This window comes from Canis lupus, chromosome 1, assembly GCF_003254725.2.
Source record: "Canis lupus dingo isolate Sandy chromosome 1, ASM325472v2, whole genome shotgun sequence".
NCBI lineage: Eukaryota > Metazoa > Chordata > Mammalia > Carnivora > Canidae > Canis > Canis lupus.
The window spans coordinates 40,474,581-40,618,759 of NC_064243.1; the positions used below are offsets into that span (position 1 = coordinate 40,474,581).

Genomic DNA, 144,179 nt, shown 5'->3' on the forward strand with positions numbered 1-144,179 from the left:
ACCCCAAGCCAAAAGCAGAGCCCAACTGCTGAGCCATCCAGGGGTCCCTAAAATTTAACTTCATTTCATACTCTAAAGGGCTAAAAATCTGTTTTGATGAGCTGCAGCTATTATTTTACAGTCTAGTATTAATTACTTTGGCTTCTTAGGTACTTGGCCTGCACAAAAATTTATTTTTGACAGGTAATACATTTCTGATGACTTTGTTAGGCTTGTCTGTCAGCTCTTGTCCCCTAATGTCTAGTTATGAGTCTCTGGAACTAAACATTAGTTGATTAAAAAACATTTTTTTTCTACCTGACCAGCTATATGGTCAGGTCATTCTACTTCTACCTTCTCATCTCCCCCCTGTGTCTCTGCCTCTCTCTCATGAATAAATAAATAAAATCTTTAAAAAATATATTTAAAAATTATATAAAATAAAAGAATGTTTTCAAATACTATGAAATGGAAGTGTCACAAAGGACAAGAATTTTTCAATTATGCAAAATTTTTGATGGGATAGCTACAGCCAGATGTTTCCCCCTAGCAGCTTTGTGAACAAGATAAATGGGGCAGAATGTCAATAAATAAATTAGGTCGGTTTATAAAGATCTCAAGAACTGTAGTCAAACACCGATGATTCATGTGTCACTGATAATTGGGAGGACTCGAGTGGGCCCAAGCACTTCAGTACATCTATCTCCTAAACAAAGGGGTGAGAGCGTAGATCATGCTGTGGAATTCTGAAGATGATCAGTTTCTGCTGACAACATCCAAAGGAGATTGTTAGTTCTTTCCTCTACAGAAATAAGATTTGTTTATGTAGAACAGGGATTGACCTATAGTAAGGATCAAAATCATCTGCATTAACTCAACACTAGGGGTAGTATAAAATACTACATGTGTGAAAAGGCAAAGGATTTAAGTTGAACTAGTCAGCAGTCTAACTGAATAAATGTCAGAATAGTTAAAATAAGCTGAGACAGTGTGACAAAGGAATATTTTACCAAGAACCAGGATGGTAAGATTTCTTACATCAACTCTGAGGGAGAAAGACACCACCTGGGGAAGTATTCATTTTGGAGGTCACACTTTAATGACTGTCTTTGGGGAAGGGGAGTATTTTTTCAAGGGAAAACAAGATTGTAAGGTTAGTTCAGATTAGTTTACACTGATTCAGTGTTTACTATGGATCACTGTATTAAACACTGTTAACACTAAAAAATGGGCCCAGTTTGTGTGGTCCAGGAGAGACAAGCTGCTTAATACACAAGCACAGCACAGGCTCTACACAATGGGCTTTTGAAGCAGAGTACAATTTAGCCCAGATTGTGAGAGGCTAGGGAAGGCTTTCTGGAGAAAATGACACCTAAAAGGAGTTTGGAATTTAGTTATAGAAGGGCAAGAAACACTGGGAAGAAAACTTTATCCTTAGAAACCATTGAAGGGATTAAGCTATGATATGTAGTTCTAAGTATTTGAATATGTAATGGATTAAATTTTTTTGTGGCTCCCAAAGAAGACAACAAATGAAAGCAAATTTCAGTTCAGAATATGAAAATTAATTTAGTGAAACCTTATAGTAAAGCACCCCAACATAATGCAAATTTAGTAAACTGATTGGTGATTGGGTATCTCACAGTAGGTTCACATAATCATTTCATTAATCCACAATAACATGATTCTACTTTTTTATGGGATTGTTTTAGATTCCATTCATATACTAAAACCCTGCCATAATGCTTTATCAATAAGCGCTGTCCAAGTGAGGAAAAGCTGCATTGGAAAATGGGAAAGTTGATCACAGTATATTTTCAAGTATAGGTTGGATGATAATTTGTTGGGAATGCTGTAGACGTGATGGTTAAATTTGGATTAGAAATGCTCTCCAAGGTACCTTCCACCTCTGTGATCCTACAGCCCTCAAACTATTTGATAGTTTTGTGAATAAAAGCAGTGATACCAAACTGCATGGTAAATTTATAAATTAGGGTTTTATTTATACTACATAAAGCTTATGTTTCTTATTAAATCTGGCATAACTCATCAATTGATAAGAAATGTAACACTATTCTTTTTTTTTTTTTTAAGATTTTATTTATTTTTCATGAGAGACAGACAGAGAGAGGAGAGACACAGGCAGAGGGAGAAGCAGGCTCCATGCAGGGAGCCTGATGTGGGGCTCGATCCCGAGTCTCCAGGATCACGCCCTGGGCCAAAAGCAGACGGCCAACTGCTGAGCCACCCAGGGATCCCCGAAATTTAACACTATTCAAATGTATTTAGGTTTACTCATGGTTACAAATACTATTAAAGCAAAGCAAAGCTTCAAACCCGAAACTTGTTTGCAGCCCAAGTTAGTATTCTAAGCCTACACATCTGGCTCCCTCCCTCTACCAATTATTTACTATAACAATCTAGGAAAGTTGTATGTATTGCCGCTGGAAACTGAGAAGGGTGGTAACAACATATATGAATCCTTCAAGCTTTGCAGCAGATGAAAGAGGCACAACAAGCTTGCCACTCACTGTACTTGAAAAATGTGCTACCTAGGAGCTAGTCTTCCAGGAGTGAGATCAACTCATAGCCCACTCAGAGCCTGCTGAATGGAATGGGAGGATGCCTGGAAGGTAAAGAAACGGACACGGAAGCTTAGGCTGCAGCAAGACATTCATATGAAGGGAAATTAGTCAAAGGAAAATTAATAGCTATGTTTTTATTATGGAAATCATGTGATTACTGCTGGGGAATGTATATACATAAATATAACATGATATATTTCATTTTAATAAATCATATATATGTTGATGGACAGAAAAAGGAATGAAAAGGCTATGGTCTCTGAGATTATAAGTACTTAAAATTTTTGACTTTTTTCTGTAATGAATTACTTTTGTAATAACAGAAAGTCTTAAAAATTAGTCTCAGCAATAAAACCATAAACAGATTAAAAATTCCTATGGCAACATTTTCTTTCCATCTCTGACTCTTTGGAATTCAAGTTACCAACTTTATTAAATATTTTTGAGTCGGGCAGCCCAGGTGGCTCAGCAGTTTAGCGCCACTTTCAGCCCAGGGCCTGATACTGGAGACTTGGGATCGAGTCCCACCGTCAGGCTGCCTGCATGGGGCCTGCTTCTCCCCCTGCCTATGTCTCTCTCTCTCTCTCATATGAATAAATAAAATCTTAAAAATAAATAAATAAATATTTTTCAGTCAAATATATATAAGAAAAACAGAGTGCATATATGTATTCTATTTAAAATGTTGACAAAAAACCCCAAACCAAACCTCCCTGAGGTAAGATGTCATAAAAAAATCGAAAGGGTTTATTAGGACAGAAAAATGAAACCTTACCATAATTATTATCAATGGAGTCATAAAGTAAATGAATGCACACTTTAATAGCAGAATAGCAGTGATCTGTCATTAAGGTCTTCACATTCAGTAACATATTTAACTTTGGAAAGACAATGGCACAAAACTGTCTTTAAGCACTACATATTAACCTGAAACTAATGTAACATTGTGTCAATTATACTCAAAAACCCTAACTCAAATGTTAGGTTATCATTAACATTGTAGATAAGGACAAAGACAGCAAAATTCTTTTCTCTTACAACATCACCATACTAGTCTCATTTATGTTATGTATCAAATTGTAGTTTGGAAGCCAGCTTACTTATTAATACCAAATTCCATTTTATTGCACAATGTCCAGTTCAGCAATTTTGAATTATGTTGTGAAATGAAATAAAAGCAAAAACCCTTAGGAAAAATGTAGTTGGGTCTAAGCAGTTGACAGAATTTTGTTCAAATCTACTCTAATAGAGGAACCTGTCCAAACACTTTCCTTTAAAAAACACCTTTAAAAAAAATGTGAACACTACAAAACGTGTCATTTTTCTTGAACTCAATTCTTTATGAAGTTTCCTTAAACTTATTAAGGAAATAAAGTGTGGAAAGATTAAAGAAAATATCTGTAATAAAAAGGATAAACATTAACATTGGCTAGTGCCAATAGGGGTGGGTGGGTAAGATCCCTCATACTGTTATAAAACAGAGAGAAAGTCCCAACATCAAAAATGAAAAGCAGGTTCCGTGAGAAAAACCTGTTTGAAGATGGTGTATACATCAGCAAAAAGATCCCTGTGATATTCTTCCACAGATTCCAGTTCTCTTGACAGGAGTCCTCTATCTGACTCTGCAACTATGAAGAGAACATTCAACTGACAAAAGCCAAAACAGAGCATCGACATTAACAATAGTTTACTGAAGCTTCCTCCGCAAATTTCGCATTTCCCAAAAACTTGCATAGAAGTTGTAATTCGAAAGGCTAACAATATGCTTTACCTGAAATCTTGTGATTATAGTATTTTCATGAAAAAAGTTGTCTAGTAACATAAATGGCTTCAGAATCAGTTCCACAAACAAGACAAGAACCTAAAACATCCAAACTGTTCACAGACAAAGTCCTGCTGGGAAGCAAGCTTGTGATTTCGATACGGTCTTTTGCAGGATCAGTGCTGAGCCAGGAGCTTATAAGAGACTGGTGAACATTAGCCTGGTTACTAATGCTGTGAGACAAAAAAGTACTATTTCTTCCTCCTGTGAGAAAAAAAGAGAAGGGGAAAACATCTTAAAGACTACTTTTATGTTTGTAAACATCTGAAATTCTATTGATATTTTTAAAAGGCTAGGATTGAAACTTAATTCTCAGAATAACAGGGTGATGATTCCATTATCACACATCACCATTTTTTTTTTAAAAGATTTTATTTATTTATTCATGAGAGACACAAAGGGAAAGGGAGAGACATAGGCAGAGGGAGAAGCAGGCTTCTTGTAGGGAGCCTGATGTGGGACCCGATCCCAAGACCCTGGGATCATGACCTGAGCCAAAAGCAGACGTTCAACCACTGAGCCACTCAGGTGCCCCCACACATCACCATTTTTGACCAAATGCTTATTCAGTTAAATACTCAAATTTCCATGGGATCCTATGGATATCAAATTTGAAGTCTTAAAGCAAAGTAGGAGATTTTGACCATCTTTCTGGTGATTCTTTAATGGAAAGTCTCAGAAAGGTAGCATGAAGTTAGCTGTGCAAAGTTAGCCAGCTTATGGCATTTGTAGTCATCTGCAGTATAGCAGTAAGCAGCTGACAGATTTCAAACCCTACAATACTAGAATTTACCCTAAGGTGGGAGAATGGAAACATTCTATCATTCTTTAATGTTAAAAAATCTGAGAATTTCTAATGTGGTATTTAAAACTAAAACAAAATTATACACAAGAATCTTCATTAAATCCTTTTACCTTGGTTAAACAGTGATGATTTTTCAGGTACATCTGTGGAGGCATCCCAATGCCAGAGGGATCCATCCTCAGAACAAGTAAATAGATGATCTGGGTTGGATGGGTGAAAGTGAACTTCCCACACTAAAAGATAAGAACCAAGATGCCAATTCATTTTTTTTTTTTCCTCAAGAGGCTAATTCTTGTGCAGATTAGTTGAACAAACTTTAAAACCCTGTCTTCAGGGATCATCTTCAGTAGCCTTCATCTTACTTTCAAACTCCATGTCTGATAAAAACCAAAGGCTTCAGAATTAAAGACAAGAAGATGTAATTTAATTCTCTAAATCGCTATAACACATAGATTGGATAAAGAAGTCAAGTAAATCTACTTGTGTATTAGGCCAGCAAGTCAATGAAAATAAATGCTAACCATTTGACCTATTACATTTTTTTTAATGGAAAAGTATGAGAATGGGAGAATTCCTAAAATATTTTTTTCACTTGGTAAGTTTCCTTATTTTCAATTCCTGTGTCATTAACATCTGAAGGTTATGTTACTGGAAAAAGAGAGGAAAAAAAACATAAAAGTAACATACAAATGAATTTCTAAGCAGCAGTTCAATTTTGCTTCCTGCCAAGTTTCTGGATACTTCTGGTATATATTACAAAAAGAGCAACTAGCTCCTAGTCAACTAAAACCTAAATGCTCCCAGAACCTGGACTCAGTTTCAGATGGAGGGCTTTTAAGAATCCAATCTGGGACTGAGGATCCTTCAAGTTCTAAACTTTAAGGGAACTTTGTGTTTGTCAAGACAAATGGGAGCCAATGACTGGCCAGGACACCTTAGGAGGTTCTCTGCAGCACACAAGTAAGCACACAGGTAGTCTGTGAACAAGGATTCTCTGATTCTGCATTAGAACCTTAAAGAGGCAGCATAGAATGTGCCCAGGACATAGCATAGAAAGTAACAGAAGGCACATGCTTGCAAGTGGGCAATTTATTCTGACAGTTACCACAATTAAGCATCATACCACAAAACGTTAAAAGGTCACCTTCCTCAGGAAGAGAACTTTTGGGCAAATCCCTATATAAAATATATTCATGCCGTTTCATTTTTAAAAAGTGAAAGAGAATAACCTGTAGAGCCGTAAGCAGACTATATAAACCAAGATTCTTAATTTATTTTCAAAGTAGAAAACAAACCTCCATACTAAAACATCTTATTTCATTTCTAGCTAAGTGTCAGAATGAATCAAAACAATAAAATACAATCTGTTACATTTGTATTGCTTAGCAATACAGGCTGGCAGTTAAGAAGGGGCTGGAAGAAGAGATCTGAAAGTTTGTAATACTACTGTCACTACCAACATCTACTATCACTACCAAGAGGACATATTCTATTTCTTTTTATTCCTTTTTTCCCCTTGGGTTGGTTATAACTAGAAGAGGCAAAAAAATTTCTATCATTTTATTTGCTTCTTAAATATAATCTTAAAAATAATCTATCTTTCCAAGGTGATAATGTGAAACTTAAACTAAGAAATTAAAATGCTGGTATGCTTCTGCTTTTGTACTTTTATTCAAGCAGGGCTTAATATAAACTTCTCTTAAGTCAGAATTTAAAATTGTAATTCAGTCATGATATCAACAATAGTGGTAAAATGAAAAATATGTCTAGTCAAAAAAATCCCCACCAAAATCAAAAGATGAAAAAAGGGACAAGATCCTATATATACTGTTGTTTAAAAAAAAAGAGTACAATAATAAATTGAGGAACACATAGATTGGCAAATATTAACAATGATAGCCTGCATTTAAGTGGGAAAAGGGCATCCTCTTATATGGAGTATGGCAATATAAACTTATGTATAATATTTTTATGTATTTTTATGTATAAAGTTTGATAACATGTATCAGAGCTTTAAAACTATACAAATATTTTAGCTTACGAATTCTACTTCAAAAAAATTATCCTAAGAAAAGCACATAAAGATGAACATGTAAGGATAATTAATCACTGTGGTTTTGGATAGAATAAAGAAACATACTGAATAAGTTGTCAAATAAAAAGGGATTAGTTATTATACATTTACATAATTCAGCCATAACCTACAACATAAAATGATCCATATGTCTTATTACGGAAAGCTGCTTATAATACATCATATTACCACCCAACAAAAAAGACTTGTGTATCTCCACAGCACTTACTTTCAGCTTCATGAGCCTTCAGCAGAGACACAGGCATAGTACCCTGTCTAACATCCCAAATACTCAGCATTCCATCCTGGCCACCAGTAGCTACAACATGCTGCTGGTTGGGATGTCTATCAACACAGTGGAGGGGCACTCGGTCACCAGTCCTTTTATAGGAGATATAATGACATCAAACATGTTGTGAAATATGATTTATCTTTGCATAATCCGTGAAACATATTTCACTCTAGCAACTAACTAACTTTGTGGCTGGAGCTATTGGCTGAACTTAAATCATGTCAAAAAATTGGGTGCATTAAATATATTTCTAAATATTAGAATTTTGCAATGGAATTAAAGCCAAAATTATTCTCTCTTCAATTTGGAGACATAAGGAACATGATAATCTGATGGTAAGATGTGCAAACATATTTCCATTTCTTGGCATTTAAAAAACTTTATGTACAACTAAACAGCATATTCTTTATTTCTTATTTGACTTAATATTTTGCCTATATAATTACTTTTTCACTTTGACAAATTCTATATTCTTTTTTTTCTATATTCTTATTAGAGAAAATTGCACACATAAAATTTTTTGCTCAGGAAAAATATCTTGGATTTTATTTTTATCCCAATCACATCAGGAGTGCATTGTATCAGTAGAATCATTTGCTGAGCAAAATTAAATTCCCCATTAAATAATATAACTTTCAAGAGATACAGGCTCTGAATCAATATGACAAATATTTTAGTAAATATGCAGCAGAGCAGTACCAAGCTCATCAAATTATACTTGCTTTACCAAATTTAATCAGGGATCATTCTCTTCAAATGCAATTAAAATACAATATGGTTTAAAGTCAGTTGTTATAAACAATTGAACAAATTAATTGTTCACTACTAAAATTACAAATGAAAACTTACAGTGATAATATCTGAGAAGGCTCATTTCCTTGTTTTCTGAAATCCCATATTTTTAACTGCCCAATTGAATTTACTGTAAGAATCTCAGGAGTTCGAAGGAAGGTTACAGCATGGAGTGTACTGCTATCTGCATTGTCTACAAATTAAGAAAACAGTAGTGTGTGTTAATGAGTCCTATTTTCCCATTAAATTCCTTTTTAAAAAAAAGATTTTATTTATTTATTCATGAGAGAGACATAAGCAGAGGGAGAAGCAGGCTCCCTATGGGGAGCCGGATGTGGGACTGGATCCCAGGCCCCTGAGCTCAGGACCTGAGCCAAAGGCAGACACACTTAACCACAGAGCCACCCAGACGCCCCTCCACAAAATTCTTAATTTGCATTCCTTCTATTGATTGAAATATTACAAGTGAACTTTTAAATAAGTCAGTTTAATTTCTATAGAAAAATGCACAGGAATATATCTGTTAAAATGGACTCTCCTTTGATAGAAAAATTATCTGTCTTACAGAACAGCTGTTTTCCAAACAGAAGGCTGAGTTTTCACATATTTCTCTATTTCCACTTACGACTATTACCCTCCAATGCTGAGACAGCTATTTAAGTTCCTCTATTTCCAGTTTTTTATCTCCCGCTAGTGCTTAACCCAGAACCTCCCAACCTCAGTGCTTCCTATATAGCTTATTCGGAACTTGTATCATTTGGCTGACTTATCTCAAATCTATTCATCATTAGGGGCACCTGGCTGGCTCAGCTGATAGGGCATGCAACTCTTGATCTTAGGGTTCTAAGTTCAAGCCCCATGTTGGGTGTAGAGATTATTTAAAAATAAAATCTTAAGGGGCGCCTGGGTGGCTCAGTTGGTTAAGTGTCTGCTTTCGGCTCAGGTCATGCATGATCCCAGGGCCTTGGGATCGAGCCCCATGTTGGGCTCCTTGATCAGTGGGGAGCCTCCTTCTCCTCCCTCTGCCTCTTCCCCTTCTGGTGCTTGCGCTCACTGTCTCCTCTCAGATAAATGAAAATGGAATCTTTAAAAAAATAAAATCTTAGAAAAAAAATCTCTTCATCTTTAGCCTCATTAACTCTCTTCTCCATGAAGTCCTTCTGGACTGGTATACTGGTCCTTTAAAGATTTTATTTATTCATGAGAGACACACAGGCAGAGACATAGGCAGAGGGAGAAGCAGGCTCCTCCCAAGGAGCCCAATGTGGGAATCGATCCCATGACTGGGATCACGTCCTGAGCCAAAGGCAGATGCTCAACCACTGAGCCACTCAGGCATCCCTACCTAGAGGGTTTAAGCTTAATATCACATAATTTAGCACCTACTTCTTGCCTTTTGTTTTGTGACACTGCTCTAAACTCCAGGCAATGGTCCTTAATCGTTAAATAAGTGTTCTTCAGAATTAAAAAGAATAACAAACAACACAAAAAATGGATCCATGGGCTCAATCCACAGAGGTTTGATTCAGGAGGTCTAGGGTGGTGGATCGTTAAAACTATTGTCAGGCAAGTCTGACAATGTGAAGCATAGTTAAGAACTACTAGACTAGAATAATCCTTCCAAAACATCACAGGGAGTATATCATCCCCCTGCCTCAAGTTTCAATGGCTCCTTAGTTGCCCACCTGACAAAATGTAACCTCTGTGGTTGTGCACTGGACTCTTCAAAACCTGGCCCCAATTTAATTTTCTTGCTTATCTGTCCCCTCTCCTATGTAAATATCTAAAACTATACTTCTTGTCATTCTCTGAATGGACTTATCCTGCCTCCATTTTATTCCTTTTGTTTGGTGTGCCATCTTTTAGATTTGTGGTCCAGAACCTAGTTTAAATTAATTGCCTCTTGCTCCTCAATTCTTCCATTATCCTCTCCAGTAAAAAAAAAAAAAAAGATCAAACAGCTTTTCTTTTGTCGTCACTCATTCCTACATGTCTTATCAACATTTGTCTTGTAAAGGGCTCCTACTTTGTATATTTTCACATCCTTCAAACATTTAGCATTACGTTTGCTTAACACCTGGTAGGTGCTCAATTATGTGATAACAAAAGAAATATATTTTGCTTACCTATGGTTCTCACAGCCTCCTTGTGATCAGCTCTAAAGAGATTTATTCGACCATCTTCTCCAACTGTGACAATTTCTGGGCTGTTGCACACAACACCTGTGCATGGTGCACTGCTATAGGAAGGACTTCCCGGGCCTGTGTGGTAGTGAGCTGCTGTCCACTGCTGGCTGACTGACAGAGTCTAGGTTTCCAGAATGACGATATGATTAAACAAAGCGAAGCCCTAAAAACTAGCACTTTTCCCTGAATAAAGAGTATTTTAAAATCCTGGCCCACACCCTTCTAGAAAAAGAGTAACTCTCTCCTTTTTCCTTTGTATTTCTGGGCACTAAAGCCTAGAAACTACTTCCATCAAAGTTCTGTATACACTGGATTCGATGAAAAAAGAAATCCTATTAATATCTCAAACTTTAAAAATATTTTATTTAAATTCAATTTGCCAACATATAACATCCAGTGCTCACCCCCTCAAGTGCCCTCCTTAGTGCCCGCCACCTAGTTACCCTATCTCCTCACCCACCTTCCCTTCTGCAACCCTTTGTTTCCCAGAGTTAGAATAATATCTCAAACTTATCTCAAAGAAATGATTGAGGTATCAGATAGTTGTATGTTCAAAAGCTACTCTAAATGCTTAAGGGAATTAGCCTACAACTAAGAAATAAATCTTTTTTTTTTAAATTTTATTTATTTGATACACAGAGAGAGTAAGCACAAACAGGGGGAGTGGCAGACAGAGGGAGAGGGAGAAGCAGGCTCCCCGCTGGGCAGGGAGCCTAAGCCCCATGTGGGGCTCCATCACAGGACCCTGGGTTCATAACTTGGGCCAAAGACAGATGGTTAATTGACTGAACCACCCAGACACCCCAAATCTCCAGTGTTTTCTAAGTGAAACCATTAAAAAAAAAATACTTAAGAGGATTTAGGTCTTACATTTACTAGGCATGCCTATTAGGAAGATGACCTTTATGAACCCAAAAATCTATATAAGCACTCTTTTCCAGCAACTTAAAAGTGTGACTACAAATGGGGCTACTTTAAAGGACTGCCTTACCGTTGTGCTCTGAAGGTCAGTACTTGGGTTTTTATTTTTTATTTTTTTTAGTACTTGAGTTTTTAATACAAAAGAAAGGCATTAGAAAAAATGTCAAGTCTTCATATTATGCATCCTCTCTTCTAAGTAAAAACAAAGTTCTATTCAAATAAGCAAAAAAACAGCTGTCCCTGTTTCCTCTCATGATACACAAGCTAGAAGGTGCTCTTTCTTTGAAAGATCAAAACAAGAACTTAGAAGAGAAAATTACAAGAAAATTACTTGCCAGAAAACTATATTGATAGCTCTGGACTAAAAGAATTTAAGAGATATCTAATTTCAATGAAAGCTCACATAAACCCAGTTGAGAATTAATCTACTAAAGGATAGGTAATATGATGCCTCCTCCCTCCATATTTTGAGAGTATGAAACTTATCTGTGTCGTTATTATGTACAGTCCGGTTTAGGCCCTCCTAAAAATAAAATATAAATTCAGTTTTCAAGCAAAAATTCTTTACCTGGTTATTCGGATGGTGAAGGAAAACTGTTACACATCCTGTTGATGACGCAGCTACAATCCTTTCCTGGTCAAAAAACTGAATAGAAAATTCTTGCTTGTTATAGATTCAGAAATATCTATAGAGAGGAAGCCCATTTGTTTAACTCAATTAGTAGTATGACAATTTTAAAATGCAAAGAGCCTATAAGTGCTAAGCAAATAAAATGTGATGATGGATCTGAATATTCAAAACCACTACACAAATAAAAGAATTGTCATGAAGAATAAATAATTTTTCCCCCTAAACTCCTTCACCTAGAACTGATTTAACCTGGACTACTACCATAGAGGTTTAGAAAATAATCATTCTCAGGGTTATGCAGCTTTCTACACAAGAAACTACAGGGACTCTGAAGTCCTACAGACCAGGATTTGAAAACTTAATACCATTCCCCTCACTTTACTGGCTTTGAGACATTGGCCAAGTTAAGTTCTCTAGGCCTTTGGCAAATCTTTAAAATGGTGGAGCTAATCCCCATTTGGAAGGTTGTTATAAGAATTCAAAAAGCAAAATCATGGTAAGTGCCTTGCACAGTATTTGTCCCATAGTGACATAAAACACCTGATTCACAAGCACGTGATGAAAATTATGTTTCCTAAAGCTCCCCAAATGGTGTCTGCCCCACAGTAGATAGCCAACTAATTAAACAAACAAACCAATCAGAATTTTAAAAACTGTGATTAAATGCCCCTCTCCAGTTCTGATTCTGCCATTAAGTTTCTGCTACATAATGTTATAATCATAACCTTAGAGAACTGTTTCCTGTAAACCGGGATGAGATTAGACGCTTTAAGGTCCTTTGCACCCCTAGATATACTACCCTCAGTTTTTTAAAAGTTAGCTCTTGCATGTTACACAGACTTACTTGTAAATCCATTACATCACCATGGTGTCTGATATCACACAGTAACTGATGGTCTCCTTCAAACCCTCCATCGGAATCCAAGTTCCCAAAATCTCCAATAGACCACAGTGAAACATAATTTTCCTGCAAGGCAGAAAAGTTTTCTCTTGACATGAACTATACATCAAACTCTCGAACATTAAGATCCTGTATTGCCTTCAAGCAACCTTGCTTTAAAAGCATCTCAGATAACTGGAAAGTGGCAATTTTTTTTTTTAAAGATTTATTTATTTATTCATGAGAGACACACACAGAGAGAGGCAGAGACATAGGCAGAGGGAGAAGCAGGCTCCATGCAGGGAGCCCCATGTGGGACTCGATCCAGGATCCCGGGATCATGCCCTGAGCCGAAGGCAGACGCTCAACTGCTGAGCCACCCACGCGTCCCTGGAAGGTGGTAACTTAAAACACAACGAGACTCGAGGCTCAGGCACATCAACGACGGCCTCCGAGGTACGGGACGACCGAACCTGACACGGGGACCTCGGGGGACGGAGACGGCGAGAAGCGAAGAGGCGCGCGGCGCGCTGACCGCCAGCGGCGCGGTTCCAGAATTAAGGGAGGGAGCAGGAGCTGCCCATCCGGCAGCGGAGGTACCTCATTGTCCCAAGAGCCCGCAGCGAAGGTATCCGCGGTCTGCAGGCTCCCGGCGGGTACCGGTCGCCAGCGGGTTTTGCTGATTTTCTGAGACACAAACTTTGCGTAAATATCCTCCATGGCAGAAGCAACCGGGCGGGGAGGCAGCAGCAGAGCGCGCGCCTCTGAGTCCCGCCCCTTCCCGCGGAGTCCTGATTGGGCAGGACGTTACCGGACGGACGGTGGCTGCGGAGAGCCAATTCTCGTCCTTCCGCAGTTCGGGTACCATCAACCCCCGAGCCGGAGGAGGTTAGGGAGCCCTTGCTGCCTGCGGTGGCTCTGAACAGTCTGCAAAGTCAGTATAGGAACACCGAAACGGTGCATTTGTGCAATAATTGTACAATATAAAAGAAACTTAAGAGCAAACTCAAAATCAATGCAAGAGAAACTTACACCTGAGCATTCAGTTTTGCACCACAGCCCCCATAGAAAATATTGAAAATCCTTAAATTCTCATGGAAGTACGTTCATTATTGTACAAACTTATTCTAAAGTTCTCCCTCTTTGTCTCTTAAATACTTTGCTTCAAAGTTGTTAATACACACTGTTGTAGCCTGGAGTTGGAATCCTAAAAGCTACAATTCTAGTTTTGACATCTGCTGTCTAGCTGTGCAACTTTCCTTAATTCATTTATGTATATAATTAATGAGTTTGATATGTAAACATCGACAGCCTAAGAATCATGCTCTAGGTTCCTTCTTCGGTGCTTTGACTTACCTATAATAATCCTCTTATTCCTCTCTACTTCTTAGAATCCTGGCCATCCTTCAAAGACCAGTTCCTTCCCCTACCTTTTCCTGATTTCTGCAGTGCATGAATATCTAAATTAACATAGCACTTGATATCTAGACCAGAATGGTACTTATATTTTGCCCTGTGTTGCTTGTTTTCTTTTAATGCAGATCGCCCCAATTTATTTATTTATTTATTTTTAACGATTTTACTTATTTATTCATGAAAGATACAGAGAGAGAGAGAGAGAGGCAGAGACACAGGCAGAAGGAGAAGCAGGCTCCACTCAGGGAGCCCGATGTGGGACTCAATCCTGGGTCTCCAGGGTCATGCCCTGGGCCGAAGGCAGATGCTCAACTGCAGAGCCACCCAGGCGTCCCAGATCTCCCCAATTTAAATGTATACAAAATATATCATTTATTTTTTTTCATTGATTTTTTTTAAGTGTCCTTTCTACTACATTCATAGCTGTGTGTTGGTTGCTTCTTTAAATGGAGCCATGATATCTTCTTCTTAACTGATCTTGGTAGTCCTATTTCACAGCCACAGCTTACTGCAGCACCCCATGTAGATGCAATTTGTGTAGGGCAACTCTAAAGAGACTTATTAGGCTCTTGTTGAGAATAGACGATTTTATTCTTTTAACTAGGAAACATTGAGAAACGGATGAGAGATGAGATAGAAAACCAATAGAGTCCCAAACTGACAATTTTATTTCTAATATTAAAGAACACTGAGGTGCTTCCTTAGTGCAGCAGGCAGTGTGTCAGTCTCTTAAAGAATAGTGCTTTGAGTGTGGTTTCATTTATGTCACAAAAAAAAAACAGGAAATGTACAAGTATGTCTCGGAATGGTAGTTGGCTGTGTTACACTTGACAAAATCCGGTGAGAACTGGAATTTGAAAATCGCTGCTCACGAGGTAGTGCAGAGAGGTCTTGACGTTGCTTTGTTTCCTTTCTTAACAGTTTATTGGAGTAAATGATGACTGGATTCTGTCAGAGCTCTGATTAGGAGTCAGCAAGTTGGAGGCGACGGGCAATGTTCCCCGTCAGCTTCTCACTCATTGTCTTGCAGGGCTGATAGCGATAAAGCTGGTGTCCAGTCTAACGGTGGCATTTGTGGGGATTAATTAGCTGAAAATGCACACTCGCGTCCGGAGAATAACGCATTCTCCATTAGATACCGTGTTAATTTTAGCCGAAAGCATTCCCACGCTGCACCCCCACGGTGCCCTCCCTTGCCGTGGTGCCCTCCCACTCTCCGAAGCTGCGCTGGAGACTTGCAACAAACCCGGGTCCCCAGCTCTCTGCTATAACCAAATACCGACGGACTTGGCACAGCGCAGAGGCTCGCGTGCTCGGGAGGGAAAGGGCTTTTGCCCTCTGGCTCTAAGATTATTCGGGCTCCGCCGTACGCAGCTCTGACTCTCACCGACCTAAACGTTAGACAAGTGGGTTGGGAGAGGCGGCACGAAGGAAGCCCAGCGTCCAACAACCCGCACAGCTATAGGAGCAGACCCGCGGCTCGCGGCAGCTGACTCAGCTGCGACGACGGAGCTAGCCGCAGCGGCGTAACCAGATCCGGCAGACGCGGCGGCACGCACCGGCCCCGCCGCCGCGCCACCGCGCCATAGCGCCACCGCGCCGGGCGACCGAGGCCGCAGCCAGGCACGCGACCGACCGCGCTCGGGCCCACGCCGTCCGGCCGCAGGCGAGCTCAGCAAGTTGGCGGCGCGCAGCCCGAGGCCTCAGAGGGGTGGCACGCGGCGGCGGCGGCGGCGGCGGCGGCGGCGGCGCTGACTCAGCCCGGGCTCCCATCCCAGCCCGTCCGCAGCAGCCGCAGCAGCCACCCGGGCAGTCGGCGGGGCACGAGGCCACCCCTGCCTGCGGCCCCACCCCGCCGCACCCGAGGCCGCGCAGCGTCACAGAGCGCATGCGTGCCGCGGGGGATGCCGGGAGCGCGCAGTGGCGGCACCGGCGGCGACAGCAGTCACAGCGGAGACTCCAGCGGGGACGCGAGCGGGGCGGTGACCGTGTGGGAGGTGGTCTCACTCTTGGGGAAGCTGCTGGGCACCGTCGCCGCGCTGAAGGTGGTTCTGTACCTGCTCCGGGTGTGCTTAGCGATGGCCTGGAAATCCGGCGGCGCCAGCCACTCGGAGCTAATCCACAATCTCCGCAGTAAGTGCCACCCCCGCCCAGTGTGGGGCAACTGGGCCAGGCTAGGCCCGGACTGGGTCCCCCTGGGCCGTCCGCAACGCTCTGCCTACGCCCCCAGCGGTGCGGGCTGGAGGGTACGGCGCAGGCTGGCGCCGGCAGTATCGAACGGCGTGCGCTTGCGATTGCCTCCCCCGGGACCTGTCACTCATCGGCGACGTGGACGGGAAGGGCAGGGAAGGAGCCACCGGCAGCTCTTGGTGGGGCAGGGGCAGGCGTCGCCCCACGGGCCTGGGGGAAGGGCTGCGGCGCAGGTGGTGGGGCTGTCACTCGAGTCCGCCGCCTGCTCGGTCGGGTCTGGCGGGCGAGGGGCGTGCCCTGGGGGGGGGGGGGATGTTGGCCTGACCCGGAGGCTGGGCCGGATCCGAGGCGACCGCACCCTCGACCCCCGCGTCTTTCTCGCCTTCCTCCTCTCTAATAATCGGCCACGCTGCTAGCATTCTCTCCTTCCTATACTGCCTCCCCCGCCCTCCGTTTTTTCCTCTGGAGGGAGATGCCACCGTCTGATACAGGCGAGGGGAGGGAGGGAAAGATGAGAGTATTGTCATCGCGGATGCTGGGAGAAATTTCTGGGGCAGCTGTCCAGTGGAAATGTTCGCGGGGGACGGAGGAAGAAAGAATCAGAAACGCTCTTCCCGAGAGACTTGTATTTTGAGAGCTTTTAGAGATCCTGGGATCCAACCAACGATTGTGTGCGTGTGTGGAATGTTCTAGCTTTATTTCAAGGCAGTTTCTTTGTATCATTCTCTTTAGTTATTGTATTCCTTCCTTTTGCGATAATTTTAGGGTGGGATGAGTGCTGTGTTACTCTCTGTTTTTAGATCGAGATGCAGTGTTGCTGTCTGGTTGGGAGACCAGAAGGACCGCACTCCCTAATACCTTAACTCTAGTCAGAATTCATAGCACTCTGTTTGCCACCGACTTTGCGAATAATCGTACTCTGCCCACGTGGTATTTTTTAATTGTCGTATGTTATTTAGCTTTTCTTGTGCTTGTCATGTTTCCTAATTCGATTTGTAACCTCCTCGAGGGCTAGGACTTTTTTTTTTTTTTTTTTTTTTTGTTTTTGATCTTTGAACTCTCTCAATACTCATTCCTTTTTTCATAAATGCAATTAAATATACGTTATATGCTTGGATCTGTGCTAGGAATACCAAGGTAAGTGAGAGAAATGAATATCCTTGTCTGGCACATGATTAGTACTTAATAGTCATTTGACTTTTTTTTTTTTTTTTGCAGTGTTTAAAAGTTTTGAAATTGTGTCCTTTGCATTTAGTAATGAAAAATGTTTAGATTTCAAAATTCTGTCAAGCATTGCCAGTGTTCACTTTATGGAAGGATATTTGAGTGGAAGTGGATATTTATACGCTGAGACAGTGTTTTTAAGTGTGATTTAGGTTCCCATGGATTACACATAAGCTCAGTATGTTGTAAATATTTTAATAACATTTCTTAAAATGATCTAGTGCCTGCTTTTTCAGTGTACACGTCCAAAACATTCTATGCACAAATTATGATTAAGTAATTTTCCACTGGTAAATTATCACAGGAGATACTTGGCTATGGCAGAAATTTGTAATCATGCTCTTCATGACTCTTCTTTTGGGGCCAAACTTGTAAGTCAAAACTAGCTCTTTTCCCAGTGGTTTTATAATCATTTTATTGCATCATGCATTTATTGCATTTATAGAATTCCTAGCTGAAACGTTTAAGGATGTTTTTCTGTCAGAAAATTTAATAATAAGTATTTAACATACATGGATGTTAATACTGCAAATATTTAATCTTATACTGTATCCATGATTCATGATAGGAAATTAGAGTGCTCAAAATGTGTAGCCTCTTGTGACACTTGTGCAATGTTAGTTTACTTTCTGAATTCTAGCTAATAGACTTCGTTTCTATTTATTAGTTTATTATGAAAGTACTATTTTCTCATGTGAGAATTTCAACTGGCACAAAATTTGAAAATTTCTCCCTTTTCCTAGTTATTCTACTGTTGTGTGTTCCTCCTAACTTAAAGGCTTCTAGTTGAATCTTTAGAAAAAGATTAAAGTGTGATTATATTGTGGAATAACTATATTGTACCCTTAAAACTAATATAGTGCTAAACTGTTAACTATACTGGAATTAAAATAAAAGACTTAAAAAATGTGTTATGTTGATGTTGAACTGAAAAAGGATCTGCAGATCTGAAGAGGAAGCAAATTATAGTTGTACATTAAAAAAAATAAAGTTCATGATTGCTTTAATTTTAATATTATGATCATATTGAAAATAACTACTGAGTTTTCCTTTTATAAGATGTCATAATAGAAATATGGTTGTGTATGATTTCATAGTTGATAAATCATTTACAGAATATTGTAGAATGTATATGGTATATCTCATAATATTTCATAGCTTATATTATGACAACCACTCTTTTTTTTTTTTTTTAATTTATTTATGATAGTCACAGAGAGAGAGAGGCACAGAGACACAGGCAGAGGGAGAAGCAGGCTCCATGCACCGGGAGCCCGATGTGGGATTCGATCCCGGGTCTCCGGGATCACGCCAAAGGCAGGCGCCAAACCTCTGCGCCACCCAGGGATCCCTGACAACCACTCTTTTAAAAAAATATTTTATTGATTTATTTGAGAGAGATAGGGAGCGTGTGCACACAGGAGGGGGAAGGGGCAGAGGGAGAAGGAGAAACAGACTTACACAGAGCAGGGAGCCTAACACAGGGCTGGATCCCAGCACCCTGGGATCATGACCTGAGCCAAAGGTGGACGCATAACCAACTAAGCCACTCTGACAACCACTCTTAAGTAACTTAGAACAGTGGTATAAAACTTGAGCATACTTCAGAATCTCCTGGATCACCTGGAGAACTAGTTAAAATACAGATTGCTATGGCTCAAGAATTTGTATTTTTTAAAAATCGATTAATTCTTTTTAAGTAGGCTCCATGCCCAATGTGGAGTTTGAATTTATAATCCTGAAATTAAGAGTCACATGCTCCACCAACTGAGCCATCCAGGTGCTCCCAGGAATTTGTGTTTTTGTCAGGTTCCTAAGTAATACTGCTACTGGTCTGGGGACCACGCTTTGAGAATCACTAACACAGAGAATTGAAAATTATGAGATTAAACTCTGCTGCTGTTTTAGCCAAATTAGTTTTAAGCTTTATAATAAAGTCTTGGGGAAAAAGTGTCTATAACAGTTCTGCTCATTAGAACTCTCTGTAAAGTCTATATCTCCCCTGTTCAGTATGGTAGCCACTAGCTATTTGTGGCATTCAGCATTTGAAATGTGGTTAAGACATCAGAGGAACTGGATTTTTTTTTTTTTTTACGATTTTATTTATTTATTCATGAGAGACACAGAAAGAGAGAGGCAGAGACACAGGCAGAGGGAGAAGCAGGCTCCATGCAGGAAGCCTGACATGGGACTCGATCTGGGTCTCCAGGGTCACGCCCTGGGGTGAAGGCGGCTCTAAACCGCTGAGCCACCCGGGCTGCCCAGGAACTGAATTTTTATATTATTTAACTTAACTAGCCACCTGTGGCTAAGGGCTACCATATTGGACAGTGTAGGTCTATAGAAATGAAGAATATGCTTATTTTATAATTATGAGCTGATAATGTACTCTTAAATTAACTGAAAACAACTATGAGCCTGTTTAATCCAGGAAATGTGACAATTTAAGAAGTAATGCTTAAGTTAGAATTTATTTTATACTTTTATTGGGATAATATCAAGCCATGGTAAAAGTTTGGAAAAGATGGGGACAGGGGTGGATGATACTGAGAAAGGTGGTCTCCTAGAGCAGAGTGTCTAAATCTGAGCATTTGTAAAAGGTTAACTCTTAATTTGTTAGATTTTAAATGCTATACTGGCCATATAGAACAACTTATTTTTTTAACCTAGTTTTGTTTGTTAAAAAAATTCAATCCACTGCTCTAATATTTCAGTTTTTACTTTGCATTCTTGATTGTGTCATTTTGTATATACTATAATGTTTACAGGATTTGTCAGTCAACTGATATTTAGCTGTCTTCTATATGCCAAACACTAGAGTTACAGCACTGAACAAAACATATATTTTCTCTTGTAGATTGCTTCTAATGGGAACAGACGAGTTACAATACCTAGTATGTCACATGATAATGTGACAGAGCAGGGAAGGAGGATTGGGAGTGTTGGGTATGAGGTTTGCAGTTGTGGGAGGGAAGGCCTCAGTAAGGTGTCACTTGAGCAAAGAATTAGTTGAGGGGAAGAAATTCTAGCTAGGCAGATAGAGCCAGGGGACAGGCATTGCAAGCAGAGAAAATTGCATGTGCTAGATTTGGATTTCGAGTATTTGAGAAAGATTGGAGTCAAGGATATGACAGTAAGGTTTGGGCCTGGGCAATTGGAATGATTTGCCATTTTCTGAGTTGGAAATAGTGAGTGAGCAGCAGGGACTTTCAGGTGGTGGGGAGGAGGTGTGCAAGGAGGTGTGGGAGAGCAGGAGTTTATTTTTGGGGATGTTGTATTTGAGGTGCTTAGAAGACATTTCAGTGGAGACCTTGAGTAGGCATTTTTTTTTAAAGATTTTATTTATTTATCTATGAGAGACACAGAAGAGAGAGAGAGAGGCAGAGGGAGAAGCAGGCTTCATGCAGGGAACCTAACATGGGACCCGAACCCAGGTCTCCAGGATCATGCCCCAGACCGAAGGCGGTGCTAAACTGCTGAGCCACGTGGGCTACCCTTGAGTAAGCATTTGGATAAGAATTATGATAATTTGTAATTTTTGTATCCTTATTTATTGCTGCAAATAAATTGGAATAATTTTCTTTTTCTATTTAGTGTCAGTTCTTAGCTACTAATAGCGTAACTTGTGGAAAAGACAATATTCCGTTAGTTTTATCATGTGTGTTCATGGGCCAAATAGAACCAGCTAAGAAAATCCTAAGGGGGATCCCTGGGTGGCCCAGCGGTTTGGCGCCCGCCTTTGGCCCAGGGTGTGATCCTGGAGACACGGGATCAAGTCCCACATCAGGCTCCCTGTGTGGAGCCTGCTTCTCCCTCTGCCTGTGTCTCTGCCTCTCTCTCTCTGTGTCTCTTAAGAATAAATAAATAAAACCTTAAAAAAAAAAGAAAAAGAAAATCCTAAGAGATTGTTTTCAAAAATTGGGATTTGATTAAAATCCAGAAAATAGGGTAGCCCGGGTGGCTCAGCGGTTTAGTGCCGTCTTCGGCCCAGGGTGTGATCCTGCAGACCTGGGATCGAGTCCCATGTCGGGCTCCCTGCATGGAGCCTGCTTCTCCCTCTGCCTGTGTCTGTGCCTCTGTGTGTGTGTGTGTCTCATGAATAAATAGATGAAATCTTAAAAAAAAATCCAGAAAATACCTCCTCATTTTTATTTGTTTCAAGTCAATCTTACAGGTACATAAGTAAACTTAGATTGAATAAGATTTAATTTATATGATAAGGGGCTTTGATATCAGTGTGTCTACTTAAAACAATTAAAATTAAATGAAATTAAAAATTCAGTTTCTCAGTCATATAACCATATTTTTCAAGAGCTCAATAGCCACATGAGGCTATAGGCTGCCTATTAGTGCAGATATAGGCCATTTCCATCATCTTAAGTACTATCGGACAGCACTAGATCTAGATGTATTATATTACATTCTATTTAATGTGGTCCACATTAAATATACTGTTTCACATATACTGTTCCACTGTTCCACATATTTTTATTAGTACTACATTTAGTTTTGGCCAACATGCTTTACAAGTAGCAGTGAAAAAAAACAAAAGATTATTAGGGGAGTGATCAAGATGATGAGAGTTGGCATTTTTATATGGTGATTTGATGCGATTGAGGTGGTTTGATTTAGCAATGAGAAAGCCTAAGAGAGCAAGTGTTTAAATATTTTAGGAAATTTGTGTAGTAGAGGGTCAAACCAGGACAAATGGAAGGCAAATTTTGGCTCATTATAAGGAAGTATTCACAAAGCTATCCTAACAAAGAGTTGTCTTTGAAAAATAATGTTTTCTGTCACTGGATGTGTTGAAGCAAAGAATGGTTTATCATTTCTCTATAAGGGATATCATAGAAGAGATCTGCCATCAGCTTTGATTGTGCACTAAACCTCTAAAGATCCTTCCAAATCCAAGATTCTGTGTTTTCAGTTGCATCATGGATTCTGTAAAATCAGCTGTAGAATGTGTGTGATTTAGGAGAGAGACACAGAAGTTAACATTTGGTTACCTGTATTTTAGAGTTTTGTATAACATTTTAGTTTGTCAAATGTGAGGAGTCCAGGGAACATCCTCCTTTAAGAGATACTGTCAAAATAAATAGTTAACTTGATGTATCTATTAGGAGTGATAGCAGTCCAGGGAAAGATGTGTTTTTCTTTCTTAATTATCTGACACAGAGTGCTACATTACTTTCAAGTGACTCAACAAATCTGGTAAGAAAAATGTATTTTTAAATAAACTCTAGTACTTAGATGATATGCTTTATCATAAGTTGCTGTATCATAAGTTGCCAGCCATCATGTGGAATTCTTCTTTGACTATAGTGTGAATTTAAACCTAATCTCTTTCAGACTTTATATACCAAAAGTATGTCAAGTTCTGCTTACATCTTATCGTTCCTAATCATTCTAGGTAGGAAATAAAAGGTGACCAGTTTGTTCATTTCTTATTGTTTTTCCTGGCATGTTGATAGTTGAGAAGGAATATAGAGTAGATGATTAACAACTGTTAAGTCACATAAAGTAGAATAATGTAACATAATCTTTTTTTATTGAGATGTAACTTTGTAGCAAGTTTAGAGACACTTGTTTGAAGTCCATGGCAGTGTTCCCTGCTTCATATCAACACAGGCTTTCTTCCTTTTCAATTCTGCCAGAGTTGCTTCTGTTCTTCTATTCTCCCAGACTAAAAATCTTGGAGTAGTCATTGATTCTTTCAGACTGTCACCATATTAACTTAGCATTTTTTTAAAGATTTTATTTATTTATTCAAGAGACAGAGAGAGAGAGGCATAGACATGGAGAGAGAAGCAGGCTCCTCGCAGGAAGCCGGATGGGGGACTCAGTCCCTGGACTCCGGGATCATGCCCTGGGCTGAAGACAGATGCTGAACCGCTGAGCCACCCAGGCATCCCTAACTCAGCAGTTCTTATGGATACCTTTCCTAGCCATCGCTTCTACTGTATTTTCTTTGGTACTCTTCCAGCCTGGATCCTTAGTCCACACTTGGAATGATACACCTCCAAGTGTCTGATAGGTTGTCACATTCTCAGTGTCCCTCCCCTCAGCTCTGTTCTACTCATTACGCAGAAAGTCACTTGCCTGCCCAGGCTTCCTGTTGCTTACTGTATTAAATGTAAACACCTCTTGCTTAGCTTTTAGGCCTCTTTAGGGTATTATACAGCCTATTCCCATGCTCCAACTCTAATCCTATTCTTCAGACTGATCTTGTTTTCCTCTTCAGATACTGTGTGCATTAGGGTACCTGTTCAGCTGCTATAACAAAGACCAAAATAACAATGGCTTAAACAAAATCAGTTTCTATCTCCTGTAACAACCCAAGTATAAGCAATTCAGAGCTAATAGTGTGGTTCCACAGTGTTGAGGACCTGGGTTCCATCTCTCTTGTGCTTCCTAAAGTCTTCCCCTCATCTGAAAGGTTGAAGATAGTTTACCTCCATCATTTCCATATTCTAGCCAGTGGGGAGAAGAATGGGAAAAGAGAAAAACCTCCATTCCTTTCTAAGGGGATGATCTGGAAATTGCATACAAATTTCTGTGTATGTTCCATTGACAAGAACTTTATTGTAAGACTACACATAACTACAGAGAGGCTAAGTAATGCACCCAGTTAAAATTCTACCACTGTGAAGGAAAAGGAGTCCCCTGCCACATCTTACATCGTGCTAATTGGAGGGGTTTGTGTGTGTGTGTATTGTGTATATATCTATATAAATTATACTGTTTGTGATTAGAAGGTTAGGAGAATTAGGATTAATTTTTATTTTTTAAAAAACCATTCATTCATTCATTCATTCATTCATTCATCTGTTTTCTAAGTAGGCTCCACACCCAGCGTGGAACCCAACATGGGGCTTGAACTAACCACCCCAAGATCAAGACCTGAATGGAGATCAAGAGTTGGACACTTTAACCAACTGAGCCACCCAGGTGCCCCAAGATTAATTTTTAGTCAAGTAATATATGGACATGATTAAAAGATAAAATCATACAGAAAGGCCTCTATTGAAAAAAAATAATTGTTTGGCTCCATTCCTCTCCACCTCTAGACTCATTGCGTAGAGGGAACCACTTTTAACTATTTTTTTTATAAAGATTTTATTTATTTATTCTTGAGAGAGACAGAGAGGGGGGGAGAGAGGCAGAGACACTGGCAGAGGGAGAAGCAGGCTCCATGCAGGGAGCCTGATTAACTACATTTTTTGGTTCTTCTGGTGATTATCTTCATGTCTTTAAATCATGTGGTTAAATAGTCATTACTTGTTTTATCAGCTTTAGACATTTTCTGTTAACCTTCTGCCGAGATGGATTAGTATGTACACCCTGCACACCCACCCTTCCCCCATATGGTTATACTTTTTTGCTTCCTTTTTTGTGGTTACCTTAAGTAATATACTTTAACCTCAGTTTCTTGTTCCATAATTTATAAACTAACACTACCTCTGGTAACCCTTCTACTCTGAAAGAAAAGATACTAGGAGTTCTCCCTCTGATTTTCCAACTTATTGGTGGCTCTTTTACGTTGTCAAAGTTGATAATTTGCATTTTGTTCTGAGCAGTAAATAAGTTCAGATTTTATTGATTTTTTAAGTGCTGAAAATCAATAGTTATCGATGGTATGGCCATGTCAGCATTTGGCTGGGTTATGTAGTCAGCTGTAAGTTTATTCCCTGCTTTCTGTTTCTAATATCGTAGATCCCTCCACTATTGTAGAGGAATTGTCAGATATTTTTCCTTGTTTTTCCATTCAATCAGTTGCTTGAAATCATGTCATAAATCATGATTCTTACAGCATTTTTTTTCTGCACCCTTCCCCATCCTTCCAGTTGAGAGAAACAGACACCTTTACATGGTTCTAATCTTTTCAAGTTTTTTATTATTTGGCTTATGGTTTGAATTCTATTGCATTTTCCTTTTTGAATCCTACTAACTTCTCCTTTGGATCAATTGCATATTTGGACCACCATTAGCCATTATTATAATTATTTAATTTAATTAAGGCCCTTGATCAGTTGCATATTTGGACCACCATTAGCCGTTATTATAATTATTTAATTTAATTAAGGCCCTTGGTCCCTAGAGTGCAAGAAGATTGGGTGTGGGTGGTTCTAAAGCTGTTCACTATTTCAGAAAGACTAAGGATAATCATACACTTACTTGTAATTAGGCTATATATGAGAACTAAAACATTAAATTATTTTGCTGTTCAATAAAAATATTTCAGGGAGCTGGCAGTTGTATATGTCAAATTACCAAAAATGGCAAAATAAGGGCAGCCCCGGTGGCGCAGCGGTTTAGCGCCGCCTGCAGCCTGGGGTATGATCCTGGAGATCCAGGATCGAGTCCCACATCGGGCTCCTTGCATGGAGCCTGCTTCTCCCTCTGCCTGTGTCTCTGTCCCTCTCGCTCTCTCTGTGTCTCTCATGAGTAAATAAATAAAATCTTAAAAAAAAAAAACTTTAAAAAAAATGGCAAAATAAGTTAATAACTTAGTAAATGTAGCTTATTTTAGGCATCTTTCAAAATGCAGAATTGGGGGCAAAAATAAAAAGCATCTTGTGTTGAAAATTTTGGAAACCACCCAGTAATGGCCTAATAGAGCTTGATTCTGAGCCTTGATGTGTACAGCTTATTAATAAATAGTGACATGCTTTTAAAAACCATTTAGGGAGCACCTGGGTGACTCAGTCAGTTACGTGTCTGACTCTTGATTTCAGCTCAGGTCATGAACTCACGGTTGCTGGGCCTGGAGCCTGCTTAAGTTTCTCCCATTCTGTTGCACATTCTCTTTCTCTTAAAAAAAAAAAAAAAAAAAACTAATTTGAAAAATTTGACAAGTACAGTTGTGTAACCAACACTAATGATATAGAACAGGGGTCAGCAAACTACAGCCTTTAAGCCAATCTGTTCTTTTGTCTGTATTTATTGATAAAGGTATTTATTTATTTTAGAGAAAGAGCACACATGTGTGGGCAGGCCAGGGGAGGGGCAGAGGGAGAGAGAGAATCCTGAAGCAGACTCCTGACCGAGCATGAAGCCCAATGTGGGGCCCAATCCCAGGACGTTGAGCCACCAATTCAGTGACCTGTTGAACCTCCCAGGCATCCTTATTGTCTGCTTTTAGAAATAAAGATTTATGTTAACACAGCCTTTTTTGATATTGTTTGTGGTTGTTCCCATACTACTTTGATAGAGGTGGGTTGTTTCAACAGAGAGTTTTTGGCCTGCAAAGCCTGAAATATTTACTATTTGGACTTTTATGTAAGCTTGCTAATCTCTAATACAGTTCTTTTTCCTTGTGCCCTTTTGCAACTAATCTACTCTTTTTATCTGTAGCAGTCATAGATCAGCCTTCTGCCATTATGGTTTTGACTTTTCTAGAATTTGATATAAATGGAACCATATAGTATATAGTCTCCTTATGTGGCTTCTTTTACTGAGATTAGTACTTTCGAGATTTATCCATGTTGTTGAATGTATTGGTAGTTTGTTTTTTCTTTTTTTTATTGTTGTTAGGTTTTAATTTTTTTTCTTTTAGTAAGCTCTATGCCCAATGTTGGGCTTAAACTCATGACCCTGAGATCAAGAGTTGCATGCTCTGTGTACCAAGCCAACCAGATGTCTCAGTAGTTTGCTTCTTTTAATTGTTGATCTATCTTTCTCTTTCTTTCTTTCTTTCTTTCTTTCTTTCTTTCTTTCTTTCTTTCTTTCTTTTTCTCTTTCCTTTCTCTTTTTTCTTCTCTTCTCCTCTCTTCTCTCTTCTCCTCTCTTCTCCTCTCTTCTTTTCTTTTCTTTTCTTTTTTTTCTTCTTTTCTTTCAGAATGAGTATGCAGAGGGGTCAGGCAGACAGAGAGAGGGAATCTCAAGCAGACCCCCCACTGAGCGTCAGACCTATTCTAGGCCTTGATCCCAGGATCCTGAGATCATGACCTGAGCCAAAACCAAGAGTCAGATGCTTAACCAACCAAGCCAGACAGGCACCCTTGCACTTTCTTTTTTTGAATTTTCTTGAAAATGTTGCTTCATTCTTGCTTTGCTTTGAATTTTGCTCTTAGGAAATCTGATGGTTGCCTAATTTTTTTTTTTTTAACTCTTCTTAGGTAATTCGAATTTTTTGCCTTGAGGCTCTGAGGTTTTTTTCTATGCCTTTAAAGTCTGAAAAAGTTTTTGTTGTTGTTGTCATTTGTTTTAGAGAGAGTATACCTTGGACTTGGGCTTGGGGTGGGTGGGGGAAGAGGAAGGGCAGAGGGAGGAGGAGAGAGAATCTTAAGCAGGCTCCATGCCAAGTGCAGTGGAGCTCCATCTTAGTACCCTGAGATCATGACCTGGGTTGAAATCAAGAGTTGGATGCTTAACCAACTGAGCCATCAGGTGCCCCGAAAGTCTGATAGTTTTATTAGTAAATGTCATGAGCTTGATTTTTTTCCTGGTGATAGTTTTACATACTGCCTGCAGTTTTCTTGGAAATATAGTTTTATTTTTTATTTTATTTTATTTTTTTAAAGATTTTATTTATTCATGAGAGACACAGAGAGAGAGAGGCAGAGACATAGGCAGAGGGAGAGGCAGTCTCCATGAAGGGAGCCCAGTGTGGGACTTGATCCTAGGACTCCAGGACCACACCCTGAGCCAAAGGCAGACGCTCAACCAGTGAGCCACCCAGGTGTCCTTAGAATATAGTTTTAAAATTATTGTTTCCATTTAATCAGCTGAAATGTTTAAAAAATTTTTTAAAGATTTTATTTATTCTTTAAGATTTTCTTTATTTGACAAAAGAGAGAGTGCATGAGAGCACAAGCAGGGGGAGTAGGAGAGGGAGAAGCAGGCTCCCCACTGAACAGGGAGGCAGATGCAAGGCTCCATCTCAGGACCCTGGGATATATGACCTGAGCTGGGATGATGACATGAGCTAAAGGCAAATACTTAACCGACTGAGCCATCCAGGCGCTCCTTATTTATTTATTTGAGAGAGAGAGAGAGAGCATGAGTAGGGGAAGTGGCAGAGGGAGATGGAGAATAAGACACCCCACTGAGTGTGGAATCTGACACAGGGCTCAATCCCAGGGCCCTAGGATCACAACCTGAGCCAGTCACATGCTTAACCAACTGAGCCACCCAGCCCCCCCCCCCCCTTTTTTAAAGATATGTTTATTCATCAAAGACACAGAGAGAGAGAGAGGCAGACACACAGGCAGAGGGAGGAGCAGGCTTCATTCAGGAAGCCCAATGTGGGACTCGATCCTGGAACCCCGGGATCACTCCCTGAGCCAAAGACAGATGCTCAACCGCTGAGCCACCCAGGTGTCCTTGTTGATTTTTTTAAAATATTTTATTTATTTATTTGATTTTTAAAAGATTGATTGATGATAGACACACACAGAGAGAGAGAGAGAGAGAGAGAGAGAGAGAGAGGCAGAGACACAGGAAGAGGGAGAAGTAGGCTCCATGCCGGGAGCCCGACGCGGGACTCGATCCCGGGACTCCAGGATTGCGCCCTGGGCCAAAGGCAAGCGCTAAACTGCTGAGCCACCCAGGGATCCCCTATTTATTTATTTTAGAGAGAGCTTATGAGCAGAAGTAGAGTGGAGGAGCAGAAGGGGAGGGAGAGCGAGGGAGAAAAAATCTCAAGTGGACTCCATGATAAGCTTGGAGCACGAGTGGGAGCTCAATCTCATGGCCCAGAGACCATGACCTGAGCCAAAACCAAGAGTTGGATGCTCAATCTGCTGAGCCACCCAGGTGCCCCTCAGCTGAAATGTTTTGATGTGCATTTTGTTTTCTTTTTATAATATCTTTGAATGGAGTTGGGCTTTTTTCTTTTTCCTGTTTTTAGACATTTTGTGGACACAGTTCCAGAGCACCTTTTTTCAGTATAGTGACTTGCAGTTTCTTTAAAGGATGGTGATGTGTTGATATTAGTGCTGGGAAAAGGGGAGAGGTCGGCACATCTTCTTGCTCTTTTGTTTCTGCCAGATCCTTAATTATCTTTTCCCTTCATTGCTGCACCAAAAGGCGTCATCCTTTCCCTATTTTCTTTTGATTCTCCTCCAGAATCAGAGCCTCTCATGATTGCCACTCCTAGTCTCATTAAATTTTTTTAAGATTTTTAATTTATTTACGAGAGAGAGAGATTGAGCGAGCAAGTGGAGGAGCAGAGGGAGAGGGACAAGCAGACTCCACACTGATTGTGGGGCCCAACATAGGGCTTGGTCTTAGGACCCCAAGATCACAACCTGAGCCAAAACCAAGAGCTGGACACTTAACCAACTGAGCCACCCAGGTGCCCTCATTGAATTTTTTTAAAAAACAGCTTTACTGGGCAGCCTGCGTGGCTCAGCAGTTTAGCACTGCCTTCAGCCCAGGGTGTGATCCTGGAGACGTCGGGCTCCCTGCATGGAACCTGCTTCGCCCTCCTGCCTGTGTCTCTGCCTCTCTTTCTCTCTGTTTCTCATGAATAAATAAATAATATCTTTTAAAAAAACTTTGCTAAAGTATACTTTTATACTATATAATTCACCCATTTAAATTGTAAAATTATCTGTATGATTCTTAGCATGTATCATTGTGTCTGGTGTGTTTTAGACAGTCAGTAAACATACTGAGTGAACTAATAAGGGCTTTACTGAATAATAACTGTGCATGGTACCAAGAGGGTTATTCAAGTTTAAAGTCTTCTATTTAATATCAAAGAACTTATAGTTTATTGGGGGAGCCAAATATAATCCTTATTGACCTTACTTTCCTTCTTGAAAAATTTCTTTTCACTTGGGCTTTGTAACGGTTTATCTATTTTCATCTACCCTTGTGGCTGCTTTTTGTCATAATCTTTTAAGGTTCCACTTCCTTTGCACATCTCGTCAGTGTTCACTTTTGTTTTTCGTCTCTGTGTATCTTCCCTGGCCTTTTGAGTTTACTTCCATTGCTTCACTTCCCATCTACATGTCTAGAAGTCTGTATCACTGTCTTAGATCTCTTTCCTGAGCCCCAGATCTATGTGTTCAGTAGACTGGCTCTGCAAATTTCTACTTGTATGGTTTATAGTCACTAACTGAATAAGTTATGCTTCTCCTCCTTAACTCTGAGCCTTCTCCAGGATTTCACAAATCAGTGTCTGATATCAGCATCTCAGCCATTACCCAGAGCTAGTTAGGTATATATTACCTAGTAAATAAAACTCAAATCCTTCTACATTTCTTCCTCCTTAATGTCATCACTGAAGACCAGGCTGTGTTTACCTGGGCAATTGCAGCAACTTCCAGTCTTGCTCTCTTCCAGTCCAGTCTCTGCAGTACAGGCATAATAATTATTCTAAAGTACATCTAATCATCTCACTCCTAGCTTAAAATTTTTGCCTCATTCATTTCAGAAAATGGAATCATCAAAACAGATAAAGTATTTGAAGTAATGCTGGCTACAGACCGTTCCCACTATGCAAAATGTAACCCTTATATGGATTCTCCACAATCAATAGGTAAGCTCTGGATTTCTGAAAATGCCACATTTTTACTCATTTACTGTATAATTTTTGTTAAGTAAAAATAGATTGGAACACAGATATTTATCTATTACTACCTTGCTAGTTTGAAATTTTATGCCTCAGTTAAATGTCATAATCCCAAACATAGCCATTTCAATAAAATGATGTTATGTATGAAGTACCTTTTCTATTTTTTCAAACTGCATGTAATATATAGAGAGAATATTTTAAACATTTTCTTTTTCTTTTTTTTTAATTTTTATTTATTTATGATAGTCACAGAGAGAGAGAGAGAGGCAGAGGCATAGGCAGAGGGAGAAGCAGGCTCCATGCACCGGGAGCCTGATGTGGGATTTGATCCTGGGTCTCCAGGATCGCGCCCTGGGCCAAAGGCAGGCACCAAACCACTGCGCCACCCAGGGATCCCTAAACATTTTCTTTAAGACATACTTTTAATGAAAATTTAAGTTTAAGCTAAGTTTTCTTTAGGGCCTTAATGTTGACTAAAGCTGTTTTTCACATTAATATTAGTTTTATAAATCAATATTAAAGGAAGTAAATGTAATTAAGTGGTTACTGACTTCTCTGCTTTACTTGCGCTGAATTTTTAGGTTTGTGCTTGGTTTTAGAAAATTCGATATTTAACTCCTTCTCCTGAAGCAGGTTTTGCTGAACTGCTGAGCCTTGGCAGTGGGCGCCTTTGAGGCTTAGAAGGGCCTCAGGATTCAGTCAGCCAGCTGCCATACTTTCTTCTTTTGAAGCACTATGACAGTCAGCAAAGAAGATCCTGGGGAGCTTCTGAACCCCGAAGGCACCTGCTACCACCGCTCAGTGAAAATTGCTTCAGATGCAGAAGCAGGTAAATAAGTTTTGAGAAAGCAGCACTGGAAGAAAAAACCTGAAAGCTAAAAACTAAGAAAAGATTGTAAATTACCACCAGGTGATAGTATACAGAGTAAATTGAGGTCGTTTATTAGTCTCTTAAGCTGCTTTGTTTGCCAGTTGCTCAGTAAGTTGCCAGAAATATGAAGCAATTTAATTTTCAAAGATTTTGCATATTTATTATATGTGGAAGTTTATTTTCTTTTTATAAACCCTGAGAGAAGGATACCTGTGTTGCTTAGTGGTCGAGCATTCTGCGTTCGGTTCAGGGCATGGTCCCGGAGTTCCAGGATCAAGTCCCACATCAGGCTACCCTTGAGGAGCCTGCTTCTCCCTCTCCCTGTGTCTCTGCCTTTCTCTCTCTCTCTGTGTCTCTCATGAATAAATAAATAAAAATCTTAAAAAAAACAAACCCAGAGAGAGAAATCAAGTCATAAACTTACCAACTCAACTTCTTGACATTCTCACTTTCTTAGCTAACTCTATGGGAGAAGAAATTTTCAGAAATAGTGGGAGTGTTATACTAGATGAGCACATTAGGCTTTGGCAGGATTGTATTTTCTCATTTTAACTAAGCTTCTTGACAGTACTCTAAAATGCAAAATAAAAGTTTTATTTCCTTGAGATCATAAAAATAAAAAAAATATTACTATGAAACAGAATTTGTAGATGTTAGAAAAGGAGTTACATGGAGTGTCTGGTATGTTTTTGCAGCTGAGTATGTCAGTAGTTTTCTTCTTCTTTTGCAGGTTTCCAAGCAACAATCAGTGCTCCACACATGGTAAGTTAACTTTGGTCCTTTGGGTATGAGTGGATCACATTTTTCCTGTAAGATTGTTTTCTTCAGTAAAAAACGTTTAAAAAGTTAAACTTTTAATTGGATCAGTTTTATCATCTATGAGTTATGTAGATGGGTAATGAACCTCTTGTTCTTAATATACATACAGAGGAAAGTCTTCTTGGTAGAAATAGTCATTAAAGTTTTTGTTGGTTGTCGTTAGTATCTAGTCGCATAAAAATTGGATATAAAAGGTTATTTAGTGATGAAAAATTAAGGAAGAGAATATTTGGGACACCTGGGTGGCTCAGTGGTTTAGTGGCTGCCTTCAGCCCAGGGCATGATCCTGGAGTCCCCAGGATCGAGTCCCACATTGAGCTCCCTGCATGGAACCTGCTTCTCCCTCTGCCTATGTATCTGCCTTTCTCTCTCTCTCTCTCTCTCTCAGTGTCGCTCATGAATAAATAAATAAAATCTTTAAAAAAAAAAAAGGAAGAGAATATTTTAAATAATATAATGGATATATTGTAGAAATCTCAAATTGAATATTATTTCTTAACTTATTTGGAAAATTCATTAGGGTCTGGTCAAGTATAGCAGCTATGAAGTTCTGTACCTTTGAAAAGAACCTATTTTAAGTTATCTAGCACTTTTAATCTGTTGGGAATTTTCTTGGGTTTTAAATGTCAGTTATTTGAATGAGTACTCTGTTAGTTTTTGGGGAGAAGAACAATAGCTTTCTCATTCTCTGAAAGTATTTGGGATTGGAGAAGCTCTCATTTAAAGAGAAAGCCTTCTTTATATTAAGATAAATTCATGAACACCTGGGTGGCTCAGCGGTTGAGCATCTGCCTTTGGCTCAGGGTGTGATCCTGAAGTCCCAGGATCGAGTCTCACATCGGACTTCCTGCATGGAACCTGCTTCTCCTTCTGCCTAGGTCTCTGCCTAGGTCTTTGCCTCTCTTTCTCTCACTCTCTGTGTCTGTCATGAATAAATAAATAAAATCTTAAAAAAAAAGATAAATTAACATGTATATTATGATGAACTGGTAATTATACGATGAAAATATAGGAAAAATATTTGTAAACATTAAATAGAAATTACACTTTTAAAATTTATTTTTATTTATATTTTAAAGATTTATTTATTTTAGTAAGAGAGTATGAGCTGGGGGAGAGGCTGCGGGGGCATAGAGAGAGAAAGAGAGCCAGACTCTCTGCTGAGTGTGGAGCCCAATGTGGGGCTGGATCTGATGACCTCTGAGATCATGAGCTAAGCTGAAATCAAGAGTCAGATGCTTAACCAACTAGGGCACCATCCAGGTGCCCCTAGAAATGACTTTTTAAAATGTGACAAAAGTCAAGCCATTAAAACCATGGTATATTTTGCAACATAAGAATTTAGGAATTCTGCGGAGAAAAAAATGTTGTAAGCAAAATTAAAAGAAGAAAAACTGAGGAAAGTATTTGTAATACATGTAACAACCTAGGGTTAATTTTCATATATAAGTATTGGTGTGCATTTTATAAATTAAGAAGCGTGAAAGACTGGGAAACCCAAAAGAATATAGGTAAAGTACAAGAATGATAGTTCATAGAAAAAGAAATACAGATGATGTTAACATTTAAACAAATTTAAAAAAATGTCATTTACATTAATATTTATATACTTAGTAAATTACACATTAGCATTGTAGTGAAGTACCATTATTCACCTATCAGATTGTCAGAGATTAAAAAATTTAATACTTTGTATTGGAGAGGGGGAAACAGTCACATACTTTTTGTTGAGAGAGTAAATTGTTAGAGTGTTGGAAGACAGTTTGACAAATCTATAAAATGTGAAATAAATATATCTTACACTCTTCTGTTTTGTTTCAAGATATTTATCCTGTGCTTTTTTTTTAGGTACAAAATGACTAGATGTTCATTGCCACATTATTTATAATAGAAAACAAAAAACAACACTGATATAGGCAACTAATAGTAGATGGTTAATAGTTATAGTACATCCATACAGTGAAATACTGTAGCTGTTAAGTGAGGAATATCTGTAAGTACCAACATGGCAAGATGTTCAGGAAACATTAAGTATAAATGTAGAATACAGAATAGTAAATCAAATGTGCACATATACAAACACACATGTCTTCTTAATAGGCATGAAAACTAAAAATTATTTTTTCTTTTTTTTTTTTTAAGATTTTATTTATTTATTCATGAGAGACACACGGAGAGAGAGAGAGGCAGAGACACAGGCAGAGGGAGAAGCAGGCTCCATGGAGGGAGCTGGACGTGGGACTCGATCCTGGGTCTCCAGGATCATACCCTGGGCTGAAGGCAGGCACTAAACCACTGAGCCACCCGGGTGGGCTGCCCTAAAAATGATTTCTTCTCAGGTCATAATTAGATGATTGGAGGGATGAGAGTGAAAGCGAGATCTGCTTTTTACTTTGTACCCTCTACACGTTAGCAATTTTTCTGTTTTCTTTTTTTTGTTTTGAGCTTTTTTTTTTTTTTTAAGTTTATTTATTTATTTAAATAATCTCTACATCCAAGGTGGGGCTTATATGCCCAACCCCAAGATCAACAGTTGCACGCTTCTCCAGCTGAGCCAGCTAGGTGCCCCCTTCTTTGGTGGTGGTGGTGGTTATTGTTACTGTTTTTCTGTTTTGTGTTTTTTCTTAAAGATTTTTTTTATAAAGTTTTATTTATTTGAGAGAAAAAATGAGCGAGCGAGAGAGAGATGAGCCAGGGAGAGAGAGAGTGCGAATGCACAAGCAGGGGGAGGGAAAGAGGCAAACTCCACACTGAGCAGGGAGCCTGATGCGGGGCTTGATCCCAGGACCCTGAGATCATGACCTGAGTGGAAGGCAGATACTCAACTGACTGAGCCACCCAGGTGCCCCAAAGATTTTATTTATTGGACAGAGAGAGAGCACAGGCAGGAGAAGCAGCAGACAGAGGGAGAGGGAGAAGCAGCCTCCCCTCTGAGCATGGAGCCTGACTCGGGGCTCAATCTCAGTACCCTGGGATCATGACCTGAGCCAAAGGAAGACTCTTAACCAGTTGAGCCACTCAGGCATCCCTCACTTTTTTGTGTTTTTTAACCATGGAATAGGAATGTGTGTGTGTGCGTGTGTGTGTGTGTTTTAGGATTTATTTACTTATCTTAGAGAAGGAGTGTGCGTGTGCACAAGCAGGGGGAGGGGCAGAGGGAGAGAGAGAATCCCCAAGTAGATTCCCCTTTGATTGAGGGAACCCAATGCAGGGTTCCCCAGAACCTTGAGATTATGACCTGAGCCAAAATCAAGAGTCAGAGGCTCAACCAACTGAGCTACCCAGGTGCCCTAGGAATGTTTTTTTAAATAGGTTAACTATTCAAAGAAATGATTATAAAAATTGTAATCTTAAGATTCCTGCAAGCAGTTTGAACTACTACTTGAAATAAAAGATTTATATAGAAACATTAATTCTAAAAGTTAGTTTGGAGAATTGGTACCCCACATGTTTGGGAAGTTGACTGGAGGGGTGAATCTTCAGCTATTAAAGAAAATACTGTATGCCATTTTTCCCGCCTGAAGCTTGGTGCTGAATATTTAGTTCGCTGCTAAACAAAACATGGCAGTAGCTCCGTGGCAAAGGATGCATTTTTCAACAAAAAGAAATAACCAATTTAGTAAGCTATTATAATTCACATACTCTAAAATTCATCTTGTTAAAGTCTATAATTCCATAGGTTTTAGTCTATTTAGAATTGTGCAAACAGCACCACTGTCCAATTTCAGAACATTTTTCTCACATCAAAAAGAACGCTGTTACCCATTAGCAGTGAATTCCCATTTCTCCTCTGCCTAGGTCCTGGTGACCACTAATGTGCTTTTTGTTTCTATGTCTCTTTTGGACATTTTGCATAAATGGAATAATACAAAGTTATGGCATTTTGCCAATGGCTTTTTATACTTTGCAATATCTCCAAAGTTTCTGTTGTAGGATGTATCTCTAATTCATTTCTTTTTATAGTGAATGATATTCCATTGTATAGATATACCACACTTTGCTTGTCAGTTGATGAACATTAAGTCGTTCCCACTTTCAAGCTACTGTGAAAAATGCTACTCTGAACATTAATGTACAGGTTTTTGTGTATGCATGTATTTTCAATTCTTAGGAGTGGGATTGGTAGATCATACAGTGATTCTATATTTAGCATTCTAAGGAACTGCCAAACTTTTTTCCAAATGGCTACACTGTTTTACATTCCCACCAGCAAGGTACAAATGGGGACTCCAGTTTCTCTACTTTCTTGTCAACAATTGTTATTGTATGGTTTATTTTATCCATCCTAATAGCTGTGAAGTAGTATTGTGGTTTTGATTTGCATTGCTCTAGTGGTTATGATGTTAAGCATCCTTTCAAGTGCTTATTGACCATTTGTGTATCTTCTTTGGAGAAGTGTTTATTCATATCTCTTTTCATTTCTTATTTGGATTGTCTTTTAATTGTTGAAAAGGATGCATTTAGAACAGTTCTTATTGTGGTATAAGGGATATAACACAAAAGTTATCATCTCAACCTTTTTTTTTTTTTAAGATTTTATTTATTTATTCATGAGAGACACAGAGAGAGGGGCAGAAGCATAGGCAGAGGGAGAAGCAGGCTCTCTCTGAGGAGCCTGATGCGGGACTCGATCCCAGGATCCTGGGATCAGGACCTGAGCCAAAGGCAGATGTTCAACCACTGAGCACCCCCGGTGCCCTCTCAACTGTTTTTTAAGTGTATTGCTTAATAGTGTTAAAAACATTGATATTGTTGTGTAACCAATCTCCAGAACTCTTATCGTCTTGCAGAACTAAAACTCTCTACCCATTCAACAATAATTTCCCATTCCTTGCTTTCCCCAGCCCCAGGTGACCACTATTCCACTGTCTCTATGAATTTGATTACTCTAGATACCCTATAAGTGGAATCACGCCATATTGTTTTTTATGACTAGTGTATCTCACTTAGTGTCACATCCTCAGGGTTCTTCCATGTCATAGCTTGTATTAGAATTTTCTTATAAAAGAATGTATTTTAATTACTTATGTATCCTTATTTGTGTCTCTTAATAAGGAAAATGTGTGTATTTATGTGTATATATATAGTCACACAGTACATCTATCTATACGTATGTGGGTATGTACAAACAGTAATAATCCTTTGATGCTTGCTGAACCAGAATGTGAATAGAATAAAATAGTATTAATTATATGAACAAACATTTGTGATTTTTGCCTCATTTATTGTATAGATATTAGAAGTATTTTTTTTTCATCTTAGAAGTATTAAAAGAAACAAAGTGAGGAGCAAAGAGAAATGACATCTGTGTAATGAACTTTTAAATCACAGACTTGGAGGATCCCTGGGTGGCTCAGAGGTTGAGCACCTGCCTTCGGCCCAGGACATGATCCTGGAGTCCTGGGATCGAGTCCCGCGTCCGGCTCCCTGCATGGAGCCTGCCTCTCTCTCTGCCTGTGTCTCTGCCATTCTCTCTCTTCTCTCTCTCTTTCTCTCTCTCTCTCGGTGTTTCTCATGAATAAATAAAATCTTAAAAAAATAAAAAATAAAAAAATAAGTCACAGACTGCTTGGAAGTATCTACAACCCTGGAATATTTTCCAAAGTCTTAATTGAAAATGTGATATATGCTTTCGGCAAGAGATTAAAAGTAATCTGTTAAAATGGCATCTTGAGGACCCTGAGCACATTTAGCATATAGATATTGAATCCTAAATATCATTTCTACTCCCCTTGGAGAAGTGACCAAATTTTGGAAGGTGAGGAAGTACTCAGAGCTTGATGGGGTGATGTTGGAAGGACATAGGAGCAGGTTTGAAGAGACTACCAGAGGCCAAATTGGAGATAATTTGAGAATTGAAAAATGATAGGTAATGAAGATAATGGATTGTAACACTGTGAATTGAGAAACAAAAATTCATGAATTCGTAGAGATTTTTTTAAAAAGGCAAGACAGGGAAAAAATGAAAAACAGAAGAATGCCAATTAATACATATGGAGGGAATAATAGAACCTTTAAAAAAATCACTATTTAAAAATCATCAATATGATTGAATTGGGCAGAAATCATCAATCTAGAACAATTTAGAGGAAGGTTGTTGGGGCACAAAAATGTTCATGTAGTATAGGATTTATTAATTACAAAGAGAAAATTATGCCTTTAAGATAAGAGTAATCTAAGTTGTTACCATATTTAGCTGAATGGTTGAGCTTGGCAGGTCCAGGGATGAGGTGACCCAACATTATGTGCTTCCTGATGTGATGCAGTGGGAGGTGCATAGCAAGCCTTAGGTGCTGTTCTTGCTACATCTTTGATCTGAATCTAATCATGAGGAAATTCACACATCTAGAATATAGGGTATTATGTGGGACAGCTAGACAGGACTCCCTAAAGGAGTCTGTGTTTTAAAGAACAGAGAAGTGGTAGGTACAGGAGAATTGAGGGGAGAATATTTTATATTGACAAATGCAATGCATAAACCTTGAACAGTTTTAAAGGACATTTTGGGGACAGTTGAAATTTGAGTATGGTACATATATTAGTTGAAATTTGAGTATGGTACACTGAATTGATGATTTTCTTGAGTGTATTAATGGTGATGTGGTTGCAAAGGGAAATGTCCTAGTTTTTTGGCAGATTCATGCTGAAGTATTTTGGAGTGAAGTATCGTGATGTCCACAGCCTATTTTCAGATGGTTTGATAAAACAGCTGGCACAATATATCAAGTTGGTGACTGTATATAAGGAAAAAAGGGTATTCAATGTATTTGTGGATTTAAAATTTTTCATAATTATAAAAAAGAACATTTAAAAAACGTAGTTTTGGGATTTAGAGATAAACGTGTTATCCAGAAAATAATAGGTAGGGTGATAAAAGCATTAAAAGAATCTAATAATTGTGATTGAAAGCCTTGACATTTTAAATCGAATGAGGCTTTAATAATGGCTCAGTGATATTCCCCTTTAAAAAAAAATCTTATACAAACTTAGTACTGAAAAAAATATCCATAAGGGTTTTTTGGGATTAAGATGGTACAGTACTGCCTATAGATTAAAGAAGTCCAAGGTCCTTTGATTTCTGAATCAGGAAAGCCAGATATTGCAGGAGTTATTTTGTTTCTTTGATTAATTCCCTATTTTTCCAGTCTAATACTTGTTATCTTATTAATTCTAAACCTCATAACTGATTAAAAGTCTGATGAAAGCTACTTTTGATGCTTAATCCAGGACTCTTTTTCATAGCACTAGTGTTTTTCACTCTTGTTTTGTTTTGTTTTGTTTTGTTTTTCACTCTTTAGACAAGAGCCTCTCTTGTAGAGCAATCTATATGAAAAATAGTTAAAGTTAGTTCTCTCTTACTCTTTTCCTAAAACACACCCATCCCTCAGTTTACATCTTTGTGTTATCCCTAAAGGGCTTTTGTGGAACCTTAATGACTCTCTGGAATACTGTTTGAAAATCTTAGGATTGTGTGTAGTTGTATCTATTAAAGGCCTTTTTCCCTTCTTAAATTAGTTGTGGCATAGTAGTCTTAACTTTTTAACTTTTTTATATGGAAAGTATCCAACACCACATATACAAATAGAATAATAAAATGAACCCTCATGTAGCCATCATCACCTTTAATAATTACCCACAATTTGTTAATCTTGTTTTTATCTTTGTCTCTCTCTTGCTGAACTATTTAAAAACAAATCTCAAGCATAATATTATTCACCCCTAAATATTTAAATATAAATCTAATGACTTTAAAAACATGGCAATACTATATCATACCTAATGGTGTTCCTTAGTATGTTATTATCTTAAACATAATTCATGCTCAGACTGTACTAGGTGTTTCAAAAAACTTTTCTGGTTGATTTGCTTAAATAAGATCCAAACAAGGTCCAGACACTGCAGTGAGTGGCTGACTCTTGGTTTCAGCTCAGGTCCTAATCTCAGAGTCATGAGTTTGAACCCTATGTTGGGCTCCACACTCAATGCAGAGTTTGCTTAAGTTTTTCTTTCTGTCTCCCCCTCTCCTCTATTCTCCCTCCTTTTCCCTCTCTCAAATAAATAAATCAGTCTTAAAAAACAACAACAAAACCTGTTCATTTGTCCTGTAGAATTTCCCATATTCTAAACTTGGTTAATTGTTTCCTGTGGTATTTAACTTAATCCCTTCTACCTCCCTTTTCAAGAACACTGCCTATGCCTAATGGTTCTTTCTGTTCCATCATATCGGGGAGCATGATGTCTGATCATTTACTTTTAGTGATTGGAATAAATAGTCTTTTCAATAATTTTTTTAAAAAAGATTTTACTTATCCATTTGAAAAAGAGAGAGAGGCAGGGGGAGGAACAGAAGGAGAAGGACAAGCAGACTCCATGCTGAGTGTAGAGCCTGACATAGGGCTCTATCCCAGGTCATGACCTGAGCTGAATCCAAGAGTTGGATGCTTAACTGACTGCTCCACCCAGGTGCTGCTTAATAACATTTTAAGTTATTATACACACAGTAAGACATACAGATCTTAGGTGTATAGCTTAATGAATGTTCACATATGTATATATGTAACCACCACCTAGATGAAGATCAGAACATTTCCTACGTCCTAGCAGCCTCTCTTAATGGCAGTTTCTTAGACTCTACCCTCAATGTAACTAATATTCTGGCTTTGGTCATCTAAATTTGTCTTCTAAATAGGGAGTTTCCATGGGAGACTGGGTGGCTCAGTGGTTGACCCACCTGCCTTTGGCTCAGGTTGTGATCCAGAGGTCCTGGGATAAAGTCCTGCATCAGGTTCCCTGGAAGGAGCCTGCTTCTCTCTCTGTATCTCTAGTAAATAAATAAATAAATAAATACAATCTTTAAAATAAGTGAATGAATAAATAGGGAGTTTCCAGTGTACCTCCATTTTGAAAATTCCCTATTTCAGATGCTTAAATTTCTTTTTTCTTTTTAAAGAATATTTTATTTATTTGTTCTTGAGAGAGAATTGTGAAGAGGGACAAACAGATTCCATGCTGAGTGTAGAGCCCCATGTGGGGCTCTGTCCCATGACCCATGAGATCATGACCCTGAGCCAAAACCTGGAGTTGGACACTTAACTGATTGAGCCACCCAGGCGCCCTCTGATGATTTTTAATAATGAACATAGCAGACATTTAAGGACACCTTTTGAGATAATATTTATTAGTTCTAACTGCCTATTTTAGAAAAGCACTGAAATGTACGTTTATAAAGAGGATGGAATAGAAAAGGCTTTATTTCTTGGTTTGGTCCAAAGTGTATCCAAGACGATTTTATTTGATTAATAATTTATATATACTGAAACATAAAAATATATATCCTTTGACCCCCTCAATTCTACTTCTCAGAATTTTTTTTAAAGATTTTGTTTATTTATTCATAGACACAGAGAGAGAGAGAGAGAGAGAGAGAGAGGCAGAGACACAGGCAGAGGGATAAGCAGGCTCCATGCAGGGAGCCCGATGTGGGACTCGATCCCGGGTCTCCAGGATCACACCCCAGGCTGCAGGTGGTGCCAAACCGCTGTGCCACTGGGGCTGCCCTACTTCTCAGAATTGATCCTATAAATATACTTTATAGGATTTTTTTGAAGAATTTATTTATTTGAAAGAAAGAGAGAGAGTGAGCACTCACGAGTAAGGGAAAGGGCAGAGGTAGAAAAAATCTAAGCAGACTTCTGCTGAGCATGGAGCCAGATGTGGGGCTTGATCTCACGATCGGTGAGATCAGGACCTGAGCCAAAATCAAGAGTCAGTTGATTAACTGACTGAGTCACTCGGGTGCCCTACTCTATAAGATTTCTATAAGCATTATTATATTATTCTACACATATACCTTTTAAGATGATTTCATCTCTTGTTATAGAAGATTGGAACGGACTTAAATATCCCTCATTAGGGATTTTGGGAGGGAGTAGATTTTTGTTACTATAATATACATATAAGAATATACTTCTCAGCCATAAAAAAGAATGAACAGGCTATATAAGTATTGATAAGAAAGGTTCTTCAAGATAAATGAAAAAAACAGATACGTATTTTGCTTATATATACATAGAATGGATATGTTTGAAAGGAATCACAAGAAATCTGACAACATGGATTGCCTTTAGGGAGTGAAATTTTGGGGGATTGGGAAGGTTGGAGATGGGTGGGGCAGAGACTTCACTGTGGATCCTTTTGTAGCTTTTGACTTTTAACTAATTAAAATTTAAAAATTCACACACTGGAGATCTAAAATTACTAAAACATTTTAAGTAAATATAAGAATTTAATAAAAAAGAATTTAATCAGTAAAAATTTTCTTTATTCTGTAAATATAAGCATATAATATATTGTGTTTTCATTATCTTGGTAGATGACAATAGTAGGAAAATTGGTATGAAGTTGGCAACTTTATATGCCATGGTATATATACTTTATATAGAGTCTTGAAAAAAAATGAATATTTCCTTTGTTTTCTCTTGACAGCATGCATATGCACTAGAACTTCTATTTGATCAATTGCATGAAGGAGCTAAAGCTCTTGATGTAGGATCTGGAAGTGGAATCCTTACTGCATGTTTTGCACGTATGGTAAGAGCTTTATTTTTCATTTCGTTCCAGCAGAAACATATTATAGATTTGGCTGTATGTTTTTTTACTAGCAGCTTTTGAGGTTTGTTTTTTTAATTCTATTAGTATAGCAGTTGGAATATGTATCACTTAGGATTTTTTGTTGTTGTTGCAAGTAACAGAAGATTCAGTCCAAACTGGCAGAGGTGAAAGGTTATTTATTTGGTTTATAGAATGGAAAAGTCTAAAGTGTTAACTGACATTTTGTGTGGCTGGATTCAAAAGAAGATCAGACATTTTTATTGACTCAATGTCTCTTTGGTTCTTGGTTTGGCTTTGCTTTCCTCCAAATGTTGGCTTCAGTCAGGCTCTTCCCTTGTGATCACAAGATGGCAACCAGTAGCTTCCAGGCTGCATTCCTGCAAATTCTCAGCTGGCAGAAAATGATATAGAGAGTCTGATTTCTAGACACTCCTACAGGGTAATTAGAAATAAGAGTAGAGCTTCTTTTATATTAAGAAAAGTACTCTTAGAAAAATGCCTTATTTATTATACTTCAAGTTTTATTACTTATCTGTCTGGTAAGTAACTATGCAATCTGTTTGAAGGCCTACTCAGGCACCTTGAGTAAAGGTTTATCTGTGCACAGATAATCAAATCAATTTGATTATTATGAAAAATCTTGTCCCTGGGAACCAGATAGGAAGGTTTTAGTTTAGTTAGGTTGGGATTTATGGATGATGCATCTAAGACTAGAATTCATTTAACTTGCTGTTAATATGTAACTGGTAGACTACTAGCCTAAGCTCTAGGGAGGTGGGAATTTTTTTTTTTGAGGTGGGAATTTTGATATATTTTTTTTCATTGATGTATTCTAAGCATCCAGAACAGTGTCTGTTCCTTAATAAGAACTCAGGTAGGGGGATCCCTGGGTGGCGCAGTGGTTTGGCGCCTGCCTTTGGCCCAGGGCGCGATCCTGGAGACCTGGGATCGAATCCCACGTCGGGCTCCCGGTGCATGGAGCCTGCTTCTCCCTCTGCCTGTGTCTCTGCCTCTCTCTCTCTCTCTGTGTGACTATCATAAATAAATAAAGAAAAAAAAAAAAGAACTCCGGTATTTCTTTTCAGTTGTTACTTGTTTTATAGAAATTAAGCCTTCCTTAATGTGATGTCAGGATTTTTTTTTAAGACTTTATTTATTTGAGAGAGAGCATGTGCTAGAGAGAGCATGAAAGAGAGAGAGGGAGCACAAGCAAGGTGAGGGGCAGAGGAAGAGGTAGAAGCAGGCTCCTGGCTGAGCAGGGAGCCCAGTGTGGGGCTCCATCGCAGGACCCTAGGATTATGACTTGAGCCAAAGGCAGAAACTACTCAACTGATTGAGCCACCCAAGCACCCCAGTATATTTTTTAAAGCTTAGACACAATATTTACTTAAATGATATGTTCTTAATATTTGACATATGGTTTCAGAGAAAAATTCACTTTTTAAAAATCATTAGACTTCTGAATTATCTTTTTAAAAGTAGTGTTAATTTAATATTTTTCATACATTTACCATGTGTGCTAGTCAGTGTTCTAAATGCTTTTCACATAGTCTCTTTTCACATCATTTATGAGATATGACCCTTTTCCTTGTCATTTTATAGCTGAGGAACCTGATTCATAGAATAACTTGCCACAGTTGTCCAGGTGTAAGTAAGTGATGAAGCTTAGATGTAAACCCAGGTAGTCTGACTTCAGAGTCTTTATTGTCTTTCTTTATTTTACAATTAATATTTATACTTTGAGCCTTTTTATATTTTTATGTATTTTATATTTTCCACATACGGCAGGCAGTACAATCAGGTGTAGAAATCCTTATAGAATTTTTATGTAACATTTTAATGTTTGAAGTCACACTTTTAGATGCAATTTAAATTAAAAATGATTGCACCACCATTTAATATTAGTTAAATGCAATTTAAGTATTTAATATTAATTTATTAAGCAATTATTAAACATTTAATATTTAATATTAATACTAAGCAGTTAAATCTTCAGGGTTTGGGGTTTAAAAATTAGAAATCGAAGAAAGGATTTTTTTTTTAGTATTGTAAGTTTTTGTGACTTATTCTAGTTTCATAATTAATGAAATATAATTATCCATTTGAGGGTTATAGCTGAAAAAATTGTATTTGGTAAATATTTTACAGCAAACTGAATAATTGAAAGCTTAGGCTGTTTGTCTTCATTTCACATTGCAGAATATGACTGTAGGCGAGGAAACACTTTAATGACACTTGAGAAAGACAAATTTAGGTCAGTGAGCTATTGAATTATTCCCTCATTTCCAGGTTGGCTCTAGTGGAAAAGTCATAGGAATTGACCACATTAAAGAGCTAGTAGATGACTCAATAAATAATGTCAGAAAGGACGATCCGGTGCTTTTGTCTTCAGGGAGAGTGCAGCTGGTTGGTGAGTATGAGAAAACTTTAAAAATTTCCTCTCTGGAGAATTTTTATTTTCAGAAGATCCCATGTAAACTAAATAATACTCAAGCTAATTTTTGCTTCTTTTTTTTTTAGATATTCACTTCAAGTAGTACATAAGGGAAACAGTTACTATAAAATGTTATGCTGGTTCTGCCTTGACCATGGTGCTGATATGACTTAACTATTGCAGAAAATGTTCATGTTGGGAGTTCTTTCTTCATTGCTTTTGAAGAAGTAATAGCAAAGTAGCAAGTGCCCACTATGAAAAATTTAAAGTGCAGAAATCTTTAAGATAAAAAAGAAACCCTCCTTTTCCCTCTTAAGTTTTCTAGACATATAAATATATGCTTGAATAAGTAACATATACAGTTTTTTTAGTTGACTCATACATTCTGTCCTGTAGATTGCTTTTTTCAGCAGTATCCATGTGAGCACACTGTAGAAATAACAAACATCAAACTATGCATAAAGCATAAATGTGGAACTTAGCAAAAATACCTGCTTCATCGCCATACTGATCTAAAAAAGAGAGCAGCATTGGTAGCTTGGATGTCTTTTGCTTGCTTTTCCCTCCTCAGAACTCTTTCCCTTCTTTTTTGTGCTAAACAGCATCATTACTTTTATGCTTTTCCTGCCTAATTGTACTTCCATAAACAATGCTTAATTTAATTTTGAATTTCAGATAAACCGAATCATACAGCATCATATTCTATGATGAATGACTTCTTTCATTCAACATTGTTCATAAGAGTCACTCACCTTTTTTTATAGTTAATTTTTATTGCTAACTTTCCAGTGTAAAGGACATTACCAAAATTTGTTTATTCTACCATTGATGGATATTTTGGGTTATTTCTAAATTGGAAATGTTCAAAATACTGCCTGAACATATGTATACAAAGGTCCAAATGCATATATATACTCACAAGCTTTCATTTATGTAGAGTATTACCGCAATTCCATGGGGTAACCATAGATCCTGCAAAACTTTTTAAAAGTGATTGAACCAGCTTACATTCCCTTCAGCAAGACATCAGCGTTTTTAGTTCTCTGTCTTATCAGCACTTGGTATTGTTAGATTTTTCTTTTTAACTACTTAGTATATAGCAGTATCTTTTTGTGATTTTAATTTTGTATTTTCCTCCTAAGAGGTGAGGTCAAACACTATTTCATATTTTTGATCATTTGGATGTCCTCCTTTGTGAAATGTCTTGTTCAGATATTGAGTTATTTGTATTTTTCTTAGATATGTAGGACCTCTATAGATTAGCCCTTTGTCTGTTTATACATATTGCAGACCTTTTCCGTCACTTTCTGGCATGCCTTTTCCCTCATATTGGTGCTTTCTTGATTAATAGAAACAATTTTAATGTATCAAACTTACCAGTGTTTTCCAGTGCTTTCTGTGTCCTCTTCTTGTTTTAATTAACTTATTTATCTTAGAGCGCTTGAGTGGAAGGGGCAGAGGGAAAGGGAGACAGAATCTGAAGCAGACTCCTTTTGAGCACAGAGCCCAATGCATAATCCCATCTCACACCCGGGAGATCACGACCCCAAGATCACGACCTGAGCCAAAACCAAGAATCAGATGCTTAACCTGAACTATACCACCCAGGCACCTCTTCTGTATCCTCTTTAAGACTGCTCTAAAATCATGAAGATATGTCCCTAAGTCACATATTTAGAACTCTGATCTATCCGAAGTTGATTCTTGTGTATGTAAGAGAGAGATTCAAGTATGTATTTTTTTTCCATGTGAATATCCAGTTGTCCCAGCATCAATTATTTAGTCTCTCCTTGCTCTGCTTTAAACCTCCTATAATTCTTTACACCGAATAGTTCCCTCTGAACTGATTTTTAAAGCATAATTATTTTCTTTCAGTGGGGGATGGAAGAATGGGATATGCTGAAGAAGCCCCATATGATGCTATTCATGTGGGAGCTGCAGCCCCAGTTGTACCCCAGGCGGTGAGTTGAGTTTTCTCCTGTGTTTTTCGGCTTTAGTCAACTAAGGCTGTAAAAGATTTATAGACAAATGACTTCTAGATGATCAAGACATAATTAGATTTTTATGTCATGCATTTAAATTATACTTAGTAGGTAATTTTTTTAATATGAAGAGAATTCTGTAAATGATTTGGAAAATTACAGAATCATAGTCTGTGGCTGTCTTATTTGAAACTGCATTTGATCCATGTAAGAACTAGTATGCCTGTAAAATTAGGAAAATATATCTGGAGTTCATGATCTGATAATCACTTGGTCCTTTATTAAATACCAGAATATGGGAGATTGCTGGATACATGGGTGAGACCAGCAGGTATTTGTCATGCATTTTACCCTCACAAAGCTTATATTCTGGAAGAAATGTGTCATATATATATAACAGGGAAATTAATGCTATGATAGCATATCATTAGTATATAACATATACTGAAGGGAAAAGAAAACATAGACTACTGTAAAAGTTCAAGGGAGGGAGAGAACTTTACGTGGAACAGTTAAGGAGGCTACATACATGAATGGAATTGGAACTGAATCTTAAAAGAATAGTAGTGTTTGCATAGTTGCAATGAGAGGGAAGGCTATTCCAGTATTGTAATTACATAATCAAGGAAATATTAAAGTATGAAATTGTTTTTTGGGGTTTAAAAAATTTTTTTTAAAGATTTTATTTATTCATGAGAGAACAGAGAGAGAGAGGCAGAGACACAGGCAGAGGAAGAAGCAGGCTCCGTGCAGGGACCCTGATGCAGGACTCGATCCCGGGTCTCCAGGATCATTCCCTGGGCTGAAGGTGGGCACTTTAACTGCTGAGCCACCCAGGTGTCCCTTAATTTTTTTTTTTTAAATTTTAGAGAGCAAGCGAGTGCGGGGACGGTCAGAGAGAGGGGGAGAAATTCAAGCAAACCTTGTGCTGAGTGCATAGCCTGATGTGGGGCTCAGTCCCAGGACTCTGAGATCATGACCTGAACCATAATCAAGAGTCAGATGTTTAACTGATTGAGCCACCTAGGCACCCCCAAAATTGGCTGTTTTAGTAAGACTGATAAGCTTCTGTTAACCCTTAATACTCCTTGGTTGAGTTCACTGAGATCTTAGGTTTCTATGGTGTTTGAATTTTCCACAGTTCTGGACTAGATGATGCGGTACTAAGAGTGACACTTGTGCCCAGTCTCAGCCACTCCCCAGTCTGGAAGGGCTCCTTTTTGTATGTTTAGTTAATGGGAAGCTGAAAGTTAGGGAACTTGTTCTGGTCATTGACTTGGTGTTTATTGGCTGAATGACTTTGAGAAAATTATTTTCTCCTACCCTGTTGCCATTTTGTTTGCTTGTTTTTAAAACTAAACCAGTGGTTTTAACACATTTTAATTGAAGGTTAATATGCTGTAGATGGGATGCTTGACTGGCTCAGTTGGTAAAGCATGCAAAACTTGATCATGGGGTCATGAGTTTGAACCCAATGTGTGGCATAGAGTTTACTTAAGATTAAAAAAATATGCTGTAGAAAGATGTACAAATCATAAATGAATAGTTCAATGAATGTTCACATATAGACACACAAACCATAAGTTTAAAAAAATTTTTTTAAGGCAGCCTAGTAGGAACAATAAAAATACAAAATAGAACTGTATTTAAATGAAAGAGCTTGGGTGCAGGGCTTATCGTTCCCACTGAGTCCCTGACATGATCCTGAAGGGCATTTCTGGCTTTATGAATTTAAAGATAGATTGATTTATTTTACAGAGAGAAAGACCATGCACGCAGGGGGTGGGGCAGAGGGAGAGAAACAGACTCCCCATTGACCCACTGAGTGCAGAGCCCAACACAGGATTCCATATCACGACCCTGAAATCATGACCTGAATCGAGTCAGATGCCTGACTGAGCCACCCAGGCATCCCTAGCTCGGTATGAATTTAAATGTTTGTAGTAGCACTTGGAAGTATTGCAAGGGTCTGTATACATCCGATTAAAGAGAGACATGCTGAAGGGAGGGGCTTTCCAGTTTTAAGATAACAGAAAAGATGTTTATGCCTCCTCTTGTATTTCACTCCAAAACAACTAGAAAGCAGGAAGCAGAAACACAAACTTCCTATTTCATTATCTCAGGAATTATACCTGCACTCCTAAACCCTGTAGTGAATGCAGGTGGAAAGCGGATGGAGTAGTAACTGACTCAGAAGGGTGCAGGAAGTTGGATCAAAGAGCCTGCAGAGGGGACCATTGCAGAAGCAGTTTGCTCTGCACAACTTGGTAAAGGGCTTAGAAATTGGAGACACGAGGATCTTGGAAATAAGAGATGAAGCATGGGTCTGACGAGAGGGGCTGCTGCCTCAAATTCCGTATGGAGGAACGATTAGTGCTAAGCCCTAAGTAAGAAAATTTCCAAGAACCAAAGGACATGAGTATAGTTTGAAAAGATCATGATGCCCAGAATGTGGAACTTTTTCTAAAAAGAGAGAGAGAGAGAGAGACAAAAAAAAAAAAGAACCATAATATCACCATAAAATTCTAGAATACTAGGGATAAAGGGAAGATTCTAAAAGTTTCCAGAACAACAAAACAATCTATAAGGAATTGGTAATCAGAAAGGCAGCAGACTGCAGAATAGCAGCATTAGAATCAACAAGTCAGAGGAACGAACTCACAATTCTGAACTGAAAATGATTTCTAGCCTTGAATTCTGTACCCACATATATTGTCAAATATGTAAAATATAGTTTTAGACCTGCATATCTCAGTCTTTCTCTTTTAAAATACTCCATGTGCTGTTTCAAATAATACTTTTAGAGTGATTGCTTTAATAATGTCAAAAGATGAGGGAGAAGAGAGTAGGAAAAAACAGAAAGAGAAAGCCCTGGGATATGGGAAGGTAGAGCATCTGGTTCGGGAGATAGATAATGAGAATCCCCAGTGTTAAAAGGGAACTCCCCTGACGAAAGCTGTGCAGCAGGCCTCCTGGGCCTCCGGATTCAGAGCAGGAGGAGGAAGGCACTCAGAGGGAGTCTATCCAACAACAACAGAACACTAATTAGATGGGTTTGACTGTGAAAATCTTACTGAGAAGTTGTTGGAGGATACTAATATTTAGAAAACAGTTAAAAAGAAAACGAATGAAAAAAAGAAAGAGCTTGAGGGTGTGTGTGTGTGTGTGTGTTTTGTTTTTGTTTTGTTTTTTAGTAATCTCTACACCCAGTGTGGGGCTCAAACTCAGGACCTCAAGATCAAGAGCCATGCTCTTCCACCTGAGCCAGCCAGGTCCCTAAAGAGTTTCAGTTTCTAAGTGCAGGATAAACAATTGTTGTATAAGAAAGGAAACAAGCACTGGATTATTGGCTCAGCTGCAAATTATGTTTACAGTCATAACTGAAAATGGTTTTAAAAAATTATGATATTGGTTGGAAAAAGGGAAAGGAGCAGAATACATGTGAGAGAGCTCAGTCTTTGTCTAGCATATAATTTGAAACAAGAACCTAAAGACTCTATAGCATGGTGACTGTAGTTAGCAGCACTGTATTGTTTAAGTGAGTAGATCTTTAAAATTCTTTTTATCACAAGAAGAAAATATCGTAACCATGTGTGGTAATGGATGTTAATTAAATGTATTGTGGTAATGGTTTTACAGTACATACATATTATCAAACCATTGTGATGTGCACCTAAAACTAATACAGTGTTATATGTCAATTATATTTTAATGAAAAACATAAAAGACATACTTTAGAGATAATCACGACCAAAAATGTAAATACTAGAAGACACAGCTAAGAGGATTTAAAATGACAGGATTTAGGGAGTAAGATTGGAGTCGGGGCAAGTCTGCTGGTTTTTATCACAAACTTTGACATTTAAAGACACTCAAAGAATACTTGTGAGAATTACTTGAGTAAAAATTGAAATGGGAAAAATAAGATGGGCTTGCTGACAACTGAATTTTTAATTGAGGACTTGCTTTACTGGGATAATGCTGTCCAAGGGAAAGTTCTCCCTTAGAGTTTTTGATTAGTAGTCATTCGTAAGGCCACATTCAAATGGTAACATATGATCTAAAATTTTTCTGATGGAAGAAAAATTCACTGAGTGGTCTTGGTCTTTGATTGAATAGAGTGTCTTCATTCTAATGCATGGTTTGTCATGGTGCCAGTAATCCTAAATTCAGTCATAAAACCAAGGTTCCCGTACTGTTGGCTCAGTGATGCCCTAAATTCTAGGGACTTCTTGCTGATTTTCTGCACTACACCGCTCCCCTCTCCTCTCCTGAACCACAAAGATTCAAAACGGGCTTATAGGCATTGAAATGTTCCGCTTTGCCTTCGGTCTTGCCAAGAGGAGAGCTCTACATTCGGTGGTTCATCTCAAACAGTCTTGCTGTGTACTGTGTCAGATTACAGGCACACAAAGATGAATAAGAGAACTTGCAATTTCGTAGGGGAGGATGATAAGTAAATGGGTAAGTGGAGGACAGAATAATAATAAGTTTAACAATCTATGTATATACTAGATAAAGTACATTTCTGCTTTTGGCCCATGGACACTAAAAGTTGTTTATAGTAATGTAAAATGATTGTTAATATAAAATCTGTAAGTTGGTGTGTATGTCTTTTTCTTTTTCTTTTAGCTGATAGACCAGTTAAAGCCTGGTGGGAGATTGATATTGCCAGTTGGTCCCGCAGGTGGAAACCAGATGTTGGAGCAGTATGACAAACTACAGGATGGCAGTGTCAAGATGAAGCCCCTGATGGGAGTCATATACGTGCCTTTAACAGATAAGGAGAAGCAGTGGTCCAGGTGGAAGTGATTTTATCTTCTGCTCTTTCTTCTTCCACACATGCAAGGTGAAGGGTGTGGATTCTAAGACATTAGACCACAAGAGCTGCTTTTTTGGTTGTCACCTTTATGCTACTCCATTTTAACATCAGAAATTCGCTACATTAAAAATCTAGAAAAATTTTGCATGAGTCTGCCCTTCTTTTGGTTTAACTCATATCTTTGGGAAAGGGGGGTGAGACTTGGTTGGCACAAAGGTGGGATTTTTTACCCCTTTTTTTAAAAAAGAAGCTTTTAGCCACAGTTCAGAATTTTGTTAAGGATGTTTTTATTATCAGCCGTTCTGCTTCTGTATTCACAAATCATTTTTTGTAGCTGCTCTGTGGTCATGGAAACAAAGGCTTTGGTCTGAAGAGAAGGGGCCATCCTTTCCTGCCCCGTTCACACCCTGTTGTACCATTGTTACAAAGAGAAAGGGAAAAGATACTCTTGTCCCAATTTTCAAAGGTGTCAGAGTCCCCGAGAGGACATTTTTCCTCTTAGCTTGCTTTCTTTCTTTCAATCAGATTCATTGACATTCTGTCTAACGACCCATGTCTGTTTTACACTCGGCTACTGTTTCAGAGCCGCTATAAGAAATAAACTTCTTGCCAGTCTGTGGAACTGGCCAGCCCATTTTAAAACCATTCTAACCAAATTCCTGGGGTGGGATGGAAGGGGGAATTCAGTGAGCTCAAAGCGAGTACAGTGCCCAGGTCTCACAAACCCACCCAAAGGACCAACAGCATGCAGCATAATCCTCAGTATAGCATGGCTCATTATAATGCCTACTTGTGTTTATGTCTCAGCATAATCAGTATTTTTTCTGAAGCCAAGATTTCTCTTCCTCTCTTCTTCTTCCTTCCCCTCCCCACATCCTTCAGTGGGAAGGAGTAAAATCAATAAGTAAGAATGACATTAGCTAAGACTAGTAAAAATTAAATGATAAAATAAGAAAGGTTTAACAGTTTCCTAGTTTTAGAATCTTTTTTTTATTTGACAGAGGTACTTATTTTAAGATAATTATTTTTTCAATAAATGAAAAAAATCACCATTTTCAGTAAAATGGTGATTGTAAGTTTAATAGACCTCTTAATTTTATTTTTTTGGAAAGAGGAAAGATACCTTTTGAAAGAATGTTTAATTGCATAAATGGTAATGAATCTGAGTTTTTCTTTTCATTCTAATTGGCCATTTCTGGGATATCTTACTAGGAATTGCATTTTATTCTTCACATTATGTGGATATAGCTATTTTCTTTGAATTTTAACCTGGAGCACAGCCACTTCTTAAAAAAAAAAAATTGAAAGCTAGGCGTCCTGTCAGTTACAGTCATATGGTTATTAAAACTAGTTACAACCTTCCTTGACTTTGCTTCTAGTGTGGTTATGTAGTTATATAACCGTATGATTGCTGTTGTATAAAAGGGGCAAATATACACTGAACACACTGAAATTTGATTCAAGTAAGAGTTCACATTTTCATTAATAAATTTAAAAGCTTTCTGTGCACAATTGATATTAGTATTGAACATTCCCCTGCAGTTTGATGATGAAGGAATTACAAAAATATATTTCATTTTTATAACCAGAGGTGGATTTAGCAGGAAGTAAATGAAACTTAAGCTTTGGGACTTTCACATGCTTAGGGGCCTTCCTGGCCTGACATCTGATTTTATTTATATGCATTCTTGGTTTTGGTCCTCCTTTTCTTCCTTTAATGAAGAGGTTCCCCCCTTCCCAGGTCATAGAAGCTCTAGATTTCCACAGTACCTATATTCACCCATTATAAAACTAAACTATTTATATTAAATATAGATTAACTTTTAAATTTATGAACAAGTCATTTATCAAATATACTTAGTCATTTACCAAGTATTTAAATATATATACTTGTTTTTCTTTTTAGTTTTCAACTTTTTAAAAGATTGAGCAATTTTACATATATGTATTACTGAAAACTTTTCTCTAATTATACTAGGAGGATGTCCTAATTCTTTCTCTTGTAAATTTTCTGTTTGTTCAAACACATTTTCCTACATCCAAAGATATAGTGTGTGTTTTTTTAAATTTTTGTTTTGTTTTATGTAAGCTCTATGCCCAGTGTGGGGCTTGGACTCAAGACCCTGAGATCAAGAGTCAGGGGCTTAAAAAAAAAAAAAAAGAGTCAGGGGCTTTACCAGCTGAGCCATCCAGGTGCCCCCCAAAATAATCAGTTACTTAGTTGTAAATCTTTAAAGAATATAGATTTAAAGAATGTAAAGGTGAAACAAAATCTGGAAACAGAATTGGAAAAAGCAACTGCCACATTAAAAGAAAATTTTGTACTGAAAGAAATTACTAGAAAATAGGATGTTTGAAAGGGTAAAATAACAACAGTTAACTTAAAATCTAAAGAGACCAATCATCCACTATTTCTATTCGTATTCTTAGACTCTCAGGATCCAGACAGGCAACAAAATATGCTCAGCTAGGATTTTAAAGTGGTTTTTGTCAAAGGGTTATTCAAAGAAATACAGGAAAGGTTATGGGAATCAGTAAAACATATTGATATGACCAGGGCAGGGACCTCCCATGCTAGGCAACTACATAAGGGGAGGAAATAATTTTACTGGAACCCACTGAGAGTAGGGACTATACTAGGGCCATGGATACATTAGCTGTGAATTTGAAACTGATCATTCTCATGGAACTTATGGTCACGTGGGAGATGCAAAAAAATCTAGAGAAGATAAATGAGCAATGAGAGTGTAGTGTGTTTAGTAGGGAGCAATTGAAGTGTTGAAGACAGACAGTGAAGTAATCAGAATTACATTTCAGAATGATGACTCTGGCTGTGGTGTAGAGAGTAGATTGGAAAGAGACAAAATGACAGAACAATGTGGTTGTAGCAAGTTAGGAGGTGAAATGGCAGTGGCCTAAATAAAGCAGTGGTAGTAAGGATAGAATGTGGTTAAAAAGATCTGCATACCATTTTCTGAGTGCCCATCCCACATTTGGGAATTATGTCAAAAGCTCCTAGTCAGTCTTATTGCCAGGTTAGGTGGTCTCTATTCTTTCATAGTTTCTTCAGAATTCGTTTAACAGCTCATCCCCCAAGCTTTCTTCTGAACCTTTTCTCTCTTTCTCTCTTTTTTTTTTTCTGAACCTTCTCTTGCTTCTCACCAACCTTCCATCCTTCTCTTCCTGAGGAATCCAGAGCTAGTTGCAGTGCCCTGTAAGGGTGAGATCCAATCTTTGCTGTATGGGAAAGAAAGAGCCCTAGTAGGCATGCTGAATTCTTGTGCCAAATAAAGCCCAAAGCCTGAATGTAGACTTACATTTCCTTATACTTGGAAAAATATTGTTTATAATTTTGGTGGAGTAATATAATAACAGGAGAGACAATGCCAGAGGTATGAGCCATAGATCTAGATAGAACCTGTGGTATTATGTTCATGACTATGGACGTGTAGTAGTTGTATTAGTTGCATCATAAACTTCATATTTTTAAATTTTTATTTTATTTTACATAAGTATTATATGTAGGAATCAATATTTTGTTAATCATCTGGTAAGTTTTGTTTTTGTTTTTAATGGTCACAAGAGACAATGGAAGAAGTCCATCTCTGGTTTGTGAAACCAAGGAATGTTTCAGGATTCTCATTCAATAAGCGCTTTGCTTATTGTCATCTCAAAGTGCCATGCACACATGAAAAACATGTTATGAATTGGTTGAGAATTTTTAAGATTGACAGTGTAGGTCCTAGGGTATCTAGTTGATCTTGTGTTCATATTTTTCTGTATTGTCCCTTTTTAATTTCTTTACATATATTACAGCATTATGACATATTTTACATTCTTAAAGGCAGGGATATATTTTGTTGCTCTTGGAATTCTCATAATGCTTTGTACAATTTATTACCTCAAAACCTGTTAAGTAGAAACCATTCATGGATTTTGATTGTTGTTTCTTGGTAATACATCTTTTCATTTGTTCTTGAAAAGAATATATAATACTGGGATGCCTGGGTGGCTCAGTGGTTGAGCATCTACCTTTGGCTCAGGGCATGATTCTGGAGTCCTGGGATCGAGTCCCACATCGGGCTCCCTGCATGGAGCCTGCTTCTCCCTCTGCCTGTGTCTCTGCCTCACTCTGTGTATCTCTCATGAATAAATAAATAAAATCTTTAAAAAAAAGAATATATAATACTAATGTTAGTAGGTTAGAATTAGTAACCTAATAAGTTATATATAATTATACATTATATAATAAAATAATATTTATATAGTTGGTAACCTAATGAATATGTTTGGCACATATATAATAGAGACTTTCTAGAAATTTAGGACATAATACTTTTTATTGTAAGTGATCTACACATGTAAGTCAGATAAAGATAGTTATGTAGAATTTGGAACATTAAATGGAAAAATAAATAACGTGAAAGTTATATAGATTTTGGGGTATTAGGATGGACAAGATTATATGTGCACTGATAGGAAATTTTTGGTTTTCTTTGGCACCCTAGATGTTAAAATTCAGATCTATAAACTTAATTTCTTTTCTTTTTTTTTTTAGTGCTATATATTTCCTTCTATTTGTTTTTAATAATTCTGTTTGACTACTAAAATAATATATGATTAGTGTAAAAATTTTAGAAGTACAAAGAATGAAATAAAAATCACCCACAGTCCCAGAACCTAGAGATATAACCACTATTAACATTTTGGTAGATTTTTTTTTCCTACTCTTTTATTCATAGTTCCGTATACATCTTTTTGTAATCCTGAGATCATATAATAGCATTATCTTGTAATCTTTTTTCCTATTTAATAGAATGTCATCAATATTGTCCCACTTTTTTTACAATATGATTTTTTCCTCCATTTTATTGATATAATTGACATAGCATTATATTACTTTTATGTGTACAACATAGTGATCTGATATAGGTATGTACTATAAAATGATTACCACATTAAATTTCATTTTATGATTTTAGGTCTTACATACAAGTCATTAATCCATTTGAGTTGATTTTTTGTATATGGTGTAGATGGTGGTCCAGTTTCATTCTTTCTCATGTGGCTGTCCAGTTTTCCCATCATCATTTATTGAATACACTCTTTTACCCACTGTATATTCTTGGGTCCTTAATTGATGATATATGTGTGGATTTATATCTGGGTGCTGTATTCTGTTTCATTGACCTATGTGTCTCTTTTTATGGCAATACCATACTATTTTGTAATGTAGTTTGAAATCAGGGAGTGTGATACCTCCAGCTCTGTTCTTTCTAAAGATTGTTTTGCTATTTGGGGCCTTTTATGATTGTATACAAATTTTAGAATTATTCTGTTTCTGTGAAAAATGCTGTTGGGATTTTGATATGGATTACATTGAATCAGTACATTGCTTTGCGTAGTATGGATAATTTAAACAGTATTCATTCTTCCAATCCATGAGTATTGTGTCTTCTTCAATGTCTTTCATTAATGTCATACTTTTCAGTGTACAGATCTTTCACCTTATTTAAATTTGTTTTAGATATCATATTCTTTTTTGATGCAATTATAAATGGGATTGTTTTCTTAATTTCTCTTTCTGATAGCTCATTATTGGTGTATAGAAACAGAATTGATTTCAGTATGCTGATTTTGTTTCCTGCAACTTTATTAGTTTATTAGTTTTGACATTTTTTTGGTGGTTTATAGGGTTTCCTATATATAATATGTTGTCTGCAAAAAGAGACAATTTTACTTCTTTCTTTCCGATTTTGATGCCTTTTATTTCTTTTTCTTGCCTAATTGCTCTGGCTAGGATTTCCAGTGCTATGTTGAATAAAAGTGGCGAGAGTGGGCATCCTTGTCTTGTTCCTGATCTTAGAGGAAAAGCTTTCAGCTTTTCACCACTGAGTATGATGTTAGCTGTGGGCTTGTCATATATGGCCTTTATTATGTTGAGGTACGTTTCCTCTATACCCAGTTTGTTGAGAGTTTTTATCCTTTTCCTTTTTAAAAAAAATTTTAATTGAAGAGGATATTTGGAAATGTTGTATTATGTTGTTGGGCAGTAAGGATATTTATTTATCATATCCTTAATGCCTTACAACAGGCAAGTCAAATGTGGTAAATTATTTTACAAAAACAGTAACATCTTCAGTTCACATTTTAAAAAGAACAGTGAATTTATGAATAGAGCACTTTGCAAGTGAACTCTTTGTAGATTAAATATTTTAATGCTTGCATGAATTTAAGTAAAATTTATTCTATGAGCATTATAGTGCTTAAATTATTTAGAAGAATATATTAAGAGGAGCCAGAACTGATAATTTGTCATTTAATAGATAATCCAGTACTCTATGACAAAGGCAGTTTGTGGGAGAAGTAATCTTTAAAATAATTTCTCACACGATTTACACAATTCAGTTTTAAAAAGCATACTATCTGATAGTCTCTTAATTCACCACATATTTGGGACATTTTAGCTCTTTTTACTTCCCCTTCAGATTTATTTTAACTTTTAAAAAACTTAAATTTTTATTGTAGACAGATTGTAAGAACAGTACAAAGACTTCCTGAATCTCTTCATCCAGAGTTACCAATTGTTAACATTTTCCACATCTGCTCTCTCATTCTCTCTTTCTCTCTATATATGCATGTAGGTCATCTGAGATTTAGTTGCAAATGTCATACTTCTTCACCCCTAAAATTCTTGAGTGTTTAACAATGTTTTTGTCACTCGTTACCCTCAAGTATGAAGCTTTTTGGTAGCTTTATTTTTTTTTACTTTTAACAGCTTTATTGAGGTATGATTTATATGCTATACAGTTTATTTTAGGCTGCATTCTTCTTCCTTCCTTCCCCTCACTGGCAGTGGCTGGTACAGTGCTGCAGCTTGCTGAGCGAGTGATTTCCTTTGGAGCTGACAAAGCTGCCTTTTGAAATCATCTGGCAGATACACCTACACAGGATGCTTTTTCTCCCAGAGTTTGGGTTGAAATTGAACCCACTCAGCATTTGCTAGCAGAGTATACTCTAAGCAAAAGACCACATTTTTGTCCAGTTTTGTCAATGTGTAACTATCAAAAATTATTTGAATTCTAATTACCCAATGTGATTTTATGATAGTGTTAGCAAGATCCTAGATCTAAAAATTAAAATTTCTCTGAATTTTTTATCGTGAAGGAAAAAAGTTACCTTTAGAATGAAAAATAGGAATCCAGGGCCTTCAGGTCTCATATTTCATTCTGGAGTAGCATGAGAGATGTTCGGATGGCTGACTTCCATTTTTGCCTTGACTTGGGGCTGTTTGCTTTCTTGCTTTCTCTTTTTTTTTGTTTATAAATGCTTGGGGATTGGTGTATTTTTACTTATTTACTAATTGTATCCAAATTATTAGCCAAGTTTTTGGAGTTATGTAACATCTACTTATATATTTCTCTTTTTTATCCTCAGGGATGAACTGTAAAAACACCATCAGCTTGACCAGTAAATAATATTACAGTGGATTGCTCATCTCAGTCCTCAAAGCTTTTTGAAACCAACAGCATCACAGCTTGTTTTGGACTTTGTTACACTATTATTTTCAGCATGAAAATGTGTGGTTTTGTAGGGTTTCTAGTTCTTCAAAGAGGCACAGAAGCCGAATTGGTAAAGGAACGATGCAAAGTATAAATTTGTGTATTATTACTTTAACATGCCCACATTTTACTTTAAAATATTAAAAGACGGGGTTCCACAAATGGAAGACTTAGTTTGTGAATTGATTTCGAGGAGTGGTTTTTCTTAGACACTTAATTCTGTTTCAATATTAATTGATCAAATTGCTCTTGTGCATCAGATAACGCCACCATTCACAAGTTAAAATTCTTGGTTTTTGGATGTCTGTTAGATGCCACTAAGAAAATAGAGATGAGCTTCCTTTTTAAAGCTTTTGATGTGGTGTCATAGAGTAGCATGTTGTAGATACAATCAGCTGCTTTGTTACTTTAAAACTAAGCATTTGTAAATATTAAAACTTTAGAAGATGGCAGGTGATGTCCTTTATAACACTTAGCTATTCAGATTGGACATAACTGATATAGTTCATCCTTTCCCTCTTTAAAATTATAGAGACTTGTAGCTCAGTACTGTTTTTTTCTGTTTCTAATTTGCTGCTGATAATGTATATGAATTTACTATGCTGTGTAAGCTGGGTCCTAGTCACTGAACAGTTTATGCAGTGCTGCTTTGCCAAATAAAGTTAAAACTAAAAGAGGCATTGGTGGTGTTTGAATGGAGAAGAGAGAACCACATATCCACCAGATACAGAATGCTGTCTGAGATCACAGACATAAAATTGTTTCTCTGATGCTCCATTTTATGAAATCAGAGTAGCATGGATTTATAGCATTAATTCAGCTGTACATTTGTAGAATATGACTACATTCGGCAGATGGGGACTACACCTCATTTATCTTTTTTCTCTGCTTAATACAGGGCTTACCCTCTTGTAAATGAATAGTAAATGCTGAATGAGTGAGTGAGTGAATTGACTTCGTGTCAGGGAAGAACAGAATCAAGGATAGATGTACCAAACCCCATTTCTCATCTACTAATAGATTTATTAATATAAGAACTGGAAAATGAGTTTCCAAGAGAGCAGTAGCACTTTGGGATCTTGCCTAAATATTGTGGTCTTAAACCTTTTATAGGGAATGCCTGGGTGGCTCAGTGGTTGAGCATCTGTCGTTAGGCTCAGGGAGTGATCCTGGGGTCCTGGGATTGACCTGCAGGGAGCCTGCTTCACCCTCTGGCAGTGTCTCTGCCTCTCTCTGTGTCTCATGAATAAATAAAATCTTTAAAATAAATAAATAATAACGGATTTTTAAAAAATTATGCACACTTTTCACTGATGTCTCTTCTTGGGCAAGATCTCAGACATAAGAAACTAGTGTCAGTTGGTGGCTAAGACTTTGAGTTTTAGTTCCTTGCTGGCTTCAGTCTGCTGTTGGTACTGCTTCTGGACTTGGGCCATGACTCGTTTGAGGTAGTTTCAAAGGTCAAGTATTCCTTAGAACTTAAATTGATTCTTAAACTTACTTACTGGTCTGTATTCTTCATAGCCATTGCCAACATTTTATTATATGTAAATCCCTATGTTAGGCCTTGGGGCTAGAAAAAAGTGCTTTCTCTCAAGGAGTTTACAATCTGAGCAAGGGGACAGTTTATAAATATAGTAGGGGGATCCCTGGGTGGTGCAGCGGTTTAGCGCCTGCCTTTGGCCCAGGGCGCGATCCTGGAGACCCGGGATCGAATCCCACGTTGGGCTCCCGGTGCATGGAGCCTGCTCTCCCTCTGCCTATGTCTCTGCCTCTCTCTCTCTCTCTCTGTGGGACTATCATAAATAAATTAAAAAAATATTTAAAAAAAAAAAAAAATAAATAAATAAATATAGTAGGAACAAGTGCCACTTGATTGGTATAGACAAACGCCATGCGACTGATGAATTTTACACTTGTAAATTCAAATTTTTTTTTGAATTCAAATTTTTAAATGTTGAATAAATATGAGTGGATTTTAAGGGAATATCAATGGCAGAGATAGCAATAATGGATTTTAACTAGGTGTAAGAGCTTGCTTTCTTTTTTTTTTTTTTTTTTCTTTTTTAAGATTTTATTTATTCATGAGAGACACAGAGAGGCAGAGACACAGGCAGAAGGAGAAGCAGGCTCCCTGCGGGGAGCCCAATGTGGGACTCAATCCCGGGACTCTGGGGTCACACCTTGAGTGGAAGACAGATGCTCAACCACTAAGCTACCCAGGCGTCCCTAAGAGCTTTCTTTTTAAGAGAGCTGATTTTATATATATGCTGGTCAGAGATAAGAAATACCTCTTAATCTTTAGTATTCACAATCTCTAAAATGTTTTAGTATTCCATTTTTTCTTAATAGAAGTGATTCCTTTATACAGTATGAAGAGGACAGTGAAAATATTTTTTAAAGTTCCAGTCTTGTGAGATCCTATTGAAACAAGGTGTTTTTACAAATTTGATTTAATTAAAGCCCAAATCTAGCTCCAGTTAAGAATTAAAATGAAGAATTCTAAGGTTTTTAAAAAAATGTTTTTTATGATTTTATTTATTTGAGAGAGAGAGAGCACGAGTGGGATGAGGAGCTTAGGGAGAAGCAGACTTCCTGCTGAGCAGGGAGTCCTATGTAGGGACCTGAGCTGAAGGCAGACACTTAACCAACTAAGCCACCCAGGTGTCCCAAGGATTCCACTTTCTTTTTTTTTTTTTTTTAAGATTTTATTTATTCATGAGAGAGAGGTGGAGACAGGCAGAGGGAGAAGCAGGCTCCACGCGGGGAGCCCCATGTGGGACTCGATCCTGGGACCGGGATCACGATCTGAGCCAAAGGCCGATGCTCAACCCAGATTTCAGTTTCATGTCTCTTGATTTCTCCTACCATTTTTCAGGAAGATGACAGTGTTACGTCCCCATTGTACTTAAACAGGTGGCTCAAATAGATTGCCAGTAAGAAAATCCTGCATGAAGAAAACTGGTTGTCTGTTAGAAACGACAAATACCCACCATTTGCTTCGATGTGGATGGAACTGGAGGGTATTATCCTGAGTGAAATAAGTCAATCGGATAAGGACAAACATATGGTCTCATTCATTTGGGGAATATAAAAAATAGTGAAAGGGAATAAAGGGTAAAGGAGAAAAAATGAGTGGGAAATATCAGAAAGGGAGACAGAACATGAGAGACTCCTAACTCTGGGAAACGAATTAGGGGAGGTGGGCAGGGGGTGGGGGTGTTTGGGTGGTGGGCACTTGACGGGATGAGCACTGGGTGTTCTTCTATATGTTGGCAAATTGAACACCAATAAAAAAAAATTATTAAAAAAATCAGGAAAAAAAAGAAAACTGGCTGTCCCATGTGGCCCACAAGGTTCATGTCTGTGTACTGTAATATAATAGACATGAAACAAGTCCAAGAGTTTCCTTATCTTTAATCCCTCTGCCAGGGCTGTGATAGTAGGTGCTAGTTTTAGTTCCCAGCTTTGGACTTGACCTTTGTGTTGTGTGAGCCAGGGCTCCATGAAGCGCACCCTTGCTTGGTGGAAGAGAAAACCCCTGACTTTTAGTTTCCATGGATGCATCTTGAGGCAGGGAATCCCCTTCTTCTGCTCTTCCTCCCTCTTCCTGTCCCGTCCCTTCCTTGCCTGACCTGAGAGGACATTCGAGGAAGGCTGGAGCTGAAGAACTCATTCTTACTCTCGGAGTGTCCTAATCGGATGAGCATCACAAGAATACTTCTCTTGTCCAAAGGGCAGGTGATTGCAACACCGAAGACATCTTAAATATGAGAGAGCAGCAACCCAGGGGCCTGGGGCAGCTGAGGACATTTATATTGGAATTCCCACACCCCAGACACATCACTGTGACACCCCCCGCCACACACACACACACACACACACAAAGGATCACATCGAGTGAAGTAATTTTTCTTTTTTTTTGCTGGGGCTGTTTATTTAGGTTTTCTGGTCATGATCCTGTTAGGATTTTGCTAAGAAGTTACATGATAGATAAAAGAGCCTGCAGAATTTCCATGTTAACTGTGTCAGTTGTAAATCATTTATAAAAAAGGCTATTTTCTGGAGAAAAAGACCTGCCATTCTTTAGGATCTTGGCACCTTTATGTGATTAGCTTGTAGGGAACAGAGTTTGATCAAGCCAGCCAGAAGTTAGTTACAAGTGGAGGTGTTAAGGAGAGTCAGACTATTGCTCCTCAGCAGCAAACAGCATTGAAGGCACCATCTCAGATTGCACAGTTCATGGTTCTGATTTATTTAAATTAACTATCTTTTAAATATTTTATTGATTCAATTTGCCAACATACAGAATTAACACCCAGTGCTCATCTATCATGTGCCCTCTTTAGTGCCCATCACCCAGTTACCCCGTCCCCCCCACCCTCAAGGTTCTGATTTCTTTGTTCTATACACACATCTATAGACTACACATTTAGAGATTTTTCTAAGTCTTCGTTTTCATCTGTGAAACTGTAAGAGAACATAGCTTTTTATTTGGAATTGGGTCTTCAGTCATATGATGAATGAAAATAAATCTTTTTCTAAGTTCATATACTTAGTATAATTTTTCCTAAGCTTTTTGGTAAAAGTTAAGACCATCTTAAAATGTGTTTTGAGGGCACCTGGATGGCTCAGTCAGGAGAGCACGTGACTTTTGGTCTTGGGGTTGTGAGATCGAGCCCCATATTGGGTGGTCGGTCAAGATTACTTAAATAAAACTTAAAAAAATTTAAGAAGTGTGTTTTGAAACGTTTCCTAAGTTTTGAAATGATCTTTAAGTTGAATGATATTGAAAGCTGATCTCTTTCCAATTTACAGCGTGCTAAGTCACATACAAGACTCAGAACTGAGGTGGAAGAATTAAAATGAGTAGGAAAGAAGACACAGAGAGACCCAAGTGAAACAAATGGAGGCTCGGTTCTAAGCAGTTCATCTCTGGACACACTCAGCTTCAATGGGCCTAACCTTATTTTCATCCTTGGTGGTTTTATATTTAATCAAAACCCTCCCTGTGTTTGCTGTTCAAGTAGCCACGGTGTATGCACTTTATTTAGGATTCTAGAATTGCACAGGACCAGAGAGCTGAGAAAAAATGGGGCCAGTCTCCAAGAAAAAGCCACCCAATTGCTTAAAAAGCCAAGGAGTTAAGAACATTTGTGAACAGCAAACTGCAAGCTAAGCTTTTCCCTCTCTATTTGGCGTGGGCAGTTTTTCATTAGAAATTGTCATTCAAAAAAAAAAAAGAATTTGTCATTCAGTTTTAACACCAACAGTTGCAGAAAACCTGGAGTCCAGAAAAGAAAACAAGTAATTGGGAGTCACTCTGATAGGAACAAAGTAGTGCAATCCCCAAACATGAAATTGGGGACAACATAACAGAGACCCCAAATGACAATCTCAGGCTCAGATGCTTACGATACATGGTCTCATTGCTGCAATGTAGGCAGAGCGCAGGAGGATCAGATGGTGCCTGTGCCCCAGACCACACCACGCTGTAGTACGTTTATGCTTGAAACATCCAGTGAATTCATCAGCAAGGTCTGCCTTAAACCCCCAAACCAAAGAACAGATAGAAATTGCATCTCTGCGTTTGGGTTGTGGGAAAATATAGTAAAGAACAACATGAAACAGCCATCAGTGGCTGAGGAGGGTTGGTGAGCATGAAAGTGAATGGTGGAGCCAAATCACCAAGTCAAAGATTATGAAAAAGCAGGAGGAGAAAGATGAAGACGTTCTGTCATTTTCCCGTGGAAGAGAACAAATCTGACCCTCCAGCAACAGGAAACATCCAAATGCTTGGGGAGGGATGGAGACTAGCTGTTGTCTACTTGTACTGAGAATTAGAGCAAAGAAGCCATGTGTTTTCTGAAAGGTAGCATCTGTGGGCCTTTTCCCAGCAAAAGACACATGAGACATAACACGTTTGAGCAGTAAATTGTGGACAAGCTTCCCTTTAAAATTATTTATAAATTATCTTAGATGCAGAACTCCTCCAATCAGACACAGGTAAAGTGACTTAGACAGTCTCATGCAGTCCATATAACAATATAACTATTTTGTGGACCTTGATTCTCTAATTTTTTTAAAATAAATTCAACTTGCCAACATATAGTATAACATCCAGTGCTCATCCCATCAAGTGCCCTCCTTAGTGCCTGTCACCCAGTCACCCTCATCTCCTTCTTTAATTCTTATTTTTTCCATTTGCAAAATAAGGTTGATATGATTAGATCCAGGTGCTATAGCATCAGCTCAGTAAATAACAGCAACTTATTATGATGATGAAACGGTTATTTAAGAAGGCATAAGAAGAAAATACAATTTATTAAAGGGATTTTGTACACTTGGATATGGACATCTTTTCTCAAGTATCTCAACACCATAGCAATACTAAACCGCGTTTAATTTCTTCATGTATAAAAAGATGTGCCGAAAGATGCATGCCTCATCAGTTTTTATTTTATTGGGTATGGCTATAGGTGACACCCTTCTCTAGAAAAGCAAACTGCACAGCGTCACACAGAGAGTACAGATATCCTAAGTTCATTCACACAGTCATTTTTCTAATTTGCTCTTGAGGAGAACTTTAAGTCTTTGCTCAATTCTAATCATTCCACAAAATGCTTGGACCCCTCAGGAAATAAAAGTAACCAATTTCTTTATTTTTCTAGAACTAACTTTGTTTATTCATGTATTCTGTTATATTTCTGACCCAAATTAAGCCCTTTGCTAAAAGGAACAACTTACCTCACATTCAGTCTGAATATAAAGTGTTCTACAGTGTTTTCAAGTATTTTAGAAGATTTGCCACTTTGGATAAAAAGCCATACTATCTTAGTAATATGTCAGTGTAGACAGGCACACTCTAGATTGCTCTCAGGAGAATGATTACTAGGGTGTGTTTAATCCTGGCATTAAGTGATGCTGGGAATAATCTGCCTTTAAAATCCTACAAATTGGGATCCCTGGGTGGCACAGCGGTTTGGCGCCTGCCTTTGGCCCAGGGCGCAATCCTGGAGATCCGGGATCGAGTCCCACGTCGGGCTCCCGGTGCATGGAGCCTGCTTCTCCCTCTGCCTGTGTCTCTGCCTCTCTCTCTCTCTCACTGTGTGCCTATCATGAAAAAATTAAAAAAAAAAAAAAAAAGAAAAAAAGAAAAAAAAATCCTACAAATTGATTAAAAGGAGAAAGATACTAAGCTTGATGCCAGTTTTCTGTAAGGGTGAATTTGTGCAAGACTGCTTTATGCTCTGGGAATACATAAGCCTGGCATTAGCTGATTGTACATTACAACATTTTATAGCATTAAACAAATAATGGAGAAAACTGGCCTATTCCATTGGATGAAAGAACCTGGTGATCCTTAAACGTGACATTTTTACAAACGCTGCACCTAGAAATCCACTCAGTGCTCTGCTTTTCAATTTGAATGCATCTTTCTCTTCCATCAACACAGACTAATGCTGAAGACCAGTGACTATATAAATAAAGCTGCTGTGTTCTGGACCATCAAGCAGTGTTGAGTAGATTAAGAAAGTACTTTGCCCTCAGCTAAGTTTGTGTTAAAATGTTTGACCTGCCACCTCTGCTGCCACCATCATTTCCTATCTCCCTCCAGGACGACGTTACAGCTATTTGTAATCCAAAGTCTGAGTGTTTTCTCCCAAAGTCAGGTCTAAGGGGGCAGCCACCCAAACGACATGATGTCAGAGGCACTGGGATAAGCTCACACTCACCCACCCTGATGCCTCCTTGACGTGTTCACAAGGGTTACAATTAGATATTCCTGCCATGGGGAGCATTTCACTGAAGGTATAAATTCACTGAGATCCATTCTCAGAAACAGGCTTTGAAGGGGAGAAGAGAAAAGCACTTGAAGCTTAATATGAGGAATAAGAAGGCCTCAGAATAAGAGAAAGCTGTGTGTAAAGTGGCCCAGGGTTCCCAGAGGCCAATGGCTGGCTTCTGAAAAGTAAAGGGTTAACATTGCCATCCGAAGGCCTTCCCTTGAGATTCTGAATTTTCTGCCTTGGCTAACTGCAAATTGCTATTTTCAGGGACAGTTCACATAAGTCAGAATTAGAGTCTTTACTCACATGGATTCCTCTCTAAATTTCAAAACATTTCATATACTCCCCAAAGAAAATCTTTCTATAATAAATAAAAACAAAGGTTTAGGGCTTGCAGAATTTTCTGGGGTTTCAGGATTTTTCTTAGCCCAGTTCAAATCAAAGAGGTTATAAATATCCAAACCAGTATATGTATAAATTATAAGTAAAACATCCTCACCCCCAGCTATTTAAATGATACTTATTACAGATACATCCCATTTATGAGGTAGTCGGATTCCTCAGATGTGATGGGACGAGCTTTTTTAAGTTTCTGTTTCACCAGGCGTAGTCGGCAAGCAACCATGAGAAGCAGCAGAGCCGTGATGGCCAAACCCAGGGCCAGGGGTAGCACTGCACCTGTGAAACGGTTAGAAATGAACAGGGCAGGTCAGTGAATAGTGGCAATAATAGCTACAAGTGACTGTATCATTAGCACTTTGCATGTACTGTTTTACTTAATCTGAACAACTCAAACAGGTACTGGTACTGTCACCATTTTACACAGAGATTAAGTAATTGGTGTAAGAGCACATAGTTTGTAAATGGCAGGTGTAGTTCTCAAACCAGACTTCTTTCAAACCAGATTCTGTACCAGGTTCCTACGAAATGCGGTGGCCTCAGTGAGTACAAAGGTAGCTCACCCGCACACCCAGTCTGTGAATAGACAGCTGTGAGGACACGGTGGCCAGAGGGGAGTTTTTCATCATAGTCAGAGATTACATTTGCGGATCCACACATGATCAGTCTCTCAAAATATTATGGACTAACTCCTAATTTCTTGTACTGGTTAGGGCTTCAAGAAATTTATTTTCTTTCTTAATCCAGAGATCCTACTCTCAGCCAGTAAGAACCACTGTTGAGAGCTAACTTCAAAATATGCTGGTGTAATTCTGGCTAAGGGTACTTGAAGAATCTCTCAAGTCCTCCTTCACAGGGTTTCTCCTGGGGGGTGGGTCCTAGACACCCAGGCGAGAAGTAAGAAGCGGTGGTGAGAGGCCAGCAGGAGTCTGGTGGGGACAGGGCTGTGCCCCGATCGGTCTTCCTTATCAAGCTCAGCAGGCTCTATTCTTAGTCTGATGTACTCTGGAGTCCCAAGCCTGGGAGACGATAGGGTGGAGCTATTTTTAGCTGCAGGGGTCTTGCCAACTCGTGGAATTAGAGGAGCAAAAATGCCCATCGCATCAGCTGATTCTATGACCTTTCATCTCACTCCTTTCTTCACTCATCCAGCATTCAGTAAGAGCCCTGTGCCTGGCACTGAGCTCAGTGCTGGTAACCAAGGACAGTAAGCCAATGCTACAGAGTGCACTGCTCCAGGTGCTTTGGTTGTTTAAAGAATGACTTCATTTATTTAAGAATAGCAATTTTGGGGGCATCTGGGTGGCTCAGTGGTTGAGCGTCTGTTTTTGGCTTGAGTCATGGTCCTGGGGTCCTGGGTTCAAGTCCCCTATCGGACTCCCCGCAGGGAGCCTGCTTCTCCCTCTGCCTGTGTCTCTGCCTCTCTATGTCTCTCATGAATAAATAAATAAAATCTTAAAAAAAAAACAAGAATAACAATGTTTAATAAGATTTTTTTTTAAAGATTTTATTTATTCACAAGAGATACACACAGAGAGGCCGAGACACAGGCAGAGGGAGAAGCAGGCTCCATGCAGGGAGCCCAATGCAGCACTCAATCCCAGGTCTCCAGGATCATGCCCTGGGCCGAAGGCAGGCTCTAAACTGCTGAGCCACCCAAGGATCCCCTGTTTAATAAGATTTTTAAAATTTATTTGATAGAGAGGGGATCCCTGGGTGGCTCAGCGGTTTGGCGCCTGCCTTTGGCCCAGGGCGTGATCCTGGGTCCCGGGATCAAGTCCCATGTCGGGCTCCCGGCATGGAGCCTGCTTCTCCCTCCTCCTGTGTCTCTGCCCCTCTCTCTCTCTCTATCATAAATAAATAAATAAATCTTTAAAAAAAATAAATTTATTTGAGAGAGAGAGAGAACATAAGCAGGGAGGAGGGACAGAGAGAGAGGAGAAGCAGACTCCCCAGTGAGCAGGGAGCCCGATATGGGGCTTGATCCCAGGACCCTGAGGTTATGAACTGAGCTGAAGGCAGACACTTAACAAACTGAGTCACCCACATGCCCCAAGAATGACTTTAAAAAAAGATTGATTGATTGACTGATTGATTGATTTGAGAGAGAGATGCCGGTGGGGCGGGGATGGGGGCAGAGGAAGAGAGAGAGTCTTAAGAAGGCTCCACGTTCAATGCAGAGCCAGACACAGGGCGCCATCTCACAACCCTGAGATTATGACCTGAGCTGAAATCAAGAGTTGGACGCCTAGGTGCCTGCCACTCTTCTAAGCGCTTTATGGTGTAAATCATTTAATTCTCACAATTACCATATGAGTTGCTACTATTATTATAACCATTTTGCAAATGAAGGAAGTAAGACATCAAGAATTAAGTTAGGGATCCCTGGGTGGCGCAGTGGTTTAGTGCCTGCCTTTGGCCCAGGGCCCACGTGGGGCTCCTGGTGCATGAAGCCTGCTTCTCCCTCTGCCTATGTCTCTGCCTCTCTCTCTCTCTCTCTCTCTGTGTGTGTGACTATCATAAATAAATAAACATTAAAAAAAAAAAGAATTAAGTTATTTGTCTAAGTTTGTAACATCAGTGGTGGAGCTAGGACAAGCCCCCAGGCAGTACAGCCCCAGAACCACCACTATACAGTACTTCTCCAAAAGAGAAAGGAGATTTTACTTTTAATGACTTCAGGTCTGGGTAGACAAACATTTAAATAAAAAAATGCAATTAACTATTACAGTTACTATTACAGTTACTATGATAGTTACTATGATATATGAAGTGCAGATATAAAAGGAATGGTTCATATGTCCAGTTCATACGATTTTTGTTCAAGTGGTTTAAATGTATGATGGAGCTCATTTGGGGTGGGTGGGGAGATTAGTTTATGTTCTGACATTTTCAGATTGAGATGCCTATACTTGATCCAGGTATAATTTTCTTTAGGTTTCTGGATTTTTTTTTTTTTTTTTAAGATTTACTTATTTGAGAGAGAGAAGGAGAGAGAGCACACATACCCATTGTAGGAGGTAGAGAGGGAGAGAGAGAGAATCTCAAGCAGACTCCTCGCTGAGTGCCGAGCCTGATATCACAATCCTGAGATCATGACCTGAGCCGACACCAAGAGTCAGATGCTTAACTGACTGAGCCACCCAGGCACTCCATAGATTTCTGGATTATTTGGGCCTATATATATAAGAGAGTCTTTAGCTTCAAGGTAGTGGCTGCAGCCACCAAGTGGATGAAATTGCCAGAGAGAAAGGGAGAAGAAGGAAGGTCAGGAGTGAGGCCCCAGGAAACACCAATATGTAAGAACGCAGACAAAAGACAACTAGTAGAACAGAAAGAGATGGATCCAAAGAGTTGCAGGACAGCCAAGGGAGGAAGGGAGTCTTGGAAGCACAGGGAAGAGACTTCAAGGAAGTCCTTGACTGAACCAAATGCTAAGATGAGGTCAAGTGGGGTGAAGCCCAGAGAGACCAATGGACTTAGCAATCAGAAATTCACTTACAGGGAGCCTGAACATTGAGGGATGCTATTTTGGTTTTATGTGTTGGGAGAGATCTAAATTGTCTGCTGCTGTTGGGGGAATGAGCCAGTAGAGACACGGATTAGAAACAGGAGACTTCCTAAATGATGGGGAAATGTACCTGAGGAGATTAGGGGCTATATCAAGGTCAGGGGGAGTCACTCCTCCCTCTAGTACTGCAGGTAAGGAAATGGTGTGGGTGCAAACAGATGGGTGTTCACCTTTGGGGATGAGAAGCTGAGGAAGATCACTTTGCTCATTCAGAGCAGGGAGAGGACTAGAGGCTGCCCTTCTAAATGAGTGTGATCTGTGTAAAGATGGGCACCAGTGCTTAAGCCTCAGGGGTGGGGATGGGGTGGAGGGAGCAGGGGGCTATGCTGAAGATCCCAATTCCAAGTCTGGGGTGCAGATGCAGCTCTAGTAACAACAAAGCAGACATATAATCTTGGGGAATCTTCTTTGTCAAGTCAGATAGTCAAATAGGATGTGGCTATACTGTCAAATGGATTCCTGTTTAACGATTTGAATGCAAGGAAAAGGAAATCTCACATAATAAGCTTGCTAGAATACTGCAAATTATTCTAGATTTTTCAATACTCGTTTGGCATGGTTTCTTCATTGTCTTTAGCTTTGGTAACTTGAGATTTAAAATTTTCTAACCCCTTATAAAACACATCATGATATAATTTTCTCAGGAACCAGCGAAGGAGATGAATTGGATATTTTGTTCGCATGAGTGGGAGTAATATTCGTAATACATAACAACTGGAACGAGCAGTGGGCAGTTAGAACGAGGCTCTCTGCATATAACCAGGCACGGGGGCAGAGCAGGCCTTGTTTCCTTTTACGTGTCCATGGGGGACAGGGCCCTTTTTATTCAAATATCTGGGGACAGGGGTAAGTCCAGGAGCCAGCAGAAACAGCAGCATCTAGGTACTTGATGTCTGGGTGGTTCTGGTCATCTATTGGTTAACAATTACATTTCAACATTGCCAGATTATAAGAAGAACACTCTAGAGTAAAAAGAAAGTCTTCTCCATGTTCAGATCTATAATTTAAGAATCATATTTTGTCCTCCTAAATCTTCCTTTACTAATTAGTTTGTGGGATTTAGGACTAAAACCTACCTTTCTACAAAACTATGTTGAAAGTGTTTTCTTTCTAGTTAAAAACCACCAAAATTATGGAATTATGGTATTCTTGCACTCATTATATATTCCCTCGACCTCCAACACTCTTTCCTCGTTCTTATTGTCTTGGTCTTTATCACTAGAGTAGCTAGAGAGAACTAGGTACTCTAAGATTTTTACTATTGAATCATAACTATCTCAAGCATAATAAGCCATTATTTATTTGGCTCATTGTATGAGCCATACAGTGTGCTCAATAGCTTATATTCATTGTCCCATTTATCCTAACAACTCTGAGGCAGTGATAGTTGTTATTTCCGTCTTACTAATGAGGAGACTGGGATCCAGAGAGATAATATCTTCTGCCCCAGGTCATGGAGTTTAGTGGTGGAGCAAGGGTTTGCATCAGATTCTAGAGCCTATGTTCTTAAATGAGTATTACTCTTCCCGTAGGATGTTACACCTGGGAGGGAATATAGTGATAATCTAGTCCAATCAACTTTAAAAGAGAAAGCTAACGTCCAAAGATGTGAGGGTACTGGTTTAAGAGCCCAAAGATGCAGCATGATAGCGGAGGTGAGAATACAACAGTTCTTCTGACCCACAGATCTTGTCATGTGCTCCTGCAGCTGCATCAGTAACTTCAACTAGAGGGAATGTGGTTCTGCAAATGTTTATACTCTGCAATGAATTTCCAAGTTACACATTTTACCTGTTTCTGGGGCTGGGTGTTCCCCTCCTCCTCGATCGCTCTTTGACTCAAAAATATAATTTTCCTCTTTTCTGTTCTTCCTCGAGGAGCCACGATCTACAAAAAACAAATAGAACACATACAGGAATCTGTCTTATTTATTTTTTACGATGGATGTAAAGGACTTACAGAATTTATTTCTCTAGTAAACAGAGGCCTGTGTTTGCTACTAACGTAGCTAGCTAATGTGACCAGTTTAGTAATGCAAAGTATGGGGCAAGAGCAAAACTGCCAGCAGAGAGAGGGGAACAGGTACACGGTAACAAAACCCCTACCCGCACACTGGAGAAGGAAGGAGACACCTGGCTGGAAAAGTCAAGGATAATCTCTGGTCTTCATACCATGTAAAGCAGGAGCAGTCCACAAAGGTCTTTCTTTAAAAACTGAACAGAGCTAGCATACATAAGGCACTCAGACATGCTATTTGACTTTCTCACCTCAACCCAGGTTGGCAGGTATTCATTGCTTCATGTTTTCTTGTTCAGTCAGAGAAGCTTGGCACTTGCCCAGGTTCTTTTTAGTAGTAACTGGGGCACAGAGCTAAGATTTATTTATTTGTATGTATGTATATATGTATTTATTTATTTATGAGAGATAGAGAGTGAGTGTGCAAGTGAGTGCAAGGAGGGGCAGAGGGAGAGGAAGAGAGAGAATCTTAACCAGCTGAGCCATCCAGGAGCCCCAAGGCTGGGATTTAAACTCAGATATGTCTAACTGCTTGCTAGTGGAACCCAGCAGTTGTGATGTAATGATGTGTGGTTAATTATTTACTCTATTCAGTTATACTATACTATTGAGAATGAAGAATAAGAAAGATCAAATCTTAGGACTTTTTGTTTTTTAATATTTTATTTATTTATTCATGAGACACAGAGAGAGGCAGAGACACAGGCAGAGGGAGAAGCAGGCTCCCTGTGGGGAGCCCCATATGGGACTTGACCCCAGGACCCTGGGATCACGCCCTGAGCGGAAGGCAGATGCTCAACCACTGAGCCACCCAGGTGTTCCAAATCTTAGGACTTTTATTCCCAGGTCTGATGAGCCATGATTGTATCACTGGATCATCTCCTATCTAGGGATTTACAACACTTGCATGCTTATTACAAGGACAATATAATGATTAATGAACTAGTGGAGTTGCCCTCATGCTGTGGTGTGATCTCAGGGGAGATTGTGAGATAATATAAACTTCTCAATGACAATAAATTGGAAATCATGAGCCTACATCAGTAATTTTACTGAGAAACAGAATAAAACTTTAAAGCTTCTTTACTCATATGTCATCAACAGATACATTCATAATGCCTGAAACTGAAATAAGGCTACTGAAAGAGGGTATTTATAAAACTCTTTGTAATTGGAACTAAGTGATTTGCCTGGGTTTACAAAGGATCACAAAAATCAACAGGATAATGGAAAATTGTGAAGTTACTGCAGGAACTGATTAGCGCCAGAAGGCCACACTTAAACGGCCTGGACTGTAGCAGTGATGTAGCTGTTAAAGAGCAGGGGCCGCGAATCCATTTATTCCTTGAAGGCATCCTTCATGCTCCTCAGCCCTCCACCCCCCAGCCACCAGTTGCCGGGCAGCACAGACCAGACTGCATCCAGGATACCCTCTGAAGCACCCCTGACAGTGGCCCCTCTTCTCTGTCCTCAGGGCCACAGCCTTAGGTTTCTGGTACCTTTATTTATTTTTTTTATTTTTTATTTTTTATTTTTTTCTGGTCCCTTTAACTCACAGAAAGAGCCTCTGCCTGGGTGGCTGTGTCTGCAGAAGCTCCTTACTGCACTCCCTCAGCACATCAGTGCCAGGAGGCCCACAAGGCAGCTGCACATTTGCTCCTCTCAGCCCAGGCAGCAGTGGCCCTCTGCTTCCCCTGCCTGCCCTGGTGCTTGGCCAGGTTACTCTAAAGGACCCACAAGTGCCACCTGCATATACACCCATAGTTCAGGTGGTCCTCCATGAGCTCCTGGCCCAAAGGGAGTGAGAGATATGAGTGAGGCGTAAACGAGTTCTGGTAGGCCAGACAATCAGACTTACCTTTCAAACTGATTGCTATTACTGTCTACCCTACTGTAGAGGTGGAAGCCCCGACTCCCACCCAGAACCGTGAGGGGAGGGAAAAAGGAGCAGCCAGGGGAAGAGGGTGATCTGTGGGGAGTGATGGGGGCAGCTGGCCAGGGAACAGCTGTCACTGTGGCTGGGCTGCCAGGTGTGGGGGCTGCTCAGCTCAGGGACAAAGGGACAAGGGGATGCCAAGGAGCTGAGGAGATCCATGTTCCAGGAGGAGGGGACAGGGACTACTGAATTTAAGCCATGGGGCTGGTAGAGTACAAGGCCATTGAAAACCTGGGCTGTCTTCCACATGGCAAGCTGATTTCCACCCCTTTGGGTTGTGTGGACCAATTAAAAATTCAAAATGATTTTTAATCATTTCAAAATCAAAATTATTTGGGGGGCCAATTCAGGGTTGTCAATTTTTAGTTTGCCAAGTAAAGACATTTACAAAGGCCACTGTCTTCACTTCAGTATAAAGTAATGAAATGTGTAAACCCAAAACATGAAGAGCTTACTATGTAAAGAGGATGGCTCTTTAAATTGAATAAATTTAGCCTTATAAAAAACTGACTACTTTGTTCTTATTTTTCTCATTTTGCCATGAATGGTGAAAGCTTTATTATGGAGGGTAGTGATCCTTCTTCTACTGGCTTTGAGGACCAAATTCTGTTTCCCTTCTTTTTTTTTTTTTTTTAAGATTTTATTTATTTATTCATGAGAGACAGAGAGAGACTGAGACACAGGCAGAGGGAGAACAGAGAGAGACAGAGAGAGACTGAGACACAGGCAGAGGGAGAAGCAGGCTCCATGCAGGGAGCCCGACGTGGGACTTGATCCCGGGTCTCCAGGATCAGGCTCTGGGCTGAAGGCAGCGCTAAACCGCTGAGCCACCCGGGCTGCCCTGTTTCCCTTCTTCTTGACTCCACCTGTCCAGATGCCTCAGCAGGGCTTCCGAGGTCCCCCATATTGCCTTCCATTCCCTACAAATACCCTTCACTTCGGGTAGCTAGGATCCCGTCCTTCAGGAATTGTCATTCACAAACCCATTTGCTCCCTCAGTTAATTAGAACCCTTGTTAGCCAATCAATTAGACACTCTTTCTGCCCATTCTCCAGTGCACAGTGGAATGTCTGTGCATATCACAGGCAGGGCTACCTGTCTGTCAGGCACCATGGGCACTGGACCCACAAAAACATTTCCATTTGATTTCTCTTAGGATCACAAGAACACAATGGATATGATAATAATAATAAATAGTAATAATAATAATGCATATATAATAGTGAAGCTGGCCTGTGTTATATTAATCTCTATACCAACACAGTCATAAAGCATAATATTTTGGTTGGGTTTTTTTTGGGAGGGCCCATGAAAGTCATAATGCAGATCTATAAGCAGCCAACCCTGATTTCTCCAGCACTCAGAGATCTCTTTCTTCTGAGCTTCTAACGCCCTAATAGAAAGACCATACAAGCAGGTCTTAAGGGAACTGTAGCTGTTTCCTGTCTCTGTAGCTAAGTGAGGCTTGCTGCCAAAGCCGACATCTCCTGGGGCTAGTATTTGACTCAGTTAAATTCTGGCTTTATTACTTACTAGCTGTATGACCCAGTCTAAGCCTCTACCTCTCTATGTCTCGGTGTCTTCATCCATAAAATGTGGCTAATGATTTCTGCACATTGCCAGGTTGCTATAAAGAACAAAGAAGTGCACAGTGATAGGCACTCAGTAAGTACTCTCTCCAATAAAAAATCTGGAAGTGGGGGCAGCCCGGGTATCTTGGCAGTTTAGCACCGCCTTTGGCCCAGGGTGTGATCCTGGAGACCTGGGATCGAGTCCTATGTCAGCCTCCCTGTATGGAGCCTGCTTCTCCCTCTGCCTGTGTCTCTGCCTCTCTCTCTCTCTGTGTCTCTCGTGGATAGATAAATAAAATATTAAAAAAAAAAATCTGGAAGTGGGAAGATCACATGGCTGAGAACTCATGTCCTACTTTTTAAAAATAATGAGCCAGGAATAAAAACACCAAAATTTACCAACCTCCAGTTCTTTTCAGAGGATTAACTAGCTTGCCTTTTGCCCAGTGGAAAAATATAAAATAACTAAACAACAACCCCCACCCCCCCCGCCTCTGTCTCTTTCCAATGAAGATGAGAGATTGTTCATCTTAAATTTGAAGAGGAACTCAGTACTGGGGCCATCATTTGAATTAATTGTTTTATGGGCTTGTAGCTCTCTTACCCGAGTTTCCTAGTGAATGCCACTGCACTCAAATGCTCCAGGAAGAATTCATCTAGCACTGAGAGACACAGATTATATTTACATGCAATGTCTCATGCAATCCTTGCAGCAACACTGTGAGAAGATACTATCATCCTCTCATAGGCAAGGAAAGGCAGTTCAGAGCAGCTAATTAAGTGGAAGCTAGTAACTGCTGGTGCTGGAATTAGAACCCAGGACTGATCTCCAGCGCAGGAGCTTTTCTACTGAACCATACTGCTCTCAGAGCCACAAATCCAAGAACTTAGAGTTGATACTGTGTTTATTTATTCATATCTAGGCAAAACAAAATACCTAAGCAAAAATCACAAATTTAAATATTTCCTTAGGAAGTCTGAGATAAAGCTCTATGAAGGATGCAACAGAGAAAGAGGTTAATTGTACTTAGAAAGGGGATCTTGTCTTAGAGATGGGTTCATGTGAAAAACTAAACAAATTCATTCTGAATCTTCAGCTGAAGAGCATTTTCTTAAATGCTTTCACTCGCTGGGGAGAAGAAGCCCGTGCTATAGGAGGTGGAAGAGATCAGGCATTAGGGAGAAGGCAGTGCACATAGGAGACTTGAAATGTGAATTCCTGTTTTCCACATTTCAGAGAGGAATTCACTGTCATTTCCTGGACTGTTGGATTCAGTTTTCCCAGACGCCAACATATGGAACACCATAGAGAAATGCTTCACTTCCACATGTCCTATTGTAGGCTCTAACCAGAGTGGCAAGTCAGAACAAGTAAGACAAAGATGGCATTTGCTTCTGCAAATAACTCATTTCTTAGGGAATTGTGCTTCCTCTTTCTGAAGGACCCATTGTGTTATGCATACATGCATAGCTATGCATTTACAGAAGTAGCTGGAAGCTGGACAGAAGTTGTTTTAATGTCATTTTCACTGACCATAGAACATGCAGGTACATTCTGGAAGGAAGGTGGAAATATCAGCTGGAAAAGTGGCTACAATAAGGGCCTGCCTTCCAGAATGCTTTATGGCTCCCCGTGACCACCTGCCAATAAACACAGACAACAGAATTGTTCTTTGGCACTATTCACTGGTATACCACAATGTGCGGCTGCAAAGTAGGGAAAAGGGAGCTCTCTTCAGGAAATGTTCTGGATTGCACTAGGACAAGATCCATCCATTTGAGAGAACAGTTGACTCCTGCCATCATATTGGAGCATAATAGGCTATTCAGCCGTGCTGCTTACCAGGCTTCAATAAATTCAAACTACCTTCCCAGAAATGTTTTATGGTTTCAGAGTGTTTTCTCAATAAGAAAAGAGACAGTATAATGAAAAGATGAAATACCCATGAAAAATACAGGGCACATATAAAAAGCCTTTTGAATATCCTTTATGCCCTCTGGATAAAACACCTCCCACAATAATGCAAAGGTCACAGTTGCTCACTCTAGTTACTGCCAGAGGGAAGTTAAATGGTGAGGCTTTGGCACGGTTAGCAGGGGAATCTGAGAAAATGCAGGCAGAGCCCCATGTATCCATACAGAATCCATGCATTCTCACACGTCCATGCCTCAGTCTGGATCCTCTGGGAATTTGGTTGACCTGCTACGCTGGACATGTTTCAAAAAACTGGATTCAATGTGACTTTGGATATACCACTTGTCTAGCACTTTGCAGTGCTAGAAATCAGATTTCTTTCCTCTGACTAGGTCAGATAGAAGAGGACAGCCTTGTTAATGAATGACTTGACCACACAGGGAACAGGCCCTACAGATACAGGCACATCTAGCAACAATTCAGCCATTGAGCCACTGTGTGCTCAGCATAGGCACCACTGTGGCTCTGTGCAGTCCTGACCGATGGCTCGGAGTAGACAGAGTGTGCATTCACTGTGAAACTGAATATTTGAACAAATCCTTGATCTTATCCTAGTAACACGCTTGCACTAAATTCCCAATTGTGGGATAACTGAATCAAGGCAATACAGGTTTAATGCTTCAGAAACTGCCCTCCAACTGCCCTCTAGAAGATTGTACTAACTTTTTAAAAAGATTTATTAATTTATTTGAGAGAGAGAAAGAGGGAGGAAGAGAGCACATGCATACAGGGGAGGAGGGGATATAGGGAGTGAAAGTCTCAGGCAGACTCTGTGTTGATTGTGGAGCCAGGTCCAGGGCTCGATCTCATGACCCTGGATCACGGCCTGAGCCAAAACCAAGAGTCGGTAGGTAGCTTCACTGACTCTGCCAGCCAGGCGCCCCAAGATTGTACTAATTTTAATCCCACTAAAAGTGCATGAGTCTTGTTTCTCTGTACTCTGTACATGAATTATTATACTTTTTCACCTTGCTAATGTGACAGGCAAAATACTGCACCTCATCCCTTTCTGTACTACATTATCAGTATTAATCATAGTATCTCTTTAATATATCTTTAATGAGTTTTTTTTTTATCTTCACAACATGTCTGTGGGGAAAAGAAGCAACAGAAAATTTAACTTGTCCATATTTACTATATTAGCTAATAATCCTTGTAAAAACCCAGGCATAGGTCACAAAGAGTAGTGCATTTTAAAATCTATTTATGTTATGCTGGGTGGAGCATAATTTAGCTCATAAGAAATTGGAGGCTTGGGAACATGAGTGTGGTAGTCTTCGGGATGGGGAGGGAGGGGTGTTTGCTGTCTACACAAATTGTGCTCCGTGAGGGCCCTTTTGAACAATTTCAAAGTATTGGCCTTCTCTTCCCACCTTCTCCACCCTGGACTTCCAAAGATTGTGTTTTGTTTTCTTTTTACCCACCTTCCCCTCCAGCAACCATCAGTTTGTTCTCTGTATTTGTGAGTCTGGATTTTTTTGTTTAATTGGTTATTTCCTTTTTTGCTTTGTTTCTTTAAAAAGTTCTTGTTTTTGATGGATATGTAATAACATATGAATATACTCCTGAGAAAAAGAAGTTTCATAAACATAATGTGTTGTGAATTTTGTTAAAAGTGAATAAATGTCAGGGTACCTCGTTGGCTCAGTGATTGAGTATCTGTCTTTGGCTCAGGTTGTGATCCTGGGATCCTGGGATGGAGTCCTGTATCGGGCTCCCCGCAGGGAGCCTGCTTCTCCCTCTGCCTATATCTCTGCCTCTCTCTGTGTGTCTCTCATGAATAAATAAACAAAATATTAAAAAACAACATCAACAAAACAAACAAGGCAACCTACTGAAGAGGAGAGATGTTTGCAAATGATATATCCAGTAATGGGTCAACATCCAAAATATATAAATAACTTAGCAAACCTAACAGTAAAAAACCCCACAAAAAAAACCCAAAAACCAAATAATCTGATTAGAAGTGGGCAGAAGGGGCATCTGTGTGGCTCAGTCTGTTAACTGACTCTTGATTGCGGCTGAGGTCATGATCTCAGGGTTGTGGGATCGCGTGCTCTGTGATTAGCACAGAGTCTGCTTGTCCATCTCCCTCTACCTCTCCCCCTGTTCTCCCTCTCTCTCTCAAATAAATAAATAAAATCTTAAAAATATAAAAAAATTAAAATGGGCAGAAGACCTGAATAGACATTTTTCCAAAGAAGATATACAAATGGCCAACAGACACATGAAAAAATGCTCAATATCACTAATCACTGGGGAAATGTAAATCAGAACCATAATGGTAAAGTCACTGTGGAAAACAACATGGAGGTTCCTCAAAAAAATAAAAATAGAATTACCATATGATCCAATAAGTCCATTATTAGCTATTTACCCAAAGAAAACAAAACACTAATTCAAAAAGATACACATGCCCCATTGTTTAGCTGGATTATTTACGGCAGCAATGATATGGAAGCAATCCAAATGTCCCTCCATAGGTGAACGGATAGAAGCGTGGTATACATATATACACAATGTAATATTACTTGACCATAAAAAGAATGAAACCTTGCCATTGCAACAACATGGATGGACCTAAGTGAAATAAGTCGGACAGAGAAAAATAAATACCATAGATTTCCCTCATATGTGGAAATTAAGAAACAAAACAAATGGGGCGCTTTGGTGGCTCAATTAGTTAAGTATCTGCCTTCGGCTCAGGTCATGATCCCAGAGTCCTGGGATCGAGTTCTGCATTGGGTTCCTTCCTCAATGGGAAGTCTGCTTCTCCCTCTGCTGCTCCCCCTGCTTGTGTGCTCTCTCTGAAGTTAATTAATTAATTAATTCTTTATAAAAAAAAAGAAATAAAAAATGGGCTCTTAAATACAGAGAACAAACTGGTGGTTGCCAGATGGGAGATAGGTGGGGGATGGATGAAATAGGTGAAGGGGATTGAGAGTGCACTTATCATGATGAGCACTGAGTAATGTGTAGAATTGTTAAGTAATTATATTGTACACCTAAAAACATAACACTGTATATTCTCTAAAAAAAGGGAATAAATATGTGTATGTATGTGTATAAATAAAAGTGACCAGAAAAAAATGCAACAAAATATTAATGATGAGTTTTGCTAGATGGTTTTAATTTTTTCTTTATATTTTTCAAGTTTTCTAAAGTAAATATGTATTAATGAGGAAAAAGAACACACACACATATATATATATATATTATAAATAATAACAGGACATTTAATCTCTGCACCTGTGAAACTCTATTCCTTTTATCTTTATAGCCAAAGTCAGAGGTTTATTATCAAAAAGGACAAAGCAGAGATTGGAAATGCATTTTAATTTGAGTGCCAGCTCCCATCAAGTGGTGGTGCATTATTTTCAAAGGAATTCTGAGCGGAGTTCTCACTGCCCCGGAGCCTGCACCAGGATCATGGAGAGACCAGTCTTTTGGATGCATAAGAGCAGGCGGAGGAGTGTGTGAACCTCAGGCTATGGTCATCCCTGAAGCACCCTCAGGGCTACATGGGGCTTACAGGTCGTCTGATTGAAATCCCTTACCAACTGGTGAGGAAATAGTTACAGAGTACGAAGCAGCTTGCTTTAGGTTCTAAAGCCAGAGCCAAGACTAGACGCGGCTTTGGTCTCCACTCTGCCTTCAGCTAATCCATCCTCGCTCTTGTGAGCCTCTCTACCACAGAGACACAGTGAGAGCCCATCTGTCCTGGCCTCCGGGAACACTGTCCTGTCCACTGGTTCTCCATCTCTTCTGCACTCCTGCCCAGAACACCTGGTCTCCCCTGAATCTGGCCTCAGGTGGCTCTCTTCTCCATTCATCCCTCCCCTTTGGAGAAAACAGACTGAAACAGATCCCAAGGCTTAGAGGGACTGACTGCCTTGCCCATCAAGTGGCAGTGCTAACAGAGGAGACCTAAGTCAGGGTCTGAAAGCACCTAAATCTAAACTGTCTGAACGAAAAGCCCTTCACTGAATATTTTGTGGATGCATCTGTATATAGGCTCTTAAAATCTAAACAGTAGATAAACAAAAGATTGGAAAGAAATATGCCAAAATATTAAAAGTTATTTTCAGTAAAGGGTGATGTTTTAAGTCATTTTCCTTTTATATTATTTGAATTTTCTGCAATGAACAAAAAATTTTCATCAAGAAGGTATGAAAATAGTGATAGATTGTTTCCATATAATGTAGTCAGAGTCCAAGCACTGAAAAGACATTTACAAAAGCATACAGAAATGTGATATTCTGTATTTGTTTTGTATTTGTTGATGACATGACAACAAATACAAATACATCAACAAATACAAATGCACAAAATTAGTGACGCATGGGTGGCTTGGTGTTTGAGTGCCTGCTTCTGGCTCAGAGCATGGTCTCTGGGTCCCTGGATCAAGTACGCACATCCGGCTCCCGGAAGGAGCCTGCTTCTCCCTCTGCCTGTGTCTCCACCTCTCTCAATCTGTGTCTCTGTGAATAAATTTAAAAAATCTTAAAAAATAAAATAAAATAAAATAAAATCTTTTTTAAAAATGGGCAAAAATAAATTTAAGATGATAGAATGTTAATGCTTCAGCAGTGTAAATGGATTTAAATTTCTTATTAGCCTTACTAGAAAAAAACAAAAATCAGATTTAGTTAAATTGGGAGCATAACACTAAATTATGGCACATACAACCATTTCCATGTGACATATATTTTCTTCACATTTACTTGCTTAGTGTGAAGAGGATGTATATGAATACATAGGGGTTATGCTGCTTCATCTCAAAATAACCTAAAAAAATTTAGAGGCACAGGCAGAGGGAGAAGCAGGCTCCATTCAGGGAGCCTGATGTGGGACTTGATCCTGGGACTCCAGGATCACACCCTGGGCCAAAGGCAGGCACTAAACTGCTGAGCCATCCAGGGTTCCCCAAAGTAACCTAAAATTTAACACTTAGGGCATTTATTTCCTTAATACAGGTGTTGAAATTTCCTAATTCTAACTTACTTACTAATAAATGTACTGGTATCTCTGGAGTATGTATGAATGTATTTATTAGGTGTTTCTTACTATAAATAATCAGGGCAAATGTCAGATTTTTTTTTTCCTTTTAGGCCAAATTCTTCATTTTAACTCTCTTCTTTCTTGTATTTCCTTAACACTCTTCCTTAACAATACAACCTGAATTTTGAAGCCAAGGGTCCCTGTAGACAATGAGGCTGTTTGTGGAGTACCCACTCAAGGCCTTACCTGGCATCATAGGATCAGTTTGACTCTCTGGTCCCCAAAACGTGGAATGATTCCTCTTCTCTGCGTTTGATAAACCAGCTGGTGGCTGGTTTTGAACAGTGACTTTCTGAGACTTTTCCAAGAAGAAACCTCCTGCTGCATCTTTGCTTGGTCCTGTGGTTCTAGGCTGGACAGTTGCTGTGTGGGTCACCGTCTTCTGGTCAAGGCTCACTGGACCATGGAAAAGCTGCTGTTAGTTGTTGGGTTTCTTTTCTAAACTGTAATTAAAACCACTAAATTTGAGGGGGTTCCTGGGTGGCTAAGTCAGTTAAATAGCTGACCCTTGATTTCAGCTCAGGTCATGATCTCAGGGTCCTGGGATTGAACCCATGTCAGACTCTGAGCTCAGTGGGGAGTCTGCTTGAGGATTCTCTTCCTCTGCCCCTCCCCCAGCTTTCTCTTCTGCTCTCCCTTTCAAATAAATAAATAAATAAATAAATAAATAAATAAATCTTAAAAACAACAACATTAAATTTGCAGATTTATTTTATTTTTTTAAATTTTTATTTATTTATGATAGTCACAGAGAGAGAGAGAGAGAGGCAGAGATATAGGCAGATGGAGAAGCAGGTTCCATGCACCGGGAGCCCGACGTGGGATTCGATCCCGGGTCTCCAGGATTGCGCCCTGGGCCAAAGGCAGGCGCTAAACCGCTGTGCCACCCAGGGATCCCTGCAGTAAACTTAAAGTCATGGATATTTGGAAATAATAACCATCTAAGACATGTCAGAGCCCCATAAAAAACTTCTCTCCAAATGAGTAAACTGTTTTCTCTTCTCCCAATACTTGACTTTCTAAATGTCACATATAAATCGACAAAAACAAAGCTTAAACCCAAGGTTTTGAGATTCTCCATCCTTCTTCAAACCAACACCTTCATTAACACTTCCTGAAACTTTTTTCCTTTCTTGCAGTGGCCTTTTGTTGTATGTAGACAATATTGTAAGATCGGTTTATAGTCCTGACTTAGCCACAATGTCACAAATTTTCTTAAAAACTTATCAAAACAGAATCTTAACTCATTTTGTTTTTTTAATTTAATTTTTAATTTATTTTTAAAAGATTTTATTTACTTATTCATGAGAGACACAGAGTGAGAGGCAGAGACATAGTCAGAGGGAGAAGCAGGCTCCCTGCTGGGAGCCTGATGTAGGGGGGGGGGGGGGGGGACGGGACTTGATCCCAGAACACCAGGATCACAACTTGAGCCGAAGGCAGACGCTCAACCACTGAGTAACCTAGGGGTCCCTCATTTTAATTTTTTTAAAAACTGTATCCTACAAAGCATTTTTAGGGAAGAATCTCTTGGAAAACTGAAAGCAATTTTCAAAAAAATGTAAGCAATATAAAAAGTCTTATGTTTATAACTGAGATTAGAGACTCAAATTAAATGCTTATTTAATTTAAGGCATAGCTTATTCAGATGAAGTTATACCTGAAACTGGGTAGAAAGAGAGCAATACTGAGTTTGTATTTTATTTTGAGAATACAAACACCCCTTCTCCCTCCTTGCCTGAAAAGATCATGCAGCAGACTCACAGTTTTGACAGAAAGCTTCATCAGACCCATCAGGACACTGCCGCACTCCATCGCAAGCCAGTGTAATGTCAATGCAACAGCCATCGTCACAAAAGAAGTGGTAGCGGGAGCAAACACTCAAGCATCCTGTTGATAAACAGTCTCAAGTTACAGGAGTGTGGGAAAGTCAACACTTCACCATGTTTTGATTAACAAAGACTAAATGTAGGATGAAATGCTTTGGGGTATAGAGATGAGGATAATTGGGAAAGACCCAACAGTGTGAGCTGGAGCAACAGGTTCCTAGAAAGCTAAAGGTGTCTCCTTGACCTTGGGTCTTGATTCTGAGGCATCACCATGGGCTCTTTGTCTCAGGGCCATTCTCCAAGCCAACACTGCCTAAGAGGTGGGAACAGAGAAACCGCAGCTCTAGTCTTCTCCAGCCAGCCCTGGGTTTGCTCCTCCAGGGATCTCACTCTGTATTTCTTTCTTTAGCTCAAAGAAGTTGCTTCAGTTCCAGGAAAGGAGCTCAGAGAAGAAGGGAAGGGGAACTGGGTTACCCTGAAGACAAAGCAGGATATAGCTACTGCTCACATTTTTAGTCCATGACATGAAAATCCTAAATATCTCCTTCTGGTCAGCTCCACAGGCTGCCTAACACTCTTACACCCCTGCACAGCACTTGGCTGGCTGGCCATGTTTTATTAGAGAACTATTTTCTACATGTTACAAGAATGCTATGTCTTACATTCTTGTTTCCTAAGTAATAATTTTTACTGAGATTAACTTTCTACTATTGAGCCCTATTTGTTGACTACCATACACTCCTGGTGCTACAAAGAATAAACAGAATCTTTAGCTACTAGCTGGTATGAATTTATTTTCTTCAAATAATGAAATTGTCTCCCTTTTGGAGCTGTTATGAGTTTTTAATCTACAGTGTAATTCATAGGAGCTACATGTATTTTCTTGAAAGGCATTCCCCCACTCCGGATTAAGCCAAGTTTACCAGACTCAGCTATACAATAACTGGGAGACTTTGACACTGCTTAATGCAGAGTAAAGGTGTCAGACTTGAAGTAGCTCTTATGGAGCTCTATAATTTTTCAGGGACAGAAGGAACTAGACAATTCTCTCAGGACATGGGAGAGCAGTAGATGATGATGTTCTACTGAAACAGATGGTTGAGCATAGTATACAAGCCCAAATGAAATCTTGGATACATATTCCATTGGAAAGCAGTTAAATTAGGGCCTGGGAAAAGAGTCTCTCTAGGTACAAGGCAGTTTGAAAATATCTTGATCCAGGAGGAAGAAGAGAAGAAATGATGGTAGAAGCTCCTGAGACGAAGTAGAGAGTCTCAGTTATGACTGAGAATTTGGGCATACAAAGGAGAATTTGCTTCATTTCCAGGAAAGGAGCTCAGATAAAAAGGGAAGAGGAACTGAGTTACCCCGAATACCAAGCAGAATATAGCTACTGCTTACATTTTTAAGTCCATGACATGAAAATCCTAATATCTCAAAGTTTTACTCATTCCTTGGTAGTTTGGGAGATAGACTGATATTTGTAACTTATCCATTTACTTCTAGATTAGTGGTCTCTAAATCTTTTTGACTGTGCATCTGATCAATACATATAGTGTGGTATACTATACATATAGTGTGGTAAACATCCATCTCCACCTATAAATAATATGCACATACTAGTACAGTAACATATTAAACATGTTATAAAATATACTAAAAATTCAAAGAATATTAGAAATTACTAAAAATATAAGCTCAGGTGTCTTCTTTTCCATCCTAAAAATGTCTGTGTCTGGGAGATCCTCTTTGGAGACCACTAATCTAGATTATGTTAGAAGTGTTTATTGGCTTGGCATTTGAATAGATTATCTTTCCCAAAGTTTGAAAACATGCAACCTCTATATTCAAAGCTCAACCAAATTATTATCACAGAAGCAGGGGTACATGCTTGTCTGGTTCCCCCACAACATGCACCCTTGGCTACCACCATTACAGCTAGGTTATAAACAGTAAGACTGGTCCATACGTAACAGAGGGGAGAGAAACACTTTTCTATCCCCACTTCCGGTTTTCAATTGTCTCTATGTGGTGTTTTATTACTTTAATTCATAGTATGTTATTCCAATCTAGCCAGAGAGTGAGTCCAGATACTAGTTAATGACACAACCATTCTTTTTTATCTTCTGTATAAAGTTACATACATAAGACCTATATCCAAGTGGACTTTCAGTAATCAAAAGTGATTCACATAACTTTCTGCCACTTCAAATACATTTTATTATCATCTTGGAGAAAGGCCAAAAATGTACAACTGCCAATTTACGTTTGGAGCCCTGGAAAATTGGCCTGAGTCAATAGACCAGGCAAATGCCAGGCTGGTGCAGTGTTAGCCATTGGCTTGTACCTGCACTGATATCCCTTTCTCCCTCCCAGAAGCAATCTTTTTCCAACTTCTGTAGGGATGGCAGGGTTCTTTCCTCCAAGAATCAGTACTGGACTCAATTCCTGCCAAGATGAGCTCTTGATCCCAGAAGGACAGCCCTCTGGGCTCAACGGTCCTCTACAGAGAGTGAGTGGCTGGAGCTGATGCCATGTTTCCAATGGCCCTGCTGCATGTCTAGCACGCCAAGGTACTCAAAAATGTTTTCTTTTTTAAAAGTTTAATTTTTAGTAATCTCTACTCTTGATGTGGGGCTCAAACCCATGACCCCGAGATCAAGAGTTGCACACTCTTCCAACTGAGCCGGACAGGCACCCCTCAAAAATGTTCTGAGTAACTGTCTGGCTCTCCTTTGTAGCTACAATAAATCAGTGGCCCTGCTGGAATCTGGGCTACATTGGATTCCTGACTGGGACAGCTCTTCTTACTTGCCATCACTGCTTCAGAGAACGGCAATGGGCAGGGGCTGGGTGCCAGCTAGTCCGGTGGGCAGTCACCCTCCTTCCTCACAGTAAAAAGGAACCTTGGCTGGATGGGGAGTCAGCCAGCCAGATTCTGAAGCTGCTTATGTTCTGTATCCCTATGGAAGGCAAATTATCAAAGTTGCCAAGTTCTCAGCATTCTAAAATTTTTCTTCCTTTCCAATATGCATACTGACCTATGCTGGACAGAAGACAAGATCAGGGATATACACTCATTTCCAGTCTTTTTTACCCTTATTTTTCCAAATGTTGCATAATTACCATCTAATTACTGAGTAGTCAGGGATGGCAAAGACATGCTGTGGGTTTACTGGAGCCATGGCTAGCAACTGTGAAGGCTCGCTACATGGGGATGGGGACGGGGCCAGGTCTACGGAGCACACCGCTGTATGCCCAGTGCCTGGCACAGCTCCTGGGCATTCTGTGTTCCTGCAGACACTGAGAGTATCTGCAGACCAATGATAAGACCCTTAGACACACTTACCTCTGCACTTCTCCAGAAGTGAACTGTGGGGGTTTCCCTCTGTAATATCTCTATATCTTTAGTGCTCTTAAGTTGTATCTATCTATCTATCTATCTATCTATCTATCTATCTATATAATTTCTTAAACTCAATGAGCTAATCTTAGAAATGTAGATGTTTGGGAGATTAAGAAATTTAGATGAGTGAGAAGAGTGAGTTTATATTGTGCAACAGAATGTGAGAACCATCACAAATATATAAAGCTATGTTATTAGGTTATCTGTACAATGTGTCCACGAAAAGTTTTAAATAGCCCTTTTATTTTATTTTTGTTAAAGATTTTACTTATTTATTCATGAGACACACACAGAGAGAGAGGCAGAGACACAGGCAGAGGGAGCCCTGCATGGAGCTCCCTGCGTGGAGCCTGATGTGGGACTCGATCCCGGGACTCCAGGATCATGCCCTGAGCCAAAGAGAGGTGCTCAACTGCTAAACCACCCAGGCATCCCTAAATAGCCCTTTTAAATTGACACACACACAATTTAAAAGGATTATTTAAAATTTAAAATTTAATTTGTTTTAAATATGCTCCTTAGCTGCCTTCTTTGAACATACAAATCAAATAAACCACCCATCTTTTTTTTTTTTTTTTAAATTTTTATTTATTTATGATAGTCACACACACACAGAGAGAGAGAGAGGCAGAGACATAGGCAGAGGGAGAAGCAGGCTCCATGCACCGGGAGCCCGACGTGGGATTCGATCCTGGGTCTCCAGGATCGCGCCCTGGGCCAAAGGCAGGCGCCAAACCGCTGCGCCACCCAGGGATCCCTAAACCACCCATCTTTAAACAAGAGCCTCTCCCAGAAAAACTATGATTGTCTTTTATGAAAGCCAGTCAGGAAAGATAAAGAGTCTGTAGGGTCCTATTATCTCATAATCTATCATCTCATCCCCTGGAGCTCTCCTCCATCCCAATTCAGCAGTGCCACTAAGTCCAAAGTGTAATGGAGCCTATATTTTCATATTTTTAGAAAAGATTCTTATTCAACCATGACCAAAGACAGAAAGGAAGAGGGGCGCTTGGGTGGCTCAGTTGTTTAAGTGACCGACTCTTGATCTTAGCTCAGGTCTTGCTCTCGGTGTGAGTTCAAGCCCAGTGTTGAGCTCCATGCTGGGCATGGAGCCTGCTTAAAAACAAAAAGAATGGAAGAGCCCAAGGAGTGCATTCAGAATATTAAATGCCAACCATTCTGTAACTAGTTGGTTTCTGTCAGCCACCATGAATGCAAGGGAAGGACTTTCCTCTCACCTCCCGTGGAGAACGCCATGGGAAGCACCGTCACTGAGACGTTGTCGGAGCTTCTCTGCCCAGCAGTGTCCATTACAGTGAGCTGAAAGGTGTATGTTCCTTCCTGTAAGTGGGACAGCTTCAGGGTTCCTGACTGAGGTACCTGACACCCAAACAGGAAACAGCACATTTAGGTAAGAGATCTGAGGCATGGAGTCCATCATCATCCTGAACTGGAAATCAACATTATCCTTGGAGTAGTCCCATGAGTTGCCTCTCCACTCCTGGTCCAAGGATGTAAAATATTAAATCATACACTATTTTGGCAGGCTGTTCCACTTTGAATTCACAATTCTCAGTTTTATCTGGGCTGGCAATATCCTTAACTGACAAGCCTTCATTTGTCCTTAGCAGCTGCTGTTCTAAACCTGTAACTCCTCCAAGCTCCACACTCAGTATTTGATTCCTTCCTTCCCAGCAGGTGATCTCATCTACTCTGAGAAGAAAATGAGGACCATAATTATGGCCATATCTATGGCTTCCACACCCACCTCATGCTGGGAAAGCACCTAGACCCATACCTGTCATCACCTCCTTTCCCCTGGCCATAAGATGTACTCCAGGCCAATCCTCCATCTAGGCCTTGACCCCTTCCCTCTATGACCTTCAGAACACTGGCCTATCAAGTAATTTCTCTTTCAAATGGCTCTGTTATCACTATGCTCAAGTTTCTCTTGACCTAAAAACAAACAAAACCACAGGAAATAAAAAACCCTACACTCCAAGACCATCTCCAGACATACAATCTTATCTCTTTTCCATTTCAACTTACCTTTTCAAAACTTTGTTCATGCTGCATGTGCTGCTTCCATTTGCTCATTTTCTATTAATTTTTTTTATCCCACCCATCTGATTTCTTTCCTTACCATTCCCCTGAAACTGCTGGTAAAACTCATTAACTGATCTAGCAAAGGTCACCAGGTCATCAAGGTCAACAATACTTGTTAGACTCACTGCCTGCCAGCTCCCCCTCCTCTGGCCCTCTTACTGTATTTTATAATGTTGGCCACTCTTGGTTTTGGAACTCCTGACTTCCCTGGTTTCTGTTTCTGTGTTCGAGTTCCCCCAGGTATTCCTTGCTGATCACTCTCATGGACTTCACTTCTGCTCACTTCCTAAACCCAGGGCCCCATCTTGATCCTCTACTCTCTTCATGCCACTTTTCAAGCAGCCTCCTAATCAGAGCAATAGCTTCTGAGGCTGTTTACCTTGTGATCTGGGGAGTCACTTTTGGATGCTCAATCCAACTATTATATTTTTCAGCCTTCCCAGATACTACAATGGTTTAATATCCTATTTTTCCAGGAAATATCCCTTTGTGCTTAAATGAACTGGTCTGGATATGGTCTACAAATGAATTCTGAGCAATACATGGTTTATTACAATGATGCATTCACGGACTTGAAAGTACAGACAGTTGTTGCCCTGTTAGAACTATCAGCTGCTTGTTTGTATTCACATAATCCTAGAATTTAGATTCCTACACATAACCTTGGCTTAGCAGCATTGTCCGGACAACATATACACACAAGTGGAACGTGTTACAATCACTCAGAGGCAATATAAGAAGATACAGTGATTGCCAAATTTAGGCTGCTTTCGGCCATCAATCACCTAGAGCTGCTATTAACTTCAGATTTCCCAGCCCAGCCTGAGTCAGAGGGTGTGAGAGTGGGATCTGGGAATCTGCACACAACAGGCACATACAGGTGATATGCAGTAACACTGGAAGAAACATGAGCAAAGTGGTTAACAGCGGGGTCTTGCATCCAACAGAGCTGGGCTAGAATGCCAGCTCCACCATGTGCCAGCTGTGTGACCTTGAACAATTCACTTAACCCTAGTAAAGCCTGTTTCTTTATCTGTGAAATGGAAGTAATAATGGCACCTACCTTTTAAGGATCAAATGAGATAATGATGTAAAAAGAACTTAATATAGGGCTTATATAGAAATTATAAATATAAAATACAATTTTATTTTAATTTTTAAATATCAAAAGAGCTTGAAACATAGGAAATGCTTAAATATATCCATTATCTTCACTGGTTAGTTCTCACCTCAAGCTGAATCACCCTGTTTTTATAGACAGGGAAATGAAATCTCAATACTGTGACTACCACTCACTGAGATGGTCACAGAATAAAGACCTCCAGGTGATGGATGTCCTATCACTCTCCCTGTAAAAGATGTAAGGTGGACAGGTGGCAAACAAGGCCACCAGTCCTTGGTGGTGTATTTCAAAGAGATGTTGAACAGTTTTCACTGCCACATTGTGACATGAAAAGTCACTTCTGTGAGAATAAAAACATTACCTGAGGGGCAAGCAGAGAGAGAGCTGGAGATGATAAGATCATTGCAAAGTCTGGAATGAGCAAACGATACTCAGAAACAAAAGGGTGCATCAATGTCTGAGAACATTCAGAACATCAGAGTGTCAGATGAGTAAGATTTAAAATGAGACAAGACCTGTGGCTTGGGACAACAGGGTCATATTGAACTCCTGCTGTCTTTCACATTCCATATGCAATCGATGGAGATTCTATTGGCTCTACTTTAAAAACACACACAGGGGTCCTGGGTGGCTCAGTCGGTTGGGCATCTGACTCTTGCTTTTGGCTCAGGTTGTAACCTCAGGGTCATGGGATTGAGCCCCATGAAGGGGTTTGCACCCACTGCAGTCTGCTTAAGGTTCTCTCTCTCCCTCTCCCTCTGCCCCTCTACCCACTTACAAGCTCTCTAAATAAATAAATAAATAAATAAATAAATAAATAAATAAAATCTTTTATTTTTTTTAAGGATTTTATTTATTTATTCATGGAAGACACAGAAAGAAAGAGAGGCAGAGACACAGGCAGAGGAAGAAGCAGGCTCCATACAGGAAGCCTGGTGTGGGATTTGATCCCAGGACCCTGGGACCATGCCCTGAGCCAAAGGCAGACACTCAACTGCTGAGCCACCCAGGTGTTCCAATAAATAAAATATTTTAAAAAGTCCGGAATTTAACTGCTTCTCATCATGTCCACTGTCACCATCACCACCCTGCTCTGATCCCGCCCTGTCTCTAGCCAGAGTCACTGCAGTGGTCAAGAGACCTGCACTCCAGTATGATTTGACCCTTTCTTCTGGAAACTTTCCCTTCCATCTCTGCCTACATTATTGCAAGGTAAGGAGCAGTTATGACTTCTCCCCATGGCTGCAGAGTGTGAAGCTGAGCCAAGAGAAGCAAGTGACTACAAGGGGTGGGAGCTGGTAAGGCTGGTGCAGGTGGTAGACTCTCACTCTCTCTAGCTCTGGCTCAGAATCAGGCAGGCTTTGCTAGATGGCAGCTGTGTAATAGGTAAGACCACTGGCTTCTTGGGACACATGGGTACATGGTGGCAGATAAAGACTACACCAAGCCCTGTGGCCTTGAATAAGGTCCTACAAGGGAAAGCAACTCTGTCCGAGCTGGTCAGCCTCAATGCAGACAAGGCCTAAGACTGCAGAAAGCCAAAGCTGAGGGCTTTGCTGCCCAGGTACATGAGAGGAGAGGATAGACCATAGGATTGAACAGAATGAGATTGGTGAGGTCACGGTGACCCTGAATGGGGCCATAGGAGTGAGGTGGAGGTGAAGTTAATAGACATTTTAAGAGTCCAGGGAAGCCCTGAGGCAAGAGATCTAGATGGGCCATCTATGTGGACAGTATTATCCAGGCCTGTGCCCGAGCTCTCTGGGTGTCAACATTTAACACACTAGTGTCAAACTGAAACTCTGAGGACCTGTGGTTTGTTTGGGGAGCTTCTTTTCAATGCTGGGGCTGGAAGACAGAACATCCCCTGTCTAAGGGGCCAATCACCCACCCAGGCTTTGGATGCCTCTTTCTGCCTTCATAGGCACCTCCTTTCTGATGTAGGAAACACTGATCCAGATCCAGACCATGGTAATAACCTTCAAAGTCTTGGGTGAGCTTCAATTTAGATCTCTTCAGATTAATATTCCTTCCTTTTTATTCGTTTAGCTAACAAGGGGTATCTTTCTTAGAAATCAGATATTTAGAATATTTAGAACAGTAAGATGGATGTTTTTCCTTCAAGTACCCAGGTGATCCTTCCAGACATCTTCTCATGTTTATATGACATTGGAAAGGATTTAAAGTTTTTTTTTTTTTTAAGATTTTATTTATTTATTCATGAGAGATACAGAAAGAGAGAGAGAGAGAGAGAGAGAGAGAGGCAGAGACACAGGCAGAGGGAGAAGCAGGTTCCATGCAGGGAGCCCAACGTGGGACTCAATCCCGGGACTCCAGTATCACACCCTGGGCTGAAGGCAGCGCTAAACTGCTGAGCCACCTGGGCTGCCCGGACATTGGGAAGGATTTAAAGTATTTTACAAACATTTCCTAAGTGCCAGGATAAAAAATAGGAAAAGGGAGAAAGAGAATCAGACAAAAGTTCTCATTGTTCCCACAAAGAGCAGGACAACATTCCCTGAGAACGTGAGCCAATTTCTTTGATACCTGGCCATAATGCAGAGTTTCTACAAACAAAAGATTAGTACTGCTTCTGTCTTGTTTCTTCTCCTACTGCCCTTCTCTCCTTCCTAAACAGAGGAAGATCGAAGATCAATATCCATTGGGTTGGCAAGATGTGGGTAAATGGATAAAGTGAACACAAGATCTCTCTGTATTATTTTTATATTCTTTATTTTAGAGAGAGAGAGAGACAGAAAGAACACGAGTGAGAGAGAAGGTACAGAGGAGGAGGGGGAAGTAAAGAGAATCTCTCAAGCCGACTGCACTGAGTGAGGAGCCTGACACAAGGCTTGATCTCATGACCCTGAGATTACAACCTGAGCCAAAACCAAGAGTTAGAGGGCAGCTCCAGTGGCTCAGTGGTTTAGCACCGCCTTCAGCCCAGGGTGTGATCCTAGAGACCTGGAATCGAGTCCCACATCAGGCTCCCTCCAAGGAGCCTGCTTCTCCCTCTGCCTGTGTCTCTGCCTCTCTCTCTCTCTGTGTGTGTGTGTCTCTCATGAATAAATAAACAAAAATCTAAAAAAAAAAAAAAAAAACAAACAAATCCAAGAGTAGAACGCTCAACAAACTGAGCCACCCAGGTGCCCTTCTTTTTTCTTTTCTTAAAGTAATCTCTACATCCAAGTAAGTTCGAACTTAAAACTCCAAGATCAAGAGTTGATGCTTTACCAACTGAACTGGCCAAGCACTCTCTTTTATCTTTTCTTTCTTTTCTTTTCTTTTCTTTTCTTTTCTTTTCTTTTCTTTTCTTTTCTTTTCCTTCCTTCCTTCCTCCCTCCTTCTTTTTCTTTCTTTCTTTCTTTCTTTCTTTCTTTCTTTCTTTCTTTCTTCTTTCTTTCTTTCTTTCTTTCTTTCTCTTTCTTTCTTTCTTCTTTCTTCTTTCTTTCAAAAAAAAGATTTCATTTATTTATTTGAGAGACAGAAAGAGAGAGAGAGAGAGAGAGCATGCGTGAGCACAGGCAGGGGGAGGGGTAGAGGGAGAAGCAGATCCCCATCCAGCAGGGGGCCTGATATAGGGCTCTATTCTGGGACCCTGGGATCATGACCTGAGCTGAAAGCAGATGCTTCACAGACTGAGCCACTCAGGCGCCCCCCTGTAGTATTTCTTAGGAAAGTAAAAATATGTTACTATACAGACCACCAGGCAAATGTCCAACTGTCCTCTGGGCAAGTCAAACCTGATTCTCATTTTAAATGGATTCTGATTTTATGGCCCTAGGTCACCATACTCAGAGAACACACCTTGAATTTGAATGCTCTCAGACATGTCCAAAATTTTTGCACTATAGAATGTGGATCTTTTCAATGTGAAATGTTCAAGTCAATATAATTTTATAAGTCCTATTTGTCAGAATATTAAGATTACAGAGACATGTACCACAGGGCCACCAACTGGAAGAAGACTTCCCTCAACCAGATTATAGTCTCTCCTTCTCTGAATTCTAGTAGCACTTTATCTACATTCTTTTATAGGCTTACCACTTTCTAGTTGGTATGATTGTTATTTAGGTGCACATCTCATCTCCCTACCAGGTGTCAAGCTACTTGAGGGCAATATATCCTACAAATTTTGCACAGTGCCTTACTTCCTTGCTCCTTGATTTAAGAGGCCCTCATAATTTTTTTTATATATACAAGTGAGTATATCTCTTCTATTTGTAGTTCAGTTAAACTATTGGTCACAAGAGACCAATACTTACATCCTAAGATGTTTAGAACTAACCGTAATAGTTACCTCTCCTGGAGTGCTCATTTCGTGCTCTGTAGTACGCTAAGCGCTCTATTTGTATTTTCCCACTTTGGCCTGTTACTGAAACTCTATTGGGTGATACTATCCTCTTTACAATTGAGGGAAGCTAAGGCTTAAAGAATGAAGTAGGGCAGCCTGGGTGGCTCAGTGGTTTGGCGCCACCTTCGGTCCAGGGCCTGATCCTGGAGACCTGGGATCGAGTCCCACGTCGGGCTCCCTGCATGGAGCCTGCTTCTCCCTCTGCCTGTCTCTCTGCCTGTCCCTCTGTGTGTCTCTCATGAATAAATAAATAAATAAAAATCTAAAACAAATAAAATAAAGGTCAAATATATAAAAAAAAAAAAAAGAATGAAGTAATTTCCCCAAGTTTGCCTTGCTAGGGAATTGGCAAAACTAGGTTCAAATCCAGATCTTTTGATTCCAAATTCCACACACACAGCCATTCCAGAATCCTACCTCTCAGTCAGCAGAGTAAAACCTTCCAAGGTTCTTATTCCAAGAACCATTTCTTAGAAAGAACCCAGACACAGTTTACATACAGACTGGCCAGCTGTAATGGTCTACAAAATGTAGATACAGTAAATCAGGTCCAAACTCCATTTGACCGGAAGCACAGATTCGCTGCTGATTTCTGTGATTCTGGAAGCCTGTTGTGCTGTCAATTTATTGTCTGAGAAGTTGTATGTTTGTTTCTGAACAAAGAACTTTTTTTTTTAAGATTTTATTTATTTATTCGTAGAGACATACGCACAGAGAGAGAGAGAGGCAGAGACACAGGCAGAGGGAGAAGCAGGCTCCATGCAGGGAGCCCGACGTGGGACTCGATCCAGGGTCTCCAGGATCACACCTTTGGCTGCAGGCGGCGCTAAACCGCTGCACCACCGGGGCTGCCCTGAAAAAGAACTTTAAAGCTTCTCCCCTTACTGGCATAGATCTTACCTAACTCAATTTACCCAGATTTATTTTTCATGAATATGTACTTTCTTTTCCACTGGGGAGATTATTTTTCAACATTTCCTTAGAATTACTTTTCTTAAAAAAAGATTCAATTAATTAGTAAGTATTATTAGAATCCTAGTAAGTATAAGCACAGTTCTAAGCTTTGGGAGAGAAAGGGAAAAATTATCATGAAAGGAATAGAGGAAGGAGGGTTAGAGGAAGGAGAGATGGGACATAGGGCCCCTGGGGCAGTGAAACCTCTCTTCAGCTCATTCCTTTCCTCACTGAAAATATTTCTACTGAAATCTTTCATTATTGTTACAAATTCTGTTGTGATATTATTGATTTTATGTATTTCTTTGGTCTGTTATCGATGAAGATGTGTAGAAAACAGAAGACGACAGAGAGTTACTGCTTAATTTAAAGACTGTAGTAGATTCTCTGGAATCTTGTGTCTTGGTTAAATAACTGCAGACTTCCTTGAAAATTCTGCTCACTAAATTTTTATCAAGTCTTTCAATGGGTTTTTATTTTTATTTTTATTTTTTTAAATTTTTTTAAAATACCCACCCAGGGCAGCCTGGGTGGCTCAGCGGTTTAGCGCCGCCTTCGGCCCAGGGCCTGATCCTGGAGACCCAGGATCGAGTCCCGCGTTGGGCTCCCTGCATGGAGCCTGCTTCTCTCTCTGCCTGTGTCTCTGCCTCTCTCTCTCTCTGTGCCTCTCATGTATAAATTTTTTTACTTATTTATTTACAGTTTTTTAAATCCTCTCCTTGCCATGTAATGATTCGTTCCTTTTGTGAGCATTTTCAGTATCGACCTAAATTATGTCCCAGGAAATCTGATTGAGGAGGAATAAGTGATAAAATGGCTCCTATTGCAGGAGAGAATGCAATTTGAAATTCAACAGTTATTTTGTGCTCTCTTGCCCTATCAGAAAAAGGTCAATTCTTGTTTCTATTTATGTTCCCTTCCCAGAAACCTCTTCTCTAATGCTGAATTATAAAATACTATTTTTTAAGAAGATTTATTTGTTTGAGAGAGAGAGAAGGAGAGAGCCAGGGGAGGGGCAGAGGGAGAGAGAGAATCTCTGGCAGGCTCCCAGCTGAGTGTGGAGCCTGATATGGGGATCAATCTCACGACCCTGAGATCATGACGGAAGCTGAGATCAAGAGTCAGAGACTTAACTGAGTAAGCTACCCAGGTGCTCCTATAAAATACCATTTTTATTTTTTGGTGAGGTTGTTTAAAAGGAGACTAACAGGGAAACCCCAGAGACCATCCAGTAAAACTTAGGTTTTATCAAGAAGCACCCATGTTCTGGTTTGCTCCATTTTTTCTCAGTGGTCCTGGGGGTAATTTGGAATACCACCCCTTCTCACTTCCAGCAGACCCCAATTTAGATGATAATATATCTATTTTAAAAACTAATTATGTACAGCAGGCAAGCCAGTGTGAAATTGGTTTTAATTTCATAATGAAATTACTGGTGTAAACAATATCTATTCCTTTTTTATTTTTTTAAAAAAGATTTTATTTATTTATTCATGAGAGACACAGCGAGAGAGAGGCAGAGACATAGGCAGAGGAAGAAGCAGGCTCCCTACAGGGAGCCTGATGCGGGACTCCATCCTAGGACTGCAGGATCACGACCTGAGTGGAAGGCAGACATTCAACCACTGAGCCACCCAGGTGCCCCTATTCCTTTTTTAAAAAAGATCTTATTTATATATTTGAGAGAGAAAGAGCATGAGCCAGGGAAAGGGGCAGAGTGAGAGGGAGGCTCCCCACTGAGCAGGGAGCCTGATGCAGGGCTCCATCCCAGAACCCTGAGATAGATCATGACCTGACCCAAAGGCAGACACTTAACTGACTGAACCACCCAAGTGCCCCAACAATATCCATTCTTTAGTAAACTTCCATTACATATGTTATTTTAAAATCATTTAGTTAAAAATATTTTCCACACTGGAGATGCTAGATGGCTCATTTGTTAAGCTTCCAACTCTTGGTTTCAGATCAGGTCACAATCTCAGGTGTGGGATTGAGTCCACTTTAGGCTCCATACTCAGCACTAAGTCTGTTCAAGATTCTCTCTCCCTCTCGCTCTGCCTCTCCCCCTGCTTGTGCTCAGGTGCATGCATGCATGCTCCTCTCTAAAAGAAAGAAAATCTTTAAAAATATTTTTTTCCAGGCAGCCCGGGTGGCTCAGTGGTTTGGCGCCGCCTTCAGGCCAGGGCGTGATCCTGGAGACCCAGGATCCCTGCATGAAGCCTGTTTTTCCCTCTGCCTGTGTCTCTGCTTTTCTCTCTTTCATGAGTAAATAAATAAATCTTAAAAAAAAATTTTTTTTCCACATCTGATGAATATAAGTAAATCTTTGGATTTATGGATTCCAAATCTCTTGGACACCCTTGTACTCTGTATCCTGTTCCTAAATGTCAGATTTTACATTCTGACTTCAGATTTAAATGTATTATGTTGACTAATTGTGGAACTCGATGTCATTTAATAGGCTGCCTGAAAAATGTCTTTTTGAATTTAAGAAAATGTATCTTTTTGCATTTGCATTTTGTATTATAGATTAATATTCAGTTAATGGATGTAGAACATCCTGTTCAAGGACAGAAAATATATAACTTTAAAGTCTAGTGGGTAGACTCTTGGTTCTGACCAATCATTTCTCCTATTTTTTTTTTCATAAAGGAAGAAGACAAGGCAGGAACATGACCTTTCTCATATATTTAGTTAACATGAATGATTAGTATAGTACTGAATACACACTAAGTACTAAATATACCTAGCTATCAGTTTTATCATAATGAAGTCAGTAGAAATAATTTCTCTTAAGAGTGAGGACCTAATTGGTTTTTGTCGTTTTCTGAATACCTGAATGGGTCTTTTGGATGTGAAAAGGTAGTCCTGTCTCGCTTTTAAAGGGTTTGTTTTTTTTTAAAGATTTTATTTATTAATCATGAGAGACACAGAGAGAGAGACAGGCGTACAGGCAGAAGGAAAAGCAGGCTCCATGCAGGGAGCCTGATTCGGGATCATGCCCTGAGCCAAAGGCAGATGCTCAACTGCTGAACTACCCAGGCATTCCTGGTTTTAAAGTATTTCAGGACAAAGGGAGGCCTACTCTTTTATTACAGGCATGAGAAATGGAGGTAGGAGTCTGTGTAGATGGTGGAGAACAGAGGAGATGAGGCAAGGAGAGAGGAGGACTTATAAGGGGGCACTCAGGGGAAAGCCTGACCAGTGAGTGCCCCTGAGGGGTGCAGATGGTCAAGGGACATAAAAATAAATGGATCCCACATTGGGTTTTAACTTAATTGCTCTGCTATGATAGCCTATAACTGCTCTTTACCTATTCCCAACAACCTTCCAAGTAATCCTATTTTGCAGCTTGAGGGAGGACTGTATTAACATTCCAGTCAGCTGGATCCCATTCTCAGAAGGGGAAACAAAACAAAACAAAACAAAACAAAACAAAACAAAAAACTCTGACTTGAGAGTCCTAATTTTCCTCTCAGAAATTTGGGGGTGTAGGGATGCCTGGCCGGCTCAGTCAGAAGAACACCAACTCTTCTGGATCTCAGGATGGTGAGTTCGAGCCCCATGTTGAGTGTAGAGATTAATAAATAACATAAATAAACTTAAAAAAAATTTGGGGTGTAAAATCAGGCTGCCCAGGTGAAAGGGATGAGATGACCCCTGAAGGATATTAATTACTATTAAAGGACAATTCTCAAAATGTTAAAACTATGACTGTCACACAAATCTAATATGAACATGCACCAAAGATTTTATTTAACTCATTTTATAGAGAGAAAACCAATAAGGCATCCCATAGATTCAAAGGAGAATCTGAGGAGTACTTTGGGGGCTCAGTTGGTTAAGCATCGGACTCTTGATTTCAGCACATATCATGATCTCAGGGTCCTGGGATGGAGCCCTGCATTGGGCTGTGGACTCAAAGAGGAATCTGCTTGCCCCTCTCCCTTTGTTCCTCCGCCTATGCTCGCTCTCTCATAAATAAAAATAAAATCTTTAAAGAAGAACACCAACAAATGAGAATCTGAAGAACAGACAGTTATAAGTAACTATGAATACATAAATGAAGTTGCTGGAGATGCAAAGCTGAAACAAGTTTGCTGTTAGTACTATTAGGCACCAAATTGAATGTATTCATAGATTAATACTTATGCGCGTTAAAATGTCATGTTTGAAATCCACTTTTCCAAGGGGCAGAAATCAGTTGCATCTCTATATGAAAAAACGTATTTGCATTTCTATGGGCAAGAATCATTTGCATCATTATCTGTTTTCTACAATCTAACCTCTACAATGCTAACCTTGAAGGACCCGCTTCACACCCCAGCATTTCATTGACAGGTACTCAGTAATCTCTTGCCACTTCAAAGTCTTTAATGATTTTTCTTAAAAGATTTTATTTATTCATAGAGACAGACAGAGAGAGAGAGAGAGAGAGAGAGAGGCAGAGACACAGGCAGAGGGAGAAGCAGACACCATACAGAGAGCCTGACATGGGACTCAATCCAGGGTCTCCAGGATCACGCCCTGGGCTGCAGGCGGCGCTAAACCGCTGTGCCACCAGAGCTGCCCTAATGATTTTTTTTATTACAATTTTAATCCACAAGATAGGGATGTGCCTGCTTGTGAAGTTGTTCTGAAGATTACAGATAGGTCTAAACTGCCTGACACTGAGTGGGTGACTCCATCAATGACAGTTTTATGATGAAGTCATAGTAGGATGACAGTTTACTTTTGGTGGCATTCATGAATGTACATCATTATAAGGCAGTCTACAGGTTGGTAGCAAATGGCTCTCTTATTGCAGACTTTGCTATTTGGATTATGGCTGTATAACTTTAGATCTATTTGCCAGCACATAATACACTTGGCTGGGGAATTGAGCCACATTTCCCTCTTGATGCAGAGCAGTCAGCCCTAAAAGCCCATAAGAAATGCCTAATTTAAAAAAAAAAAAAAAGAAAAAAGAAAGAAATGCCTAATTTTGTTACTCCTTTATAAATATCTTCAATAAATTAAATACTGAATCATCAGCATCATTTTTATTTGGCACTCATATATGTAATTCATTGCTTACAGAATAAAGCTTTTAGTAGCAAATACACAAACCTAGATGATTAATAGAGGCAGATTTATAGCTGCTTGAACAAATATGTCCCAGAAGTGCCAATTACCAGTCAGCATCCATCTCAAGGGAGCTCTCTAGTGGTATGATCAATGGCTTGTCCATATACCTTTCTTGATCAACCTTAGTTCTCAAAGATTCAATAAAGATATATTAATTTTGCAGCTGACACAATGCATCAAAGAATGATAAATATACTAGATGACACTCAAAGTTCAAAATTATTTCTGTTATAGATGAAAACCAAAAGGCTAAGATGTAAAAAGGCTAAACATAAGGTCCTGCATTCAGGTTTAATAAATCAATTACACAAACAGGTGGGGAGGCCATCAGGACAGCAGTCTGTGCAGATAAGCTGGTTTTAGGTAATCCTGCTAATGGAAAACTCAACATGAATCCCTTGTGTGAAGCAGCCACTAAAATAGTTTATGTAAATTAAGCTTCATTAATAGAAGTAAAGATAATGTCTGGATCACAGGAGGTGATAGTCTGTATCAGGAAGAACCACAGTTTACATATAGGGTTCATAAGGGTGTCAGATTTTAAGAAGGGCCTACAAGAATCTGAAAAAATCCAGAAGAGGCTAGATGGTAGATGGGACTCTCTGAAAATCAATTTACAAGGAATATCTGAAAGACTGGGAGTGCTACGTTCTGAGAAGAGTATTCCAAGTGGTTGATATTCTTTTTTCCCCCAAAAAAACTTAAGTGGCTGATACACCGAATAAAAAGGTGTTCAGTGCTTTTCCAAAGAGAAGATCTAGTAGCATCAGTGCACAGAAGTAATAGGAGGCACATCCTGTTGGCCTAATAATTAAAGCTGCTATCACAGGACATAATGTGAAGAAGTAAGCTTTCATCCCTGGAAATACCAGGCAGAGAGTGGATGACCACTGGAAGGAATGGGCTGAAAGGGGCTCCTAGATGGATGTGGGCTGGGTAAGATGCTGATCAAGGGTCCAAACAATTCTAAGACTATATAATCTTTCAGTTAATAATGGACTTAAGTCAGTCTTGAATGACTAGTTGATTATTGTTTTTGTTCCAAAAGAATGTCAGTCGGTGCTTTCCCACAGAGAAGACTGTGTGAAGACACAGGAAGTAGTTGACAGTCAACTTTGAGGACTTAGAAGAAACCAGCCCTGCTGACACTTTTATCTTGGACTTCAGCCTCCAGAACAGTGAGAACTTTCTGTTGGTTAAGCCATCCAGTCTGTGGTATTTTGTTATGGCAGCCCCAGCAGACCAATACACTTTTTCCACTTTCTCTAACTAAAGTAGTTTGGATGGCTTATCTGGGTAAGCCAGGAAATACTCCTGGCTAGGAAGGATCCTGACAGAGTTAATTAAAAAGTCACTTGCCTCACAACTCAAGATATCCTGAGTCGATCCCTCGGTTCCATTTCTCAATATTTATTTAAAGAAAACAAAACACTAAATTGAAAAGATATATGCACTCCCCATGTTCATTGCAGTGTTACTTACAATAGCCAAGATAAAGAAACAAACTAAATGTCCACTGATGGATGAATGGATAAAGAAAAATGGGGTATATATATATATATATATATATTCAGCCATAAAAAGGAATTTTGCCATATGTGACAACATGGATGGACCTTGAGGGTATTATGCTAAGTGAAATAATTCAGAGAAAGACAAATGCCATATGATCTCACTTATATGTGGAATCTAAACAAAAAGCTTGAGTTCGTATATACAGAAAATAGATGCGTAGTTGCAAGAGGCAGGGTGTGAAGGGTGGATAGAATGGGTAAAGTGAGGTCAAAGGTACAAACTTCCAGTTATAAAATAAATGTCAAGGGATGTAATATAAAGCATGGTAGCTATAGTTAATAATACTGTATATTTGAAAGTCGCTGAAAGTCAATCTTTAAAAAAAGTTTTCAAAGGCTTCCTCAAAAAAAAAAAGTTCTCATTACAGAAAATGTATTACTGTGTTATGTAACAGATGTTAACTAGACTTATTGTGGTGATCATTTCACAATATACATAAATGTCGAGTCATTATGTTCTTCTGAAATTAATATCGTGCTCTTTAATAGCTCAATTAAAGACTCCCTGGGTGTAGGAAGCCACTGGGAGAGTGATTCATTCCCTCATCTGTAGCAGTTCCAGCCCCAACAAGCTTGATGAAAATCAGTACGGAGCACCTAAATAGAACACTTCCCCTCCCTTACTAACTCATTTACCTCAAGCAGGCCTCACTGCTAGCTGAGGTGGTTGCTTTCTGGCTCGGGAAGAATTTGTTTACTCTATTGTTATTTTCCTCTTTATATTCCTTCATATTTTTCAAGTTTTCTACCTGGACCTTGAACTAAGAAGAAATGAAAAATTTAGAAATAATCTGAGTCATGAAAACAAAGCCTGAAGCTTTTCCCTTGAAGTGTTTTGCCAAAAAAAGTAGCAAGAACAAGAGTAAGCTCAAAACAAATGACCAGAATCACTGTTTACTCAGTAGAAAAGTAAATTCATATAATAAACCACTTTTTCAACAATCAGTTTTATGCTCTCTCCATGTCATACCTTTTCTGCTAGCTGACTGATATTTTGGGAACAGGAGTAGAAAAACATTATGAGAGATCACCTCATGGAAATACTTGCAGTCATCACAATGATGTCATGAATTACCTTCATGTCCACTGATGGGTCACCCTGCAGCAGTGTCCACTCATACTGGACAATGGCGTGGTCATCTGTACTCTCACGGCCATCTAAAACCACTCCGTCTGTAGGTAGATGCAAGACCACATCCTGCCCAGCCTTGCTAAGCGGGGGCTCATCCTTTTCTGTGAAAGAAAATCAATAATTCACAAGAGAGATAACTATTTTTTTAATGATATGTTTAAAGAAGAATCTTGTTTGCTAGAATGGATGGAGTCCAACAAACAACTACTAAGAGAATGTATAGCAACTAAAAGTTATTTTCTTATTGATTTTCATCGTATTCTCTTTACACAAAACAGCAACATTTAGGAATATGGAATTTATAATACATGCAGAAGAGGAGGTGTGGCGTATCAGCTAGTACTAATAGTTAGGATAAGGTTGTGAGTACAAGACAGAGTACTAGGCCAGCTAATCTGGAGTAGTAGCTTTATTCTCTAGAGTCAAATTTTTATTTAATTCATAAATAACTTATGTTCAAAATTCGATTAAATGAATTTATCAAAAAAGGACTTCTGAAACACATCTAAAAAAATCCACCTGATATAGATTTTTTTTCTTATCCTCAAGTTTTTAAAATAGAAGTGATATAAAGTGTTCAATGCATAGGAAATAAATTAAATTTGGAAAGTTAAAGCAAGTTCTTGGACTCACACAAAATAAAGCTCACTTAGAAATTCTCTGGAATACAATGTTTCATCTAGAAAAATAGAAGACATTCAGTTTCTAACAACGACTTTTAAAAAAACATTTATTTATTTATTTATTCATGAGAGATGCAGGAAAAGAGGCAGAGACATAGGCAGAGGGAGAAGCAGCTCCCCACAGGGAGCCTGAGAGGGGGACTCGATCCCAGGACCCCAGGATCACACCTGGGCCCAAGGCAGACGCTCAACCACTGAGCCACCCAAGGGTCCCTCTAACAACTACTTTTTACAACAGAGCCTGGCACACTGAGTTTCTGACAATAGCAAAACAAGTATATATTTACCTTTGATCTGGAATGGTACTAAATAATTCAAGGCTAACTATGTTCACTAACTACTAATCCTCATCTGGTAGCTGCTTCAGTGCTGATTGATAGGAAAAGCAGTATACAGAAAACATTTCTAAGAAAAGAGATGTGAATATTTTATTGATTTAAGCTTATTAGTAAACTTACCCAAATGCACATATATCTTAAAGAAACTTAGTAATATTAACCAAGGAAAAAAAAATCTATAAGTTCTTATAATATATGCTTTTTGGCATCCACTATTTCCTCCCTCTCCAGTGCCAAAGCTGTCCAAATTCTGGCCTGGACTTGTTCTTCCTTAACTTTCTCTGAATGATGCTGCTGGGGCACTCACTAAACTCTTCCTCCAGAGCCCCAGTTGCCCTAAGCAAACTTCTAAGGGCCAACCCAAATATCCCAGGGCCTGAGATTTGGGGCTAGCAGCAATCTTATTCATTTCTCCCCAGGCAACAAAGAATAGTCACTCTTGATACATTAGCTAAAATTACTTTTCTGAAATTCTAATCTGATTGGGTCATTTCCCTGCTTAAGAAAAACCCTTCAAAAAAAGAAAAAAAAAAACCCTTTGACAAGTTACCATGACATTTTAGATGTTCGGAGACCTGCTCATCCAGCCCTGTCTTCTCATCTACTGATCCTCCCAATACCCAGAAACAGAGAATTTCTGTATGGGGCTGGCAGCTCTTAGAGCTGTGGCTTTTCTGAATGAGAATGCTGTTGGTTGGGGCAGCCCAGGTGGCTCAGCGGTTTAGCACTGCCTTCAGCCCAGGGCCTGATCCTGGAGACCCAGGATCGAGTCCTATGTCAGGCTCTCTGCATGGAGCCTGCTTCTCCCTCTGCCTGTGTCTCTGCCTCTCTCTCTCTCTGTGTGTGACTATCATAAATAAATAAAAATTAAAAAAAAAATCTTTTAAAAAACTTGACTTGCTAATAAAGAACAAGATAAAGGTAAATTTAAATTTTCATCATAAAAATGTAATACATCAGTGTTAAATACTATGGAAACATTGATTTCTTTTGAAAACTAAACACACTTGGTCAGATCTACTGAGGGAAAATAAGACTCATACCAATTCTGATGAAGCATAACAAGTTGACATTTTATACAGATAAGAATAATATTGTTAACTAATCTGATTTATAACACACTGCTGTGAACAGAGCCTGAATGACAAGGAGGAGGTTCTGGAATCTGGATCTGTACTGTGTGGGCACAAATGATAGAGTGGTGGTTTAGAAATTAGCAGGGAGTCCTGAAGTCAGGACACAGAAGTGGGGCCAGACTAAGGAATAGGCTTAGTTACCATTTGTCAAAATTCATGCGGTTGGTTGTTTTTGTGGTTTTCTTTTTTCATTGGGTGTTCTTAATTGTAACATTTCAGTAAAGGATTATTCACAACCTCAGTCTGGTTATCATTTTTGGTGAGCTGATGATAATATGAGGTGCCATTTATTAAGTGATTTCTTTGTACTAGACACCAGGCTAAGTACTCATGAGCCATAATGTCACTTAACTTTCACAAGTCTCTGAGGTAGGTATTCCCATCTGCATCAGACTCATGAGGAAAGGAGAGTCAGAGGTTTACTTGCCTAAGACGATAAAAATGATACATCTGTCAGTTCTGATGTCAGCCCGGATATTTCTAATTATACGTGGGGGTACCCAAAGTATATTCCAGTTACAGGAAATATAAATTTACAACCTGAGTTAACCTAACTTATTGATTTATTCTATTTATTGATATTTATTCATATACTCTAGTTTCGCCCATGTTACTACATAAACTTCACAGCTGCCATTTTAATTTTTAACCTCTATTGGACACTTACTTTACCATTTTTTTCACCATTATAAATACTGTCACAGTAAATTTTCTTGCTTCTACTTTTTCTTTAGCATGGATCACTTTCCTACAAAAATATGCCAGAAGAATGAATGACCAATTTAATGGTCTGTGCTTCTTATTTCCTGTGAGACACTTGTGAGACACAGCTCTATAACTCATGTGTGGCAAGACTTTGGGCAGGTGACTTTCTCTCACAGAACCTTCCAGTACATTGGGGATTATAACAGAACCTAGATCTTTGGTTGTTGTGAGAAGAGTGAGTTCATGAGCTTAAGGACCTCGTAATAATGCCTAGCACCAAACTCAGTGTCCGCAACAAACATGGCTGATGGGTTCTGGTATAAATTTGTGCCATTCCATTCCACCTGCCCCTTCACCATTTCTGCATCATATTTTTATTCACATCAGGTGGCCCTGATAAATTCTCTGCAAAAGCTTTTCTAAACCATATTCACACTCCTTTAGCCTCCAACTCTGTATGGTCACAAGAGTTGGAAAATAAGAGGTAATTAGAGAAGGAAAAACAAGGAAGTTTCAGAGGCATAAAGAGCTTCGGATGTTATGCATTTGGGCAAGGGCAAACACAGGTCATTTGGGTAGGTAGCTTTGTCCTAGCTGCAAATGAGGGCACCTTAGGGTCTGAGCTACATCCTTTTAGTTTCTGTGTTGCTGGGGATCTGAAGTGTGTGACGGTGTTTTCCAGAATGAGAACCAAGCCCTATAGACACCCATTTTCATCCCTAACATCTACATAATTGAATTGCCTAGGGAAGGGAAGAGCAAAGAAGGGAGTGGAAGAAAAGTGACTCGGGGGCACCTGAGTGGCTCAGTGGTTGAATGTCTGCCTTTGGCTCAGGTCATGATCCCAGGGTCCTGGGACAGGGTCTCACATCAGGCTCCTGGTAGGGAGCCAGCTTCTCCCTCTGCCTATATCTCTGCCTCTCTGTGTATGTCATGAATAAATAAAATCTTTAAAAAGAAAAAAATTAAAGAGACTCAGAAACTCCTACTAGTAAACCTAACTTTTCTTTTTAAATTTCCTTGAGAATATTCTTTTCTTGTTTATTTTCCTTTGATTTCCCCTAGCTTATAAGAAAACTTCCTTTGGCAATGTTGGTTTCTTCCAGATGCGCTGGAAGAACAAGGGAAAAGGGTTTTGGTTCTTTGCTGCTGGGATTTTTTTGGTCCACATTTGAGCAAACAGGAAGGATATGTGTGTAATAGTCATGGGGCAGGCTCAGGGATGCTGGTGGAGGTCCAAGTGAAAGTATCTCTTGCCTTCCCTTTAGGGAGAAAACTTTGGGGTTCTTCCTAGTATCTGCCTTGGGGCTGAGCAGTCACAGGGTGACCTTTGATGTCTGCTGCCCTGACAAGGGTCCTGAGCTTTATCTCAGGTGGAAATGAGTAGGAAGATGGGCCCTTGTGGATGTGGTTTCCCAGACCCTTCTCTCTGGACCTTTGGGTCTTGGAGGTTCCAGGTTTCCAAAGTGGCTGAGGTTGCCCTCGACCCCCAATCTTACTATAACATTCTTCTTATTATAAATCAAAGAGCAACAGAATGCAATCAAACACATTCTGCCAAACACACATGGTCCCAATCAAGGTTTTATTCCCTCATGGCTTTAATCTCCAACTGCCACAATTTTCTTTTTGTGCCTCGACTGTCATTCAGAGCATCTGCAGGAAGGAAAACCATAGAATGAAAATTTTCATTATTAACTCTTTTAAAAAAGAGACATGCTGGGGTGCCTGGGTGGCTCAGTCTGTTGAGCGTCTGCCTTCGGCTCTGGTCATGATTCCAGGCTCAGGTCATGATCCCAGGGTCCAGGGATGGAGCCCCACCTCAGGCTCCCTGCTCAGTGGGGAGCCTGCTTCTCCTCCCTCTGGCTGCAGCTCCCCCTGCTTGTGTGCCCTCTCTCTCTCTCTCTCTCTCTCTCTGTCAAATAAACAAATAAAATCTTAAAAAAAGAAGACTTGCCTTAAACTTTCTTATTTTCAACTAAAATGAAAACCCCCTCCTTTCCGTCTTTACAAAAGGGACCATAGTTCGTGGGAAATCAGTTGGACTCACTTCAAAATAACTGACATCAAGTTTCCCTTGGCCATTTTTGTGTGACGAAAGCCACTGCACACGCAATCAGGAGTCGTGAGAGCCAAGCTAAGCAATGAGTGTGTTGTGAGCAATCTGGCATCTAATTAGATTTTGCTCCTGCAGTTACTTGACACAAACCATGACTTAATAAAAAATCTGAGCCTGAAATAATTTTTTTTTTTTTTTTTTTTGCTTCGAGCTTTTCCCCTCCTTTAAATCGAATTTCTGTAAATCCTCTGAGATCAGCCTCCCTCCCCCCAAGGCCAGAAAAATTCCAGGAGCAGGCCATGGTGCCCTCTTCTGCTCCGTCTTCTAGGGTTTCTCAGAAACCATCTACAACAGAAACCAGAGGCAGCCTTCCGGATGCCGCGGCCTGAAATAACCTGGAAGGCGGTTATTTCCGTTCATTTCCCACCGCGCTGCCCTGCCGGAGCAGTCCCCCGGGTGCAGCCGCCGACAGGCGCCGGGGTCGGCCGCGGTCTGCCCCGGCCTCCTCCCGCGCGGTGCTCACTCACCCTCTGGAGGCGAGGCTCCCAGGTCTCGCGGCCCGCCCGCCGGGGCGCGGCTGAGGCTGTAGCTGCTGTAGCCGCGGTGCAGAGCGAACTTGCAGACGCTGCGGCCGCGGGCGGTGCAGTTGAAGAGGTAGCAGCCGAGCGCGGCGGCGGGGGGCGCGGGCCGCCGGGGCAGCTCCACCACCGCCACGGAGCAGCGCGGCTCGGAGCAGCAGGCCGCCAGGCACTGCCGCCAGTCCCGCACGGCCGCCGGCGCCGTCAGGAAGCTGGCGCCCGCCGCGAGCGAGTCCTTGGTGCGGATGATGGCGTCCGGCATGGCGCTGTAGCCGCCGCCGCCGCCGCCGCCGCCCGGGCCCGGGCAGCCCTCCCGGGGGCCGCCGCCCGCGCGCAGCTCCAGCTCCAGCTCCTCCTGCGGCCGCTCCTGCTGCAGCTGCCGGCGGAACTCCTCCAGCAGCTGCTCCACCCCCGAGAGCTGCGCGTGCAGCTCGGACAGCGGCGCGGAGGGCGGTGCGGCCGCGCGGCCGCTCGGCAGCCACAGGCAGAGCAGCAGCAGCCCGCGCAGCGCCCGGTGCCGCGCCGAGCCCGCGCCCTCCCGGGTGGCGAAGACCATGGCGGCCGGCGGCTGAGGCGGCGAGCCTAGGCGGGGCCGCAGAGCGCGAGGGGGGCGGGCGGGCGGGCGGGCGCCGGCCCCGGGCCCCTCCGGCGCGGCCGCGGCGGCCACTAGGCCCTGGCGCCTCACAGCGCGGCCTCCGCGGGGCCCGGCTGCACCCCCGAGGCCGCGGGCGCGCGGTCGCCGGCGGGAACCGCGGCCACGGGAGGCATAGCCGGCCCGGCCTGGCCCCGCCGCTCGCGCTTTCCGGCGGCTTCCCCGAGCGCCGGCGCCTCCCTGCGGGGATCCGGGGGCGCCCTCCGCGGCGGCGAGACGGCCTCGGCGCGGATCAGCACCCGGCGTGTGAACAGTGACCGCGGAGGGGGCGGGGCCGCGCGGAGCCCCGCCCCGTTCCGGCCCCGCCCCCCGCCGGCTCCCGCGCGGAGCCCCGCCCCCGCCCCGCCTCGGGCTCGCGTAGGCGCCCTGCGCACGCGGGCCCCTGCAGGTCCGGGCGGGGCTTGTGTCTCGGCTCCCCGGGCTTTAGTAACACGCCGGGTGCGCGCGGAGGTCAGCTCAGAGCGGAAGCTCAGACCTCCGCGGCCTAGGACGTGGTTGAACTGGGAAACCACCGGACACAGCCTTCGATCCTTCACCGCCCCTGACTGTTGTTGACATATTAGGTTCCCCAAATATACTCGGCTAGCACAAGGTGGGCAATGCTGATGAAAAATACAAAAAATCAAGTAGTCACAGTCATATGTCCACAGACATATCCGGAAATCTGGATACAGTCAATTATGCGGGCCTGATGAGTTCTCTCTTTAAGTGTGTAGAGAGCCCTCCAGCTTCCATCATGTAAGATCTAGTGAAGATGTGTTTTATTTGATTAGATTTAGCAGATAATCTTTTCCTTTATGGAGGTACGATTGACACACAGCATGTTAGCTTTAAGTGTGCACGATCATTTAACTCTGCGTATTTTGGGATGCCTGAGTGGCTCAGGGGTTGAGCATCTGCCTTTGGCTCAGGTCGTGATCCTGGGGTCCAGGAATCGAGTCCTGCATCAGGTTCCCCGCAGGGAGCCTGCTTCTGTCTCTGCCTCTCTGTGTCTTTCATGAATTAATAAATAAAAATATAAGAAAACCCCAAACCACTCGTATATTTGTTGACGGATCACCACAGAAACGGCTGTCACCACACAGTTACAAAATCGAGCAGCAGTGGGTTTTTTTTTTTTTTTTTAAAGATTTTACTTATTTATTTGAGAGAGAGAAAGTGAAAGAGCAGGAGCAGGAGGGGGAAAAGAGGAGAGAGAATCTCAAGCACACTCTGCAGTGAGCCCAGAGCCCAGAATGGGCGAGATCTCATGGGCCATGTCACTGGCTCCATGACCTGCAGATCATGACCTGAACAGAAACGAAGAGTGAAAAAAAAAAAAAAAAAAAAGAAACGAAGAGTGGCATAATAAGGTATCTGAAAATCCATGAAATGAGATCATGACCTGAACAGAAACCAAGAGTGGCATAATAAGGTTTATGAAAAACCGCACATGAGAGTTGTAACTGCCTGCCAATAGCTTCTACATCTTATTTATTTCAGAGACTCTATTGATTCATTTTTTTCTCCTGATTATAAAGCACGTTTTCTTTTTTTTTGGCATGTCCAGAAGTTTTTTCCTTGGATGCATGAACTTTGTGGGTTTGTTTTTTAAGATTTTATTTATTTATTTTCATGGGAGGTACAGAGAGAGAGGCAGAGACTAGGCAGAGGGAGAGGCAGGCTCCCTGCAGAGAGCCCCATGTGGGACTCCATCCCAGGACCCTGGGATCATGACCCGAGTGGAAGGCAGGCGCTCAACCATTGAGCCACCCAGGCATCCCTGGCTATGTGACTATTGTAATTTGCACATTGTTCAATGTCTATACTTTTTAGGAGGGAAAGAGAAAATAATTGGATAGGAAAATAGCAGTTTATGATATGTATATTTATATAAATTTTAGAGCTTATATTTAGGAACCTATTGCTTTCAGATCTAGAACAGAGAAGGAGATAGAACTAGAAGGTAAAAATATAAAAGAAGAAAAAATAGTCCAATATTTCTTGCTATTACATGAAAAGGAAAATTCATAGAGTTCCAGGGGGTGTGTATGTGTGTAACTTGAAGCTGAAATATTGGCCTCTTAGCCCTAAAGGGAGTGGCCCACTTTGGGCTGCAGGTTCTTCCACCTATGAGGTATTCACCCCACACAACTACTTAAAGATGTCCTTGACAACATAAGAATTCCTTTCACCTTAGACATCAGAGAGCTCCAGTAAGCTTATGATAAGGAGAAACTGTCACTGATGATAAAAATAGATTCTGAAGGGTAGCATTCAAATCTTCTAAATACTAGCTTGATAAAAATAATTATTAATATGAAAAACAAACATGTATGGTAATAGGAGATAGCATTAACTAACAATTGTAATTGTAATTACTTCAAAGTTTGCCAAACACTTTCAGGTACATGATTTCATATGGCCTTCATGGAGATTTTAAGCTGGACACAGAACCTTCACTCCTGCCTTTGGGACAGTGAAAGAGAAATCAGTACAGAGTGAGACCCAGTTCACATGTTCCATGGGGGAGATAATGAGGGAGAGATGGGTGGGACAGTGTTTCTCAGGAGCATTCATTTCCAATCCTGCCAGCACTGCCAAACATTTCCCCTCTATAACTTCACAACAGGCTCCTTTTAAGAAAAGGGGACATGACTTAATGTGTTTACTATTAACACTAGTTATGTCTTGCGTGTGAGATGGGAACAGTAGAGGGGAATACTCACTTCTTTTTTAAAAAAAAATATTTGTTTATTTATGATAGACATAGAGAGAGAGGCAGAGACACAGGAGGAAGGAGAAGCAGGCTTCATGCCAGGAGCCCAATGCGGGACTCGATCCGGGACCCAAGGATCACACCCTGGGCCAAAGGCAGGCGCCAAACCGCTGAGCCACCCAGGGATCCCTGGAATACTTACTTCTTTACCAGACTTCATATCAACTGAAATTTTTATAATGAGCTTGTCATAAAGCATTTTTCATTAAGAAAAATAGGCTCCTCCTGCAGCAGCCATAATAAAGGGGTTTTAGGTGAAAATTCCAGAAAGAAAAAAAGAAACAATGTGCTTTGGACATCAGGTAACAGGCAGTGCAGGACCTCGGGAGAAGGGATACTAAGGAAGTGATCCTTCTCATTGCCCTGGCTTCCTGCCTGGAGAGGGATTCCAAACTGCAGGGCTGGGAGGGGAACCCAGAGGGAGCCTGGCAGTCTCTCTGAGCAGACAAAATGGAATTGAGAATTCAACTGGGGCCAGATGGCTAAAATCCATAGAGCAGAGCACCAGAGGGGAGAGAGGTGCACAGAAAGGGCTCTGGAGGTCTGCAGAGACAACCCCATCCCCACCCCCTGCCCCGAGCCTTCACCTTAGTACTGGTCAAGTGCATGCATGTGAGAAAACTATCCAAAGCCGGAGAACGAACCACTGAACAGAAGCAGACAGAACAATTTCCCAGCTGCCCAGGTCTAGGAAGAGTTGATGCTCTGGGAAGCCTGAGTAGAGACACCTGTAATTCCATGGGAGGAAGAGATTACAAAGAAGTGCAAGGACACCTTAGCTAGCAAGTGATAGGTATGTTTTGACTGTGGTGTTAGTTTCACTGGTGCAGGCATTTGTGAAAGCTCATTAGATTGTATACTTTAAGTGGGTATAGTTTATTGTCTTCAATTACACTTTAATAAAACTGTGGGGGGAAAAAACAGGTTTCTTTGCATGGTATATTAGGAGGGAGATGGGCTGATTATGATTTGTGATAGAGGAAATAAATCATTGATCTCCTAGTTCTAGTTTTTCTCCTTTCATCTTTATCAGAAAGAAAATATCTCTGTTTTGAAAACCTAAACATCAAAACCTTATCAGTGGCTGCAGAATCTGTATATGAGGATACATATATCAGGTCTGTGGGCTGAAAAGATGGAGATGTGTTATTGCTTTATAAGATCATTAAGAGTAAAGTCCAGCAACTTGGGATTTGCTCATTATAGATCCATTTATGCAATGTTGGAAAAAGATTGTTATCCTACTGACCACCATAAATGCTTTACAGGCATTAAGTAAGTTAAACTAGTGCACACAAAGTGCTTAGAATAGAATCTAACTCATGGTAGATGCTTGATAAATGCCAGTGATTATTATTTCCAGTTCCACTTCTCAAAAACTACAGTCCACAGAAATGAGGGAGCTTCTCCAAGATCAGAGATGTGCAACCCCTGAATCCTGAATCCCCTACAACCTGCCAGCCAGAAGGTCATTATACTATGATTCCTCCTTGTCCACACCACTTCCCAGAGTCTACTCTGCCCACATCCCTGAAGGGACAGCTCCCGCTTCCAGGTGCCCCACCCCTGTCCACTCAGGGAACCGATAGTGAGCACCCTGCCCAATCTGAGCCAGTCAGATACTCCTTCCTAGGAATATTTTGTATTTTATATTATAGAATTGAGAAACAGATGGAATCAATGAGAAAAACACAGCTGGAAAGGCAAGTGTAAGTGCTCCATGTAAGGGGACGATGGAGCAGATAAACTGCTCAGCAGAGAGACAAATGGAGCAGTCAGGAGGGGCAAGCAGAGAACAGTGGACACATAGCCCTGAGGGAGGAACAGAGTGAAGACAGGAGCTGACAACTTTAAAGCCCCAGATGGCTTTCCTGAGTTCCCCCCTTGGCCTTGTACTTGGGGTATTTGCATGGACTTATTACTTGCAGCCAAACGATCCAGGTTTGTCTGGATCAAATCTCTGCAGATTGCAAACAACAAGCCACTTCATACTGGCTTGAGGAAAAAAGGGCTGCTGTGCATAAACATGTAAGATGACTTGCAGACAGGGCCAGACGGGCAACTGGGCGGGAAGGAGGACTTGGACCCAAAGGTGGAGAGCCCTGAGCAACCAGGCAGCTGGTCTCCCAGGGGCTTCTTCTCTCTTCCAGGACCAAGTGGTCTTGGTCTCTCTGCACCCACGATTCCTGCCTCTCTCAGTATGGCATTTTCTGCCCTCCTTGTGCCAAGCCTCAGTTTACCTCCCCTCAATTCCAGCAATGCATGGAAACTGAGAGCAGCGACTGCCAGTCCCAGGAGAAAGATTCTGCTGCTGCCAGTGTGAGTCCCCAGGTGCAGTTACCAACGTGCAGAGATCATGACACACAAACATGGCCTCAGGCACTGCCTTCTCTTCCCCCACTGAGGATGGAGTGAGAGAAAGGACGCGGTAGGGAATTGGGGAAGATCCTAAAAAGTTGTCTTCTACATTGACTAAGGCAAAGCCCAGCGTTTGCTTGGATGCTTCTATTGTTTTTTATTTTAAATTTAAGAAACACTTATAAGAAGTGTTAGGATGGCCAGGAACTGTTTTGAGTTTTGCCCAAACACTGACTTTTTGACTTACAACAAGCTATGTCGCATATACGATGATTATCACCGTGTTTATTATTTTTTAAAGATTTTATTTATTCATGAGAGTCACAGAGAGAGAGAGGCAGAGACAGGCAGAGGGAGAAGCCTGATGTGGGACTCGATCCTGGGACTCCAGGATCACGCCCTGGGCCGAAGGCAGGTGCTAAACCACTAAGCCACCCAGGGATCCCTGGACTCTCCCCATGTTTATAGGGGTTGGGAATATCCTACTTCACATATCAAAGCGATTCCATCTTCGGGCAACTCTACTATATTCATTAGAATGTTTTTCCTTCTATTCAATTATAATCTATTTGTAGCTTCCAAGTATTTGTCCCAGTTCATTTTGTGGGGTCTTTCAGAGCAATCTGTACCTTCTCCTGAGTGACAGTCCTTCAAATATTTAAAAACTGGCACAATATCTCCTCTGCAACTCAGCCTGGTAAATATAGCACCAACAGCAGCACCTGTGCCAATACTTACTGGTTGTGTGGCCTTGGGACAGGCCACCTACTCTCTTTAAACCCCAATACGCTCATCTACAATACAGAAACAATTGCATTACCTTACCTCCACACTTGTGGTGAGGTGGGTAGATACTGGTTTGGTGGCCAGGAGTGTTAGGGGGAAGGAGTGTCTGGGGGTGAGGTGGGGTGTGATGTGTAAGGGACAGGGACAGTGGGTGAGAATTGCCTAGATGCCAGAGAAAACCCACCAGCAAAGCCCCTTTATTGCTCACTCCATCACCCTCCCTTTTGCACATGTTCATTTGCCTGTCAGCTCCACCATTTTCTCCCAATGACCAAGAATTCCCAGCCTGTCATTTGCAATCATCTTTTGAGACCTTTGTGATAACCGTGCCTTTAATTTTTGTATGTCATGAGTGTTCACTTGCTAGGCCTGCTGTAACAAAGTTCCACAAAAATGGTTCTGCACTCAATCCCAGTGATGGAGGAGGAAAAAGGCCCTAGCACCAATGAGCAATTTTCCAGACACTAGCTGTATATCCTACAATTTAATTCAATTCTGACACTGTCTATGTGGAGATAGTGTTAGATCCCACATGTCAAGGGTTCAGTCCTACAAGGCTCCCTGACTCACCACCCTTCAGATACCAGATGCAAGTCCAGACTGTCACCCATGCTTCTAACTGACCAATAATCCCCTCCTTGGATTTCATTAATTTGTGAGAGCAGCTCATAGAACTTAGAAAAAACACTTTTCTTAGTGCATCACCAGTTTATTGTAAGTGGATAACTTAGGAACAGCCAGAGGGAAGAGATGCACAGGGCAAAGTATGGGGAAGGGCACAGAGCTTCCATGTTCTTTTCTAGAACATCAGTCTCCCAGTAAGTTCACCGACCCAGAAGTTCTCTGTACTCCAACTTCTTGGGTTTCTATGGAGACTTCATTACATAAGTAAGATTAATTAAATCAGTGGCTCAGGAGCTCTGAATAGCTGAGTCTTGCTCTCTAGTACTGAACAGTCTTTGGACTTTAGAGGAAAAAAAAAGTATTTATGCTAGACTCTGGACCAGATTATCTTGAATCTACCCCCTGCCTAGTGTCTCCTGATTTAAGACATTTCCCATCAACTCTTTTCCTCATCATTCCGTGGGCCTAATCTCCTCTTTCCTCTGTCACAACAGCAAAAGCAATGTCAAGAAATGCCAAAGGCAACAAAGTAGGGCTGTGTCATAAGCACACTAGCTCTCTTTATTCTTAGGTGCTGATTCTTCCTCTGACGGGGAGACCTATGAGACACAGTGGGGAGGCTCTTCCCAAAGGTGGAGGAAGCATGGCAGGATACATCCATATCTCTAACACAGCCTTTCCTGGGCCTGCCCTGCCTTCCATCTCCCCTGAAGTCAGTGTGGGCATCGATATTCACCAGGTGAACCCTGCCCTGTCCCTGTCCAGACCTGTAGCCCTTCAGCAGCAGACTCAGGTAGCCTAAAACAAGCTGGCAGAGTTCCAAATCCCAGGTGTCCGTGGAGGCCCAGCTTCCTTTAAATCCTCATTGTTGAGACCTAGTTTCTAAAATGGGTCATCTGCCTTCCTCCCTGCTCACTAATTCCTTTTGTGGCTGGGCACCTAGCCTAAACTCCAGCCTGCTTGGTTGAGGCAAGTAAGTCATCTTCAGGCACCTTCCATCAGGGGCTAAAGGCAGAGAACCCCGTGTCTGCAGCTCTGTGCATGGCATCCCCCACCCTATGAAGAGATCACCTGGATCCATCATGCTACTTCCCGTGCCCACATCTGCATATGTTTATTCCGTGGGCTCCTGCTGCCACCCTGCCACCCACCAGGTGGGCCCCTAAGGCAGCAGCCTGGTGTGACTTAAGCCAACACTTGCCAAGCATGTTTGGATATTCTTACTTTGTAAGTTCACATTTCACTTCAGAGTCCAGCTTTTAAAAAGAAATAAGCCTCAACCTTCTTGGGGCTTCCTGCCCTTTTTCACTGCTCTAGGATAGTGAGGCTTCATCATGGCTTAGAACTGAGCCTGCCCAGGTCAAGGTTACTTTGCGATAGGAGGCTCGTATTTTTTTTTATCAGGAGACAGTGAAGGGGCAGATGTGAAACTCAGAGGCTCTTCTCCTTGATTCTTTAAATATTTTTTTTTTCTTGAGAAAGAGAGAGAGAATGAGCAAGCAGGGGAGGGGCAGGGGGGAGAGAATCTTAAGCAGGGTTCCCATGATCCTGAGATCAGGACCTGAGCCAAAATCAAGAGTTGGAAGCTCAAATGACTGAAGCACCTGACCAAAAGTCTACCAGGAAATCTGTGACTGACTCGTTCTACACACACACACACACACACACACACACACACACACACACACGGAAGGCATTCAATCTCCTCCCAGGAGAATTATGTGTCTGTGCCACCCAGCTCAGTTACTTGTCTGCTCCAGAATGTCCTTCCAGTGCTCCAAGAACCCTTCTTTTTGAGACCTTCCTGAGACAGTCAGCTCTCTAACATACTCTCCCTGCTCTTTAATGATCTGGTTGGTGCTGGAATCAATGTCCAGTGGATCTTCACCAAATCAAAGATGAGAGAAATCTATCTATAAAAACAGAATCCACGATCCACTGGTGTGTCCACCTGCCTCAGGTTTACTGAGCATCTTGACTTGGAAGGTGGGAAGACCATCCCTTCAACATCTATAGCGATCACTCGACAGAATCCTTAGGGCCCAACATGTCCTATAATTTCTGTGTCCAGAACATCTATATTCTCTCTATGCACATTCCAAGCTACTGCTCTAAGTCCAGTTCTTATTGTCAGTTAGGTTTTCTGGGCCCCTGAGGTTGGACCATTTCAGTTTTTCCACAGCAGCAAAGCTGCCCATCTCCTCTCAACATCTATTCTCCTGCCCACCCCATGGTCTTCAGGGCCTGCGTCCCAGCACACCTTTTCTTGGGCCCACACTTTCTCCAGCTCAATATCAGTCAAGATCATCAGGAGTCCTTGCTCTACCACTAACACCTCCTCCACCACTGGGCACATACATCCCCTTATCACATATACTTTCTCCCCTACACTCAAGCCTGCTTGCCTGACACACATACGCTGCACCCTCTGCAAAGACACACAGGTTCCTTCCTCTAGTTGTACCTTTGCTTTTCATTGACTGCATGTGATGGTTAGTGGGCTGTTGCTGGGGCAGGGGGAGATCTTCCTTCTTTTTCTATCTTCCTTTTTTTTGAGGGGGGGTTTAAAAGATTTATTTATTTATTTTTAATTATTTTTCAAAATTTAAATTCAATTAAGTAACATATAGTTATTATTAGTTTCAGAGGTAGAGTTCAGTGATTCATCAGTTGCTTAACACCCAGTGATCAGTATATCAAGTGCCTTGCTTAATGTCCATCACCCAGTTACCTAATCTCTCCACTCCCCTCCCCTCCAGCAATCTTCAGTTTGTTTCCTTCTCCTTTTTTTTTTTAAAAGATTTTATTTATTTATTCATGAGAGACATAGAGAAAGAGAGAGGGATGCAGAGACACAGGCAGAGGGAGAAGCAGGCTCCACGCAGGGAGCCCAACATGGGACTCGATTCCAGGTCTCCAGGATCAGGCCCTGGGCTGAAGGCGGTGCTAAACCACTGAGCCACCAGGGCTGCCTCCTCCTCTAGGATTTAGATGGATTCCTGACATTTAGGTCTTTCATCCATTTTGAGTCTATTTTTGTGTAGGGTATAAGAAAATGGCTCGGTTTCATTCTTCTGCATGTGGCTGTCCTATTTTCCCAAAGCCATTTGTTGAAGAGACTGTCTTTTTTCCATTGGATATTCTTTCCTACTTCGTCAAAAATTAGTTGACCATAGAGTTGAGAGTCTAGTTCTGGGTTCTCTATTCTGGTTCATTGATCTATGCATCTGTTTTCGTGCCAGTTCCATACTGTCTTGATGATTACAACTTTGTGATCCAGCTTGAAGTCCGGAATGTGATGCTTTCTGCTTTGGTTTTCTCTCTCAACATTGTTTTGGCTATTTGGGGTCTGTTGGTTCCATACAAATTTTAGGATTATTTGTTCCAGCTCTGTGAAAAAAATTGATGGTATTTTGATAGGGATTGCATTGAATATATAGATTGCTCTGGGTAGCATAGACATTTTAACAATATTTCTTCTTCCAATCCATGAGCATGGAATGTTTTTCCATTTCTTTGTGTCTTCCTCAAGCTCTTTCATGAGTGTTCTATTGTTTTCTGAGTACAGATCTTTTACTCTTTGATTAGGTTTATTGCCAGGTATCTTATGGTGTTTGATGCAGTTGTGAATTAAATCAATTCCTTAATTTCTCTTTCCTCTGTCTCATTGTTAGTGTATAGAAATGCAACTGACTTCTGTGCATTCATTTTATATCATGAGACTTGGCTGAATTCCTGTATTGGTTCTAGCAATGTTTTGGGGGATCTTTTAGGTTTCTACATAGAGTATCTTGTGAGAGTTAAAGTTTGTCTTCTTTGCTGATTTGGATGCTTTTTTTTTTCTTTTTCTTTTTGGTGTCTTATTGTGAGGCAAGGACTTCCAGCATTATGTTAAACAACGGTGGTGAGAGTGGACATCCCTGCCGTGTCCTGACCTTAGGAGAAAAGCTCTGTTTTTCCCCATTGAAAATCATACTCATTGTGAGTCTTTCATATATGGCTTTTATGATATTGATGTATGTTCTCTCTATCCATATATGGCAGAGAATTTTTATCAAGAGAGAATGCATATTTTGTCAATGCTTTTTCTGCATCTATTGAGAATATCATATGGTTCTTGTCCTTTCTTTCATTAATGTTATATATCACATGATTGGTTGGTGAATGTTGAAGCACCCTTGCAGCCCAGGAAAAAAAATCTCACTTGGTGTGCTTATAGCAGCAATGTCCACAATTGCCAAAATATGGAAAAAGCCTAGGTGTCCATTGATGGATGAATGGGTAAAGAAGAGGTGGTATATATACAGAATGGAATATTACCCAGCCATCAAAAAGATGACACCTTGCCATTTACAATGATGTGGATTGAACTAGAGGGTATTACACTAAGCAAAATAAGTCAGTCACAGAAAGACAAATACCATATGATTTCACTCATACTTGGAATTTAAGAAGCAAAACAGTTGAACATAGGGGAAAGAAAGGAAAAATAAAATAAGATGAAAACAGAGAGGGAGGCAAACCATAAGAGACTCTTAATCATAGGAAACAAACTAAGGATTGCTGGAGGGGAGGTGGGTGGGGGCATGGGACAATTTGGTGATGGGCATTAAGGAGGGCCTTTGATGATGAGCACTAGGCGTTATATGTAACTGATGAATCACTAAATTCTACCCTTGAGCCAAAACAAAACAAAACCCAGGCAGCTTCCTTGTTCAAACTCTTTTATTTGTGGGCAAATAGCTTCCTTTTGCAAATTTAAAAAAATGACCATGCCAACACATTGTAAGAGCCCCTTCAAGGGCCATGGGAGGAGTTAGTGCAAAGAAGGTTTTCTGAAGCTGAAGCTTCATTAGCTTCTTAGCAAACCCACCTGTGGTAAAAGATCATATTTAACCTTGGGAGTCAGATTGTCATTAATGTCAGTTTTTGCCACCAAGGGTTGGTCTTACGTTGTAGTTCCCTCATGGTGCAGAGAAGAAACTTCTGATAATGGAACAGCTATTATGACATTACAAAAATTGTTGAATACATCATGCTATCCTCCTAGATCTCCCTCTGCCTGTGTCTTTGCCTTTCTCTCTCCCTCTGTGTGTGTGTCTCTCATGGATAAATAAATAAAATCTTAAAAAAAAAAACAAATTTAGAAAAAAAAAAAGCCAGAGGAATCTTGGGATAGATTGCAACAAAACAACACCCTACCCAGGATATAGATCTTAAACCCTTCCCCACTTCAGGAGTAGATCCTTGGCTTGCCCCTCCCCTCACTGCACTATTGTGCTGCCTGTACTAACTTTTACCATCCCAACATCAGAATAACTCCAGCCCCAATATTAGGTGTGGAGACTCAACACTAAGAAAGATCTCATTTCTTTGTAGAGATGGATCAGTGGACAAGGGCTTGGATGAGACCCATGGCTCACCTCTCCCAAGTCCTTAGCAGACTACATTCTCCCCCACAGCTCGAGGCAAGCTTGCTATATACACTTAACTTGATATGCAGAAGTAATTAGGACTGAACTGATCACTACTAGGATGATCCATAGCCTTTTCAGGATGGATGAAGACTGGTTGGCAACTGGCACAGTTATTGATGGTGCTAAAACAAACAAAAAATAGAAGCCCTGTCAAACCTAAAAAAAAAAAAAAACCAACAACGCTGTCCTGATAATTGCCAGAGGGAATGATTTCCAGGTAAAGGGAATTAAGTATCGACTTATTCTGATGAGTGCTGAGTAATGCATAGAATTATTGAATCATTATATTGTATGTGTGAAATTAATATATACTGTAAGTTAATTATATTGTAATAAAAACAAATAAAATACCTTCTTGAACACTTACCTTCCCTAGGCAAACTATGGCATGCCCAAATTGATTCATGCTGTGGCAGTCACTCTATCAGATCCAGGTTGTGCCCTATCCTCATGGAGCTCATATTCCTACTGAGGGAGACAGCTGATGTCCACCTGGTTATCATACAGTTTTATGTGTTCACTGTGGGCAGAACTTTATGAGGGTGACAGAACTGAGGATGCTTCATTCTGTCTGGGGGAAGTTGTGAGGGCTTCCTAGGAAGTGACATTTGTGCTGTTAAAGGATAAATAAAACAGAGGAAGAAGAGAGGGCTGGAAGCACAATGATATTTATAGGTTTGGGGACTGCCTAGCAGTGCAGGGTGACTGGATCATTGGTTAGTAGGGAAGAGGGCCCCTGAGCAGAGGGAGGGGAGACAGAAAGGAGCATAGGCAGGAGGGCCTATGGCAGTCACTGACTTTCCAGTCCACCAAGAGATCAGTCAGGCAACTGATCCATCAAACCTCCAATTGCACACACATCCTCCTATCCACACAGGGAAGGCATTAGACCTATAAAGAGAGCTGCTGCAACCTCCTTACCGTGCTCATTTAGTTACTTGAAGGCTCCAGCATTTTCTCCCAATGTTCTAAGAATTCCTGAAGCCATTGATTGCAGTCTCCCATTGAGATCCTCCTGAAATAGTCTGCCATTCCCTTACTCTCCCACTCCTCCTTGATACCTCTGGCTCCAGGATTCACTACTGTCCAGCTTATTTTCATTGCATCAAAGAAGAGGGTCATTTGTCTGCTGATATTGAAGTGCTAGGACGCAGCAGTGCACCATTCCGCTTCACACTGACAAGACAGCAGTTTGTGCAGTGTGGGAGGACCTGCAATCCACACACAGTCATTGGCTTGGACTCTTTGAGCTCCCTGATCTCCCAGTAGGTCCAGCGTGTCTCTGAGGTGGGACCTATGTTGAGGTTTTGTACATGAGCCCCTTCCCTGCATGTGCTGTGCTCTTTCCCTCTCTTGCTGACTGCCTCCATCTCCCCAGCCCCTTCCTCTACTTACCCTTGGTCATGTTGTTCTCCAGTTTGATGTCAGGCAGGATCATCCTGAGCTCTTGCCCCACATCTGCCAGCATCTGGGTCAATTCTGTCCATGCTTTGGTGGCATTTACCTTCTTCCCCAGGAGACCCAAAGGTCTGACCTTGCTGCTATCACTGTCATACTGAAGGAAAGGCTTTTTATCCACTGAGCCCTGCACTTCATACCAAGGGTGTTCAGGTCTGGCCTGAGATTTGACGGTGAGGTTGAGGCAGAGAGAATGAGCATCTGTGAAAGAAAAAGGCAACTGGGGTCCCAAGACTCTCTGAAAGGCCTACTGCAGAGAAAGGGGTCTCCATCCCAGCACCCTCCATCTTCTGCATCCTTAGTCCCCATCTCTTATGGCTGAGCTTCAGTAAAGCACTTTGATACTACCTGCCATAGAGCCCTCGAAGGGCACATACTGTTTCCAGAAGGATATATGTGACAAATACTTTAAGTGACATCTGCCAAGTTCTTAGGTAGAGAAACTACAAGGCACTGTCTGCCCTCCTGGGACTTGAAATCTAGCTAACAGAGAGGACTTTCAACAGAAAGGGAAAAAAAAAGACACCATAGGATGCATGCCAGATTCATGATGGTTCCTGGGTAACCTGAAGAGGCTTTCTGGAGTAGAAGGAGGGAACTGGCAGGAGACAGAGAGCTGCCCTATGGGAGGAGCACAGTACAGGCAGAGTGCCTTAGACTGGGGTCCCTGTCCTTAAGAGCACAAGGATAGAGGCGGCTTCTTCCGAGCGGCTGCAAGTTAGCTGCATATGTTGAAGGATACAACCAGTGGAATTGCTACCTTTTGCAAGATTGAAATCATGGCAGGTCCAGAAACTGATGCCCAATTCCATTTCACTAGCATCAAAAAATATTTCAACTCTTATACTCTCACAGGTAGAATGAATTGTGTATTGGCCACATACGGAGGCATTGCTTTGAAGATTTTATACTTCAAATTAAGGTCTAAAAAAACACCAGCTGTGAAAGCAACATAAATGGACTTTAACTTGGACCTCATCTGTTAAGTTCCCATGCTTGGAGAAGCTAATGTCAACTCATCATGTGATACTCAATTTGTACAATAAATTATGAACCTGGAAAAAAAAAAAAGCACAAGGATAGCTTGGTACTTGCCTGAGACATGGGGAAGCCCCATGTCTTCCTCCCCTTTCTTATCTCCGAGCCAGGTCCCCAGATCCCAGGATACTCACAGTCTTCCAGGCTTGTGCCAGTGGCAGCAATGACAAAAGACTGGCAATGTAAGATACTGGCCACATTCCTGATGAGCACACCCTTGGAGAGTAAGAGGCAGGAAGTGGCTGCGGGGCAGGTACCTCCCAAAGTCATCACATCAACGTGGTTGAAGGCTCTGCTGGAATCAGACAGGAGCAAGGTGTGCTGAGGGAAAGTTTTGTACATGGTCAAAATATGATTACTCATTAAAAAAAAAGAAAAGACATCACAAAGCAAAGTTCACCACTCTCCTCAAAACCCCTTCCAGTGTGAGTGCGACTGTTGACGATAAAGTGAGTTCCTTTCCTCTCCACCCGTCACACACTCCCACCCCCATCGCCGCCAACTTCCTATTCCTGTCTTCCCACTGCCTCTTCTCCTCTCCTGATTTTCCCATCTCCTCCTCCATCTCCCCACATTTTCTCCCCTCTCCCCTCTCCCACCCCTTCCTTGTCTACTGGATCTCTTCCCTCATAACTGATAGAGATTCACTTTCACCAAGCGCACACTGGTTAATTGAAGGAGCTGGAGACACATAGCACCTGGTCTATCATCAAAGATGAGTTGACAATCAAGTCCAAAATCCCCTGGGAGCCAAGACTTATGGACCCAAGAAAAGCCAAGTAGTTCATCATTAGAAAAAGTCTTAGGGCTCTGGCTTTGGAGTGTGAAAATTAGTCTAAGAACAAAGATTTGGTGTCACTTTGAAATTTCTCATGTCATTTTTCTCTTGAAAGTTCCTCTTAATTAAAAGACCCGATGTTTTTAAGCCTATTTTCACCCCTCACTTTTACAGCTGTCCCACCTATTCCATCCAATGATCTTAGCCAGCTTGGGCTGCTATAACAGAATAGCATGTGCCAGGTGGCTTAGAAAGTAAATATCTATTTCTCAGTTCTGGAGGCTGGGGAGTCTAAGATCAAAAGGCCAGAAGATCTGGAGTCTAGTGAGGCCCCCTTCCCAGCTTGCACACAGCAGTTTTCTCCTTGTGTCTTCACCTGGCAGAGAGAGGCAGGCTACAACAAGCAATTCTGAGTGTCCTTAAAGCCTATAGAGGCTCCACCGTCACATCCCAATTACTTCCAAAAGACTCCCATTCTATTACCTTCATGTTGGGGATTTCAACATGAATTTTGGAGGGACAAATTCAGTCCATAAAATCATCTGTCCATCACATTTAAGTTCTCACTATGTGCCTGGCATTCTGCTGGCTATTTAAAATGCAAGTCACATCCATTTGGTGATAAATTGTGAGTCAGATTATAGGGCTTTCCTGATATCTATTAATTGGTCTGCATTACTGGCCTTCTTTTATCCAGATCAAACATGTTAGAGTAGGCAGTTAATTTTTAACCAAATAGCTGGAGGTCACCAATGAGGAAGTCAGGGGCAACTCTTAGAAATGTAAGAAGCCTGCCTGGTCGAACTTCATGAGAAGAAGCCGAAGCCAAATCAAACCAGCCAGGCTCAAGATGGTGGTGCCAAATCAAAGCCTTTCCTGCTTATGTCACTCATCCCGTGTGTTGCATGTCTATCCTTGATTTCTTTCTCAGGACAAGACCAAGAACTTTCAGTGACTCCTTGGGATGGTCTGGGTTGAGGCCCCAGGGCCCAGGGTCTCCCTAAATCACCCAGCAACAAACAAACTTCAAAGAAAGTACCCATAGACTGTGCAGGATTTTCTCTCTGGGAAAAGGGGGCTGTTTGCCCAGAGGAATCAGGGTCCGTGTGTCTGAAGGGGCTGGTAATTACATCCAATGTCCCCTGGCAAGTGAAGTTGGATAACCTCCATCTGAGAACATGTTTCTACCCCCTGTCCTGGCAGAAGGATCACAGATTCCTGTAGAGCCCGTTCTGTGTATACCTTGCTACCTGTGGGCAGGGAGGGTGACAGCTGCTAGTTCTTCTAGAGTGGCAGGTCCATGAATAGAGTATGTGTGACACTGACTCCATTAGCTTCTTTCAGGGGCCAGTATTTTCCACAAGCCACTGCGTAAATGTGTTTGAGGTCCCAAATCTAAGCCTAAGCTGGAGGCAGTACCTTGAATCCACACGAAGACGTAAACAGCACTGGTGAAGGCAGCTACATGGTAAAGACGACAGACACTACAAATTTACTCTTTTTGTAATTAATTATTTTCTATTGATTTTTGGAAAAATTGAGACGTACCCGACATATAACATTGTATTAATTTCAGTTTACAACATAATGATTTGATGTCTGTAAATTCGCTACCTGATTTAAAAGACAATTGCCTAAGCACCAATGATAAACCTGTTTGGTTTAAAATGTATGTGGGTTTAAAATGTATAGAGAAATAATCTGTATAACAGTAATGGCACAAAGGGGGAGGAAGTCAAATAATAATGGCGCAATGTTGGTGTTATTCTGAACTAGATTGGTTTAGGTGGACTCGCTAATTGTAATCCCCAGGGCAACTAGTTAAGAAAAAGAAAAAAGAGGAAAAGAAACAGCAAGGGGATAGGAAATAGTTAAGAGGCAAGTGGTTTATTGGGCATGGACCCCGTAGAATATAAAAGATGAAGGAACTAGAATTGTCCAAGGAAAAACTGTAGATCATTATGCAGGTTTGGATACAGTGTTCAGAAGGGAAACTCTAAAACAGAAAAGACTAAGTCAGAAGGAGCAGACCACCATCCATGCCTATCTAGCAATGTTCCCTACCGGCTCCTCATCCATAATGGTTTCCATCCGTAATGGTTTCCACACTTCATCCATGAACCTCCATAGTCACAGGCACAGAGGCTTATGCCCCCACACATGTACCCCTCATCTCACACCATCATCCACACTGACTCCATCTCCATAGTCTGAGGACATAAAGGAGGGTTCCCATTTCTCCACATCCTCCTCCACATGCTCCACATCAGTGTCTTGTCTTCTTGATGCTAGCCATCCTAGTAGATGTGAAGTGATATCTCTTTGTGGTTTTGATTTTCATTTCCTTGGTGTCTCACCATACTAAGGAACTTTTCGTGTGCTTATTGTCCATTTGTATACTGTTTTGGAGAAATGCACACTCCAATCCTTGTCCTATTTTTAAACTGGGTTATTACCTCCGTATTATTCCATGTAAGAATTCTTTATATATTCTGGATACCAGCCTTACCAGATATACTATTTGCAATTATTTTCTCTCAGCCTGTAGGTTGTCTTTTTTACTTTCTTGATGGTGTCTTTGAAGCACAAATATTTTAAATTTTGAGGAAGTCAAATTAACCTTTTGTTGTTGTTACTTGTGCTATTGGTATATTTAAGAAGGTTTTTCCAAACAAGTTCACAAAGACTTACTTCTATGTTTTCTTCTAATGCTTTTATAGTTTTATCATATGTATATATATATGTATATACACACATATATACATATATGTGTATATATGTGTACACACACATATATGTGTATATATATGTATATATACATATATACACACACACACACAGTTTGGGTTAATTTTTTGTGTATGGTGTGAAGGGTAGTAGAATATGGTATCCTCAGATATATTGCTTTGACATATAGATTATTTTGAGCCGAAGCATTTGAGAAACAGCTAATGCAGGGAAAGGCTGTCTCTGAGCACACCTCCACATCCAGTTTGTCTAAAGACAGATACTCCAAAAGGAACTCAGATGTCAACAATCTCCTGGTATCCAGAGAGGACTGACTCATCATAGGTGTGGAGACTAGAAGTTCACACATCACACAAGGACAACTTTGCCACAAACTATTTGCCTCTTATCTATTCTGAGGGCTCATTCATCTTTCCAAAAAAAATCAGCTACTCTCTCCTAAAAGGCCTACATCCCTGCTCCCCTTTCCCTATTAATATGCCACTTAATCCTGCATTTTAAGCCCCCTCCAGGAGTTACTAATTTTTCCCTGGGTATCACCCCTGTGTACATGAGGTATATATTTTAATAAACTTCAGTTTGTTAAGGGGCAGAGTTAGTTAAGAGGCAGAGGGAGAGAATCTTAAACAGGCTTCCCATGACCCTTTGTTAGTGACCTGAGCTGAAATCAAGAGTTGGAAGCTCAATGGACTAGTCATCCAGAGAACTGCACCTTAATTTTAATCAAAGATATCATCTGAGACTTCTGAGTGACTCAGTGGTTGAGCGTTTGTCTCAGGGAGTGATCTCGGGATTGATTCTCATATCTGGCTCCATGCATTGGGCCTGCTTCTTCTTCTGCCTGTGTCTCTGCCTCTCTCTCTCTCTCTCTCTCTCTGTGTCTCTCATGAATAAATAAATAAAATCTTAAAAAAAATCAGATATGATCTCAGTCAGTTAAGGATATCACATTAAATTGCAAATTCAAAGAAGCAGCTTCAAGTATGCCTTCAGCTTAGGTCATGATCTCAAGGTCCTGGGATTGGGCTGAGTCAGGCTCCCTGATCAGTGGGGAGTCTGCTTCTCCCTCTCCCTCTGTCCTTCCCCCTGCTTGTGCTTTCTAACTCTAGTGCTTGTGCTTTCCCTCCCCCTGCTTGTGCTTTCTCACTCTCTCTGCTCTATCTCAAATAAATACATAAAATCTTTTTTTAAGGATATAATCTCCAACAAGCAGGGACCCCACCTCTCCACCACCCTCTCATCTTCACAGGAACTGTTGCCATCCTAACAACCATTATGTAGTTATATTACGCAAGAGAGAATTGAGATTACTCAATTTATAGACCTGTCACATATGGTGGAGGTGTGGATGGTAGTGTTGAAAAGCAAACAGGAAATGAAAATCCTTATCTAGACTTGAGTCCTAAAAAGATGTCATTCCCAGAATCTGGTGTTTCCAGTTTAATGAAAACATTTCGTTCTTTCCAAATTTACTGATCATCTAGCATGAACAGCCACTAAGAATTTTTTGGGACACACAGGTGGATGAGGGATGGGCCCATCAGCAGGAAGCTCAGGTATCTACATGAAGGAAGACAGCCTATTAGGACACAATGGGACAGTGTTTCTGTGCTCAGAGCTTTCAAAGTTTAGAAGGATAGGTGATCCCTTCTATCTAGAAGAGGTGGAAAGTGTTCATAGAAGGTGATTTTTGAGCTGAGTCTTGAAGGATTATTAGAACTTGACTAGGTAGTAATATGGAGAAAGAGAATTCTAGGCAGGGGATGAGCATGAGCAAAAGGCCCAGTGGCAAAACTGTGCACTTAGATTTCAGGAATTCCAGGTGACTCATGCATCAGATAATGGGGTACGAGATCTGCCTACCCCAGTGAGGTAGTATGGGATAGATTGGATGGTGGAAAATTCCTTTGGCCGGCATTGATTCCCCTGAGAAAGTCTACCAGGAAATCTGTGAGTGACTCATTCACACACACACACACACACACACACACACACATTCACTTGTACTTACACCTAGGAAAGGCATTAAATCTCTTCCCAAGTGAATTACCATATCCTTGCCACCCATCTCAGTTACCAGAGAAGTTGAGCAAGGATGATCCTGACTGACATTGAGCTGGAGAAAGTATGGGCCCAGGGAAAGGCATGCCAAGAAGCAGGCCCTGAAGACCATGGGGGTCATTTGCTGGGCTTGCTGCAGCAGCTCAATGTCAGTCAGGATCATCCTTGCTCCACTTCTCCTTGCACGATTGGATCTGATCTGACCACACCTTTATGGCATTTACTTCTCTTAGAGAATGAAGGGTTTGAACCTGTTACTGCCACTATCCCAATGAGATGAAAGACTTTTATCTATAGCCCTGCGGAGCCCTCCACCTTGTACTGGGACTTGGCTGGATGTGACTGTGAAGTTGCAGGGAGGACAGTAAGAGCTGGGGAGAGAAAAATTCAAGCGATAGCTGGGATGGGAGTGTTACAGATTCAATGTCTGTCCCCCCTTTCAAAATTGACACCCTGAACCTAACCACCGAAATGATGGTATTTGAAGGTGGGCCCTTTGGCAAGTGGCGAGGCTATGAGGATAGGCCAGGAATGGGACTAGTGCCCTCATGAAAAAGACCGTGGGGGCTCTCAGAAAGAGGTCGGAAGAGCAGGGGATGCTAATTTTGTCTGCTCCCTGGAATTCAGCTAGACAGCTATCAAGTCATTCTGAACACTTGAGAACTCAACTGGAGATCTAAGAAAAGAGTTGCTGCCATTCTACAAACAGAAAAGCGACCACTTTTTGCAAGGTAGAAGGTGCAGAGAAGTGAATCCGAGGTGGTATGTTAACTGCAGAGGGAGGGAGCCTCTGTCAGCAGGTTACCTGAAATGCTAGGGCAGCAGAGCGCAAAATTGGAACTTTTAGACGTCTGCTCTGGTGTGGGCCGTCCCTACCTGAAAGGCACTCAGGTGGTGAATTGGGGGCGGAATCTTCGGTGGGACAGTGTGGTCTCAGGACCCCCAGGGTCACAGAAAGAACGGAGGTGCCTGAGTGCAACGGAGTTCCCAAGCATTGGATGTGGAGGCCGGCTGCAATCAGTGAGCCCAGGAATGGGCCCTCAGCTCTGTGTTGCCATAACCAGAATCGCATCGGGATCAGGCGACAGCTCTCTGTCGGAGCAGGGGCCCAGCAGGCGGGGGAACCAAGGGGAGACCCCCCTCACCCCTCAGGAGGAGCCGCAAGGGAGCGCACTACAGGAGTCTGCAGGGTTTGGCGACTCCAAGTGGGACCTAAGAGAGAAACGCTGGGTCACAGGCTAGGTGAGCATGGGAGTGCGGACAGAGGCCTGGGGGACCCCAGAGATTGACTGCTTTTCCCTGAGGGCGCGCGAAGGAGTGGGGGGCGCAATCTTTCAGCTCTGGGTCTGGAGCAGATCTGGGCGCTGCCATTTCATCCCCCAAATTGGGCTGAATGTCTTCAGGCAATAAACAGCCACAGAGAGCATTCTGGAGCCACTTACACTGAGCCTATAGCCCTGGCGAGGGCGCGGATCTACCTGAGTAAAGGCTCCTGAAAGTCAGTGCAACAGGCCCCTCCCCCAGGTCAGCCAGAGCGTCTGGCTAAGGCCAAGTTTACTGATCACAGGGAGCTGCAAAATTCCAGGGCTTGTATGTGTGTGTATGTGTGTGTGGGGGGGGGGGGGGGGGAGGGGAGAAGAGTATATAGAATTTGTAGTTTTACCTCATGATTTTTTTTAGTCTTTCACTTTCAACATTTTTTCCTTTTCAGCTAATTTCTTTATCAACTCTTTTTAAAAAAATCTTTTTTAATTTTCATGTTTACATTTACATTACATTATATATATATATATATTTTTTTTTCATTTTTGGCTTCCTTTCAGTGTATTCCATTTTACTTTTGTATATACATAAATTTCCCTTTCTTTACAATTTTGGGATCTAGTTTCTTCTAACAAACAGACCAAAATACATGCAGGATCTAGTTCATTGTTCTGTTCACTTTCCATTTGATTTTCTTTTCTTTTTTCTTTCTTTTTTTTCAGTCTCTTATCTAATCTGATTTGTTTAGGGAATATTTCCCCCTAATCTTTTAATATATTCCCCCAAAATATTTCTGTATTTTTGTCCTCCTTTTCATCTATTCTTCTCTGGACATAATGACAAGTTGGAAGTACCCACCCCCAAAAAGAGAACAAGATGCAGTATTCATTGACAGGGACTTAATTAATAAGGATGTAAGTAAGATGTCAGAGCTAGAATTCTAAACAATGATTATAGGATGCCTGGGTAGCTCAGTAAGTTAAGTGTCTGTGGTGACGAAGCTCTGGTCATGATCTCAGAGTCCTGGAATTGAGCCCTGCATCAGGCTCCCTGCTCAGCAGCCTGCTTGCTTCTCCCTCTGCCCCTTCCCGCCACTCGTGCATGCTTGCTTTCTCTTTCTCTCTCCTCCCCTCTCTCAAATAAGTAATATCTTAAAAACAACAACAAAAACGATTATAGGGACATCTGGGTGGTTCAGTGGTTGAGCATCTGCCTTTGGCTCAGGGTGTGATCCTGGCATCCCGGAATTGGGTCCCACATTGGGCTCCCTGCATGGAACCTGCTTCTCCCTCTGCCTGTGTCTCTGCCTTTCTTTATCTCTCTCTTGAATAAATAAATAAAATCTTTAAAAAACAAACAAACAAAAATGATTATAAAGATACTAGCTAGGCTTGCAAAAAGCATAGAAGATACTAGAGAATCCCTTACTGGAAAAATAAAAGAACTAAAATCTAATCAGGTTGAAATAAAAAAAGGCTATAATGAGATGCAATAAAAAATGGAAGCTCTAATTCTTAGGATAAACAAGGCAGAAGAGAGAATTAGTGATACAGAAGACAAAATGGTGGAGAATAAAGAAGTCGAGAAAAAGAGAGATAAACAACTACTGGATCAGGAGGGGAGAATTTGAGAGATAAGTGATACCATAAAGGAAAACAATATTAGAAAAATTGGGATCCCAGAAGAAGAGGAAAGAGGGAGGAGGGCAGAAGATGTTTTTGAGCAAATTCTAGCTGAGAACTTCCCTAATCTGGGGAAGGAAACAGGCTTTCAGGTCCAGGGGACACAGAGAACCCTCCCTCAAAATCCATAAAAGTAGGTCAACACCTTGACATATAAGAGTATAAAGCTTGCAAATTTCAGAAACATTGAGAAAATCCTAAAAGCAACTTGGGATAAGTCCTTAACCTACAAGTGTCGAAGGCAGCAGCAAATCTATCCAGAGAGACCTGGCAGGCCAGAAAGGACTGGCATCGTATATTCAGGGTACTAAATGAGAAAAATACGCATCCAGGAACACTTTATCAAGGCTGTCATTCACAATAGAAGGAGAGATAAAGAGCTTCCAGGACAAACAGAAACTGAAAGAATTTGTGATCTCTAAACCAACCTTGTAAGGATATTAAAGAGTATCTTTAAGTGAAGAGATCTCCCAAAAATAACATTCACTCCCTGCAATAGACCGATCACCTAAGATCAACAGGAAACAAGGGCTTTGAATAATATGCTGGACCAGATGGACTTCACAGATATATTCAGAGCATTCCATCCTAAACCAACAGAATATAAATTCTTCTTAAGTGCCCATGGAATATTCTCCAGAATATATTATATACTATAGATTACAGAATAGATTACATACTGGGTCACAAATCAGGCCTCAATTGGTACAAAAGATTGGAATCATTCCCTGCATATTTTCTGTCCACAATGCTTTAGAACTTGAACTCAGTCACAAGAGGAAATTTGGAAGGAACATAAATACATGAAGATTGAGGAGCACCCTACTAAAGAATGAATGGATCAACCAGGAAATTAAAGAAGAATTTAAAAAATTCATAGAAACAAATGAAAGTGAAAACACAACTTTTCAAAACCTTTGGGAAACAGCAAGGGCAGTCAAGAGGGAAGTAAATAGCAATAGAAGTATATCTCAAGAAACAAGACAAGTCTCAAATACACAACCTAACCTTACACCTAAAGGAGCTGGAGAAAGAATAAAGACTAAAAACCCAGCAGGTGAAAAGAATTAATGACCTCAATGAAATAGAAACTAAAGAACAGTAGAAGAGATCAATGAAAGTAGGAGCTGATCCTTTGAAGGAATTAATGAGATCCATTAAGCTTTTCCCAGACTTCTCAAAAAGAAAAGAGAAAAAACCTAAATAAATATAATCATGAAGGAGAGGAGACATCACAACCAACATAGAAGAAATACTATTATAAGACATATTATGAGCAACTATATGTCAACAAATTAGGCAATCTGGAAGAAATGGATGCATTCATAGAGACATATAAACTACCAAAACTGAAACAGGAAGAATAGAAAACCCAAACATGCCCATAACCAGCAAGGAATTTGAAGTAGTAATCCAAACTTATGGAACAAACAAGAGTCCAGGGCCAGATGGGAATTTTCATGGGAATCCTATCAAACATGTCAAGAATTAATACCTATTCTTCTGAAGCTATTTCAAAAGATAGAAATGGAAGGAAAAACATCCAAACTCTTTCTGTGAGGTCAGCATTACCTTGATCCCAAAACCAGACAAAGACCCCAGCAAAAGGAGAATTACAGACCAATATCCCTGATGAACATGGATGCAAAAATTCACACCAAGATACTAGCCAATAGAATCCAATGGTACATTAAAAGGGTTATTGACCACGACCAAGTGGGATTTATTCCTGGGCTGCAAGGGTAGTTCAACACCCACAAATCAATCAATGTGATACACTACATTAATGAAAGAAAGGACAAGAGCCATCTGGTCCTCTAGCTGCAGAAAAAGCATTTGACGAAGTATAGAATTATTTTTTTAATTTTCTAAATTTTATTTTAGTCCAATTGATTTACATATAATGTATTATTGGTTTCAGAGGTAGAGGTCAGTGATTCATCAGTCTTATATAATGCCCAGTGCTTATTACATCACGTACCCTCCTTAATGTCATCCAGTTATTCCATCACCCTGCTTCCCTCTAGCAACCCTCAGTTTGTTTCCTATGATTAAGAGTCCCTCATGGTTTGTCTCCCTTTATGATTTTTGTCTTTTATTTTTTCTTCTCTTCCCCTATGATGCTCTGGTTTGTTTCTTAAGTTCCACATAGCATCCTATATTGATTAAAATCCTTCACAGTGTAGGGATAGAGGTTACATACCTCAATATAAAAAATTCATATACAAAAGGCCCACAATGAATATAATTCTCAATGGGGAAGAACTAAGAGCTTTTCCCCTAAGGTCAGGAACACGACAGGGATATCCACTCTCACCACAGTTGTTCAACATAGTACTAGAAGTCCTAGCCTCAGCAATCAGATAACAAAAAGAAATAAAAGGCATCCATATCGGCAAAGAAGAAGTAAAAATCTCACTCTTCCCAGATGACATGATACTTTATGTGGAAAACCCAAAAGCCTCTACCACTAAAATTGTTAGAATTCATTTTTTTTTAACTTTATTTATTTATGATAGTCACAGAGAGAGAGAGAGAGAGAGAGAGAGAGGCAGAGACACAGGCAGAGGGAGAAGCAGGCTCCATGCACCAGGAGCCCGACGTGGGACTCGATCCCGGGTCTCCAGGATCGCGCCCTGGGCCAAAGGCAGGCGCTAAACCGCTGCGCCACCCAGGGATCCCAAAATTGTTAGAATTCATACAGGAATTCAGCAAAGTGACAGATTATAAGATGAATGCACAGAAACAATTTGCATTTCTATACACTGAGACAAAAGAAAGAGAAATTAAGGAATTGATTTAATTCACAATTGCACCAAAAATCATAAGATACCTGGCAATAAACCTAATCAAAGAAGTAAAAAGATCTATATTCAGAAAACAATAGAACACTCATGAAAGAAATTGAGGAAGACACAAAGAAATGGAAAAACATTCCATGCTCATGGATTGGAAGAAGAAATATTGTTAAAATGTCTATGCTACCCAGAGCAATCTATATATTCAATGCAATCCCTATCAAAATACCATCAACTTTTTTCACAGAGCTGGAACAAATAATCCTAAAATTTGTATGGAACCAACAAAGATCCCAAATAGCCAAAACAATGTTGCCAGAGAAAACCAAAGCAGAAGGCATCACAATTCCAGACTTCAAGCTGGATCACAAAGTTGTAATCATCAAGACAGTATGGAACTGGCACGAAAACAGATGCATAGATCAATGAACCAGAATAGAGAACCCAGAACTAGACTCTCAACTCTATGGTCAACTAATTTTTGACGAAGTAGGAAAGAATATCCAATGGAAAAAAGACAGTCTCTTCAACAAATGGCTTTGGGAAAATAGGACAGCCACATGCAGAAGAATGAAACCGAGCCATTTTCTTATACCCTACACAAAAATAGACTCAAAATGGATGAAAGACCTAAATGTCAGGAATCCATCTAAATCCTAGAGGAGGAGGCAGCCCTGGTGGCTCAGTGGTTTAGCACCGCCTTCAGCCCAGGGCCTGATCCTGGAGACCTGGAATCGAGTCCCATGTTGGGCTCCCTGCGTGGAGCCTGCTTCTCCCTCTGCCTGTGTCTCTGCATCCCTCTCTCTTTCTTTATGTCTCTCATGAATAAATAAATACAATCTTTTAAACAAATAAATAAATAAATAAATAAATCCTAGAGGAGAATGTAGGCAGCAACTTCTATGACCTCGGCCACTCCTACTCCTTGCTCTACACATCTCCAAAGCCAAGGGAAACAGAGGCGTAAATGAACAATTGGGACTTGATCGGGATAAAAAACTTTTGCACAGCAAGGAAAACAGTCAACACAATTAAAAGGCTACCTATGGAATGGGAGAAGATATTTGCAAAGTCTTATCAGATAAAGGGCTAGCATCCAAAATCTCTAAGACACTTACCAAACTCAACACCCAAAGAACAAATAATCCAAACAAGAAATGGGCAGAAGACATGAACGGACATTTCTCCAAAGAAGACATACAAATGGCTAATAGACACATGAAAAAATTGTTGAACATCACTCAGCATCAGGGAACTACAAGTCAAAACCCCAATGAGATACTGCCTCACAGCAGTAGTCAGAATGGCTAAAATTAACAAGTCAGGAAATGACAGATGTTGGCAAGGATGCAGAGAGGGGAGCCCTCTTCCACTGTTGGTGGGAATGCAGGGTGGTGCAGCTACTCAGGAAAATAGTATGGAGGTTCCTCAAAAAGTTGAAAACAGAGCTACCCTATAACCTAGCAATTGCACTACTGAGTATTTACCCCAAAGATACAAATGTAGTGATCCGAAGGGGCACCTGCACCCTAATGGTTATGGCAGCCATGTCCACAATAGCCAAACTATGGACAGAGCTCAGATGTCCATCGACTGATGAGTGGCTAAAGAAGAGGTGGTATATATACACAATGGAATATTACTCAGCCATCAAAAATGAATCCTGCCATTTGCAAGGATGTGGATGGAACTAGAGGGTATTATGCTAAGTGAAAGAAGTCAGTCAGAGAAGCCAATTATCACATGATTTCACTCATATGTAGAATTTAAGAAAAAAAACCAGAGGATCATAGGGGAATGGAGGGAAAAATAAAACAAGATGAAATCAGAGAGGGAGGCAAACTATAAGACTTATGGTGTTTCTTAATTAGGAAATAAACTGAAGATTGCTGGAGGGGAGGGGTTGGAGGAATGAGGTAACTGGGTGATAGACATTAAGCAAGGCACTTGATATACTGATCACTGGGTGTTATGCAAGTGATGAATCACTGAACTCTACCTCTGAAACTAGTAATACACTATACTTTAATTAATTGGATTTAAGTAAAGGGGAAAAAAAGACCCTGAGTTCCCTCCATCCTTCTACAATGTGAAGGCACAGTAGAAGATAGCTGACTAGGAACCATGTAGCAGCCCTCAGCAGACACCTGCCAGAGCCTTGATTTGGACTTCCCAGACTCCAGAACTGTGGGAAAAATTTTCTGTTATTTATAAGCCACCCAGTCTGTGGTAGTTCCTCAGAGCAGTATCATCCAACTAAGACAGGGAAGAAGGGAGTTATCAGAATCCTAGAGCTTGTCATACCAGGTACCATTGTTCTGGAAGCCAGGACTGGGGAGGGTGAAGAGGAGGTGTCCTCTTTCCCAGTGTTTACTGATGTCTCCCTTGAACCATCTGATTTTTCTGTAAGTTACACGAAGGAGCATGCCTGGCCCCTACTGAGGACTTTCCCAGTGTACACACTGATTCTAGCACAGTCGATGTAAGAAATATTTGGGAAGGCATCAACTATGTTGGGAGAATAGTGCAGGAAAGGGTACAACAATGTCTGATCCAACCTAATCTTTAGCAGTTACTAAAAATTAAGCAGCAAAGTACACAAATATTATAAATGCTAAGGACCCGGGAGTTGCCTGGTTTCCGGCCAAGAAGAACATTTGGGAGACCTAGGAGGACAGCCCTGAGGTGCCCGGAGGGTGGACTGGAGTGGGGATGGGGTGCCCGTGGGGAGCCGCTCTGCGATTTCCTGGAGCGGGGCTGCGGCAGCGCTGGGTTTGTTTGTTTGTTTTCCTTAAAGATTTTATTATTCATGAGAGGCACACGGAGAGAGGCAGAAACAAGGCAGAGGGAGAAGCAGGCTGGCTGCGGGGAGCCGGATGGGGGACGGGATGCCGGGTCCCGGGATCACGCCCTGGGCCCGAGGCAGACGCCCAAGCACTGAGCCACCCCGGCGCCCCGAGGGCTGGGTAACGAGCCTCCGCAGCCGGTGCGCCCAGCACAGCCGCCAGCCAGCGGGGGCCCAGGGTCCGGAATCCTGTTCTCCGTCCACGCGGCCGCGGCTGCTGCTCCCCGACGGCGCCCCGCCAGGGTGGAGGGACCCCGGGTGGGGGCGTTCAAGGGGTGGGGGCGGCGGGTGGGCAGCCCGTCCCGCTCGGGTTTCTCCAGCCGCGGCGGCCCCGAGGACCGACGGGGGACGCGGAGGCGACCTGCGCAAATCTGGGGAGGAGGGGGAAAGTGGAGAGGGCGAGGGCTGGGGCTGGGGAGCAGGGCGAGCGGAATTGGAAGGAGATGGGGAGGGAGAACAAGACGTCTCCCCAGGAAAGTGGGGGAACAGCGGTGGGGAGACGGCCCTGGGGAGCGGCGAGGGGCTGGATGCTGCCCCCGCCCCCGCAGTGGAGGGCTCCCGCAGGCACCTCTGACCGCCCTCCTCCCTTCCAGCACCTGCTTTCTCCCGGCTCTTTCCTCCCCTGCCTCCCCACTTCCTGTCTACTGGCCTCCCCCAGCCCCTCTCCACCCCATTTCCGCACTCTCCTCTCCTCACACACTCTACTTTCTAGTGAGGGTGGAGGTGGGTTTCTTCTGCTCGTTTTAGGATGGAGACGATTGAAGGGACTGATCGCTCAGGTAACAGGCAAGACTCTCTGAGGAGCCGACGCTAGGAGGGAGGACAAACCCGTTCTCTCCCTGCGCTCCCTCGGATGGGACCTAATGCGTAAGATAAGAGCAAACGCTAGGAAACCATAGCAACTGCGACGTCAGTGGTTGGGTGAGGTTTCTTGAGTCAAGCCAAACCACAACCACCCTCCCTGCCACCCAAAACCTCACAGACACACAAAATGAAACCAAAAAGGAAAAAAGGAATGTCACCACACACCCAATTTCTTAGCTGTCCCCCCCCCCCCCAATTTTGGTTCCATTGCAATTTCATGGTAAAACCATTGTAGGTTGTTGACAATCAAGGCAGGACAAATCAGAGGGAGCAGACCACTGTCCATGCCTCTTTAGTAGCGTTCCTTATGCACTAATTGTCATACATAATGAGCCTACCTTTCCCACATTGACACCTCCATTGTCAGACATGCATGCACCCTGACATCACAGCATTTCACACTATTGCCCACCCTCCAACCTGTCCATCTCCATACAGTCTGCTCCCCAACACTCTTCAAATAAACTCATCCCCCCACATAGTCTTCCTGTTTGTTACTCATCCTCCTTCCACATACATACATACAAGTCACCCCTCACCATGCTTTCTGTACAGAAGGTCCTAACACCCCCTCCACCACTGGGCACACACATCCCCTCACCACATATCCTTTCTCCCCTACTCTCAAGCCTGCTTGCCTGACACACACATGCACTCTCTGCAAAGACACACTGGTTGCCCCCTCCACTCATACCTTTGCTTTCTCACACTCTACACACACTCCTTCTACACAAAGTCCTGCCCACCTTCTTTGAAATTCTTCCGCACAAAATATCCCAACTTACTTTTACGGCAATCTCCAGAAACATTCCTGTTATAGACATTTCCCTGACACTTCCTCTTACATACATGGTCTGGCCCAGTGCATCCCACTTCCTCATTCTACAGACACATACTACCCCTTCCCCTTCTTCCACCCCATGCTGACCTGTTCAGGGGAGATACAATTATCTCTGAAGACACTTCGGGGAAACACAAAACACACACACATACACACACACACACCAAAACTCGCCAAAGTTCTCTCACACAAGGTGTACTTGCCCCACTACACACCCATATCAACCTTATGAGAAACCAGTTGGTGAAACAAGTTTATTCAGGAATAGGAGAGGAATTGCAGTTTGGATAAGCATAGTATGGCAAAGCATAGGGAAGTTGAAAAAAAGCTGGGAAGGTCAGCTTTTATTAGGGTTTAGGAGGAATTTGGGGCGGGCTATTTTGAACAAAGCTTCATTGGAAAAGAGCAAGAGTTTGAGGGTGTGGAGATTTCTCATTGGCTGCAAGTGGTGGTTAGTGGGCTGTTGCTGAGACAGGGGGAGACCTCCCTTCTTTTTCTTCACAGCAGGAGATAAATCCATTGTGAAGGCGTCTTCCCTGGTTAGGGTGAGAATGATCTTCCTTGCCCCCTTCTGGTCCTGCAGCCTGCAAGGAATGATGTATGCATGAGAGTGCTCCCTTCAGGGCTTCTCACTCCATTTTAAGTGAGAGTCTTTTGTTTTGTTTTGTTTTACTCCTTTTCACACCCAAACCCTTCTCCCCAGTGTTCCCTCACTCTCCTCACACTCACCTTTCCTCTGCCACAAATAAATTTGTGTCACTGTCATAGGAGAGCAGCGCGGCCGGCCGGACTGCCTTAGGGTGGAGTCCGCAGGGCCCAGGAGGCCGGGCGGGGGAGGGGGCGCGGGAGGGGGCGGGGGAGGGGGCAGGGGAGGGGGCGCGGGAGCCAGAGGCCGGGGGGCCCTGGGCGCCTCGGGTCCGGGCCCAGCTCCGCCACAGACCTTCATCGGAAGGAAGTGCTCTCCTGCAGCTTCTCGGTTTCCGTGGTTCTTTCTTCCTCCTTGACAGTCTCGTGCAGGGCTCGAAAACGCGGCGTCCCCGGCGGGTCGCGGGAGCCCGAAGCAGCCTTCGAGGACACCTGGGAGGGCCCCGGGGGTGGGGGGCCCCTAGTGACGCGGGGGGCCGCGGGGCCCCTTGCTTCTGTCCGGCTCCGAGGGGGCCTGGCGCCCCGGACCGAGAGCCACCCCCCCACCCCCGCCCGTCGCCTCAAGCCACCTGCTCTGTGCAACACCCACCCTCCCTCCACACCCTGTAACCCCCTGCACAGTTCAAGCCCCAAGTTGGGCTTAGCCTAAGGTCCAAG

General features: G+C 40.9%; 5 protein-coding genes across 11 annotated transcripts; 2 read left to right on the forward strand and 3 right to left on the reverse strand.

Moving 5' to 3' along the window:
• Positions 1-3,367: 3,367 nt before the first annotated feature.
• NUP43 (nucleoporin 43) lies at positions 3,368-13,748 on the reverse strand. The gene is made up of 8 exons (XM_025422535.3): positions 13,568-13,748; positions 12,932-13,054; positions 12,025-12,102; positions 10,476-10,656; positions 8,407-8,542; positions 7,495-7,646; positions 5,302-5,424; positions 3,368-4,590 (listed from the first exon to the last, which is right to left on the reverse strand). The coding sequence occupies exons 1-8, from the start codon at positions 13,685-13,687 to the stop codon at positions 4,361-4,363; spliced, it is 1,143 nt and encodes a 380-aa protein (XP_025278320.1). The 5' UTR covers positions 13,688-13,748; the 3' UTR covers positions 3,368-4,360.
• Positions 13,749-16,287: 2,539 nt separating this feature from the next.
• Positions 16,288-61,103, forward strand: PCMT1 (protein-L-isoaspartate (D-aspartate) O-methyltransferase). Of its 5 annotated transcripts, XM_049115509.1 has the most exons (10): positions 16,288-16,516; positions 24,638-24,745; positions 31,182-31,286; positions 32,924-32,955; positions 43,498-43,602; positions 45,913-46,033; positions 47,933-48,018; positions 52,672-52,841; positions 58,662-58,805; positions 60,299-61,103. In XM_049115509.1, the coding sequence occupies exons 1-10, from the start codon at positions 16,288-16,290 to the stop codon at positions 60,309-60,311; spliced, it is 1,113 nt and encodes a 370-aa protein (XP_048971466.1). In that variant the 3' UTR covers positions 60,312-61,103. The 5 variants fall into 5 exon arrangements, with proteins under 5 accessions (XP_048971466.1, XP_048971511.1, XP_048971500.1 ...); XM_049115554.1 differs by lacking the exon at positions 58,662-58,805; XM_049115543.1 differs by lacking the exon at positions 24,638-24,745.
• A 5,625-nt stretch (positions 61,104-66,728) lies between these two features.
• On the reverse strand, positions 66,729-112,420 carry LRP11 (LDL receptor related protein 11). 3 transcript variants are annotated; one of them, XM_025422538.3, is made up of 7 exons: positions 111,796-112,417; positions 106,291-106,448; positions 91,216-91,357; positions 86,507-86,632; positions 84,929-85,138; positions 73,975-74,070; positions 66,729-68,891 (listed from the first exon to the last, which is right to left on the reverse strand). In XM_025422538.3, exons 1-7 carry the CDS (start codon positions 112,400-112,402, stop codon positions 68,737-68,739), a joined length of 1,494 nt encoding a protein of 497 aa, XP_025278323.3. In that variant the 5' UTR covers positions 112,403-112,417; the 3' UTR covers positions 66,729-68,736. The 3 variants fall into 3 exon arrangements, with proteins under 3 accessions (XP_025278323.3, XP_048971278.1, XP_048971296.1); XM_049115321.1 differs by lacking the exon at positions 84,929-85,138 and having other exon boundaries at positions 111,796-112,420; XM_049115339.1 differs by lacking the exons at positions 66,729-68,891; positions 73,975-74,070 and adding an exon at positions 78,613-79,347 and having other exon boundaries at positions 111,796-112,419.
• A 13,011-nt stretch (positions 112,421-125,431) lies between these two features.
• On the reverse strand, positions 125,432-126,314 carry LOC112643455 (retinoic acid early transcript 1E-like). Its single transcript, XM_025421462.1, has 4 exons — positions 126,308-126,314; positions 125,897-126,160; positions 125,728-125,795; positions 125,432-125,644 (listed from the first exon to the last, which is right to left on the reverse strand). The coding sequence occupies exons 1-4, from the start codon at positions 126,312-126,314 to the stop codon at positions 125,432-125,434; spliced, it is 552 nt and encodes a 183-aa protein (XP_025277247.1).
• Positions 126,315-126,695: 381 nt separating this feature from the next.
• LOC112643789 (ATP synthase membrane subunit K, mitochondrial-like) lies at positions 126,696-127,030 on the forward strand. The gene has a single exon (XM_035706840.2). The coding sequence runs from the start codon at positions 126,739-126,741 to the stop codon at positions 126,913-126,915; it is 177 nt and encodes a 58-aa protein (XP_035562733.1). The 5' UTR covers positions 126,696-126,738; the 3' UTR covers positions 126,916-127,030.
• The last annotated feature ends 17,149 nt before the right edge of the window (positions 127,031-144,179 follow it).

What these genes read in the sequence shown, in the direction of transcription:
- LOC112643455 (XM_025421462.1), bottom strand. An exon ending in GGAGAACAACATGACCAAGG is followed by an intron (nt 125,796 to 125,896) that starts GTAAGTAGAGGA and finishes ACCTCAACATAG; the next exon opens with GTCCCACCTCAGAGACACGC. An exon ending in AAGAGTCCAAGCCAATGACT is followed by an intron (nt 125,645 to 125,727) that starts GTGTGTGGATTG and finishes GCTGCGTCCTAG; the next exon opens with CACTTCAATATCAGCAGACA.
- PCMT1 (XM_049115509.1), top strand. Translation starts at nt 16,288, where the DNA reads ATGCCGGGAGCGCGCAGTGGCGGCACCGGCGGCGACAGCAGTCACAGC. An exon ending in TAACCAACTGAGCCACCCAG is followed by an intron (nt 24,746 to 31,181) that starts GTGCCCCAAGAT and finishes CATTCATTTCAG; the next exon opens with AAAATGGAATCATCAAAACA. An exon ending in AGGGAGAGTGCAGCTGGTTG is followed by an intron (nt 46,034 to 47,932) that starts GTGAGTATGAGA and finishes ATTTTCTTTCAG; the next exon opens with TGGGGGATGGAAGAATGGGA.
- LRP11 (XM_025422538.3), bottom strand. Translation starts at nt 112,402, where the DNA reads ATGGTCTTCGCCACCCGGGAGGGCGCGGGCTCGGCGCGGCACCGGGCG. An exon ending in ACCCATCAGTGGACATGAAG is followed by an intron (nt 91,358 to 106,290) that starts GTAATTCATGAC and finishes TTTGGGTGTCAG; the next exon opens with GTACCTCAGTCAGGAACCCT. An exon ending in TGAAGCTTTCTGTCAAAACT is followed by an intron (nt 85,139 to 86,506) that starts GTGAGTCTGCTG and finishes TCCATGGTCCAG; the next exon opens with TGAGCCTTGACCAGAAGACG.
- LOC112643789 (XM_035706840.2), top strand. Translation starts at nt 126,739, where the DNA reads ATGGCAGGTCCAGAAACTGATGCCCAATTCCATTTCACTAGCATCAAA.
- NUP43 (XM_025422535.3), bottom strand. Translation starts at nt 13,687, where the DNA reads ATGGAGGATATTTACGCAAAGTTTGTGTCTCAGAAAATCAGCAAAACC. An exon ending in GGAGGCTGTGAGAACCATAG is followed by an intron (nt 8,543 to 10,475) that starts GTAAGCAAAATA and finishes CTTAATTTGTAG; the next exon opens with ACAATGCAGATAGCAGTACA. An exon ending in ATCATCACTGTTTAACCAAG is followed by an intron (nt 4,591 to 5,301) that starts GTAAAAGGATTT and finishes TTTTTCTCACAG; the next exon opens with GAGGAAGAAATAGTACTTTT.